Source organism: Sus scrofa, chromosome 17 (assembly GCF_000003025.6).
Source record: "Sus scrofa isolate TJ Tabasco breed Duroc chromosome 17, Sscrofa11.1, whole genome shotgun sequence".
NCBI lineage: Eukaryota > Metazoa > Chordata > Mammalia > Artiodactyla > Suidae > Sus > Sus scrofa.
Window position 1 is genome coordinate 22,509,024 of NC_010459.5, and position 144,179 is coordinate 22,653,202.

The window sequence follows — 144,179 nt, forward strand, 5'->3', positions numbered from 1 at the left end:
CCAGAAAGCAAGAAGATACTTCTCTGAAAAATCCATTTCCTCTATAAATACCTGACTTGATGGAAAAATGTTACTCATGCCGACATTCTGTACCTTTTTCTCCTTCTGATCTTTTGTTATTTAGGTGAGAGGACGTTAGCTGCAGTGATGAGGGGAGGAACAAGGTGGTAGGTTCTTGAGTGATCTGGCTCATTTAGAATTAAAATGTAGACTTTTATAACAGCTACTCTAAGATACTTAAATCAGAATTATTTGTGATACTCTTTTCTTTGCCATGCAGAGGAACAGGATTTTGAACCTCTTTAGAACTACTATGTAGTTTTGTACTTTGGAAGAGTGTTTATTTTTATTGAATCCTTCCTCACCTTTTTATTTAAAAAAACATGAGAATTCTAATAATTTCTTTTTTACCTCCATGCTCTGGGTGAGACCCCCCTCATTTTATACACTACCTTAGGTAAGAGGAGAATGTTTTAAAGAATTACAGAGGCAAAATCACATGTAAAGTATCTGCACAGTGATGAAAAGTGCTGTTTTGATTGCGCTTTGTCATTGTGGGCCTTTGGCACTGATATTATAATCCAAGTCCACTGTCCCATTATCATGATCAAAATGATGTGGATCAGAAAAGAAACTCATGGATTGGAGAATAGACTTGTGGTTGCCAAGGGGAGGGGAGGGAGTGGGATGGACTTGCAATCTGGGGTTAATAGATGCAAACTATTGCATTTGGAATGGATAAGCAATGAGATCCTGCTGTATAGCACTGGGAACTATATCTAGTCACTTGTGATGGAGCATGATGGAGGATAACATGAGAAAAAGAATGTATATATGTATGTGTGACTGGGTCACTTTGCTGTACAGTAGAAAACTGACAGAACACTGTAAACCAACTATCATGGGGAAAAAAAAATCATTTTAAAAAATGATGTGGAAGCAGTCCGGCTTGGGCAGTGTAGAGTGGGTGGAAGAAGGTGATGACGAGGCAGCAGGAAGAAAGCTGGGAAGCGCGCAAGAGTGAGCCTTCACCGGTCAGTGCCGCTGCCGTTTGCTGTCCTTTTCATGTGACAGCACAGCCTCCCTCTCAGCCTTAGGTGACTTATGGGATTTGCTTCTCTCTGTGTCTCTCTCTCCTGCCTGCTTTCCTTCCCTCTGCCATCCAAGCACCAAGCTCCCTGAGTTGGGCTGTGTTTTACTTGGTAGACATTCAGCTTCATTTTGAATCAAATTAAATTATGTGGAAAATGTACCCTTTCAAAGACTAAATTATAGTTAAAAACCAATGTTTTATAGAAGAAAAAGAAATGATTGTTTCTGCTCTCTTTAGTTACGACAATCATTGATATCAGAAATTAGGATGCTCTTGGTAGCTCAATTGTTTTATTTTTTTGTTTTTAATACAAAAGAAAAGAATACTTAGCAGAATTTGAGGAAGTATTTTTTAGTTTAATTTTCAGATTTGAAGGGACAGAATAACCACCAAATCCCCCACATATTAAAGTGTAAACTGATGTCTGAGAAACTGACACATTCCATGGTTGTCTGGGTTTCCTAAATGACACATATTTATATGCACTAATATATTTTTTTTCTTTTTAGGGCTGCACATGTGGCATATGGAAATTCCCAGGCTAGGGGTCAAATTGGAGCTACGGCTGCTGGCCTACGCCACAGCCATGGCAGCACGGGATTCGAGCTGCATCTTTGACCTATACTACAGCTCACTGCAAAGCTGGATCCTCAACCCACTGAGCGAGACCAGGGATAGAACCCACATCCTCGTGGATACCAGTCAGATTTGTTTTTGCTGAGCCATGACGGGAACTCTGCACTAATATTTCTTTTAGAGGATTGCATACAGAATTGTTGGTGGTTATTGCTGAGGAAAGGGACTGAGGAAAGTGTCTGTGCTGGTTCTGGTGTTTTGAACTTCTGTTGGCTTTGTAGGAAGTGGGCATAAACCAGGAAGGAGGCTTGTACTTTCACTTTATCTTTTTGTGAGTTTTTGATGTTTCTTACCAAGCATGCTAACTTTCATTTATTTCAGGCCAACAGTGAATATATGGACGGAGGGGTGGGGCTGGGGAGGAATCTACTTTGAGCTATCTCAAAAAGAAGATCCACTGGTTTAAAAAAATAAAGAGGAATTAACACAACAAATTGAGGACAATTCCTGTTTAACATGAGTGACAGTAGTATAATTATTTCTTTAGTTAATATCTGCTTGCCCTATCAAGCTTTGTTTGAAAATCTCAGGAAATTAAGTTTTCCTAATAGCTGTGTTTTCCAAATGATTAAGGACTCATCTTTTTAAGCAGCAGAACTCAAATGTCTTGTCAAAAATATTTCCAAAAATATGCTATAGTCTTCTTTTTTTTTTTTTTTTTTTGGTCTTTCTAGTGGCACATTTGCGGCATGTGGAGGTTCCCAGGCTAGGGATCGAATCGGAGTTGTAGCCACTGGCCTACGCCACAGCAATGCCAGACCTGAGCCACGTCTGTGACCTACACCACAGGTCATGGCAATGCCAGATCCTAAACCCGCTGAGTGAGGCCAGGGATCGAACCTGTATCCTCATAGATGCTAGTCAGATTCGCTTCCGCCGAGCCACAATGGGAACTCCCAAAATACGTTACATTCTTAATCAGTGTATAGAATATAACTATTTCTTTATAACTCAACAGTTGTTATCACAACTTTTTTTTTCTTTATAACTTGACATTTGTTATCACAACCTGTGCTGCATTGCTTGTTCTACACTGGCCCCAAGAATGATGTGATTTGACCCTTTTCCAACACTTTCTTACTGGCTGTCAATCTTAATGGCTTGACAAAAATGAACTTTCTGAGTAGTTCTTCTTGCCCTTTCTAATGTAAGATTAGAATTTGGATTGGAGGAGTTCCCGTTGTGGCTCAGTGGTTCACAATTCCGACTAGGAACCATGAGGTTGCGGGTTCGATCCTTGGCCTTGCTCAGTGGGTTAAGGATCCTGCATTGCCGTCAGCTGTGGTGTAGGTCACAGGTGTAGTGTAGGTCGAAGGATCCCACGTGGCTGTGGCTGTGGTGTAGGCTGGCGGCTACAGCTCTGATTAGACGCCTAGCCTGGGAACCTCCATATGCCGTAGGTTCTGCCCTAAAAAAAAAAAAAAAAAAAAAAAAAATAATAATAATAATAATTTGGATTGGAAGGTTTCTGGGATGGTGTATGAGGTAGGAAAGGGGAAGGAGGTTCTGTGAGGACTGTTCTTTGAAGTAAAATGCTCAGGCTTCATTGGTTTCCTTAACAAATCCTCACTGAGGCTCATGTGCTGGGTTCCAGTTCTTCTCTGCTCTCTTAGTTGTCAGGCGAATAGGGCTTCAGTGTGTGGACCTGGACATCTCTTGGCTTCTGGGAAGCTTTTCCTGGGTTATTTCCTGGTTCTTAGCTATATTCTAGGTTGTTGATCTAGAGAATTCCAGAGGTGGCAATATACATGAAAACTTCCAGTTTAAAACAAAAAATTTCTGCAGGATTTGTTGAGATGAAAGCTACCCATAGACACTTGGGTAGCTTTGTGATATGAATATAAAAACTAACACTTAGAGAAAGGTGTACCTCCTAAAGTAGCAATGAAGCAAGTTATGCTTTTCAAACCTTTTTAGTACCATTTTTATCCACTAGGTGGAAACAATTACAGTATGGCTTATATTGAAACTAAGGTTTTTATAGCTCAGTAAATATGCCTTAAGGATGAAATAAAAGAATTTAACCATGGATTAGCTTCTGTGTAGAAAAGAAATGAACATTAAAAGATATTTGGGAAAAGAGGGATACTTGCATAATCAGTCAGATTTCAGAATGCGTGCACGTGCTATTCACTCCACCAGGCTTTTTGTGAGTTCCATCTCCTTTAGCAGTTAATATGATGTTTTCTGTCCACAGGTTCTGCCTTTCAGCTAAGTGTTCAGATCCTTGAGCAGTGACTAGGGTCCAGTGAGCCACAGGGAAGGCCCAAACAACGAGGGACCCCTGTGAGCCCAGCAAGTGGTAGGACGCTGGAAAGACAGGCACTGGGCACTGGGGACATTATACTTCGAATTCCGGGCACCAGCCACTTGGTTGGGATTCAAGGTTAGGCTCTTATCCTGGTGGATACACAGCAGGTGGACATGGAGAGCAGGAGGCAACTGGACTGGGAAACAGAGAAGGGCTTGTTCCTACAGAATAATAGAACTCCACTGGGGCCGGCATCAGAGATGACTAGGTGTTATATTGTGAAGCGGTGGGTCTCCAGTTCAGGCAAGATGTCCGGTTGTCATTAGATAGCCTGGTGGAGTGATGGGCATGTGTTCTGAAATCAGACCTGCACATTGACTCCCCTTTCCCCACTAACCAGCTTACCTTGTGTAAATTACCCAGCTGCTATGCGCCATTCTTAGATGCATTAGAATGATGCCCAGCAGAGGCACCAAAATTATTTCTTATGCTTAGAAAACCAACCTCATAAAATGACTTACATGTCTGGTGCAATAGCCCTCAAATTACAGTGTTAGTAGGAGCTCCAAGAGAAGGTGGGAGTTGGAGCAGGGGAGGAGGAAGAGTTTCAGAGGTCAGTATGGTTGGAAAAGCTGGGCCACACGAAGTTATTTGGATCTTACACGTAAGACTTCTCAGAATCTTTCATACGCTCAAGGCAGCCCAATGCAGTAGTTAAAAGTGCAGACTCTGGACCTGGCCATTCTGGCTGTGTGCCTTGGGCAAGTTGCTTGACCCCACTTTCCTCTTCTGGAAAAGAGGGAAGACGATATACCGTATCCTTTGGGGAAGGTAGTCACAAAGATCCAATGAGTTAGTAATACATTTGGTTAGAACACTGCCTGGTACATTATAAGCATGATATGCTAGCTATTATTATTCCAGACAGAATGAATTTTAGAGAAGCTTTCAAGAATAAATTATTGACTGCTCTTGTGATGCTAGCTTACCACTTGTCCTACATAAAATTCCCTCTTGCTCACACAAGAAGATTGATTAATAAACAGATACCCCTTAAAATCACCGTCCTTTTAAAAAAAGAGAATAAGCAACAGGACCTCAGACAGCCATTTTGCCTCTATAGCAAAATCCAAATCTCAAATATAAGAGATTTGTTCTAATATTCTATTAGGTGAAGATTGAACATTTCTTTCAGAAAAACTTTACCTTTTAGAAATTATTTTCTGTTTAATGGACAAATTAGGATAACTCATTTCACACAAGCATATACTACAAAAAAGTTTCCATATCAAAACACAGGAACAAGTACTGGATGAAATTAGGTGGCAGAAAAAAAAGAACAAAAGCTAAGAATTAAACTAATCTCACAGCCTAAAAAATTATTCTTGTCACACATGGAAAGATTGTAAGACATTTTTGTTATAGATCTTAATGTTATACCTGAGAGGCTGGATTGGAATTATAAAACTTTTGAGCTGTAAGACATCAGAGAAATCTTATTTTGCAGTTGAGGAAACTGCATCCCACAGAGAGGCTGATTTGCCTGAGGTCACTAGCTGGTCTTGGAGAGACAGGCCCAGAAGGTATATGTTCCAGAGTCTTGTCCAGCGACCTGTGGCAGGTCTGATGTCATTCATGCAACCCCAGCAGAGCTAAGGCCCGGCCACCAGGAAGTACAGTGGTGAATGCCCCTGGCACGGTTCTTCATCCAAGGATACTGAGTTTTTTGCAAAACTCAGTCACCCTCTTACACTGAATTTGTTTAGAGCACAGTTCAGTGTTGCAGGTTGCAGCAGACCTTGACCTGGGCTCTGCTGCCTGACTCCCACTCCCAGAGACTTGTTTAATTTGGCATCAGGAGTTTTAAAAGCTGTAGACCCCCCTCCAGGGCATCAGCTTTCCCCAAGGAGAGAAAATTATGAATCACAGATCAACTCCATTCTAAACTCCCTTGTGCTGGAGTCAAGAACTTTGAAGGACCAGTGTGGGGTATAAAACCGTCAGTCATTGTGCACTTTGTGACAGGCTCTTGTTGAGAGGAGGGGTTGTCAGACTGGCTTGGGGGTGAGGAGTGCGGATGTGGGCAAGTTGGTCACTCAGTACTTGTGAGCACCTATTCTGTAGGAGGCCCTGGATACTTAGAGAGGACAAGGCCTAGCTGCCCTCACAAGGCTTGCGGCTGGGCTGGCTGGAGACCACAGGGAATAGCTGACAGGGTGTATTTTCTTTCTTCTTCTTTTTTTTTTTTTGCTTTTTAGGGCCGAACCCTCGACATACAGAAGTTCCCAGGCTAGGGCTAGAATCGGAGCTACAGCTGTCGGCCTATACCACAGCTGTAGTAACACAGGATCCAAGCAGCATCTGTGACCTACACAGCTCACAACGATGCCGGATCCCCAACCCACTGAGTGAGGCCAGGGATCAAACCCGCAACCTTGTGGATACTAGTCAGATTCGCTTCCACTTCGCCACAATGGGAACTCTGGGTGTATTTTATTGCAACCCAGAGTTCTCTGATTGAGACATGTATGCGAAGGCGCTGTGCAGAACAGTGCACACTGATCAGCATTCAGTCCCCACTCAGCTGCTCAGGTGTGGGCAGATGCCAAGTCCATTACAGTCCATGCAGTGGTGGTAGCAGCTGCTCTTGGAGGAGCAGCCCAGAGATGGACAGTTGAAGGATGCAAACACTCTAAACCACTTGTGTTTTCAAAGCCTTTGGCTCACACTTCCTTGGAACAATGAGTTGAAATGGGAAATGGATAAGCTGGCGCTGCGCTCACTCCTCTATCTCAGGTAATGCTTCACCCTACACAGCAAGCCGAGTAGTCTCCCTTTCTGCCCTGCCTGCCGCCATTTTCACAAACTTTACTGAAAAGGAGCTCATTTTTCACCCAGTCTTGGGGACCTGACTTTATCTTCCACAATCCCCCTCTTTGGACATTCCTGTCTCTGATGTGCTCACATACCAGACATCCATGAGATGTCACAATGGCTGGCCTTCCTGTTAGGCTCTGACCTGAGGCTTGGATGCCTGCTCCTTCCTTTTATGTTTGCAAACTTCCTTTCAAGTTTGCAAATTAGCTTCCTTTGGACTTGGAACACTCTAGTAAGTCAGGGATTGTGTCCAGGAAATCCTAAACACTCGGACTTCAGACAGGCCTGGATAGTTGATAGCCAAGTAAATGACTGTGGCTAGTATGTGTGTGTACAGTGTTTATAAAGCACCCATGAATTTAGGCTTATTGAAACTCACAAATCCAGTCAGGTAGGAATTAATCCCACTTTATGGAGGAAAAACTGAGATTTGGACAAATTATGCCCAAAGTCATAGAGCTACTAAGGGACAGAGCTGGACCTCAAACCTAGGTTGTTTGGTTCCAAATCCATTTCACTTTACTTTCTGCTTATGATCAATGTTATTAATTAACTCTTTTTCTGACCCTCCTTTGGGTTTTCAAGTAGGCAAGCATAATCTTTTCCTACCAAAAAAAGGGCACTGAACCACACTGATTTGTTACCAACTAAGTTATTCCCATGTTCCAAGCAAAATGCCATACATTTTTGAAGAATATTAAAAGTTATCATTTATGGAGTTCATTTTAGATGTCAGGCCCTGTCATAATTCCTTTGCACGCATTATTCCATTAATCCTCAGACTAGCTCTCTAAGATCTTCTCATTTTGCAGATGAGGAAACTGAGGCTCATTGAGGTCAAATAGCTAAAGAGTTGCAGAGGTGAGATTCAAGCCTGGCCCTTGACAAGAGTCATGGGCTTCCTGCATTCTTCTCTCCCACCCTTGCTCCAGCTTTGGGCCCCAGCCCTCCCCTCTAAGGGGAGATAGGCACCTAGGCCCAGTAGGGGCTGTCCTAGGAGGCTGGTACCATCCCTCTCTCTGAGTGCTCCAATGGGGATTCCCCAGGGTCCATGAGGAAAGGAAGAGATGGACTTGCAAATGGTGTTGCTCACTATACAACCGCAGGGAGCTTTGAGAGGAGGCCCCCGTCAGGAGTCTACGTCGGTCGTCTGGCACAGCATGCCACGAGGAACTTTGCTCATTAGAGCTACAGTGTGATCATCAGCTCATCCCTATAAGACAAAGGCTCTGTTTGTAATTTTTGCCTTTATCAGATTCTGAGGGATCTGTGTTCTTGCCCTCCCTGCACTTCCCCTCCTCTCAACTTCACTATGTTTGTAGGAGCCAAGAAACCCATTAGTCCTCTCTAAAGGGGACAGGTTGTTATAACCACATGAAAATGGGTGGTCTTGATCCCTCACTCAGGACTTGATCACCAAGATGACATATTTGTAAGGAAATCTTAGTTGATTGGTCTCCAGCAACCCCTTCTCCTGCAACTGGTCATCTCAACTAGGCAGGAGGTCTGAAGTGGTTTCTCAGAGGATAGGTTCCAACCTTTGTCCATTTTCCATCACAGGCCTATCAGCAGGGAAATCAGCGGCTGACTCTTGAGTCTGACAGGGACATTTTTTATTGAATGATGATAACTTGAAGTGAACTGGTTCCCATGAGCAGGTCTTATTATGGTCCAAATCCTACCCGTAGCGATTTCTAAGCAAGAAGATCAGCACAGCAACAATTAGGCCAATCACAAATAAATCCCAGTATGGTCCAAGGGTGTTGTCCAGTTTCATCCATTTCCATCTCATTGTAAACTGTTGGCAAGGGACAATCTGTCAAAAATAAATCCGGGCCTCCCACTTCATTCAGAGCCATCATCTCCCTCCATCTCACCACCCAGGAGTTGCTCATTGGATTTGCGACTTACTTGCAAAAAACTTACATTAAAAAACAGGATATCTCGGAGCAAATGCACGGTTTCCAGTTTCATGAGGGCAAAGAACACAGGTATGTGAGCATCTGGACTTGTTTGAGCAGCCATATCATATAACCTCCTGGCCAGGTGAATGTCCTAGAAATAGAACAGCCCACGCTCATTAGGTGCAGATTCTTTAGGAATAATTAAATATCTTCGGTAGGTTGAACGCTCTTCCCTCCTCCCCCAGGATGTTCACACCCTAATCCTTAGAACCTGTTAATATGTTATGTTACAATGGCAAATTTTGCAAATGTAATTAAAGTTCCAAACCTTAAGACAAGGAGATGGTCCTGGATGACCTGGTGGACTCAGTGTAACCACATGGACTCTTGAACACTGAGTTTTCTCATAGAGCACAAGAGAAAGGCAGAGAGATGGGACAGAGGAGAAGTCAGAGATTTCAGGCATGGGAAGGACTCAACTTGCTGGTGCTGGAGGGGCCACATGGACAGGAGAAGGGATGTGAACAGCCAGCAAGCAAATGGGACCTTCAGTCCTATGAGCACAAGCAACTGAATTTCGGCAACAACCTGAATGAGCTTGAAAGCAGATTCTTCCCAGAACTCCCAGAAAGAAACACAGCCTTGATTTCAGCCTGTGAGACCCTACGCAGAGGAACAGGTCAAGCTCACCTAGATTTATCACCCGCAGAAACTGTGAGATAAATGTGTGTTGTTATAAGGCACTGAATTTGTGGTAAATTTTTTTTTTTTTTTTTTTTGCCTAGGGGTCTAATCGGAGCTACAGCTGCCAGCCTATGCCACAGTCATAGCCACATCACATTCAAGCCGTGTCTGAAACCTACACCACAGCTCATGGCAACGCCAGATCCTTAACCCACTGAGCGAGGCCAGGTATTGAACCTGCAACCTCATGGTTTCTAGGTGGATTCGTTTCTGTTGTGCCACGACAGGAGCTCCAATTTGTGGTAATTTGTTAGAGCAGCCACAGAAAACCAATACAGTCTCCAAAACAGCTTCTTGGATATCACTGGACCAGATTTTAGGTATGATTCCAGTTAAAGGGGCAGGAGAACAGACACTAACAGTACAGTTCCCAAAGCAAGTAGCAATACAGATAGGGACAAGCATTTAAAATTCCTACTTTTCTTCATAGTACGTATCATGCCTGAAGTTATGGAATTTGTTTATTCATTGCCTGTTTTCAGATCCTTGAAGACTAGGGCTTGCACTGCCTGTTTACTCTGGAATTTCCAGTGCTTAAGAATTGCTGAGTGTATGTTAAGTCTTTGATGATACTTACAAAATGAGTGAATAGGAGTTCCCGTTGTGGCTCAGTGGGAAATGAATCTGACTAGGAACCATGAGGTTGCAGGTTCGATACCTGGCCTCCACTCAGTGGGTTAAGGATCGGTGTTGCCATGAGCTGTGGTGTAGTCAGCAGATGTGGCTAAGATCCCAAGTTGCTGTGGCTGTAGCTGCAGTGTAGGCTGGCAGCTATAGCTCCGATTAGACCCCTAGCCTGGGAACTTCCATATGCCCTAAAAATAAAAAAATAAAAATAAAATAAATAAAAAATAAAATGAGTAAATAAACTATTTTGGTTTACAGGCTGGAATTTTTTTTTCTTTCTCTGGTTGCACCTGCAGTATATGGAAGGGTCAAATTGGAGCTGCAGCTTTGGCCTATGCCACAGCCATGGCCTCACCAGATCTAAGGTGCATCCATGACCTATGCCTCAACTTTCAGCAGCAATGGCTCCTTAACCCACTGAGGGAGGCCAGGGATCAAATCCACATGTAGACCACATCAGGCCCTTAACCTGCGGAGCCACAACAAGAACTCCCTGAGGCTGGAATTTGATTCTATAAACGACACACTATATTTTTAGGAACTTTTTTCCCAATAGATTATGCCATGGTAGATTTAATTTTCACCTATTTATAGTTTGTATTCATTTGCTTTATATTTGCTTTGTTTTCCCAGAAAGAGTAACAACAAGGCTGAGTTGCTTTTAAAGTCTGAAGTGCCCTGGGCCAGTTCCAGAACTGTACTTTGCTTGGGTGCCTGTGGATTATTTTCAAAAAAAGAGGAAGAAGAGGGATTTTTCACAAATTGTGGTCATATCTGTCTGCCTTTCCTCTCCACTTCCCAGACCTCCATTACACAAGATTCTATAGTTGTGAATCCTTGAGATCCCTGCTAAACCCATTTCCTAGGTGGTGTCTTCTCTGCGCATTTCTTAATTTTTTCCAAAGCTCTGTGGACTGGTAAACTTATTTGTTTGAGAAAGAGAAATAATGCTTGCTTAAAATACTTAAAATCCAGGAGACTGTTCTGAACAACTCTTCCTGGCAACAGAGAAAATGAATGTTGTAAAATCTCTAATTTGTCTCTAATTCCAACAAATTCAGCGGGTGTTCATTTGAAGGCACCTGCAGAGTACAACAGTGGTGTCACCCCCCCGACCCCCCACGTGAAAGGCACGTTGACTTGAATGGGATGTTCAGGGAAAGGTAGCCTTTGGCAATATTTCAGGCACTCCATTCTTATTTGAAGCAAGCAATAGTTATTATTTCTTGAGGCACAAACATCACAATTCAGTCGCTTAGCTTATCATAAAAAATAGCAGAGAAGTACTGTTCAAGGTGGGATGAGCTCTTTCCTGGCTAAGGCGGCCTCACGATACGCAGTGCACATGGGGTGGGATGGGAAAGTCTGTCTTTAAAATTCCCGGAGAAAGAAACTCCTGAACCCTTCTGGATAATTAGGGCAACCTATATAAAAGAAAATTTTATTACTAGACTCTAGAAGAGACTCTTGTTCTTGTTCCTAGTTAAAAAAAAAAAAAAACAAAAAACCACCAAATAGTTGACACAAAAAAATTTCCCTTTGATAAATAGTGCTTCGATGATGGCTAGCGTTCATTAAATAAGTCCATGGCACACCTACTCCATTTACATTTAACTTTTTTGTGGCACATTTGAGCTTACTTTGCTTTAAATTCAATGATTTAGGAGATTATGTAAGCCTATCTACAGACTGTTAAATGTTCCTAACCAAAATGTCAGGTGCGCCAAAGTACTGCCCAGTGTTCACATGTGCAAAAGCTGCTTGTAACGCAAAGATCCAGAATTCTCCAGGAATAAAGTATATGGTTTATGAAAACTGCTCAATTACATGATGCAGGAGTTTTCCAGCCCTGAATCTTTGGGTGTCATCAAAAATTTCTTATACTGGGACAGAAGTGGTTTTTTTAAATAATTCATTCTTGTCTTCTTATTATAAGTATATATAAATTAGAGAAAACTTTGAAACTATAGAGGTGAAAAAATAAGGAAAAAAAAACACCTACAATCTCACTGTACAGCGGTAACTACTATTTCATATACATCCTTCCAGCATTCCAGCATTTATATATATATTCATATGTACATACTTTTAATTTAGGAATTTTTCACTCTGCATGACATTTTATCTACTGTTTTCTTAAGCTAACAATATACCATGTCCTAAGATATTCCTTTGGTCTATAATATTTTTATTTTTAATGGTTGCACAGTATTTAATAATAATGGCTAATAGTTATTAAATATTTATTGTGTGACAGTCGCCACTGTTGTTTATTTAAAACTCATGACAATTCTATAGAGCAGATAATATCTGTTTTAAAGATGAAGAAACTGAGGCACAGAGAAGTTAAGTCACTTACCCAAATTCATATGTCTTGTTAAGTGGCAGAACTGAGATTCCCAGATAGTCTGCTTCTAGCCTGCTCACTCAGCCACTAGGCCATAAAATCCTACGTGTGGTGGAATAGTATACTACCACACAATAGTTTATATACCTGTCCTCTATTTTGGAGTATTCTGGTTGTAGGGTTTTTTCTCTAACAAAGCTATACACACAAGGTTTTGGCACATTTCTGATTATTTCATTAGATAATAGATATTTATTTCAAGAAAGGTTATGAGCATTTCTAAAAGATGTATATTCTGTCCTGTTATACTTCTGAGAAGGCCATTTTAATCTCTAACTTTAACTTGGCCTTTCCAGAAAATAATTCTATTCTGGTATTTAAATCTTCAGCTCTAACACTCCATAGGTGGTCAGACCAGACAAATGAGAAATAAAAAATGCTTTGTGCCATAATTACTTTTACTTTTGACAGATTTATTTATAATTTATTCAGTACATGTGGTTTTGTCTTCCCTGCAGGATCCAAAAAATATGTTATCTAATGGCTCTAACTATATATATATTGAAAAATTCATTTCCAAAGGATAATTTCCTTTTACCTTTTGCGTTTTTTTGAATCTTTCATCTTAATTTAGATAGATTTTTAATCGTTATCTTGAAACATACATGTTCTCTTCCATTTTAAAAAGAGGATCAGAACAAAACAAAAACAAAAACATAACAAAAAACAACGAAAAAAATAAAGAGTATCATATGTTTCTTAAACTCTATGTTAACAAAAACATTTTTGAACAGGACCTCCAGTACCAATTCCTCTGCCTGGATTGTTTCCTCTTTAACAAGTTGATAGTGTTTCACTTGTGTGTGCATATATGCTGTCATTTCAGGCTTTCACTACAGCTATGGGCATGTCTCTTCCACAGTAGACTATGAAATCTTTGAAAGGTGTCTTCTTGTATCCTCAGACCTACACACAGTGCTTCTTGACACAAAACAAGGACTTGATAAATATATGAGTAAATAATGAAGAAAAGCAACCTACCACGGTAGATTAGAAGCATATATCTTTTAAGTCTAGGATTTCATTGAAGAGTTCACAGAGGAGATGCTATTGGAACTATTCTTTGAAAAATGGATTGGTCTTCAATGGGCAAAACTGAAGATCATTCCAGCATATGGGATGATGAGACCTAAGATCATGAGGGTGCAGTTCAAGATCTTGGGAGGAAAGGAAAAGTAGCTTAAAAGATAGTAAAAAAGAATGTATACGTGTATATGTAATTGGATCACCTTGCTGTACAGTAGAAAATTGACAGAACACTATAAACCAGCTATAATGGAAAAAATAAAAATCACTATAAAAAAAAGATATATAGGAAAAAAGTGGCATATCAGGTCATTATTATCAAGGTGGGTTAGGTCAAAGAGGGTTTTGAATGCCAGGGTAAGAAGTTTGGATTTCATTAGGCAATAGAAAACCAGTAAGATTCTTTTATTTTTGTGTTTGCTTACATTTGTGTGCAGGCATGTGTGTGCAAGTTTTGGGGGGAAGTAAGGTGGAGGGGCAACAGTATGTGAGTTGTACTTTATCAAGAATAACCTGATGGGGCTTTGTTAGCTATATTACGTGTTGACTAAAGTAATGCTAACATCTGCAGCAAATACTCCTCCACATTTCAGTGGTTTAATACATTCAGCGATACAGTGTGTATATTCCTGGTTGGCGGTAAATTTTGTTTATTCTGCCATCCCCTAGAGCCTTTGAGAGATTCTCCACCTACTTCTTAGCTGCCTTGGCCCAGAAATGACTCTCTTTCCTATTACTTCCATTTCTTTGGTGAGCACTAGTCAAACGGATGTGAAGGGAGCTGGGAAGTATAGTCTCTGACCAGGAGACTCATTCCAGCAACAAGTCCTTTCTGTGCACTGGGAATTACAAATCTTTGGTGGATAGAGCTTTCGTCACCAGAGTTCAAGGCAGAACACTAGGAATGGGAGACCTGAGAAGCCATTACAACAAGCCATCACAACAAGTAGAAATTCTGGTCTGACCCAGGATGAGAACAGAAGGAATGGGCAGAAGACGATGGCAACAGGTTTTTTTCATGGTGTAATTTCTGAAGTACTTCTGAACTAATTATAAATTGAGAAGGAGTTTCATAACAACCTGTGAGCTGAGCGCTTTTGTTTCTAAATCAGTTCAGGTCATCTCTCAGTTTCTCCTCAAGTATTATTTTGTGTCTCCAAAACAATGGTGTAGTCAGTCCTAGCCCACGGTTTAAGAAAGCTTAAGTCAGACATTGGGGAATGAGATGTTTCTCAGTGAAGCTGTTAGGATCATTCACCTACCTCACCCTAGTCCCTAAATCGGCTCCTAAAAACAGAGGAGAAAAATAACAACCCATACTTGTACACTGATTTTACCAAGAGTCAATATTTGCCTTACTCCCTTCTTCCAGAGGGCTTAGTTCCAGAGTTTACCAAAATCTTTTCTGATTCTCAGAGAAATCCTGGCAATGATGTTGGGCTCATCTTTCCTACTGGTTTGCATGAGTTTCAACTACTAAAGAGGATTGTGGAGAGCCTGGCTGAAGGAATCTGTAATTACTGGATGACTTGGGTGCTGTGAAAGCCTATTCTCCTAATTGCTTTGCTTTCATTAACCATCCCTGGAACAAGCTTTGGGCTTTTAATTATCAGCATATTCACTTTAAAAATTAGAAAAAGGTGCTATTTTCTCATTAATTTGACTATGAGATAGCAAGATGAAAAAACCTGGCCCCTGGGTACTCGGTTATTATTTTACTAATTGCTAAACAAAAGAAATTAATAAAGACAAAGAGCAATGGCCCCTCATTAACTAAATCTAAAATTCTCATGTCCAGGTCTTTCTCTCTCTCTCTTTCTTTCTCTTTTTAATGTAGAGACTTTCTGTAGGGAAAAATATACCTGTGACCAAGAGACTGATCAAAATGAACTACCCAAGATTTAACAAGAACCCTGATGGAAAAGAACAGAAATGTGCCTAGAGAGAAACTTCAAAGTGTTTTCCAAATGTATGAAATAGATGCCTCAGCAATTGCTATTTGACATGGAGAAGAAAGGGTCTAGGAGGGAGCCCAGCAGTGACTCCACAGAGGAAAACGGAAGCCCTGACAGGTGGGCCACCTGTTGGCAGGCATTGTCCAGGTGGTCGGCCCTGTGCTCTCCCCTCCCTGCTCCTGGGGTATCAAGGCTAAATGGCCTCACTGTGGTGAGGACCGGAGCTGTCCAGGGACCCAGTCCTTCTTGAATCAAAGGGGGGCAGAAGAGCAAATTTGATTTAACCCAAGGGGTGCAGTCACTTTTACCCTTTATATAGACAATACTCCTCTCACCAATATGGTTATGTTTTACATGGGAAATGATGAACAAATCTTTAATCCTACTGAAGCCTTACTTAGCAATCACTCAAATTCTCTTCTGATCTAAATAACAGTCCTTCCACACACTGCTTCACTACAAAGCCCTTTCACAAAGGCTTATTCGTTTTAGCCTCAAGGCCTGGGGCAGGACTTGTATCACTGTTCTGTTCCACAGAGGTGGATGATGGTGGAGCGGTCATGACTAAATAACATTCAAAAAACCATCCATTTCAGCTATTCGGTCCAGCCTCCCACCTCCTCCCCACCCCAATTTTATGAACACAGGAAGCTTGCACCCTCCAGGAATGGGAAAAAGAGACTGCTTTTGGATTTGAGATTCTTTTCACTGCTTAGTCTGCAGGGATGATGAAAAGTGATCAAAAGGAAGGCTCGGATCTCTGCTGCTGGGTTTTCAGCTCCTGAATAAGAAGCCCTTGCTGCAGTGTGCACACAAGCAATAGTCAGTTAGGAAATTCCCTACCAATACCAATAATTCTCAGTTACTAGCACAACTGGAAGGAAAAAGAGAGCGTAGGAAATTCAGTAATGCAGGGCCCACTCTCCACCAGAACATGGCGTCAGACAGGTCTGGGTTCAAATTCTGGCTCCACCCCCCAGTGGCTTTGCAAATTCAGCCCTACGACATCACCTCTCCACCCTGGGGTTTCCTGATGCACACAAGGAGGACAATGACAGGGTGCATCTCCTGGAGTGGCTGTGTGATTTAAATGACATGGTATACATAATACACCAACACCTGGCTATAATTATCACTATTGAGATTTAATACACCTTTCTCACCCTGTCAGACCTCAATGCCATCTTTTGCTTTAATTACACTTACTGTCTAAAGGATTTATCCAATATCACCTTGTGGTGTTAGCTCTTTTCTTAATGACTATGCCCTGTCTCCTCAAGTCAAGTGTAGTCTTTGAAGGATGGAGACCTATTTTCTTGGGCCTCTCTAGAGCACTCATCACTGTGTCATGTACACAGTTGGGTGTTCAACAGAAATTTCTGAATTAATGCCACCTTGTTATCGAGCTCTGAAGTCATTCCCACTTTTCCTTACTACTGAGAGCTTGAGAGTCAATGAAAATTTTAATGGAAAAAGGCCTGGAGGTGGAAGGGAGTGGGGGCAGGAAAACAACACTGAATTTATTATGAATCAAATTGGCCAAGACTGGGTTTATTCCACTCATTAGTTATGTCCTTGGGGGTCATGGAGAAAATAAATTCTACCCCATAGAGTTTATATTAGGCTACGTAGCATGTGTTGGCATGTGGGAGGGACTCAGCAAGTGTTCGGTCTTTTCCTTCTTTTCTCTACATTGATGACATCAATGAAATACAAAACATTTATAAGTTTTTCCTTCCTGTATAGCTGCCATTACTAGGTTTGCATTATTACCAGTATAATTACCTTTGCGATACCCAAACCATGTTCATACATATAGGCCAGATTGAACATGGCTTGTGCACTCTGGTATTTGTCAGCTGCGATGCTGTAATGTGTGGCTGCTGTTTGATAGTCTTTCTTAGTCCCGTAGCCATAGTAATGGTAATCTCCGATTTTCACTCTAGCGAATGCATTGCCTAATAGAAATATTAGAACAAGAAAAATATCTCAAATTATTCATGTGTAGTTCCCAGTAATTCAACCTAATGATACTCAATATAAAAAAAGAAGAAAAAAACCACTCATAATCCCAGAATCAAGATGAGATATGATTTAGGGATTTAAAACACAATGCTAACTGTCTTCACTGAGGGGTAACTCCCGTGGTATAGTACAAATATCCTTAATATTTTTATCTTTTTTTAATGGCCACACTCACAGTATATGGAAGTTCCTAGGCCATGGTGAATCCTAGCCGCAGCTGCAAGCTATGCCACAGCTGTGCCTATACTGGATACTTTACTGAACTGTCTGGGGCCAGGGATCAAACTCACATCACTGCAGCAACCCAAGCTGCTGCGGTTGGGCTCTTAACCCACTGCTCCACAGTGGGAACACTCAAATGTCCTTAAAGAATAAAAAAGTAGTAATTTTATCTTTTAAATTCATTTTTTGAAGGTAGGTCAACTCTTGGGAAACTGGATCCCACCCCTCCTTTTCTCAGACTTCACTCGTGAAACTCTACTCTCCTGCGTCACCAGTTTCTCCCCCTTTTCTGGTCCCATCAGTCACCCAAACACACTGTAGTATCATCTATGAACAAAAGCAAACCCTTTATCCCATTTCTTTATCCCATGGCATCTCCCTGTAACTTCTTCCCATTGCTCTCTCTCATGTCACACTCAGCCTTTTCAAAAGTGTCTTCTACAATGACTGCAAAGCTTCACCTCTCACATACTCTTTAACCCATTCCAGTCTGGCTTCTGCCTCCTTCTCCTTGGAATGGCTGCTTTCAAGGTGGTTGATGACTTCCATGCAACCAAATCCCTTGGCCACGTCCCTGTCCTATCTCACTGGACCTCTAAGCTGGACTGGACTCCCTGGAGCTATCTGCACAAGCACTTTCTTCTCTTGACTTCTCTCAGGCCTCTCCTTTTCTTCTATCTTTCCCTCCCTTCCTTCCCCCCTCCCTTCCTTCCTTTCTTTTGTCTTTTTAGGGCCGCACCTGTGGCATATGGAAGTCCCCAGCCTAAGGGTCAAACGGGAGCCACAACCACCAGCCTACGCCACAGCCAGCACTGCCAGATCAGAGCAGAGTCTATGATCAACACCACAGCTCGAGGCAATGCTGGATCCTTAACCCACTGAGCAAGGCCAGGGATCGAACCCTCATCCTCATTTCCATATTCTCACTGCAAATGTTGTTTCCCTCTCAGAGCCTTCTCTGACTACCTTGTTAGACTACACATCAGTAGTTATCCTTCCCATCTGCATGTTTTATTTCCTCACAGCAATATCACTGTTATGTATTTACTAGTTTATTCTCTCTCTCTCATGAGAGAGAACTTTGAGGCTCTTAATCATTGGCATTGTCCCAGAACTGGAATTACACTTGATAAATATTTATGGAATGAATGGATAGGCATTGTAGGGAACTTTAGGAAATGCTTTCCCCAGATGTTGTCTTTTATTATTTATTTATTTATTTATTTATTTTGTCTTTTGTCTTTTTAGGGCCGCACCCACGGCATATGGAGGTTCCCAGGCTAGGGGTTGAATCGGAGCTGTTGCTACTGGCCTATACCAGAGCCACAGCAACGTCAGATCTGAGCCGCATCTGCAAACTACACCACAGCTCATGGCAACACCGAAGCTTTAACCCACTGAGTGAGGCAAGGGATCGAACCACAACCTCATGGTTCCTAGTTGGATTCGTTTCCACTGCGCCACGATGGGAACTCTGCCATATGTTAAGTCTTTTAAAATCTTCATTTCCAACAAATACAAAAATATTCAGGAGTAAAAAAAAATTCATGTGACTTTTTAAGATATGGGTCTTCAGTCTTTTGAAGGCCATTTAGGGATGACCTCTAAGGGTCTCTTTGGGCTCCATGTTTTCATTCACTAGGACAATGTTGGTTGAAAAGATTAGGGACTGCTCATGTTGGCCATCTCCTTCAGCTGTTCAGCACAGTCTAGGCTTACTTGGAAAAGGAGAAGGTACCCCATGTAGTGTGGTCTGATGTGTATCATTAAGGGCTATAGGACTCCTGCCAAGTGTTTCTCCCCATTTGGACTAATGCAAAGCCTAAAATTATTCAAAATTGATTCCTTTGGGTTCTGAAGTTCTTTTTATCTTCTGTAATCCTTTCTTAAAATGTAATAACGCCATGAGACATCTTTAGCTTTCTCCAAGTAGAAAAAATGTCATAACATTCTTAAGCTGCCAAAGACATTAGTAATCAGGGTTTACTTCCCAGGTTCTTCAAAATGTAGAGTTAGTATGGGGGCAAGACCTTATAGAAATGATGCCCAGGATAGGAGTCTGAGTGGTCTAGAGAGGCAAGAGACTCTTGGAGCTCTAAGGAGAAACCCACTCCATCTCTAATTTTGCCCAAAGCTGCCTTCCTTTGACCTCAAGATTCCATCTGCACCATAACCACAGAGGAACAGGACTCTGTGCATTTTTGAGCTTTAAGAGCAGTAAGCAGGACCCCTGAGGTCTCCAAGAATGAAAGGTCATGAACAGGCAGATTCTCCGGAGGATTCATCTCCACCTTAAATAGGGGACTCACAGGGGTTAAATGGCAATCCTGACTGGCTCCCAAGGATCAGTTTCCCAGCCCCAGGGTAGTGGCTGAGTCCTGATGGTTTGATATCCTCCTCACCAAAAGCACTGCCAGTGACTGACTGGAAACTGAACTTTCATCACCAGATTTCTTAACCTTAGGTGAGCCACTCAGCAGCCACATCTTTGGGGACACTCATGCTTGACCTCTTTGGTGACACATGATTATTTTTAGTGGTCTGACATTTTTATATTGGTGAGCTCCATTTAATATTAATATGCTCTTGTTCTGAATGTCTCCTTTCTTTGGTGCAACTTCCACAGCATTTCCTGGCTTGAAAAAAAAATTGTATTTGTTACAATTGAGCTGATTTGCTGTAACTAAGAGCTTGCTGGTGTTGTTTCCTCACTCCAAACAGGACTTTATTGCATTTTAGAAAACATGGACTTCTCTTTTTTTAGGGAATGTCTCACTAAAATCACACGACTGGCTTGCTGCTGCATTGCCAGCTTGGCTGGATCTGAGAAGGCACCACTGTGACTTTTTCTTCTGCCTCATTTAGCATCAGCTGAGAATTTTTTTTTTTTAAGTCCCATTCACTTCTTGTAGAAAAGGGATGATTCGGGCCTTAGCATGAGATAATTTTAAGAAATTTAATTGGAAGTAAAATTGCTCGTACTGCAAGAGAGTTCCTCACATATCCAATGCCAATAGTGACAGCTTTGCAGGATCTCTCTGCTTTTAGTAATATCTCTTAAGGAAAGAATGGAATGAAGCAAATGCCACCTGCCACTTCTTTCCCAACAGCACTGTCTTACATTCCTTATCACATGTGATCCCTACATCAGAACATTGGAACTCCAGGAAAAGGGAGAGGATCTTGCTAATTAATTCCCCCCCTGATGCTACTATGGTTATAATAAAGATCTGGTTTGTGATCATCTTCATTGAGATATTTTAAAAGAAAAATCAAACAAGTCTTAGATCCGTAAGTAATTTTCCCTACAAACTCACTGAAATATAGGTCATATCTTTGATAATTTCAAAAAACACCCAGCAAATGAGAGATGGAGGCCAGACCAAGAAAACTGATTTTTTTGAGTAAAACTGTCATGTTTCAAACAACTGTTCTGGTGCCATGGAGACAGCCATAGAAAAATTCCTATGGTTTGCTAAACTGGGGACCTTGAGAATAATAAAAGAAATTCCTGGAAATGACCTCTAACTGAAAACTGGCCCTAACATCAGTACGGTTTGAGATACCATCTACCAGATATTCTGCACCTTTCTATGTGCCCAAGAATTTAGCTGGAGCAATCAGATGAATAATAATGGACAGGGGCCAGGTAGAGCTCATTTTTATCTAAGTTCTATACCTTGAATAGCAGCTCGATTCCACAGGAGAAGTGCCATTGGGTACATCTTCTCTTTTTCAAGAATTTTAGCCTTTTCTAAAAAAAAAGAGAGAGAGACATCCCATTAGAAAGGCTTAACCCTGTAGTAAAGTCATATATGCATATGTATGATTGGGGAATTGCAGAGAATTTTAACTTATCTTACTAGATTCCAAAATGAATGCTGAATTGCTTTGAGCTACTTCATACCCCATTTCTGCAAGTAGTGCATATTGAACAAGAGAAGAATCTATATCACCATCCTTATAGGCAAAGTATGCTGACAGGAATTTCTCAGCCCAGTGGCCTAGTTCACAGACGCCTTTATAAAGCTGTATATGGGAAGAGAAATCAAGTGGACTAGTTAGTCAATACACTTCATCTCAGGCAAATGATAAATGACATCAATCTTCAGTTCCTGCTGGTTGGTCAGGCAAGGATTTCAGGTCTAAAGCATGGCATTTGAAAATTATTTAGAGTAAGGAGTTAAAACCTTTCATAGGCACAAAGATTACAAGTGTGTACTTTTCTGTCTTAAACTTCCTGGGGCTTATTTTAAATCTGCGAAATGCACTCGTCTGACTTGGAGGCTATTTGACAGGACAAAAATGTATCAAATTCTGTTTTTTTTAAAAAAGGTCTTTCTGGGCACTGCTGCCCTGCAAGGGTAAGTTATAAGGCTGCAGCTGATGTGGAAAAGAGAGAATGAAGGGAAGACAGTGCCTGAGGGTGTAGGTGACATAATGGTGAGGGAGGTGTGCAGAGCTCTGTGGGGACAACTGTCACCTTAGCTGAATAGCCCTTATGTAACCAAAAGAGGTTAACTATACATAATTCATTAGGAAGTTGGCAAAGGAGCAAATCTAAAGATAGATTATTAGCTGGCAGCTTTTGAAATGAGCTTCAAAGGGGCCAGATCGCAACATGGAGGTATTTATATTGGCGCAGCGGATGTGTTTCATAAATCAATGAAGGACATTAAGGTCCTAAAAGCATTCTTTTGAAAAGTGCATCACTGTCCCAGGCTGAAAGAAGTCACTTTCTCAGTTGTCATCCAAATCATCAAAAAAAAAAAAAAAAAAAAAAAAAAACCTAAGGATGTTGCTCTCTAGAAGGAAGTAGGTTACATTTTCCAGGCTAAATCCAGCCTCTCATTTCCCAATCCTGCTAGAAATGCCTAGTTGTCCTGGGGATTTGATAGCAGGCTGAAACAGGGCTCCGTAACTGAATTCAGAGGCAAGCACTGAACTTGATGAAAAGCCAAATGTAAGACAGGAGGGGTCGATTCTCTCCCTCCCTTTCCCAGTCTGAGTTGCATCACTGCTTCTCCTTTCTGGCAAATGTCGGTGCTCACATCATCAGCAGGAAGAAACAAGATAATATCCATAAAATCAAAGGCACCAAAATTGAAGGGCAGTAGCACTACTTCTGTGTGAAAAATGAAAAGCACTTCAGAAACAGCCCATTATTTACCTCCACAGCAGTTCTGCATGATCTTAACACTCCTGTTCCTGTGGCGTACATCTCGGCCAGGTAATAAATGGCGAGGGGCTGCCCACTCTGAGATGCCAAGTAAAAATATTTGAAGGCAAGTTTATAATCCTTCCATACTCCAGAGCCAGCTGAAAATTAAAATTATTTTGAGCCACCCCTTATTTATATTATTTTTTACATTATAATCTATGGATGTAATGGTCATAGTGATGCCTGCTACTTTAAATAGGATGAGAAAAGCCAGTGGAAAGTCCAGCTACTCTAGATCCACTATTTGGGGGGAGAAAAAGCTGACTTAGTAAGACTGTATGGAAATGTATGTTCATGGCCCCTTTTCTCATGAAAACATCTCCTCAATATGGTGTAACTAAAGTTCATGAAAAGGAGACCAAGTGGCAGTCTCTGAGGACCAGAAGCCCCCTGCCCCCCAATGATGTGTCTCACCATCCCCATCATCCTCCCACACCAGGAGACCATAGCTCTTCCCAGCCAGAGCCATGGCATTTGAAGCAGGCAAATCCTAGCTCCAGGAGGCCAGCGCAGACTCAACTCATGCTTGGGGCCAGGAGAGGCTTTTGGAACTAGGGTGGAGGATCAGCTGCTCCCAGCAGTTGGAGTTCTTGTCTTGGCTCTTGATTACTCCTTTTGTGACTTGGGCACCTGTAGGCACTTCATTTGCACAAGGAGGGGCTTTCCCTAGGTGGTTCTTAAATTTCCTTCCAGCTCTAACATTACTTAGCTTTAGATGGAGTGTCATGTTGCTGCTAAGATCCGCTGAGAGCAAACTCACTTGGGTTTGAGTCTCAGCTCTACTAAATATGTGATCTTGTGAGAGATGTTTGCCTTGAGAGGTGGCTCAGTTTGTGCATCTATACACTGTGGGATCCCACTAGATGTGTTGAGGGGACCAAAGGAGTAAATACATATAAAGACTTAAATATTACCCATAACTATTACTCTTATTCTAGAAGTGTGAGGAACTTGAAAGATCCTAGGCCTGGAATTTGGAATAAACTGAAAGAAGAAGGCCATCTTAGGCAACCTCCCAAGACAGTACAGAAGAGGCCAACAGGCCCTCTATCTGGGCTACTGTGGAAAACGTCAGTTGATCTCTTGGCCAGATCTGAGGTTTTTTTTTTTTTTTTTTTTGGTCACACGCATGGCATATGGAAGTCCCCAGGCCAGGGATGAATCTGAGTGGCATCTGTGACCTACCCGGATTGGGATCAAACTGGCAATATCCCAGAGACAAGCCAGATCATTAACCCACTGCACCGCCACAGGAACTCTGCCAGATCTGACTTCATGATGACGTGCTCTGCTGCTGCCCTTGCTCCACCTCTGAAAGGGAGGAACTTAGCAGGGATACTTCGGTATGTTCAGATCTCCTGGTAATGTGCCACTCTCTTTTTCTCTCAGTCACCACAGAGATCATTACAGACCTTCATGGATTTCTGAGACTTCCTACCCCAATCACTTTACCTTTGCTCTCGGAAGGTAATGTTGTACCTCTGAGCTCATGGAGGTAACCCTCATATTATCTTTCTTCACTTGCCTCTCGTCCCAGATTTACAACAGCACCATCTATTCCACCATTTCTCCAGTCTTTGAGGGTGAAAAATCTCTCCATTTTATCAAGGCTGATGAGGGCCCCGCCTACTTGGACCTGATCATATATGTTCAGATTTGCCACGGGTCGATAAGGTCAGAAATGCCACCCATATTTTCCCAGAACCTCTTCATCCATGATCTCATCTTCCCCATGATATATTAACTGCTCCTACTGGTTGGTTCTTTTTTTTTTTTTTTTTTTTCCTGCCAAAAATTATGCTCAGGTCTCTCACCACCTAAAAAAGAACTCCCTCTTGATTCTCAGTCCCCTTCATGCTACTGTTCCATCTCTCTCCTCCATTTAAAGGTATACCACTTCCATGAGTATTTTTGCTCATCCACTTCCTCACCTTCGATTTACACCTCAACCTATTGTATCTGGCTTCCATCCCAACCAGCTCAATGACCTCACAGACATTCTCCTTTTTGATAAGTCCAATGGATACTTGGCCTTTTCCTGCTTTTTTTTTTTTTTTAAATGAGAACTGGGCTTCTCAGTGAATTTCAGAGGGGTGCTCATTCATTTACTCCTTCTTGAAAGTTCTCTACCCTCTCCTCTTTAAGATCACCTCTTCCTCACCCCATTCCCCTGACCATGCCTTTTCAGTCTTCTTGTGACCACTCTTTCTCTGCCTATTTTTTCAATATGGCACCAGGGATCACCAAATTTCTCACCATGGTCCAATCCTCCTTCCTCTCATACTCTCTCTCCTTTTCCTTTGCAAACTCAGCTGCTCTTAACTAATGCCTGTATGTTCATGCCACCGAAATCTTTATCTCCAAGTTTGACCTTTCTTGTGAGTTTCATCCTTGCTGCTGGGCATGTGTACTGGAGGTCCCAAGGCACCTCAAACTTAACCTCTTCAAAGGTGAACTTTCTGATTGCATCCCCTCGCCTTCTCCCCCAACTGGTGTCTTCTTCCTTCTGACTTCTTCAAATTCTTCTTCGAATTGCTGCCTGAATGTTCTATCTAAACCACTCACACCAACCTGTTGATTTGTGTTTAAAAAAGGAGCAGACTTAATTATGCATTTGTCATTCTAAGTAAAGCAGCCATATGTGTAGCACTTACAGTAGTACATAAAGCCTAACTGAAACTGTGCGTTTGGCCATCCTTTCTCTGCAGCTTTCTGAAAGTATTTAAGGGCTTCTGCATAATTCTGCAAGATAATTACACTTTGTTACTCAAATGCACACGCATAACTCCATGGTAACAATTGCTTTCCACTTATTTTAAGAGTACAGTTGGTGCCCTATGTAATTTAGGCTAATTAAAGTAGTATCAGAAACATTATACATTTTATTTCATTATTAGCTTCTATTAGGAAATAATTATCTCATTTTCATTGTAAATCATGTCTTTTCCTACACTGACAGTAGGTTTTGTTAGATATTAGAGGAAGGTCACTCAAAAGACAGAGGTGAAAATAAGAAGATAAATTTCTCTATCAAAAAATCCTCATGGTTGGATGATTTCTAAGGTTACTTAGAATCTATGATTCTAAGATATAATTAGGGTTGTTTTTCTTGTCACAAGCTTGTTCTATGTCTCGGCAGATATTCCACTGGATTATTTTATTCTTTTTTATCAGGTATGATAGCTTGCCAAATCAGGTAACAGAGATTAACTCCTTTAAATTAACCAACAACCATGAATTTCACCTTAACAAATTGCTAAAGACATGTTGAAAAGATAATGAAATTATTTAACTTACCACAGGAACTCCTTTTCCATAAAAATAAAGAAGACCGAGCCCGTGAAGGCCAATTGCATTGCCCTAGAACAGGTTTAAAAATCCAAGTCAAGCCTCAGAGAATTCACAATAAGGAAAATTATTGCAAAATCATTCACAGTATTTGAAATGCACCCAGTGGGAGATGAATTAAAGCAGGTTAATCAGGCAATTGGCAAGTGATTCGGACCCTCTCTAGTTTCTCCTTTCATACTTTCATAACCTCTAACTAGAAATGAAAAGAGGGAAATGAGAGTCAAAGCTTTCCTCTAGTCTTTTATTCAGTATTTATTTAGTGCTTGCTTTGTGTGTGACTCTGAAATAGCCACTGAGAAGAGGTAGAAGGTGAAAGTCAAAAGATGAATAAACTGTGATCTCTGCCTTATAGGCTTCTGACCCACTAGGCAGGACCTTTGAATCATGTTAAATGTTCTAAGTCCTCCAGTAGTAACAGAAGGATGGTGTTGTGGGTGCCTAGAAGAGGGACACTCAACTGCCTGGTAGAGGCTGGGGACTGAGCAGATTGAATTGTCAGAGGTGGTTTCAACACAGACATTCTAGCTGAGTCTTAAAGGATATATAGGAGTTTTTCAGAAGGGAGAAGTCTATCTAGACACTTATTCCCTGCTTTGGTCAAAAAAGATTGACAGAAATGGCCAAATAACATTTTACAGGCTCTGTCAATTTCAATATAGCTGTTATAGATGGTAAAGCACTGTTGGCATATATTTCTACATTCAAATTTTACTGCTTATCAGAGTTCCTGTTGTGGATCAGTGGTAATGAATCTGACTAGGATCCATGAGGATACTAGGCTAACCCTGGCCTTGCTCAGTGGGTTAAAGGATCCAGCACTGCTGTGAGCTGTGGTGTAGGTCACAGATGTGGCTGTGGTTGTGGTAGGCTGGCAGCCACAGCTCCAGTTTGACCCCTAGCCAGAGAATTTCCATATGCTCCAGGTGTGGCCCTAAACAAAGTAAAAAACAAACAATTGCAGCTTATGACATCACCAATTTTTTCTTTTTCACTTAATACTAAATTGATAACTGTTTCTTTTTCTGATTAGTATTCTAAATAGTCTAGGGAAGCAGAGTTCCCCTTGTGGCGCAGCAGAAAGGAATTCGACTGTGAACCATGAGGTTTCAGGTTCAATCCCTGGCCTCACTCAGTAGGTTAAGGATCCAGCATTGCTGGGAGCTGTGGTGTAGGTCACAGACACGGCTTAGATCTGGTGTTGCTTTAGCTCTGGCTGGCAGCTATAGCTCTGGTTAGACCCCTAGCCTGGTAACCTCCATGTGCTATGGGTGCAACCCTAAAAAGACAAAAGACAAAAAAAAAAAATTGTCTAGGGAAGGGAGTGTTTAGCACACTTAGTATTTAACATGTGCAAATATATTGATATTTAGCATATCGATCCTGGATGAAGAGTGAACCTTGAAAATGACTATCTCAACCAGGAAACTCACTTTCCTTTTATCTCCCATCACACATTTCACCCTCTAGTGACTAAGGAGCCATGTGTGGCCACTTGGTTTTCATTCAGCAGTAGGACTGTTCTTACAGGTTTATAGTCTTTTCTCAGGAACTTAGGTTCTGATTGAAGATTCTCCAAATATCTTTTTACCAACTAAATGTATTTATTTGTAATTATTTTTAATAATTTAACAATTGAAACATAATTATTGCAGATGCTGCCAGAGTACTACTCAGTGATACAGGAGCAGCACATAACTAGAGAAAGCTTAGTTCAAAAACAAGTTCAAGACTCCAAAGTTTGAGCCTAAGCATATCAAAGGGCTAGCTATTGTAAGAATTCTTGAGGACTGCCCACCTATATTTAAAACAGGTGGTATATATTTAGTCCCTTCTTCCCTCTCCTCTTCTGATTACATCTACCTGTGGTCTCAAGAGTTTTGGGATAGTTCGCTCTGTGGGTAATGAGGCCTGGTGTGATTGAGGTAGTTAAGTCTAGTGACTCTATGTCCTTTTAACTATCCTCATTTTGATGTTGAGAAAAATGAGAGGGAAGGGAATTGAGAGTAGAAGAGAAAAGGAGGGGAATGGTTAAAACACTGAGGATAAATTATTTTCTCTAAGAGAATCCCTGAGAAACCAGGGGCTCATTGGGTGACTCACCAACTGCTTAAGGCCCAGAGTACCTGTTTAGAGTGTTCAGGTCAGGAGTGGCCAACTCAGATACCCCCAGAACCATGCAGGTAATGTAATAGGTACACGAAGCCAGGTGATGGGGGAGTGGCAGAGACTGAGGCACCTGCCCTGTCTAAAGGCAGCAGCAACTCCACTCTCTGCTGCCACCAGTTGTTGTCACGTGGAGTCACCTCCCCATGTGGTCAGCTCTTCTCATTTTCCACAAAAAGCTGGATGTCCAGATTTTGATATGATTTTTTTTAATTTAATTTTTATTTTATATTGGAGTATGGCTGATTTACAATGCTGTGATAGTTTCAGGTGTACAGCAAAGTGATTCAGTTGTATATACACATACATCCATTTTTTCAGATTCTTTTCCCATATAGGTTATTACAGAATATTAAGTAGAGTTCTCTCTGCTATACAGTAGGTGCTTTTTGATTATCACTATATAGTAATTTATCCCCTCCCCCATGGTTCCCCTTTGTTTGTTTTTGAAGTCTATGAGACTGTTTCTGTTTTGTAAATAAGTTCATTTTTTTAGCTTTTACATGTAAGTGATATCATATGATGAAATTTCCTAATTTTTAGAACACTTTCTGAGCCAAACGAAACATATGTGTAGGCAGTACCCCCATACACAGCTTCTGCTTTAGGGTCCAATGCTCTTCTCAGGTTAACTGATATGAATTTAGGGAGCAGATGGTCATATTTGGCAAATATTTAATGAACCCCTACTGGGCCCTAAGACCACTGCCCTCCTCTAGTTGAAGAGTCATGGCCTTCAGACAATAGGAGAGAAGGCACAAGGTAGAAGCAGTAAAGTTCTAGCAGTATACAGAATGAATGCAGGGTAAACTCAGAAAAGGGAGTTTGAGGGGGGAGGGGTGGCTTTGTGGAGGGAGAGAGGATTGGGCTCTGCTCTGGGGGATGGGTATTCAGGATGGGGGATGCTGGAAAGGGAGGAGGACTGGCCAAAGTGTGAAGAAGGGGATGGTTCTGAGGTGTTCAGAGGAGTGAGAGAGAAAAACAGAAGAATAGATCCAACTTAGGCCCAACATCACACAGGATAACTGTTCATGTTTCTGAATATGACACAAGTCATAAATTCTATAGCTTTGTATCCTGGTACTGATACGACTTAAAAAAATTTAAAAAGCAACAGTTTTTTTTAAAAAGTAGTAAAAGAAGAAAATGGGGGAGTTCCCACTGTGGCTCAGCAAAAATGAAACCCACTAGTATCCATGAGGATGTGGGTTCCGGCTCAGTGGGTTAAGGATCCAGTGTTGATGTGGGGTCAATCATAGATGAGGCCCAGATCTGGCCTTGCTGTGGCTCTGGTGTGGTCCAGCAACTACAGCTCTCATTTGGCCCCTAGTCTGGGAACTTCCATATGCCTCACCTGTGGCCCTTAAAAAAACCCCAAACAACAAGATTGCTAGCGAGCGAGCAAGTGAGCGAGAGAGAGGACTACTGGCATGCAAGAGTGGGAGATAGAAATTCTTTACTTTGGTAGTGACCCCAAGTGAGAAATCTAATACATTGTCCCTGAGATGCTAAAGGCTTACATGGCTATATGTCCACCTGATGCTATTCAGAATAATCCCCTTAAATACAGTTTTAGATTTCCTCTATAAAGGAAGATAAGCTTAGGTTTAGAACATGAGTAGCCCAGTTCACTGCTGGTAATACAGCCCTGAATAGCTTGCGAGCCAGTAATTTACACACTCAGCTCCCTGCATTCTTCCTTTGTGGAGACAAATCAGCATTATTTGCCCATTATAAGAGAGCGTCCTCTGTTACATTACTCCACCTCTTTTTCAGTTTGCTCTCCTTGTCATCCTAATCGAATGGTACTCTGGATGACTGTCTTGCTGAGCAACAATTTCATATAAATTACTAGGGAGAGAAGCCGAATACCAGGCTGCACAGTAATTTACACCACAATAGCAGCAGCTCCGAGGTGCCAGTCATTTATAAATAGGCTCCTAAAGCAGCGTGTGGGCTTTTAAAGACTGAGAACAGTTAAAAATATTCCCCATTTGAACACTTCACTATTGCCAGCATTGCAGTCTGACAGTGTAAGACAACAGAATGCTTCCTACTGTGCAAGGAGAGAAAGTTTATCAAGGCATTAGGTTGGTGGGTATTGCCAGGAGGACATTTTTTATGCACTAAAGGGGTTTAGGGTAGTTTACTAAATTTTATCTGATAAGATAGTGGCCTCACCGAGCTTAGGAACCAAGGCAAAAACTTCAACGGGCCTGGTCACCAGGACATACAGACAACTCATACAACTCAACAGCAAAAAAACCAGCCAATCAAAGGATGGACAGGGGACCTGGATGGGCATTTCTCCAAAAAAGACATACTGACGGCCGGTAGGCACATAGGGGGATGCTCCACATTGCTAATAATTAGAGTGATGCAAATCAAGACACTGGTCAGAATGGTCATCATTAACAAGTCTACAAATAACAAATGCTGGAGAGGGTGTGGAGAGGGGGGAATCCTCCTTCACTGTTGATGGGAATGCAAATTGGTACAACCAATATGGAAAACAGTATGGAGGTTCCTCAGAACCATGTGATCCAGCAGTCCCCACTCCTGGGCATGTATCCAGACAGAGCTTTGGTTCAAAGAGATGCATGCAGTCCTATGTTCATTGCAGCACTGTTTGCAGTGGGGGTAGCCTGATGAATAGATTAAGAAGATGTGGTACATATGTACAATAGAATACTACTCAGTCATAAAAAGAACAAAATAATGGCATTTGCAGCAACATGGTTGCAACTAGAGATTCTTTTTTTTTTTTTTTTTTGTCTTTTGTCTTTTTGTCTTTTGTTGTTGCTGTTGTTGCTATTTCTTGGGCCGCTCTCGTGGCATATGGAGGTTCCCAGGCTAGGGGTTGAATCGGAGCTGTAGCCACAGGCCTACGCCAGAGGCACAGCAACGCAGGATCCGAGCCTCGTCTGCAACCTACACCACAGCTCACGGCAACGCCGGATAGTTAACCCACTGAGCAAGGGCAGGGACTGAACCTGCAACCTCATGGTTCCTAGTCGGATTCGTTAACCACTGCGCCACGACGGGAACTCCTGCAACTAGAGATTCTTATACTAAGTGAAGTAAGTGGGAGGGAGAAGGGTAGATATCATATGGTAGTGCTCGTATGTGGAATATAAAATAAGGTGCAAACAAACCTACCTGCAAAGCAGAAATAGACTCTCAGACACCGATAATGGATTTGTGGTTGCCAAGGGGGAGGGGGGAGGGAGTGGGATGGACTGGGAGTTTGGGGTTGGTAGATGCAAACTATTGCATTTAGAATGGATAAGCAATGAGATCCTACTGTACAGCACAGGGAAAAATATCCAATCTCTTGGGATAGAACATGATGGAAGGTAGAATGAGAAAAAGTATATGAGAGCACCTTTGCATACCAAGTCAGCCTTTCCCAGCATGGGAAACATGTTTTGAATGTATTCTTTAGCCCACTGCAAGCATCAGGTGTACATAGATCATTTGGCAGCTGAGTGGCTCTATAAGACTAGTTCTACCTGAGGCCTACGTGGAAAAAGGCAAGGGTTGCTTTCCTGGGGAAACCACCATTGGTGCTGGTGTTCTTTTACTGAGTGTCATATGCTTTGTACATCGGAACCTAGAAGCCTGTTTTTTGTTGTTTGTGAGATTGCTACAATGTGGGTTATGGCCCAACTTGCTAGGTTGTATTTCCACTATGGTGAAGAGATTGCCTTTCCATACCAAATCAGCCTTTTCCAGCATGGAGAACACATTTAAGTATGTTCTAAGCTAGTTATTAAGCCCACTGCAAGCACCTAGTGCACATACAACACTTGGTAGCTGAACAACTCTCTATACCTTGTTATACCTGAGGCCTTTGTGGGAAAAAAAGCAATGGTTGCTTTCCTGGGGAAACCACCATTGAGGATGATGGCCTTTCACTGAATGGCATACCCTTTGCAAGTAGGAAGCTAGAAGCCTCCTGTTTTGTGTCATTTGTGAGACTACTCTCATGCAGGTATTGGCCTAGCTAGCTGTACACTGCATTTCCACTATAGTGAAGAGAGTGCCTTTTCATACCACATCAGCCTTTTCCAGCATAGAAACATGTTTTGAGTGTGTTCCAAGCTAATTAAGTCCACTGCAAGAATCTAGTGTACACAGAGCACTTGGCAGCTTTGTAGCTCTATAAGCCTTATTATACCTGAGGTCTATGTGGAAAAATGGCAAGGGTTGCTTTCCTGTGGAAACTACCATTGGGGCTGGTGTTCTTTCAATGAACAGCATACAGTAGCTTAAGGATCCAGCATTGTCACTGCTGTGGCTCAGGTCACTGTTGTGGTGAGGGTTCAATCCCTGGCTGGGAACTTCTGCATGGCACAAGCACAGCCAAAAACAAATAAGCAAACAAAACAAAAAAGCAAGATGTGTCTCCTCCTATGCTAACCCCATATTTTATTGTTAATGATATTCTTCTCCAGGACCCTAAACTCCTAAACTCTTTCCAGGCCCATTAACTGGGCCATGGGGCTTTGGAGTTAACTCTTCAGCACCAGTCTACAGGTAATAAAAGGCAAACATTTTTACATGTTTACAGAAATGAGCTGAGTACATACCTTATTAGCTGCCATAGAAAAATATTTGAAGGCAGTAGCATTATTTTGTGGTGCTGCAGCATTCCCCTCTAAGTACATCTACAAAGAACAAAAAAGATATAAAAATTAAGGAATTTGAGGGCGATGGAAATGTTTTAGAACTACATAGAGGTGATAGTTGCACAACATTGTGAATGGAGTAAATGCCACTGAAGCGTACACTTTAAAGTGGTTAACTTGGGGAAGATCCAAGGTGGTCTAATGGTCGCCGCTGTGACACAGATTTAATCCCTGGTCTGGAAACTGAGGTCCCACATCAAGCCACTACAGGCCATGGTCAAATACATAAAATAAAAAATTACGAACTTTGTTATTTGAATTTCATCTCCATTTTAATAAAAGGAAAAACTAAGGAACCAATCCATTATGTATATTCTGGAGTGCTCTGACCCAAGGGCAAAAAAATCATCCTATTTGTGTTTTTCATGTTTCCTTGCATCTAAATTTACTGTATGTAGTAGCACTTCTGGAAGCAGGGCACTTGTCCCCATGGTTACCAATGCAGATTGGCTGCAGGGAGCCAAGGATGGCACCTTTGAAGGAAAGAAGATGCCTTTCCAGAGGAAACCTCCAATGGCTGTTCCCATCAGGGATGGCCCAGGGATGGACTTTGTTCAGCCTTGAGCTTGTTCTCACCCTAGGGATGGAGAAAGGAGGCACCTCTCTGGGTTGAGACCTGCCCGTCTTTGATGTACAACTAGCCCAGATCGCCTGTCACATGCCAGGGGCTCAGGGGCTCTGAGCTATACTTGGCCAGGAGCTCTGGGCCACATGCATTTTCAAGATTGCTCTTGGTGCCCCAGATAAAGACTGCTACTTCCCAAAATATCACCTGAAGAATCCTACCCTCAGTTTGTAGCCAAATGTCCTGCATAGCAGCTTCTGTGAAAGAGGGACGCAGCCCTGTCACCCCACAGTGGGTTCAATTAGCTGGTACTCTTAGGTTTTAAGAAATGAGAAATACTGATCAAGATGAAGCTTGTACCTTTCCTATAAATGCCATGGCATTTGCACTCCCAGCTTTTGCTGCCTTTAAGAAGTAGTATAATGCCTTCTGGAGAGAAAAGGAACATGTATTATTGACAGCCATGAACATAACTTAAAAATAGCTTTCAAACCAAATTTTATTTCATTCAACATGCATTAAAAAATATCTATGAAATGCCCACTTTGTTCAAGGCACTACTCCAAGTGCTATTTCAATCACAAACCTGAAGAGTGGGCTATATCTATCTATCTATCTATATCTATATCTATATCTATATCTATGTATCAAATATATAATTTTAGAATGTGAGGCTTGTTTCTCACATTTGGAAAGACATGATGGGCATGTGGCTTTGAGGAGGAGAGAAATCCCAGAAATAGTCCATTACTTAAGAAAAAAAAAGCACACTTGGATGTTGATAAATACACAGTATGTACTTATTTTATAAGACAGTTTGTATAATTGGCAATGTTGGATATACAGCATCCTAATGTTTATACACAGAGGGAGTAGGACCAGATACACCTGACTGCCTGCGGAGATCAAGTCTTTCTGCAGAGGTGAACTGCAGACCAATATTTTCTAAATTAAACTGAGGAGGGCCAGCAAAGCTTCTGATTCTCTCTGGGTCATAACTTTAAATAAAATGCTCAGTCTAGAACACAGAAGAGCTGACCTGTCTCTTGCTACCTCATCCTTAGGCCTCATCCTCACCTTCCATAGCTCCCCTCAGAGACCCCATGGAGAATAAAGGAAAAAAGCCCTAAGAATGAGAAATGAAGAAAATCTCTGAAGTGTCTCTGAAGACATTACTCTTCCATTCTCTAAAAAGTCTTGACTAGATTGCTGGACAAGGGATAGTCCTTCCCAAAGAGAAGAGAACATTTAAGAAAGAAATGTGGGTACTTCTTTTCTATGTAAGTTTACTCTAGAAATATTGTCAGCTTATTTGAGAACCACACAGTAGTTGCTAAAGTTGGACTGCCTTGTAGACATAAAGGAAATACAAATGCCGCCATCCTGGACCTTATTGCATCATGCATCCATCCATTTATCCACCTCTTCTGTTCTTCATTTATCCTTTCAAGAGTTTGATTGAAACCTGCTATACATATGATGGTATATCAGGTATTGTAGGTGATTCACAGATGAATGAAAAGCATTATCCCTACATTTGCTCCCGAACAATACTGCTGAGCAACAGGAGTGTATGTAAATAACAATAAGATGGTAAGTGAAAGGTGGGATAAAAAGGACCTTGAAAATAATTACAGGGGCTTAGAATAACAGAAATTATACCCAGTTCTGTGATAAGTGTTTTACTAGCTTTTTCTTACGTAATCTTCACAACAGCACTGTAGGGAAGGTATTATTAATACCTGAGCCTATTTACTGGCACTAAGAGTCCTGCAGCCTGAATCCAAGTCCCATGTACTTGGCACTCTGCCTTTACAGTGAGAAGGAGGGCTTAAATGATAAAGGTCACACAAAAGATGGAGAGGATTCACCATGCAGAGGGCATCAGAGGCTGAGGGAATAACATGAGCAAAGAATGGAGATGGGAATGTCCAAATGTGTCCAAGAAGTAGGAGTTACTTCAGCATGGCTGAAATACAACACCCCAAAATTGAGACTTGCAAAAATGTGATGGGCCATATTATAAGCAGTTTTAAATATCAGGCTAAGAGCTTATTATTTTATTTGGTAAAAAATAGAAGCCCCTGGCAATTTATGAGCATGAGGGAGTATTGAAACAAATGCTGTCTAAAATATCTGGAATAATGTAGGTATCAATTGGATAGGAGGAAATTGTAGCAATATTATGATTTACAAATTACATGTTGGTAAATGAATCAAATGTATGATCAAATGTATTATTTGCCAGACACACTTATCAGAGCACATCAATATAAAAAATAATGGTATTGCTTATGAATATCTCTTCTGAACCAAGACCCAAATATACCTGTAGATAACTATAATTCGTGCAAGTCACAGTATCTCCAGGCCTTGGTTTCCCCATTCACATTCTCCTTTTCTGTGCCCTTGGGCACCTGCATCATGGCATGCATCCATCGATTTAATTGTCTGCCTAATTTTCCCTCTCCCCCCATGTTGAATTGTCTATACTTAGCATAATGTCTACTGTATGTTAGGTACCAAGAAAATATTTCTGGAATGAATGAAAAAGTGAATGAATGAAAGGATAAATTTGTCATTCTCTAAAGCAAGGGGACTGGATTTTAATCTTTATGGTCCCTTCCACTTAGTATTCTAATTCTATGAAATCATTTTCAAAGTCCAGTTTTAGAATTTGAGCTCAAATATTTGGCGATAGAGAGTTCCAGAAAAAAATTTACACTCTGGGAAACTAGATCTGAACTATTAAAAGAGAATAATCAAAAAAATAGGATAATTAAAAAAAAAAAGAGAATAATCTATTCCCTAAAAGGGAATAAGAATCTTGGAGTTTTCCCCATCCTTCAATATTGTGACCCCATAGAGACCAAAGGAAATGAGGCTCTAATTCCCACTTCCACTTTCCTGGCTTACTTAGCATTTCAGCTCTCTTTTTTTTCTCTATATGTTAACCTGTCTTTAATGCTATTGTTTCAATTGTACAAACATTTATTAAACACCTTGTGAAAGTACCATGCAAACAAGCTACTTTGATGACTATGGTTGGGCCAAATTGAATTCTTGCTCTCAAAGAGTTAAGATCAAGTATCCATCCATCCATCTATCCCATTCATCCACCCACCCATCCAACCCACCCATCTATCCATCTACTATGGCCTGCATATTTTTGTTCTCCCAAAATTAATATGTTGAAAAACTAATGCCCAGGGTGATGGTTATTAGGAAGTGGGGTCTTTGAAAGGTAACTGGCAGAACCCTCACGAATGAGATTAGTGCCCTCTAAAGAGGCTCCAGAGAGCTAGCTTGCCCCTTCTGCTATGTGAGGATGCAGTGAGAAGCTGGCAGATTGTAAGAGGGCCCTCACCCAACCATGGTCTCCGACTTCCAGTCTTCAAAACTGTGAGAAATAAATTTCCATTGTTTATAAGCCACCCAGTTTGTGGTTTTTGTTATAACAGCTCAAACAGACTAAGACATGATCTATCCATATCCTTCAAATATTTATTGAGCACCTACCATCATATTTTAATGATTCTAATATGTACATGCTCTCCTCATTTTACATTTTAATCAGGATATTTTTACTATCAATAGCATCATATAATTTATATTGGCATTGTTTTTTTCTTTCTCAGTAGAACATAATGTATCTTATAATTGATAGTGTCAGATACAACGAAATACAGTATATCTCAGGCATTATGCTAGGTGAAGTTATATCTGAATGCTCATCTTTTTAAAAAATAAACATGACTTTTTATTGATTCTAAGCAAATTCTTAGTTTAATAAGTTTGTAACATTTCTCCTAGAATGAAAAGCCAAGAAAGTGTATTGTTCTAAAAACATTTGTGAATACTTCTTTTATCCAAAGCTCTGTAAATCACTCTTAAAAGGGTTAATATTAGCTCTTTTTCTCTTAATGGGTCGCAAGGTGGACAAAGTAGTTGCCCTTACATATTTGATATTATTCTAGGTTTGCTAGGTTTAATTTAATTATACCTTATCCACTTTAATAATATGCACCAAAACCCCCAGCATTCCCAATCCAATACATTCTGAGCCTGCATATATTTAGAAATGCAAATGACATTAAAATACATGTGTACAAATTCAAGATAATGTAATCAAGAATTGCATATACAATACTTTTTGGCAATTAAGAATTTGGTGGTGGGGGAGGGGGAGGTGAAAATGTTACCTGTGGTGACAGCCCATAAGCTAAATTAATTCAATCAATGAAAGGGTGTGGGGACAAACTAGTCATTTCTAGGTATTTTGATGTTTAATTTGTTTGACAGTACTGAGCACCAGTTACACTTATAAAGAGCCTTACAGTAATAATTTTTTTTGGTGGAATGAAACATTAGCATACTGGCTCAAGTGGTGCTTGGGCTGGGAGCAACGTCTAATACTCAGCATGCTGCCATTCACTCATTCCTTCATTTATTAATTAAATACTTACTAAGTACCTAATGTGTACTGGGTATTAATCTGAGTACAAGACACATAGCAGTGAGCAAGATAGATAAGAATTTACATTCCATTGTGGGGAGACAGTTAACAAGTCAAGATCAGTGTTATACAAGGAGTGGCAGGGGCTAGAGAAAAATAAACACAGCAAGATAGGGTAAGTGATAAAAGAGTAGAGTTGCTCAGGGAAAAATTATTTTATTTTATTCTTTGGTCATAATTGCAGCACATGGAAGTTCCTGGGCCAGGGATCGAACCTACACCACAGCAGCAATCCAAGCCTCTGCAGTGACAATGTCAGTTCCTTAACCTGCTGTGCCACAAGGGAACTCCTGGGTTTATCCATATATCTTCTCTTTCCCCTCTGCATCTCCCACGGCATTTCAAGTTGGTTTTGGTGCAACTAAGCTGTGATAAATTGCAAAAAAGACCACAGCACTTTGAAAAGGAGAAATTCTTTTTCCTTTTCTTTCAGTGCTGGCTGGCCTCGTGACTTGCTTCAGACAAAAGAATATGGCAGAAGTGATTTCAGCAGTTCTGAACCTCAGCCTCAAGAGACTTCTGCTATTGCACTTGTGGGAACTTTGCCATGTGAAAAGCTTAGGCCAAATGACTGGAGGATGAGAGCATGTGGAGAGACCAAGTCACTCTAGCTGTCACAGATGAGGCCATCAAAAACAGGCCAGTCCTGGCCAAAACTCTAGCTAACTACCAATGTGTGAGCAAGCTCAGCCAAATTGGCTGAGCCTGGCCCAGACCAGAAGAATTACTCAGCTGAGCCCAGCCACAACTACTGACCTGCCAAAATCATGAATTAAATAAATGGTTGTTGTTTTAAGCCACCTAAGTTTGGGAGTGGTTTAAGATGGCAGTCTAAGCCAATTGATACACAAGCCAATCAGTCCTGAGGTTTGATAGTACTGGAGCCCTTCATACAAGTTCAGGTTTATTAGGCTAGGGAAAGCAAGAAGGACCAGCTTGTGCTTCCTCAAGCACTGGAATGGTTCTAGAATTAAACCAGCTTTTTGGAGATGTCTGGATGGGAAAAATGGGCCTGACTCACCATCAGAAGATTAGAAGCAACCTAAGAGATTATATAATTCCTTCTTGCTTTATAAATGAGGAAACTAGATTTTAATTCCCCAACCCCCAGGTCAAAAGTAAGTAAGGTTTAATGAAAAGAGCACAGGCTTTGAATGTGGAAATCCTAAATTCAAATTCTACTTCTTAACAATCTTAGTACCTAGCTGTGAGATTAGAAACAGTTAACTTCATCTCTCCAGCCTCACCTTCTCATCTGTAAAACAGCATGGCACATGTGAGTGAGTGCACAGGAGAACCCAACTGGGCTCTGGGTGATGCCCAACTGCCCAGCTATGCTCCTACAGCACCAGACTCCTCTGTTGCCAGTCTGGTGGGACTGCACTTTTTCTCACCCAGAAGCAGCCATGGCTCTCATCTGGTGGGAACTGACTGGAAGTACTTAGCTTTGTGGGGTTTTATGTACTCTGCAAAGATTAGTGTGTATTTTGTATAGGTGTGGTTAGGGTGCCTTCACATTAAATATTGTCACTATGGGAAAGGCGGAATTCTTCCTAGTTATGCCTCTTATAGTTATTAACAGGAGAAATTCATTGCAGGTTGAAATCTGAAATTGGAATAATTCTGTGAATCCAGAACTTCTCATCTAAGAAGCTAAAACCTTAGTTAATATGAAGATTAAAAAAATCTGAAAACCTTCAACTGAGCTTGGGATACATATGCGTATTTCAATCGCTATTTTATAGCATTTTATACAATTATCTTTGACATTTACCTAATATGTATAGTACTTCATATAAAATACAAACTGTAGTACCAAAGATACAGTCATAAAATAACAATATAAAGTGAATTTGAAAGTAATAACACATCACTCTTTTATGTAACTGCTGAATAGAGTTGTTATTTCTGTTGCTTAGCCATTGGGACTATGCTGAAATAGACTATGTATTCCTTTGAGACAGTGAGTACATGACTCCTATAAAATGACAGGGGTTGCAAAATCTTCTTTAAAAAAGGATCCCTACTTTCCCAGATCTGTAGGGATCTAGGGCCTTGAAGCCACAGTCAGGATTGAGGCAAAATTTCATCTGGGGGCTTTGGCATCCCACTGAGGAGGATCCTTTGGAGGCCAAGGTTATTTGATGTTTTCTCCACCATAAATTTGAATTGTTAATTAGTCTTCTAACCTCACTGGGATAAGGTAAGGAAGCAAAGTTACTGAAAGGAAATTTGCAAATTTATAAAGATGATTAATAATATAACTAATTTGCAAATTTATAAAGACCATTAACAATATACCTAAATATGTTGGAAGCAGTCTGTCCTCTGATCTAGACAAACAGGGGTGAGACTTGGCCTCTTTAGCAGGAAGCCCCCAGCTGGACTTTCCACCACTAGCCTTTGGGGAATGGCTTGTCCTCGTCACCTAATTCCAGTCCAGCAGTGAGTTTGGGTGGGAAGAGTGAGTTCAGTGGGACCGTGGAAACCCCCCACCCCAACTACTGCTTCACAGGCCTCTAGCCCTTTGTACTTGGAGGCAGGTAGGAAACATACTTTCTTTTCTGTCCTTTTTTTTTTTTTCATTTATAATGATTTTTATTTTTTCCATTATAGCTGGTTTACAGTGTTCTGTCAATTTTCTACTGCATAGCAAGGTGGCCCAGTTACACATATATGTTTATATTCTTTTTTCTCACATTATCATGCTTCATCATAAGTGACTAGACATAGCTCCCAGTGTTACACAGCAGGATCTCATTGCTTATCCATCCCAAAGGCACTGGTTTGCATCTATTAACCCAAAATTCCCAATCCATCCCACCCCCTCCTCTCTCCCTCCCCCTTGGCAACCACAAGTCTGTTCTCTAGGAAACATGTTTTCTCTAATGAACTTGGTGCTCCCCCAAAAGATGGGAAGCAGACCTGACCAAGGAGGCAGCAGTGGGCTTTCCCCACAACTCTTCCACCTGCCTGCTCCCTCTTCCACAGACCCACCAGCTCCCTCATCACTACCCTCCCCAACACACAAGACTGAATCTCGAGAGACTGACTTACATAGTAATCTTGATCTAGACCTTTCCTCCCAATTAGATGTAACTGTCCGAGAGATACCTAGAAATGAGGAGTTTACAAAATTATTTTAGCAGTGGTATTAATTTAAATAAAGAAAAGAAAAACTACTTGATTTTACTACAGTACATTGATCCAGTTTGCTGTAGTTGGCATATCTTAAAAAAAGCAGGAAAACATTCCTGACTACATGTTTTATCAGGATGGTTGGTGCTGGGCATACGCTTCCCAGGGGTGGGAAGCTGACCTGCTGAGGTACAGTAACACCTGAGCACACAAACTTAGTGGCCTTAACTCTTGGCTCTCAAAGGTCACACAAATGCTGTCCCATTTCCATTCTCATTGCCAAAGATAGGATACTTCTGGATCCTGGTAAGAGTTCATTCATATTAAAACCAACATTGGATGGTACGTTTTTTCTGTAATTAAAAATCTAGGTTTTGTTGTTTTTAAATTAAGGAGTGAATGTTAAAAAAAAAAACAAACAAAAAACCCAAAAAACAAAACCCTGCTATTACTATGGCAACTTGCTCTCCCATAGGCTATAAGGAACTGCAAATGACAGCAAACACAAAAGGAGTAGAACGAAGAGGAAGGAGTTCTCTTTCCTTCCCCTTCAGGATGAGGCATTGTTAACCCTTCTAGGATTCAAAGAGAATCAAGCCCTTTGTAATTTGCAAGTTCTAAAAATTTGAGCTCGTCTGTATACATCACTTGTATTTGAACATCTCCTCTTTCTGCCAGGAATTTATAGTATTGGTATATGTCCCAATCCAAAATCTCGCTGTTAGAACTCAGATTTTCAGGTCTTTCAGTTAGTCTCACTTTTTCCACTGGAATACCTTCACTTTTTTCCAGTTTGTCAGCGACTGTGAATAGAAACAAGCCGGAATACACAAATCGCAAGAGATAACAGTCAGCTAGAGGAAACATTCTCATGTCTATTCTCTTTAACTGGTACAAAGATCTGGTCCATTAACAGAAAATAAATATCCTTAGCAGACAGAAATTTTCTAATTTTGTTTATTGGGTTCTGAGAAAAGTACAAGACACTGCTTATTCCTAGCAACCCATACAAATTGTTGCATCAATATAATTCAGACCCTACTGAAGATCTTGGCCAAGCAGCCTTGAGAAAGAAAACAGATCTCAGAAAAAGGCAACAGGCCACTGACTTTTTCTGGGTATATTGAAACTACAATATATGAATAAGAACTTCTTCATTACCTCCTATGAGGGATAGTCTGAAAATAAATGTGCTTGAGTAAACCTAATGAACTGTACATGTACATATACAATAATTCCAGTTTCATTAAGCATATAAGAACACCTTGTATATATAGCATCTTAAATTCAAAAGCAGTTTGTTTTTTCTTTTCTCAGATACAAATAATGCAAAAGATGTAAATTTAGATGCTTACTCTGATTATAGAAATTAATCAAATGGACTTTATTCAATTCTTGGAAGATTATTATTTAAAACTCTATTACATTGTCTGGGTCAGTGATGTTGCATGAGGAAGAGTTACATACAACTTTGAAAATGATTCTAGGAATGTATACTAACCACATGCTCTATTTTTTTGTAGACAAAGGATAGGGTCATAGAGTAATGGTTACTTGAATTGTTCTCAAGTGCATTAATAGAGATTGCCAATGTATGAACCTTACATCCATGTCTTCAGAAATTTCAAACAAGTCAGCCCATATTCTAAATGTTAGAGTTAGGGAAACTGCTTCAATTTATTGATGTTATATTGAAGTTCTCAGTTTAAGGAAAGAACATCACAAGAACAAGTAAGACAGAATTGTTTGGAGACATACTAACAAAAATAAAACATGGATACAAATATTTAAAACTTTTTGAAAAGCTACTATAAGAAATCAGAAACTCTGGAGTTCCCTTCCTGGCTCAGCAGTTAATGAACCTGACTAGAATCCATAAGGACCGAGGTTTGATCCCTGACCCTGCTCAGTGGGTTAAGGATCTGGTGTTGCCATGAGCTGTGGTGTAGTTCGCAGATGCGGCTCAGATCCCATGTTGCTGTGGCTATGGCATGGGCTGGTGGCTACAGCTCCAATTCGACCCCTAGCCTGGAACCTCCATATGCCGTGGGTGCGACCCCGCCAAAAAAAGGATTAAAAAAAAAAAAAAAAAAAAGAGAGAGCGAGAAATCAGCAACTCTACATTGTATTAAAAGAATTGCATTAGAGCAGATGTTAAAGCAGTTTTAAAATACTTTCATAAATATGTCAACTAGTATTGATTTGTTTTTTTAACTTTTGGCAAATCTCTACCTTAAAATAAATTATATGGATTACTCACTATAATCTGCCACTTTCTTGTAATGATTTAGGGCAACTTCACAATTCTGTAGAACATTGATTCCTGATAAATATCTGTACCCCTAAAACACAGGCATATAAATTCTTAATATTCTGACAATGCTGTATTTATAACACACTTATTTGGGCCCAAGAAAACTTAATTACAAACCAAAATCATCTGGGACATCATGCTTCCTCCAGCACTTCCAAAAGTGTAATAGATCAGTGCCTAAAGTTAAAAAAAAATTTATTGGCCATCTAAATTATAAACTCAAACCAATCATTGTTTTTTTATTCCTAGCCCACCAATGAACCTTGAACTACTCCAAAATAAACTCCAAATTTCATTCTGCTTCTCTGTAAAGATGGTTGCCATTCACTGGGGGCTTATGAGCTCTAGAGTCCATGAAGAGGGGGTTGTACATGATATTTCATTTAATCGTCGCAAAATCCCTATGGAATAGATATTATCTAAAACCTGACAATTTGGAACATTAAGAAACCAGGGGCATTAGAACTCTAATCTTCTCTAACTACTGAGCTGGTACTTTTAACCATCATCCTAGAGTGAACCATTCACTTAAAGAACAGACTCTCTGTTCAGTGTCCCTTTTTAAAAAATCAGTTTTGTTCCAGGAAAAATAGAATGACCTTACCTTAGCTTGATTGTATTCCATTCCTATTCCATAAGAAGACAAAAATCCTAATGCCTAAAGGCAAAAGAAAAAGGGAAAACTCAATAAATCCATTTATTTCAGTTTTTCTTATCTACATTGGTAAGGGATATTTTATTTTATTTTTTATATTTTTATTATTTTTATTTTTTGTCTTTTTGCCTTCTCTAGGGCTGCTCCTGTGGCATATGGAGGTTCCCAGGCTAGGGGTCGAATCGGAGCTGTAGCCGCTGGCCTATGCCAGAGCCACAGCAATGCAGGATCCGAGCCGCGTCTGCGACCTATACCACAGCTCATGGCAACACCGGATCCTTAACCCACTGAGCAAGGCCAGGGATCGAACCTGCAACCTCATGGTTCCTAGTTGGATTCGTTAACCACTGAGCCATGACGGGAACTCCGGTAAGGGATATTTTAAATGTCTAATAATTTGTTTTTTTGTTTTTTTGTTTTTTTTTGGTCTTTTGTCTTTTTTTTTTGTTGTTGTTGTTATTGTTACTATTTCTTGGGCCGCTCCCGTGGCATATGGAGGTTCCCAGGCTAGGGGTTGAATCGGAGCTGTAGCCACCGGCCTACGCCAGAGCCACAGCAACGCGGGATCCGAGCCGCGTCTGCAACCTACACCACAGCTCTGGCAACGCCGGATCGTTAACCCACTGAGCAAGGGCAGGGACCGAACCCGCAACCTCATGGTTCCTAGTCGGATTCGTTAACCACTGCGCCACGACGGGAACTCCTAAATGTCTAATAATTTGTATTGTCAATTTATTTCTTATACCATAGCAAAGTGCCTTATTACACTTTTGCTAAGGCTGCAAGAATTTGGAAAATGTCACAAAAGTGAGAGTTTTGCATAATACATGTAAAAACAGGCTAATACTTACTGAACTTTAGTATAAATTATAGTAATAAAACATTATAAACCAATGTTCTTTATGTGCTTGCCTTTCTTAGCAATAAAAAATTTTTCTGTTCAGTATTTTTTGAATTTTAATTTGAATATTTTTCTTCATACTTCAGAAATGTGATGGATATAAAAAGTTTGAGCAGGGAAAACTATATCAAATAAAAAGTGAAAGTCTGAAAACAGAACAAGATGGTGGAATAGGAAGCATTAGACCTGGTTTGAAAAGATACATGTACCCCTATGTTCATAGCAACATTATTTAAAATAGCCAAGATATGCAAACAACCTAAATGTCTATCAACAGATGAATGGATAAAGAGATGTGGTGTAAGAAGTTCCTTGGTGGCCTAGTGATTAAGAATTAGGTGTTGTTACTGCTATGACTTGGGTTCCATCCCTGGCCTGGGAACTTCTGCACGCTGAGGGCATGCCCCTGCCCCCCAAAGAGGAAGACATAGTGTGTATATATATATATACACACACACAAAGGAATATTACTCATCCATAAAAAGAATGAAATAGTATCATTTGTAGCAACATGGATGGACCTAGAGAAGGTCACACTAAGCAAAGTCAGAAAGAGAAAGACCAATACCATATGGTGTCTCTTATATGTGGAATTTAAAGTAAGACACAAGTGAACAAATCTATGAAACAGAAACAGACTTATAGACATAAAGAACAGACTTGTGGTTGCCAAGGGGGAGGGGGTATGGGAGAGGGAGGGATTGGGAGTTTGAGATTAGCAGATGCAAACTAGTATATGTAGGATGGATAAACAACAAGGTCCTACTGCATAGCACAGAGAACTATTTCAATATTCTATGATAAAAACCACAATGTAAAAGAATATAAAAAAGAATAAATATAACTGAATCACCGTGCTGTACAGCACAAATTAATACAACATTATAAATCAACTATACTTCAATAAAATCAATTAAAAAAATAAAGGCAGCTACAACTTGGACTTCAGTTATGTAAGACAATGAATTTCACTTTTGCTTAAGCTAGTTAGGTTGTATTTTCTGTACTTTAAACTGGGAGAATTTGGATTTCCGGTCGTGGCTCAGCGGAAATGAATTTGACTAGCATCCATGAGGTTGCAGGTTTGATCCCTGGCCTTGTTCAGTGGGTTAGGGATCTGGCGCTGCCGTGAACTGTGGTGTAGGTTGCAAACTTGGCTCGGATCCCGAGATGCTGTGGCTGTGGTGTAGGTCAGCAGTTACAGCTCTGATTGGACCCTTAGCCTGGGAACCTCCATATGCCATGGGTGTGGCCTGACAAAAGAGAATTCTAACCAATACAAGTGGACATCTCTGTCAATGAGAAGTTCAAGTTAATAGGTACCCAGTAAACCAAAAGTAATCCCTGTATAGTAGTTGCTGCTTAGTACACAGTTGCTTTAAGCTATATAGTAATTTGGTGCTCATAAACCAATTTCTTTCTACAATGCTTCTACCTTTTAGACACTTGAGGACAGCCACCAGGTACCTCAATTGTTTTTCTCTACAAATACCACTTATTCTCACTGACAGTGCAGGAGGGTTCCCTTTTCTTCACACCCTCTCCAGCAGTTGTTATTTGTGGATTTATTAATGATCACCATTCTACCGGTGTGAGGTGGTATCTCATAGTAGTTTTGATTTGCATTTCTCTAATAATTAGTGATGTTGAGCATTTTTTCATCTGCTTGTTGGCCATTTGTATATCTTCTTTGCAGAAATGTCTATTCAGTTCTTTTGCCCACTTTTCAATTGGGTTGTGGCTTTTTTGCTGTTGGGTTGTATAAGTCGTTTGCATATTTTAGAGATTAAGTCCTTGCCAAGGGGGAGGCGGAGGGAGTGGGATGGATTGGGAATTTGGGGTTAATAGCTGCAAACTATTGCCTTTGGAATGGATAAGCAATGAGATCTTGCTGTGAGCACTTGGAGCTATATCTAGTCACTTATGATGGAGCATGATAATGTGAGAAAAAAGAATGAATACATGTACGTGTCACTGGGTCACCTTGCTGTATAGGAGAAAACTGACAGAAAACTTTGCGGCCATAATAGAAAAAGTAAAAATCATTATAAAAAACCCAAATACTATCTATTCTGCCTTTATTGTGTGATATAATTTAGGTTATATTCATCATCTCGTGTGTTTTCTGAATCTGATCTACATTGTGAATTCCATATTTCTGACATAACCTTGTTAAAAAAAGGAGCTACCAAGTTCCCCAAAAGGGAAAGTTACCCCAAAGTAGATGAAACTGTTACTTTTTGCTATTAAATTATATACAAAGGGAATGGCTGACATGAGCCAAACTATGCGACTAAACAAAGGAGAAATTGCCAAATCCCTAGAAATAGATGAAAAGCTAATGAACAAGGAGAAGCTGTTGTGACCAATTTATCACAAAGGATTAAGGTGTTCAATATCAAACATTGAGAGAAACTTCTTGCTGACTTTGAACTGAAATTCTGGCAATGTGTAATGCAATTGACAAAAAAAGAGTTGATATTAGAAATCAACTAGGACAGATATCAACTTAAAACTGATTCAGCTGGACTCTGAGAATTTGGAACATCTTAGCTTAATTTATTTAACATATTTACTTTGTTTGGTGTAACTAAATATTATTTGATAAAATATGTCTAAAATATCACTTTTAATAGATCAAATAAAAATTCTACATAATAGTAAATCATTGTTTTATACTTTAATTGACAGCATTCACATAATACAGTTATAAGCTTACATTTTAAAAGTATATAAGTATATAACATATGGTCAATGGTGTCATAATGATTAAAATGTGAGGTTATCATCTCCACCACATTTTTCATATTTCTGAGCTTGGTAACCCTGATAAAATGGAGCTTGATTAACAATTAACAAATTGTTCTTAGTGAACTTATGCAGCTTGACAAATAGTACTGCTTCATTTTACGGAATTTTCATAAACATTTTGAAAATGTGATGGAGAATCTTATACATTAAACTCATCAGCACTATGTGTGATTTTCAGAATTTGACAGCCTCTAGGCTTTGTAGCTACTTTTTTGGTCTTCTTTAGTCACTTAAAATCACTGACAAATTGGCAGTGACATCATTTATAAGTTCTTTCAGTACGCAGAGATGGAACTGGATTGGGCCAAGATATTTGTACTCACTGCAAAGAGATACAAAAGTGCTATTCTCTACTTTAGGTGCTTCTGAGAAAAGTGCAATCTGCCTTTTTAATTCTGAATATTAATGTATGGGTTCCAGTTACTTTGGCTGTGTAAGAAATTGCCCAGAAACATGGTGGCATAAAATGACCATTTATTATGCTAAGGATCCAGTGGGTCAGTAATTTGGTCAGGGTAGAGTGGGGATGTCTTTTCTCTGATCCATTATATGGGGGCCTTAGTTGGAAGACTCAAATTCTGGGGATGCAGTAATGTGAACACTTGTTCATTCACAGGTCTGGAAGTTTATGCTAGCTGTTGGTTGAGACCTTAGCAGAGCCTTGTGGCCAGAACACTAACATGTGGCCTCTCCTACTGTCTGAACTTCCTCAAGGAATAGTAGCTGGATTTCAAGAATGAGTACACTGAGAGAGAGGGAGCCAGGAAGAGCTATATCCTTCTTAAGCCTTAGTCTTCAAAGTGATATAGCATTACTTTCAGCAAATTTTAAAAAAAAATTTTTATTGTTATTTCCCCAATACAATTTTTTTCTACTGTACAGCATGGCGACCCAGTTACACATACATGTACACATTCTTTTTTCTCCCATTACCATGCTCCATCATAAGTGACTAGACATAGTTCCTAGTGCTACACAGCAGGATCTCATTGCTAATTAATTCCAAAGGCAATAGTTTGCATCTATTAACCCCAAGCTCCCAATCCATTCTACTCCCTCCCCCTCTCCCTAGGCAACCACAAGTCTATTCTCCAAGTCCATGATTTTCTTTTCTGTGGAAGGGTTCATTTGTGCCTTATATTATTTTCCTGATATAAGTGATATCATATGGTATTTGTCTTTCTCTTTCTGACTTACTTCACTCAGTATGAGAGTCTCTAGTTCCATCCATGTTGCTATAAATGGCATGACCCAGCAACCCCACTCTTGGGCATATATCCAGACAGAACTTTCCTTGAAAAACACACATGCACCCGCATGTTCATTGCAGTGCTATTCACAATAGCCAAGACATGGAAACACCCCAAATGTCCATTGACAGATGATTGGATTAGGAAGATGTGGTATATATACACAATGGAATACTATTCAGTCATAAAAAGAACAAAACTTTCAGCAAATTCTATTGTTTGAAGTAGTCACAAGTCCACCTGCATAAAAGGAGAGGGAAAATAGACTCTACTTTGATGATATTGATTAGGGATCTGAAAGAGCATGGAGACTGCAGGTCTAACAACCATTCCATCTATGTATTCTTCTTATTATGGAATGTTTCAAACATGTAAAAGTAAATAGAGTAATACAAAAACACCCCATGATCCATCACTCAATTTTATTATCCATTATCAATTTGGCTAATCTTGCTTGATTTATACTCATACCCATTTTCCCTGGTCAAACGGTTTATTTTGAAGTAAATATTGAACAATATATATATTTCCTCGGTAAATATTTTAGTATGTGCCTCTAAAAGAAATCACCTTTAAAAAAACAAAACTGTAATACCATTATCCACCTAAAATATTAATATTAATTAGTAAATATCATTAGTCAGTATTTATTTCTGCCTGATGGTCTTGTAAATATTCTTTGTTTTTCTTTGAACTTTTTTCTTTTCTCCTTCCCTTCATCCCTCCTTTCTTTCTCTTTCTCTCTCTCTTTCTCAGTTTGTTGAACTGGGATCCAAAGATGGCCAATACGTTGCAAAATGGGTGGCCAGTCTCAAGGTTTTTTAAATCTCTACATCTCTTACCCATTCTTTTCTCCTTGTAATTTTTTGTTGTTGAAACAACCAGTCATTCCTCCTAAATATAACTCTTAGTTTGGATTTTGCTGATCATTAAGATGATATTTACTATAAGCTGGAAGTTAGATGTAGAGGCTTGATCAATTGGTATAATTTGTTTTGCAAGACTATCTTATAGGAAGCACAATTATTTCCATCAGAAGGTACATCACTTCTCATTCTTGTCTTGTGATATTAGCAGCCACTAATGACCATTGCCTAGGTGCATTGATTTATTAGGGGTGGAAAATATACCATTCTAATTCTATTATTCCTTCCTCATTTATTAGCTGGAATAATTTTATTTTTTATTTTTATTTTTTAATTTTAGGGCTGCACCCATGGCATATTGAAGGTTCCAGTCTAGGGGTCAAATTGGAGCAGCAGCTGCTGGCCTGTGCCACAGCCACAGTAATGCTAGATCTGAGTCACGTCTGCAACCCACACCACAGCTCATGGCAACACTGGATCCTTAAGCCACTGAGCAGGGCCAGGGATCAAACCCAAGTCCTCGTGGACACTAGTCGGGTTTGTTACTGCTAATCCACAATGGGAAATCCTGGAATAATTTTATAAAGAAAAACTTCCTTAGAGTTCCCCTGTGGCTTGGCAAGTTAGGAATCCAGTGTTGTTACTGCTGTGGCTCAGGTCACTGCTGTGGTACAGGTTCATTCCATGGAACTTCTACATGCTGCAAGTTCAGCCAAAAAGAAAAAAAAAAAAAAAACTTTCCTTGGTTTCCTGTATTCTGAGGTATAGTTTGTAAAGAATAGTCAAGATAAATGTTTAAGCCTGTTCCTTTACCAGTTTTCAAAATAATGAGAGTTGGTTCTCTAATATCCTCCAAGGTGATTAAAGAGTGTTGTTTCTAAGTATCAGTACGAACTAATGGATTAAGTATATTTGAGTTATTTCATTCCACTGTGCTCAATATTCATTTTGGTGCTCAATTGTTCCATATTTAGTCAGTGGTGCTTATCTGAGTTGGTTCGGTGCTTGGTTATGATTCTAGTATTTTCTGACAGCTTCCTTGCTATCAGGTAGGATAAGATATTTCAACATCATCTTAAATAATTCTTGCCCCACACTTGGAATGTGACATTTTCCAAAGATGCTTGTTTCTTTTAAGTGGAGAGGACTTCTTCTTTTTTTTTATTTTAAGCTTAATTTCTTTTTTTGGGGGGGTAGAGTTAATACCCAAATTTAGCTTTTATATATTTGTTGTCAGAAAGAGATGTATATGTATTAAAAGTTAAAATTCTAATGGTTCTGAGGGTTTAAAATATAAACATCAATGCCCTGCTCCTTTCTAGGATAGCCCCTGTCTTCTTCATAGGTAACCACTTTTATAAGAAAACCACCATTTTCTTCTGATAATCATTGCCATTACAATTCCTGATAAGTTGCACTACATGGTGTTAGTTTATATATTTCACACATTATAGATTTTCTGTGTGACAGATGGTGATTTAGGACATCTACATCATTTATTTTTTCTCCTTGCTCCTATTCTCAGTAGAGTCAAAACATTATTTTTTCTCAGAACTTAATTATAACAGTCTGTTTGATGTTCCTAATATTTTCAAGGTTCTACTCATTTGTAGCTTTATTTATTTATTTATTGCTTTTTTAGGGCTGCACCCACAGCATATGGAGGTTCCCAGGCTAGGAGTCAAATTGGAGCTACAGCTGCCAGCCCACACCACAGCCACAGCAACACAGGATCTGAGCCTCATCTGCAACCTACACCACAGCTCGCAGCAACACTGAGCAAGGCCAGGGATTGAACCTGCAACCTCATGGTTCCTAGTCAGATTTGTTTCCACTGCGCCATGACAGGAACTCCTACTTGTAGCTTTATTATTCCTATCACAATTTTTAGAAGTTCATTCCACAGTTATGAATATTGTTGGTAATATGCCTTTCTTCCCATGCCTCATATTAAAAACAATTTGGTATTAGCCATTCAACTTTAGAGCTGATGGAATATTTGAAGAGCACAGGGTCATAGGCAGCATTCTGAGGTGGACTGCCAGATTGTTTTCATGTGGCACAAATCCTTTAGTCTATACTCTTTATCTACCATTATTAAAGCCCACATTTCTTTTTCATCTAGCTCATGAGAATATCATGCAAGACTCTGTAAAATGTCTCTCTAAAATCAAGATATAACAAAGTCAGATAATTCAATCAAAACAGAAAATGGGAGTTCCCACTGTGGCTCAGTGGTTAATGAACGTGACTAGTATCCAGGAGGACATGGGTCTGATCCCTGGCCTTGCTCAGTGGGTTAAGGATCCAGCATTGTGTGAGATGTGGTGTAGGTTGCAGACTTGGCTCGGATTCTGCGTTGCTGTGGCTGTGGCTGTGGCATAGGACAGCAGCTACAGCTCCGATTCGACCCATCGCCTGGGAACCTCCATATGCCGAGGGTGTGGCCCTAAAAAAACAAAAAAATAAAATAAATAAATAAAAATTAAAAAAAAAAAACAGAAAATGAATAATTTCTTAAACATTTTATTACAATTTCCAGGACAAAACTATGTTGTTTTTAAACCAGGGAACTGACTGCAGAATTCAGTCAGTTGCATAACAGTTCATTCAGTCAGAGCATAACAGCTTGGATTTCCCATGTGGCTCACAACAAAAAAACATAATAGCTCTAACATGTAGTTTATAAGTATAATTTGTGTAATCTACTTAATCCATAAACTGAAAAAAAAAACAACCCTATGATTCTGTCAATTCGTCTTTAGTCTCAAAATTTGCCTTTTTAGGGAAATTGACCATAAAGGCTGTTATTACGAATGAAAAGTATCTGGAATTCTGGTACTCCTCTAACCCATGTAGTTATACTTAAAATGCTAAATTGGCTCCTTGTAAGGATATCTGTATAGTCAGTATTGTTGGCTAAATTATTTTTCTTGAGGCTCTTAGCAATTTTTGTTTTGTTTTGTTTTGTTTTTAGGGCCACACCGTGGCATATGGAGGTTCCCAGGCTAGGGGTCCAATCTGTGCCTATACTACAGTCACGTGGGATCCAAGCTGTGTCTACTACCTACACCACAGCTCACAGCAATACCGGATCCTTAACCCACTGAGCGAGGCCAGGAACCCAAAACGTCATGGTTACTAGTCAGATTTGTCTCTGCTGCGTCACAATGGGAACTCCCTCTTAGCAATTTTTGATTCTGCTCAATTTGGAATTTTGTTTGCTTATGTAGCAACTTCGATAGTAAACAAACATACTGACTTTTACGTAAGAAAATGAAGATACTGTTCTATTCAGTTTGAGCTTGTATTTTAAGATGCTTTCATCAATAGGGTATAATTTTGTTCAGAGCCTACCATACTTTTTGGCCTGATCTTCTTGGAGAAAATTGTGAAGTTGTGAAGTGGGCTACGTGGGAGTTAATTTCTATCCTGTGATTGGGGAGAAGAACTTTCTCTGTATAAAACTCATTTTATAAAGGAGCTTGGGGTTAATGGATGCAAACTATTGCCTTTGGAATGGACTAGTAATGAGATCCTGCTATGTAGCACTGAGAACTATGTCTAGTCACTTACGATGGCGCATGATATTGTGAGAAAATAGAATGTGTACATGTATGTGTAACTGGGTCACAAGGCTGTACAGTATAAAAAATTGTATTGGGGAAATAACTAAAAAATAAATAAAAAGAAAAGAAAGGGAGTTCCCGTCATGGCGCAGTGGTTAACGAATCCGACTAGGAACCATGAGGTTGCGGGTTCGATCCCTGCCCCTGCTCAGTGGGTTAATGATCCAGCATTGCCGTGAGCTGTGGTGTAGGTGGCAGACGCGGCTCCGATCCAGCGTTGCTGCGGCTCTGGTGTAGGCCAGTGGCTACAGCTCCGATTCGACCCCTAGCCTGGGAACATCCATATGCCGCGGGAGCGGCCCAAAGAAATAGCAAAAAGACAAAAAAAAAAAAAAAAAAAAAAAAAAAAAAAAAAAGAAAAGAAGGAACTCGAGCCTAAAAGAAAGGCTAAGATGAAGGAGATAATGAGAGGAAGAAATATACATTTTTAATTTAAAAAGAAAAAAAATTAGGACTAAAACCATGATTTTCCCAGTCTCAAATTATCAGCTCAAAAGCGTACTTCCTCTCTCTTTAATAGGAAAATAACAATTGATGATTTTGAATTAATTCTCTGGAGGGCTCATCTTTTTCTCCCCCCACGCCAACTGCTTAGAGTATGACGAGCAGTAGAGGAACATAAAAGAGGTTATGGGCTGTCATGTAATAAATATGCCAATTATAGTTAGGGCTGTCCTGTTCCTTTACACTTGGGCATTGTCATCCAACAACTTTAGAATAGTTTGTTTTTGGTCTGTGGTCTTTTCTGAGAGAAGGCTGAAGTGAAATGAGATGGATTATAGAATGATTAAATCTTAATCCAGAAGAAAATGCTGTGAGTTGAAAAGAAGCTACACTATAGCGATGACATTAATGACACTTTCAGTGGTTTTAAAAGGTCAAGCTCTACAAATTATATTTGTTTGTAAGACTTTGAACTCAACCACTGTTATAGTTACCGAAGCTGGGATTTTTTTTTTTTTTTTTTTTTTGTCTTTTTGCTATTTCTTTGGGCCGCTCCCGCGGCATATGGAGGTTCCCAGGCTAGGGGTCCAATCGGAGCTGTAGCCACTGGCCTACGCCAGAGCCACAGCAACGCGGGATCCGAGCCGCGTCTGCCACCTACACCACAGCTCATGGCAACGCCGGATCCTTAACCCACTGAGCAAGGGCAGGGACCGAACCCGCAACCTCATGGTTCCTAGTCGGATTCGTTAACCACTGCACCACGATGGGAACTCCGAAGCTGGGATTTTAATGAAAAGAGTTAAGTGCAGAGAATATTTTAGTATATTTCAAAGCAAATTACTCAGGTTTCATGATAACAATTTAAAAATTAAACATCCCGCCTTTTACTTATAAAAAATTATCAAAAGAGAAAAAAGATTAGGCATTTAAATATTGTAATTATTGTATAAGGCTAGAAAGTACTTGTGGATATTACTTTTAGCTCACATTGCACACTAAACAAAAGTATGAATCAACCCTGATGAACAACTCAGATCCTTTTTTGTACCCTTAATATTAAAACATGATTAATATCAAAAAGAAATGTTCTATGCAGGTAATCCTAGAGTTATCAAAGTGACTATTAGGTGTATAATGAGATGTTTTTTTTTTCAGTAGTAGTACAGTGCTAATAATCATTACCATGATTTAATTAATTTTAAGGTGATAGAATGTGAATGATCGATTTCTTGATTCTTAAAGCAAATGAGGTTTAAACTCTACCTTCTTGTTTGGCAAATTAACAGACAAATTTTCTATTGAAACAGTTGAATGGTATCAAAAAAGGAATGAGTCTTTCTAATTCTGAATTTCTGCTTCCTACATGAGACCAGAAATAAAACATACATAACTTATCTACCTCCAGGTGGTATAGTACAATAGCTTATAAGACATCTTCGAAAGTATAACTCATTTTTGTTTGCTGTTTCCTCAATTTCCATCATTTTAATGAGGACTACTCCATTAAGGATTAGTTTTCATGATTTGGAAGGTACAGATTCTTTGAAAATCAGTTCATTGGACTCTGTTCATGATCTTATTTTCTTGTTGCCCTTGTTAGGATTTCCTTCAGTTTATTTGGATTTTTGTGAGATGAACCATTCAAGGTGCATGGAGAGAAATAATCATGCCTTTTTTCCCACCACGCACCTTCCCTTTTATACATAACTTGAAACTGCATTTCTTCTCCCACCCCCTCAATGCCACCTTATAATCTGAGTTCATATCTTTTTTGCTTGTTTTTGTTAAATCAGGTCTCTACTAGTCCCCTGGCCTGCCAGGCTTCTCCCATCTATTACTTTTCAGTATTTCTATTGTTCTTAACCTTTCTCCCCAGAGACAGGTGTCTTCATTCTCTTCATTCTCGCTTTCACACCATCTTTATTTCTATTCCTCTCATTATCATTCTCTGTGTACATTTTTGCTTCTTTAACCACATTTCTGTTGCTACATTGTCCTCACAGTTCCCAGCACTGCAGGATTTCTGTATCAGGCTGGAACAAATGGCCTGAGAACAAAGGTGATCACCTGGCCAGTCCTGTTAAAGAACTGTGACCAGTATGGCATGTGGCCTGGTCCTGGCAACCGGCCATCAAACTAAGGATTATTCGTAGCATAGAATATCTTTAATTGTTCTTTGTACAAGGAGATAAATCAACTGCAACAAGACTTGCTATCGGAAGCAGATTTTCTTAGAGTGATGATGGAATGATAGTTGAAATTTCAGAATAGCATCCAGCATCCATCAGAATGGAATACAGCAGTTGCACTGGACCAGGGTCCTGTAGGCTTCCTGATCATCCAGATGTTAACACTTTGGCTGCAAGATCACGGTGAGTTGAAGGAAGGAGGGGGAGTCTGAGTGAGGTATAAGGGTGTTCAGGTTGTCAAGGAGAGCATAAGAGGAGCCTGGGAAAGAAACTTTTTCCAATCAGTATTGTAGTATCTTAATAAACAATGTGGCTGAATTTTGCATATCAGGCCAATGTCAGCCTTTTAGATGATAAGTTTGTCTTCATCCACATTTTGTCTTGTCCTCCTGAGATAAAACATAATATACTAGACAGACAGGAGGTCTGTGGCCATTCAATAGAATCATACTAACTAGAGTACGTGGAGTGAAATTCTGACTTCAGCTCTAAAATCCGTACGTTTTATGTACCAATTATGTTAATTTGGAATCTCTTTTCTGGGAGTAGTATTTTGACCTCATATCAAATATGTTATTCAAATACAGACAAATCCTTCATGTTACTTATATCCAATATTTCTAGACTGGGTACAAAGGTAGCTTCTTCCTTGAAGCCTTCCTACTTGCCTCATACAAAACTAGTCAGACCTTTTTCTGTGCCTAAAGCACTTCATACATGCTTTAACTACAGTCCACCTAAATTGTACTACAAGTATTTGTTTACATTTCTGCTTGACCCATAAGGACTTTGAACTATTAATCTTTCTCTCCCTATCAACAAGATCATGTGTGGCACATAGTAAGTGTCCAAGAAACAGTTGCTGACTTAATTAATTAATATACCCACTGCAAAATAAAGTACATTTTCACTAGTTTGGAAAGGAATTAGGTGCTATTATTTTTAGTGGCAGACAAGTTGGTAACATTTGGTTGGTCTTGAAATTTTATATTTTTCTTTAGCCAATTAAAGGATATATTCACAGGAAAAGATATCTATGATATATTATTTAGTGAATAAAGAGCAGATTAGGAAACAGCAATTAAAGTATGTCTCAGTTTTGTAAAAATAAGTTTATACATAATTATAGAAAAAGTTATAGAAGAATACTAGTGAGAGTAATAATAATATATATATCTTTTCTTTATAATGAATGATTACAGAGTTCCAAGTATGGAATTAAGTGCCTTCACACATACTTTAATTCTCACAACTCCATTCATTCATTCATTCATTATTAATTTATTTTGCATTTAATTTACTTAGCATTCAACTAATATTTAATAGTTAATATTCAATTTAATAGTTAATTTAATAGTTAATATTCAACTAATATTAACTTAGCATTCGACTAATATTTTTTGTCCCAGGCACAGTGTCAAACCAGGCAGACACAGTATCCAGTGTTTAATCATTATCCTAACTCTACAGATGAAAATTAGAGAGGTTGCCCCACTTATTAGAGTTCCTCAGGTCTAACTTCTGCTTAAAAGAAAGATACCAACTCATAAGGCTCCCAGAGGCTACACTTGCCACCAGTTTTTCAGGTAGATGTAGCACAGGAACCACAGTTTGTTAGCATCAAGCCTTCCAGTCTGTGGGAGTCCTGCAGAAGGTCACAGAGTTCCCCGGCAGCCATAATCTTTGGTCCCTCACATAATGACTCAGAGTCAGGGAGATGGGATCCACACTGGGTGGTGATATGAAAGCCTCATTCACATGTAAAAACTCCACGGGCATAGTGTCCAGGGTGCCTGTAAGAATTGCTGCCACCATCGGATATTTAGAGTTCATGACAGATTCTCTCAGTCCAAAGGCAGTTTACCAAGAAGAGGTCATTTCAATCATAAGCAATACTATCTAAAAGCATAGCTAACATTTCGCTCCTATCACATTACCAGGGAAATAGAAGTAGAGAGTGAACCAAAAGCCAAATTCTCATGCAGAAGAAGGAGAAAGGATTCTGTTAAGTAGCCATCCAATAGGCAAGTGGTAGAGTGGATTTAAACTTAAATTTGTGTGATGCCAAAGCTTAGCTTTTATACTTTACTGGATGGAAACAAAAAATGATCCCTGGGAAGGAAGCTTTTAGACAACTTTTAGTTTTTTCACCACACTTTCAGAATTTGCAGGTTTTTACTATAATCAGCATAAATTCCTTTTGCGATCAGAAAAATATTTTCATTTAAAATATCAGCTGCATGAAAACACACTTTTGCTATAGCATTAGTGAGATTAGGAGAAACAAAATGATATATGCACTTGCACAGTGATGACCATGATGTAAAAAGAGAGATGCACAGAGGAAGAAGTCAAGCAGAAAAACAAAGTAGTCCTAAAAGGAGCTGAGTCAGTATGGTTGGCTTATGAAGGATTTTTAAAAATTTTTTCCTGTTTTCCAGATTTTCTATGAAATGCTTATGCTATTCTTGGAATAAAATGAAATGCACCTACTGAAATAGAAAAGGAAATTACTGCATATATATTACATATATATAGCTTGCTTATAAAATATTTGAAGTGTAAAGACCAGGCAAATATCATCCTAAGGTAATAGATTTAGTTTCATATTTCTTTGCATAGGTGAAATATTTTATATACATATTTTTTTGTCTTTTTAGGGCTGAACCCATGGCATATGGAGGTTTCCAGGTTAGGGGTTGAATTGGAGCTACAGCTGCTGGCCTATGCCACAGCCAAGCCAGATCCCAGGTGTGTCTTTGACCTACCCACAGCTCATGGCAATGCTGGATCCTTAACCCACTGAGTGATGCCAGGGATTGAACCTGTGTCCTCATGGACACTAGTCAGGTTCTTTACCACTGAGCAATGATGGGAAATCCCCCTATATAAAATTTAACTCATATTATTTCAAAACATGCACATGGACGTGGATGATAGGAAGGTGGATTAGAGAGCAGCTCTCTTCTAATCTTTAAAGTCACTCATGAGCTAGAAGAATTTGCCCCTGGCTCCTGCCTTGTTCCTGACCTGACTGAACGTCACCTTCAGTGCATCACAGTAACTATCCTGCTAGACCTCTGCTGCAGCAGCGAAGGCTCAGCTCCTTTCACATGTTATTTGTCTCTAGCTATTTAGGGAGGTAGCTACTTAAGGTTTAATTTTCTTTCAAAACTCACGTTTTGGGCTTTATATGATCCTTCTTTAGCCAAGGACTCATATAATTGGATGGCTGCTGTTATATTCTGCATGCCAAAATTTCCAAATAGCAAAGCATCAGCCATTTTCTCCATAGCTTTCAAGTTTCCCATGTCAGCTGCTTTGGCAAAGAGTATGTAGGCTCTGTTTCAAGAATATGAAGTTAGAAGTTTTATTATCAGAAATGAAAATTTCTGCTCCCTCCTTCACAGTACTTCTAAACAAGTAGGACCTAGCTGTCATTGCTGCTAACAATACAGTTTAGCTAAAGACCATTACCTCTGTAGACCAGTAGATTTTTTTCAGCTTTAGGTCAGTTTAAGACTCTTTCTTTCTTTCTTTCTTTCTTTCTTTCTTTCTTTCTTTCTTTCTTTCTTTCTTTCTTTCTTTCTTTCTTTCTTTCTTTTTCTTTCTTTCTTTCTTTTTCTTTCTTTCTTTCTTTTTCTTTCCTTCCTTCCTTCCTTCCTTCCTTCCTTTCTTTCTCTTTCTCTTTTGTCTTTTTAGGGCTGCACCCACAGCATATGGAGGTTCCCAGGCTAGGGGTCCAATCGGAGCTACAGCTGCTGACCTACACCACAGCTATAGCAACGTGCGATCCAAGCTGTGTCTGTGACCTACACCACAGCTCATGGCAACACCAGATCCTTAACCCACTGAGCAAGGCATTACACCAGGATACAGACTCCAGGGAGCTCTGTCTCATGGCTTGCTGCTACAACCACATAGCCTGCTGGACTAGAAGGGCACCAAAATGGTCCAGGGCAAAGAAACCTGAGGGGCTGCAGGGGCCAGCAGTATATCCAGTTGGTTGTTCCAAGAGGGGCAGCTAAAGTTTGTAAAACCAGTCCCTCTAGATGTCTTTTTTTTTTCTTTTCTTTTTTTTTTAGGGCTATACCTATGGTATACGTAAGTTCCCAGGCTGGGGGTTAAATCAGACCTGCAGCTGCTGGCCTACACCACAGCCATAGCAACACAGGATCCAAGCTGCATCTGTAACCTATGCTGCAACCTGTGGCAATGCTAGATCCTCAACCCACTGAACAGGGCCAGGGATCAAACTCGCATCCTCATGGATACTAGGCCAGGTTCTTAACCTGCTGAGCTGCAATGGGAATTTCTAGATGTCTTTGATTCCGAGGGAGGGGTGGATACCTAGGTTCTCTGTCAGGAAACTCAGAGGTAGTATATGGGATACCAGAGCAGGATGCAGGAGTGGAGAAAGATGTTGGTAAATTAAGTTGGATTAAGATCTGGATTGCAATTCGCAAGAGGGAAAACAAAAGAGAGACTAGGAGCAGGGAGAAATCCCCAAAATAAAGTTCATCAGATGGGTGTTGGTGGAGGAGGTTAAGTGCAGAAACTTGGTGTGGAGCAGCGGCTTATTTCCAAACCTTTGCTGATGGAGAGTAATTCTTAGTGACAGTTAACCCTGGATTCATAGAGGCTCCTTGACTCCTTCAGACAAGTTTGTGTTTCCCTGATATATGCTTGTTTCACATCTGTGCTTGTAACAGCACTGACTTATTCAACAATTTCTCTCACCTTCATACGAAGTGACTGACTGAATGAATTAGACCAAGATGTGGGTGTCAATGAGCCAAAAGGACCAGTAACACCTCTAACTTATGCTACCCTGTCTGGGAAGTGCTGAAATAGGGAGGGGATAGGATAGAGGATGAATGGGAGAGAAAAGATTCCTCTTTGGTCTGTGGGTGTTCATTTTTCTCTCCTGGACCAGTATTTTAGAGATGGCTATATTAGATGTAATTGGTTTAGGTGGAGAGCAGACCATCCTGAAAACTAAAGGAGTTTCACCCATCTTGCCCATATACTCTTGGGGTCTCTTGTTATGAACAGATTTGGTTTCAGTTCTCCATTGTTATTAGGTTGGAAGGGTCGGAAGACTCAGATGTATGCTCTCCTATGTACCTAGGCTGCTGCAAAAATGAGCTGCTCTCTTAGCACTCTTGGGCAAGGACTGGAATAGGATGGGCTGAGAAAGAATAACCTCAGATTGAATGACAGCAAGTAGGCATGAAGGCTTCTGCACTGCTGGCTGGTCCTGCACTGAAGGGCTGGGTTTTTTCCCCCATCCTTTAACACAAAAAGGAAGGCACCCATCAAAGTTAAGAATAACCTTCTAGGAGTACTTTTGCCCCATCAGGCTGAGTATAGAATTTCCCTGGGGATTTCTTGGTGTGGCTTAGCAGAAACAAACCCAGCTAGTATCCATGAGGATGTGGGTTGGATCACTGGCCTCACTTACTGGGTTAGGGATCATTGCTGAGAGCTGTGGTGTAGGTTGCAGATGCAGCTCAGAAGCTGTGGCTATGGTGTAGGCTGGCAATTGCAGCTCCAATTCAACCCCTTAGCCTGGCAACTTCCATATGCCTCAGATGTGGCCCTAAAAGGCAAAAAAAAGAATTTCCTTGGACGTGATGGGGCACACCCAGTGGGTTCTTTATTTGGGGTTCAACTGCTATAGGCAGAGATAGTCTGAAATCTCAGGGACCAGCTCCTAGATTTTGGATTGTCCTTTTTTTCCCCTCAAGCTGGAAATGTAACTTGGCTTAACTAGCTGGATAGACTTACTCTGCTTTTTGCTTTTGGCTTTTAGACTGCTGGAGAATCTTGACGCCCTTCTTAAAAAGCTGGTCTCCTTCATCTGTGAAATTTTTCCTTTCTTGATTTTTTACTGTATATAAACAAACAAGGAAAGATAACATTATTTTTGTGTTTTATATTTTAAAAATAAACATGCTGGCATATTAGCTTGGGTTTTGCCACCCTTATTTTTTAAACCCTGCGTTTCAAAATCACCTCACCTTTGGTCAGAAGGTAATAGCTCCCTACAAAAGTACCCTCTTCCTCTTTTTTATAAAAGGGTCTTGGAGGCTGGAGGAGATAGAGAGATGTTTCTGATGATAGCAAGGAGAGAGATGTTCCCAGTCTGGGAAAGAGGTGCAACGTCCTGCAAGTAGAAGACAGGAAGCAAGGCTTCCAAGGGAAAGGGTTGCCTGGTGTACCCTACAGGCTGTATTTCACACACCAAGCTCTCAGCTTTAGATCCCTTGTTCAAACCATAAAATTTCATGAGAAATGGGCATTTCCACGATGACCAGCAAGTACCTAAGATTGGAGGAGAGGATCTCTGAAAATTTTGCTCTGCGCAAGGCTTTAACTTCCTCCCTGGAACCTTTCTAAGACCTTTCTAGCCTGACTGAGAACTTCTGGAGATGAGCATCAGGAATAAGAGGTTAGAGGAGGTGTGCCGGAACACACCTAAAACCTTGGGGAAGACACATAGAGAAAGTATCAAGTATAACTTGCCTTGTAGGATGGGGGCTCAGAGTAAATTTTATCGTATTTAAGGAAAATAAAGAAAACAGAATTTTACCCTCTACAATAATATTTCTCAAACATTTATATGACACAACAGTTTTTAAAACATGTCACCAGTTTATAGATGAGGAAAGCTGGTTAGAAGGAGAGTCTGCTTTAGAGCCCTCACCTCACCTCAACACACACACACACACACCCTTCCATCACATCACAGTGTCTCTTGAGGCCCATTATGACAGTTAGTGAAACCTCTGATTAGGTGAACCATGCCTGAAGCTATTTTAAAGGACAGGCATTTTGGGATTTGATGCCTTATTAATAAGACCACAAAAAACTTTCAAAGTGGTTGTTTTTCTTCTTCTTGACAAGCTATCAGAGTTGTTCACTTTCTTTTGTAAATTAAAAAAAATTAAACCTAAAAGTCACTTTACAATTATTTTGAATGCTGCAAGTTATCCAATCAATTTAGTAATACGGGACACGTTTAGCATCTAATTTCTGCTTTGAGTTGTATGTTACCTATACTCGAAGAGGAAAAATAATGGGAAAAACCTACTAATTTGTGATTAGAATAGCAATTGCTCCTATTAACATGCTTTCAAAGAGAGAGAATAAATTTTGAAAGGTTGACTGCAATGCATATACATACAAGAAATGATTTACCACTAACAGATTTCTATGCATGTTTTTTTACATTTATTTGTAATTCTTTTTTTTTTTTGCTTTCCAATATATTAAAATATATGTTTTCTTTATTGTACAAGAGCTCAGTTATCAGACAGTCATCTTGACAATACTTTCTTTCTATGGTTGACGTATTTCCAGACTCGGGGAAAGTATAGTCAGGAAATGATTTGAGGATTTGAGGAAACCATTCTGAACTTGAGGTAAAGGACCTTCATGACTCTGGAATCCTCTGAATGACCAACTAGTGGATGCCTTTTTTTTTTTCTTTATAGGAGCTCTAAGCTGGCTGAGAAGTGGTAGGCATGAGCACCAGGAATGAAAAGGCAAGTAGATGTGGTAGAGTTTTTGTTTGTTCCCTTGTTTGCTTGCTTGCCTTTGGCTGTGCCTGCAGAATGTAGAAGTGCTGGGGCCAGGGATCAAATCCTTGCCATGGGGCAACCTGAGCCACATCAGTGACAACACTGGATCCTGAATCTGCTGAGCCACCAGGGAGCTCCCAAGGAAGTATTTAAGTTAGCAGCAAGTGTGGAAAGTGGCCAAGTCAATGAATTTGTATTTCACTGTTTGTCAGAAATATCATTTGTAGAGAGTTCTTGACATTATATTACTTCTGCAGTCTTATTATCATGACTACATATCTAACTTGGGTACTGTTATGGGCTGAATCATGTTCCCCTCAAGTTCATATGCTGAAATCCCAACCCCTAGTACTCCAGAATGTAATCTTATTTGGAGATAAGGTCTTTAAAGACATGATTAAGTTAAATGAGGCCATTAGAGTGGAGTACTAAGCCAATACGATGAGTATCCTTATAAGCAGAAGAAATACCAGGAGCATGCAAGCTCAGAAAAAAGACCACATAAGGACCCAGTGAAAATGTGACCATTCATAAGCCAAGGAAAGAAGCTTTAGAATGAAACCAACCCTGCTAACATCTTGATCATGGACTTCCAGCCTCCAGAACGGTAAGAAAATTATTTTTTGCTGTGGTATTTTGTTGCCTGTGGTATTTTGCTATGGCAGCTCTAGCAAACTAATTCAGATGCCAACTCCAGCTGACATGGAAAACAAGCTTCCCCTTCTCCCTGTGAGAAGGAAGGCATCCAAACTCAGGTTCTGATCAGATCAGTGACTATCTTCTAAAAGAAAGAGGGACTGAAATTTCCCATGAGCTCCCAAGGTCCCCAGGTGCTGGACATCTGACTTTCCCAGGCAGCTGGATGCCCAAGTAGCCCATCTCTGACAAGGCTACTTTCTCATAATTGTACACAAAGTACAGCATAGTAGGTATTTGTCCTTCCATGTGTCCAGCAATCCCTGGACCCAGATCACCTCTCTGTGAGTTGATGGGAGAAAAGGAAATTTATGCCTTCTCCTGTGACATTTCAATTGTAAACTTCTCTAAGCAAGTCTATTTTTTAATTCATGCAGATTTTTCTTGTTCAGAAAGACTAGAAGTAAATCTTTAGAACAAAAATGGCTCACATGCTTGTTTCAGATATTAATGGGAAGTATGAGAGCAGGAGACAACTTGTTCCCTGTCATTCATACATTTACTTTTTCATTTAATTGGCATGAATTCAACACTTAGCATGAGTTAGACACAATGCTAGATACTGTGTTTGCAAAGATGACTGAGACACTGTCTCAGCCTGGCCAGACAGACATGTTTACCCAAAATTACAAGGCCATGTGGTAGGCCCTATGTAAGAAAGGACTGTGGTAGTACAGGAGCCTTCTTTGTAAGCAAGAGAAAACAAGTCTGATTGACATAGGCAAAGGGAACTTATTAGGAGGCTGTTAAACCCTCACAGAATCAGTGGGGTTGGTCAGGAATCACAGTATCTCTGCAAGCAGAGGCAGATGCTATTACTGGAATGAACTGGAATCTGATCCTTTTAGGATATTTCTTTCCCTGTTCCAGACTCCATGATGAATCTGATGAGTCTGGTAGGGAAGACAAGTCTTCTCATTACATTGTTAAATGAATGTATTCTTTGGGGAAGACCCAGTTCCTCAAAAGGAAACTGGTATGGTGAGAAAGGTAAAATAGTGATGGGAAGCTCACAAACAGCAAATGCCCACTTCAGGCCCTTTAACTCTGGCTTAGTGAAATAAAGAAATGCTATAAAGTTTGGTTGTGATGATTGTTGTACAACTATAAATGTAATAAAATTCATTGAGTAATTAAAAAATAAATATTAGACCTTAAAAAAAAAGAAATTTTCACAGATGAAATGGCACTTTAGATACTTCTTGAAAGGAATTTGTCAGGCCAAGAAGATGAAACTGGAATTGCATTTGGAGGAAATAGCCTATGCAAATGAATGGGGGTGGGTGCAGGCTGTCTTTTTTTTTAGAAGTTATTTTTATTTATTTATTTTTATGTTGATTTACAGTGTTCTGTTAATTTCTGCAGTACAGTAAAGTGACCCAGTCATACATGTATATATATTCTTTTTCTCACATTGTCCTCCATCATGTTCCATCACAAATGATTAGGTATATATTTCCCTGTGCTATACAGGAGGATCTCACTGCCTGTCTACTCCAAATGCAAGAGTTTTCATCTACTAACCCCAGACTCCCAATCCATCCAACTCCCCCCCCCACGCAAACAAGAGTCTGTCCTACATGTCAATGATCTTTTCTGTTTTGTTGACAGATCATTTGTGCCATATTTTAGACTCCATAGAAGTGATATCATATGGTGTCTGTCCCAGTCTGTCTTAAATGAAGAATGAGTGCTTGAGTGTCAGGGTTGGTCATGCAGTCAAAGCTGGCTGCAGAAGTCATACTGAGGAGAGTGGGCAGAGGGATGAGGAGGAGAAAGAGGAGGGAACTGAGGTCATTGTGAAGGTGAAGCCCAGGTTGGTAGGAGAAAGAGAACAGAAGGGGCAGGAGGATGGCTCTGATTATTGACAACTGTTTTGGAGGTTGAAATTACATTGGTGAAATAGCTCATGTGCCTGGTAAATGTCGGGAAGCAATAGAGATGAAGATGATTGGAACCGAGGAGCTCTAGCAAGTAAAGCAATGTCTTCAACAGAGGTATTTAACCCCTCAGGGTGCTGGTGGCCTAGAGCCACTGGCTGACTGATATGGGAGTGCAAGAGACCACCCCCATGGCTTATGGGAATGGGGCAATCCTCCAGTGCGACTCACTCTTCAAAGCCCTAAACTTCTCCTGAAAAATCTGTCTTTGCTCAGTTCTTTCCCTTGCCCTATCCTGTCTTCCTTACTTTCTTACATGTTTCATCAGAAAATCCAAAGCATTAAATTTAAGAATATAAATACTATCTAAATTGCCTAGAAAAATGAAAGGAAAAAGAATAACAAATTTATTATTTTGAATCTCAAGTTATAGTTCTGCTGTGAACTACATAAAGGATCACCAGGAGTTAAAAGTCTTACCACTGAGAGTTAAAGGAGATGAATGTCTTTTACTCTGACTAAAAATCAGGTGCTTTCACCATTCAAATGATACAAAGAGATAAAATGGGAAAATCTTTGCCCAGCAAAAAATCTTGCCCACACAGATATTGCATCCACCTAATTTTAATTGTATTTAATATAAACCAACTTCAGTTTCTGATTTTCTGAATAACGCATCAGAGGAGCTCTTCACATTCGCCCTTAATGTGTGCCAGGAAGGTACAATCTCAGATAAGGAGAGAGAATAATGATCCATTTCTAAAAATAACATTCCATCTAAGAAAGAATGACTCAGCGAAGAGTTCAGTCAGATCAAGAGGTGATCAACTCAAATGCACTTGAATAAAGCACAGATATTTACTTATATTTATTCATTATGTCCTCAGATCATTGTGGTCAGACATAAATATGTCCAGTGGTATTTCTTGGAAATGGTAGACAGTAGCAGAAAAATTTTTTTTTGCACTTCAAATATCTACTAAGCAAAACCTGAAATAACAGGGATTCTGATTTAGAACGATATAACATCTAAATTTTTTAACTTATCAGAAAGAAATATGGGTTATAAAATAAGTAGAATCAAAGCCAATGTATATTGTTATAATAGGAACTAGTATTTATAAGGTATTTAAGTCCCAGGCAATTTTCTCACTGACTGTAAAAGGAAGGAGCCATTATCATTCCCCTTTACAGATGAGGTAATGTAGGCACAGAGAGGTTAAGGAACCTACCCTAGGTCATACAGTTGGTACCCAGTAGACAAGAATTAAAATCCAGGCAGTCTGACTCCAGATTCTGTGCTCAGACTGCTTCTTAGAGTTACACAATATGCAGAATCATGACTTAAACACAAAGTTACTGTCAAATGATGAAATACTGTGGAGTTCCATTCTGGTGCAGCGGAAACGAACCTGACTAGGAACCATGAGGTTACAAATTCAATCTCTGGCCTCGCTCAGTGGGTAAAGGATCCTGTGTTGCTGTGGCTGTGGTGCAGGCCAGCAGCTGTAGCTCTGATTGGACCCCTAGCCTTAGAACCTCCATATGCCACCCATGTGGCCCTAAAAAGCAAAAAAAAAAAAAAAAAGATGAAACATTAGAAAAATAGGTCCAACATACATTAAAAAATAAGTTTGGGAGTTCCCTGGTGGCTCAGTGGGTTAAGGATGTGGTATTGTCACTGCAGTGACTTATGTCACTGCTATGGCTTGAGTTTGATCCCTGGCAAGATAACTTACATGCAGCACAAGTGTGGCCAAAAATAAATAAATAAATCTATTGTAATTTGTTATAAGTATTTTAAAGTTGTCTATTTATAGTAATAATTAATTTATCTCACAATATTGAGAAATGTGTTTTGTATAAATCACTTTTCCCATTGATGCGTCATATCCTTTTTATTTTGACTGTTTTCTGATGGAAATAAGTCTAAAAAGGATACAATATATTCCTCCAACTTCCACAGTAGGAGATAATGAGCCTGATTTAACCTGGTCTTGATGATTCAGAGCATCATTATGCACACCTGACAATAATGATGGTTGGACATGACTATGTAAGAAGACAGTGCTTGTGGGAGGCCTTGGATAATGGGAAGAACTTCAGCAAAGAGTGGGAGCAGAAGGAGCAAGAGAAATATGATGACATGCTGTACTCATGGCCCTCTGGGGAGGCAAGAGTGCCTGATGGAAGTGGCTGGGTTAACACTTAGCTGCACTTGCTAATTTGTAGTATCTTAGGTCACAGTTTCCCAAAGGGTACATGGGATAATTATAAATGGCACACACACAAACCTTAAAACTTTGATAGTTAATATATTTAACATATATTCATCTGCCGATTCTATTTGTGGCAAGTGATGCTAATTTCCATTTTTTTTTTTTTTTTTTTTTTTTTTTTTTTTTTTTTGCTTTTCAGTGCTGCACCCGTGGCATTTGGAGATTCCCAGGCCAGGGGTCTAAGTGGAGCTACAGCTGCCAGCCTACATCACAGCCACAGCAACGCCAGATCCAAGCTGTGTCTGTGACCTACAACACAGCTCACGTTAATGCTGGATCCGGCGTTGCCGTGAGCTGTGGTGTAGGTCATAGACGCGGCTCGGATCCTGCATTGCTGTGGCTCTGGTGCAGGCCAGCAGCTACAGCTCCGATTAGACCCCTAGCCTGGGAACCTCCATATGCCACAGGAGCGGCCCAAGAAATGGCAAAAAGACAAAAATAAATAAATAAATAAAATTAATATTAGCTTCCTTTGCTTAGTATTATTTGGGATAACATTTCTGTTTTTTTAAGTCTTTTTGTGTTATCTTTCAAATATATCCTTTGAAAACAGTATATACCTGAGCATGATATTTTTATTTTAATCTAAGAGTCTCTGTCCTCTACTTCAGATTTTCTTTCTGAGTTGCATTCAGGGCAATTTCTTCTTTTATGTCTTTAATTCATTAATTATTTCTTCAACAGTGTCTAATTTTCTGTTTACCTACCCACTTACTTAATTCAAATGAACATACTTTTGTTTTTTCTTAATTCTAATTGGTTCTTTGGCACAGATGCCAGCTCTTTTTACATGACACCTAATTTTTTTTCTTGTAGTTTCTTAACCATTTAAACATATATTTATTTCATAGATTTATTTTCACATGGTTCTACTATTTTAAGATCTGGGGGAGTTCCCGTCGTGGTGCAGTGGTTAACGAATCCAACTAGGAACCATGAGGTTGCGGGTTTGAGCCCTGGCTTTGCTCAGTGGGTTAACGATCCGGCGTTGCCGTGAGCTGTGGTGTAGGTTGCAGACGTGACTCGGATCCCACGTTGCTGTGGCTCTGGCGTAGGCCAGTAGCTACAGCTCCAATTCGACCCCTAGCCTGGGAACCTCCATATGCCGCGGGTGCGGCCCAAAGAAATAGCAAAAAGACAAAAAAAAAAAAAAAAAAAAAAAAAAAGATCTGGGGATGCCATGCCTTCGTTACATTGTATATGTGTTTGTATGTTGGTGGATGTGTGTATGTGCAAACTGATTCTTTCTGAGTGGATTTTGGTGGTTTTGTGTTGCTTCTGTCAGGTTTCCAGATTTATCATCTTATTGCTGGAAGGAACTTTGTACATGTGAACATTTGGCTTGAAAGTGTTCATCAAAAAAAAAAATCAGTTGGTATGAATTCATATTCAAATCTATACAAGGTGCAAGGACATGATATAGGTTTTTCCAGGGAGATGGTTTTTCCTGCGAGAGCCTAAATAGAGAAAAAACTTCCTTGATATTTGTCTATATTGGTGGGTAGGTGGCTTGTTTTTCCTAACCTCCCCTTTTACCACATGCACAGCTCTATGAAACTCAGTTTTATTAATAGCTTTTCATTTCAGTTTCTGTCAAAAATCCTTATGTCTTTTTGATTGTCCCGGCCTGGGATTTAAAACCCAAGGCTCATCCATCACCAGCTCTGATCACAGCTTGCCAAAACAACAACTCACATGCTTATTTTTTAATCATTTCTAGTACCTGGGTATTTCATTTTTCTATGAGCCCAGCTCTGCAATTTTTTAAAATGTGTTTTGGCATACGGTAAGCATAATTTTTAAGTATTTATAGCAAGAGGATCTTCAAATTGAATGAAACCAACATTTTGTCAGATCTTTAGTGATTTTCTTTTAAAATCAATTCATTTATTTAAAAAGAAACTTGTGTTGATTTAAAGAAAAACTCTTTAGTAAGTAATAAGAACAGCATTAAATGGTACATAGATTGGGTTCCCTGATAAGCAGACTTTAAGAGTTTGGGGGTGTTTATTAATAAGTGCCTTTGGGAACCACACCTGGGGAAGAAGTCAGATTGACTGGGCAGAGAAAGAAGTTGTGATGAAAGCCTGTAACAGAGAACAAACTTGACTGAATATTGGATTTATTCCTTTAGCTCTAACCCTTATGTTCTGTTGCCTGTGTTTAGTCATGCTGGCTCTGCAGCTTTTGTAAAAGAATGTTGTCTATAGCCTGAAATACACACAATAGCCCATCCTTAAGGCTCTGACCTTTAAAGATACAACACTTTCCATTCATATAGAGATAAAAAGTGGCAGAACAGAAAAGAACATTTGTCTTATTGGAGGTTTATAGGAACATTGTGAATAGACCTACCCAGGCAAAGGATTCTTCCATCAGGAAGTTTGCAACAACCTCCCCTTTTAGTATAAAACAAGCCTGAATTCTAACATAGGTAAGATGGTTCTTTGGGCCACTAGTCCACCATCTTTTCAGTCTGCTGTCTTTCCAAGTAAAGTAACGATTCTTTGCCAAAACAACTCATCTCTCGATTTACTAGTCTATCATGTGGTGAGCAATGTAAGACTGGACTTGGTAACGATCCCAGTGAAATCCTTTCCTGACCACACAGGGTGCTCTAGAACTAACATGGCTCTTCTAACTCATTCCAAGTTAGGTTTTGATGGTCAGGCAATGCTGCTGAATTATCATGGTAAGTGGGCTGTCCCAGTGAGGAGGCATAACCTTGGGCTGTGCAGCTGTCTGCACTCAGTACCTAAAGGGACTGACTGCTGAAGGCTTCTGTGAATTGCACTTCCAGCAATTGGGCAACAAGTCCCTTATTGAAGGGGATATCTGAATGGCACTTCCCAGTGTCTTTCACCTCTATTCCAAAGTCAATAAAGTATAATACAAATGATAAACTTAGCCTAGCTGGTCACAGACCCCAGAAGTAAGAAAAAAGAATGCCAAGACTGGCTTAAAGCAAAACTCCAAGATACCTCCCTTCAACCAAGAATACAAGAGTGATGTGGTCTGATTACCAAAATTAATGATATTAATTTCAAGAAATGCCAAGAAGGACAAAGAAACTAGTGTTCCAACTGCCTGCAGGAATAAGTGCCAGGGTTCCCACTGCATGGTTAATTATTGATTTGCCTCGCTAACAATTTAATAAAGATAATTACTCTATTAGCCTCAGTTCTGACTCAGAAAAAAGAATTAGTTGTTGAAGTTATAGTGATAAGATACCCTGAGAGAAAATGAGCTTATCACTAAAAAAACTGTAATGAGATGTGAAAGCATTGTGTTCAGCTGTGAAAGACTATTCAAATGTAGTCTAAGAATGTAAGGTTTTTTAATTTTCATGTAGTACCCATATACCTATATTGCAGTACATTTTAGAGAATGCTGAATTTGGAGTTAGAATATCTGAATTTACATCCTAGATCTCTATATAAAGAATTCCATTTAATTCATCAAATATTTATTCATATTAAATATGTGATAGATACAATGCCAGGTACAGATCTGGCCTTTGAAGTAAAGGAAATACAAATGCTATTTACTATATGTGACAAACTCCAAGTAAAGGAAAAAGTGGTAGATGGGTGAAAATTGGTAAACAGTTCCCCTATTTTTAAGGTGTAGAAAAATATATTCATCTTCTTGACCAGCTTGATGTCAATCACCTTAATGTCTCATTATTTTTTTGAACAGATTATTAAACACAGTTTTGAGCCTTGAGTTAAGAGACATGATCACTAAGATTTAGGAAACTTTTTTGAGAATGTTAGGGTTTTTTGTTTGTTTTTTCCTTTTGGCCACGCGCATGTTATATGGATGTTCCCAGGGCCAGGATGGAACCTGTGGTGCCTTCAGTGACAATGCCAGATCCTTAACCTGTTGTACCACAAGAGAATGCTGAGAATGTTAGGATAAATCACATTTTTCTTTTGTGAATGACAAACCTGGGGAGTAGTACTTATATAAAACACCTGTATCCCATCTTTTACAATATCCTGTGCACAAAATGTTGAAATGGGAACTGAATGACAATAGAATTTAAGAAGTTTTTAGCCAGCTCTATAACCTTGAATAATCCATATTCCTGGTTCATTTCATAGCTTGTAAACCTTCCTTCTAAGAAAGGTTACTTCTCCACAGCTTATTCTACTTTCTTAACTCCTGATTCCATAAGTACTCTTCCAGACACAGGCTTCTGTGTGGAGTTTGAGGTAAAGAATAAGGAAGGGGTATTTGCCTGCCTTCTATCTACCAATGCTGATTAAGGCATCTTTCTAAACTAGGGTGGTGCACTCTGTATAAGACATTCTGGTAAATAAAAATTTATTTTTTCAACCTCATCATATGTAGATTTTTTACCTGCTATCAGTGGGTAAATATAATATTAGAGACTTACGATGGATTACTGTGGAAGACTTGACGCTGTCTTGTTAACTTCTGTAATAAGAATTTGGATAAAAGATTGGAAAGCATGCTTGTCAAAAATTTGAATGACAGAAAACTAAGAGAGTTTGATTGGTATAATCAATAGGTTGAAAGAGTCCAAAATGAACACAATGAAACTATTAGACATAAATGTAAAATCCTTCAGTTAGATTAAAAAATTTAGATGAACACATTAAGATTAGGAGATTTCTGGCTGAGATGGTCAATTTCATGTGTCCACATGGCTAGGCTACAGTCCCCAGCTATTAAATCCAACACTAATCTAGGTGTTGCTGTGAGGGTATTTAGCAGGCAACTTTAAGGAAGGCAGATTATCCTAGATGAACTGGGTTGTCCTAATTCCATAAGACACTGATAAAAGAAATCAAAGATGACACAAATAGATGGAAAGATATACCATGCTCATGGATTAGAAGAGTTAATATTATCAAAATGACTATACTACCTAAGGCAATCTACAGATTCAATGTAATCCCTATCAAATTACCAAGGACATTTTTCACACAACTCAAACAAAATATTTCAAAGTTTGTTTGGAAGCACAAAGACACAGAATAGTCAAAGACATCCTGAAAAAGAAACATGGAGCTGGAGGAATCAGGCTCCCGGACCTCAGACTATACTACAAAGCAACAATCATCAAAACCATATGGTACGGGCACAAAGACAGAAACATAGATCAGTGGAACAGGATGGAAAGCCCAGAATTAAACCCACGCACCTACAGCCAACTCGTCTATGACAAAGGAGGCAAGAATATACAATGGAGAAAGGACAGCTTGTTCAATACGTGGTGCTGGGAGAACCGGACAGCCACATGGAAAAGAAGGAAACTAGAACCCTCCCTAACATCACACACAAAAATCAACTCAAAATGGATTAAAGACCTAGATCTAAGACCAGACACTATAAAACTCTTAGAGGAAAACATAGGCCAAACACTCTCTGACATAAACAACAGCAACATCTCTCAGATCCACCTCTTAGAGTATTGACAATAAAAACAAAAATACACAAATGAGACCTAATCAAACTTCAAAGTTTCTGCACAGCAAAGGAAGCCCTAAACAAAACGAAAAGACAACCCACAGAAGGGGAGAAGATATTTGCAGATGAATCAACTGACAAGGGATTCATCTCCAAAATTTATAAACACCTTCTGTAGCTCCATACTAAAAAAACAAACAACCCCATCCAAAAATGGGCAGAAGATCTAAACAGACAGTTCTCCAAAGACGACAAACAGATGGCCAAAAGACACATGAAAAGATGTTCAACATCACTCATTATGAGAGAAATGCAAATTAAAACCACTCTGAGGCCTTACACCAGCCAGAATGGCCATCATCATCAAAAAGCCTACAAACAATAAGTGCTGGAGAGGGTGTGGAGAAAAAGGAACCCTAGTACACCGCTGGTGGGATTGTAAATTGGTGCAACCACTGTGGAAAACAGTATGGAGATGCCTCAGAAAACTAAACATAGAACTACCATTTGATCTAGCAATCCCACTCCTGGGCATCTCTCCAGAGAAAACCATGACTCGCAAAGACACATGTACTCCAATGTTCATTGCAGCACTATTTACAATAGCCAAGACATGGAAACAACCTAAATGTCCATTGACAGAGGGGTGGATCCAGAAGAGGTGGTACATCTACACAATGGAATATTACTCACCCATTAAAATGAATGAAATACCAGCATTTTTAGCAACATGGATGGACCTAGAAATTATAATGCTAAGTGAAGTCAGCCATACAATGAGACACCAACATCAAATGCTTTCACTGACATGTGGATCTGCAAAAAGGACAGACTGAATTTCTTTGCAGAACAGATGCTGACTCACAGACATTGAAAAATTTATGGTCTCCGGAGGAGACAGTTTGGGGGGGTGGGGGGATGTGCTTGGGTTGTGGGATGGAAATCCTGTGAAATTGGGAATGTTATGATCATTATAAAAAATAAATAAAATAAATTAAAAAAAAAAACAGTTGAAAGGTCTTAAGAATGGAAATGAGATTTCCCTGAAGAAGAAAAATATTCCAACTGTCAACAGCTGCTTCAGCTTCTGCTTGAGAGTTCCAGTTTTCCCTTTTTGACAAACTACCTTGTGGGTTCTGGACTCACCCTGCCAGCTCCCATAATCACGTAAGCTGTACTTCAAATACTTTAATACGTATCTCCTAATGGTTCTTTGTTTCTGGTTGAACCCTGGCTTAGTATTTTCAGGTGAGAAATGGTTTCAATCAGTTCTATGTTTGTTGTGCATCATTACTGTGAGTGGGTGCCAGAAACAACATCACAGGATCTTAGAAACAATCCATGAGCTGAAATGCTCAGGGAGGCAGAACAACTGCTTCACTTCAGGGTCCATATCCATGGCAGAATTGTTTTGTCTAGCTCCAGCTGTCTAAGATCACCAAGAGGAAGTGATTTTGGTTTAATGTCAGTTGGAAACTTTATAAGAAAGAGACGTATTAAATAATGTCACAGGCTGCCCTGTATAAAAATGTGAGCTTAGTCACAGGTCTTTAAGTAGGAGCAGGTATCCTCTGCCAGGAATATCTGATGAAAGATACTAGATGAGGTGACCCCTAAAATTTAATTCTAAGATTCTGTAATTTTACTTTTAATAAGTGTGGTTCTATTGCATGCCTCGAAAGTCCTCATCCTTTTAGTTCATGCCATTTAATTTCCCTTACCTGAAAAATTCGGGGTATGTTGGTGTTCCCTGATTTCCTCTCTAGATCCACTCCATTCTGCCCTATGCCCATGTGGGCTTCCTCAATGAACTCCCTTGCCCTCTAGCTTCTGCTTAGGTTTGGCTGAGAGGCTCCAGCTGGAAGAGTGAAGGGTAGGAAGAGAGTGAAGTATTTATTCCCTGGCTCCCCAAGTCTGGGTTGCTGCAGGCTGGCTTTGGACCTTGACCTAAGGTCATAATTCTTCCAGACAGCCCTCTCCACATACCTCTTGCTTTCTTTCTCAGCATCCCCGTAGCTACTACTGCCCTGAGACCTGCAGACCTAGGGATGGTAATGCCACTGCTGTGATTATCCTGGGGAGTACCTTGTGGTTTCTTGACATCTTGTTTGCAGGTTTAGAAAAAGGCCCTTGATTAAACTTTGCTCATGTAACTCAATTTACATGTGTTGTTTCCTGTCAAAACCCTACCTGATACTTTAGGCAACACACATGTCTACATTTTTAGGACTTATCTAGAACCAACTCTTCAAATGAGCAGTGAACCAGTGTCTTGGAGTAAATGTGGGGAAAAAATTCTTAAGATATTAAGATTAAAAAATTTAAAAATCCTTGTTGAGGCAAGACTCATAAAGATCAAGTAGAGACCAAGCGTCCTGCTACTCCAAAACTAATCTCTCCCTCCTCTGGAACCCCTTGGTTCTACATTTCTAAATATTGCTCTTATTAGTAGTGACCACTCTTATATATTTGCTTCTGTCATAAGGAAATATTTTCTAACTTTGTAAATCTTGATAAATTGATGTTATGACTACTATAAGACAAGGCTACTTAAGTGTCTATGAAAAATTTAGATAGACAGTGATGAATGCATGTTCACTCCCTAGAGATGTGGAGGACAGGAAGACATTTCTTCAAAGTCTTAGGTTTGATAATTCAAAATGTGAATTTTGAAATTAATTGTATGCATTATACTGTTATTTCTAAAATAAAAATATTTTCAATTTTTTTTGCCATTATTTATTTCCCTTAAAACTTTCAAGTAAATTTGGTGCTCAGGAAATTGAGCATCTTTACAATTTAGTTCAGTATTTGCTCAAAATCATTTTGAGAAGCATGGGATTAAAATTTCTTGATACTGTCAGTTTACCTTTGTGAAGTGTATATGATATAGTGGCTAAAGAGCTAGAAGACTTTGGCACCATACTATCTAAGTTTATATCCTAGTTTCCCTACTAAATATGTTTTATGATACTAAGCAAATTACTTTTATTTCTCTGTGCTCCAAGTTTCACATCTTATAAAGTAGAAATGATAGAATCCATTTTTAAATTGAGTGAATATTAAAACAATGTGGTAGATGCTCAATTAGAGCTAGCTTATTATTTATTATTATTAGACATAATATAACCATAGGGAGATGGGATCTCATTTGAAGAGTGACATTAGTTACTCTTTTAAACAGCAGATGTCTCTTAAACAAATTCTACCTACCTTATTCACTAAACTAATCCATGGGGTGAATTTTCATGTCTTTTATCCAATTTACTGACTAATCTTCACAGCATGAATGCTTGTGGCTAGTAGGATTCTCTTCAGTACAGGTGTGTACTTCTGTTCCCACCCTTTGCATACTTACCAAAGATCAGGATGCTACTTGTATCAACTATAGAGTTATTATCTTTACAAAATTTAAACAATATGTAAACTGATTAAGATAATGCAAAAATAAAATGGGTTTCTATGTAAAGAAATTGAAATATTATGAAAAAATGTGGTAAAGAAGAGCCACTAAAAGTTATCAAATTTAATTGTAGATAAAAGCGTTTATAAATGACTGGGGGAACAGTCTGCAAATATCTGGAAGGGTTTTGTCCACGGTTATTCCATAAATGTTTTTAATTCTTTGTTTGATTAAAAACCTGAGACAGGAAATCATAGATTATATGGTTTAAGTGTGGTTTAAAGTAGAAATGCCAACCTAAATAAAAGCTAAATAAATATAAATGCTAAATAAAATGGGGGGTCATGTTTCTATGTCAAAAATGGTCAAATATATGTTTCAGTATATAAGATTGAGATTTAAAATCACTTTAGGATATGTATAGGAGTTCTCTTGTGGCACAGTGGGTTAAGGATCTGGCACTGTCACTGCAGTGACTTGGGTCCCTGAAGTGGCATGGGTTTAATCTCTGGCCTGGGAACTTCCATATGCCACAGGTGTGGCCAAAAAAAAAAAAAAAATGGAGAGAGAGAGAAAGGTTCATTTGTGCTGTATATTACATACCAGATATGAGTGATATCATATGGTATTTGTCTTTCTCTTTATGACTTACTTCAATCAGTATGAAGGAGTAGGAGGGATTGGGATCTTGGGGTTAATGATGAAAACTACTGCTTTTGGAATGGATTAACAATGAGACCCTGCTGTGTAGCACTGAGAACTATGTCTAGATACTTAACAATGCGAGAAAAAATTTATGTATACATGTATGTGTAACTGGGTTCCCATGCTGTACAGTGGGGAAAAAAAAGTGTTGGGGGAAATAACAATAAAAAATAAACTGAGGAGGAAGGCAAAACGGTGGAAGAGTAGGGGGACACGCTTGCCCTCTCCCACAAACAACAACAATAACAACAAAACACATCTACATGTTAAACGACTCACACAGAACAGCAACTAAATGTTGGCAGAAGAACTTAAACTTTCAATAATGGCAAGAATCTCGTGACATAACTGGGTAAAACAAGAGAAAAGAGGAGAGTGAGAGAAAGGGAACTGGGACCAGACAGGCGCCCCCGAAAGGGAACTGTGAAGAAGAAAGGGAACCCACACCCTGGAAAGTCACCTAATTGACAGAAAGATCAACTGAGTTGGAGGGATCTCCAGATACCGAAAAAAGCGCAGCAGTAGGTCTGAGATCTGAAAAGCAGGGTGAGAGCCAAACAGATCATCTGAACTACTGGCACAGTCACCAAAAACTGAGACGCTTGGGTGGGGTCTGGGCACTGAGACCACTGCTCTGGAGGTTAGTCCTGGGAGTGGGCTGGGGTTGGCAGTGTGGAGACAGCTGGGGGACTAGGAAGCAGATGGTCAGGTTGGTGGTGTGGAGACAGCCTGAGGGATTAGGAGGCAGTGCGTCACAGGTGGAGGGAGCAATAGCTAAGGTCTGGGGGTGGAAAACCACAACATTGAAAAACTTTTGGTCTCCAGAGGAGACAGTTTGGGGGTGGGGGGATGTGCTTGGGTTGTGGGATGGAAATCCTGTGAAATTGGATTGTGAAGATCATTACACCACCACAGATGTGATAAATTCATTGAAAAATAAAAAACAAAAAGAAAAAAAAAAAAAAGAAAGCAACAACAGAGGGAACCTGGGAGAAGAGCTGGACCCACAGGAGGGACAAGGTGCCAGTGTTGGGGAGGGGAGAGGAGAAGGGGCGGGCTGCCATAGAATACTCCTTGAGCCCCAGTGAGTGCGTTTGCCTGCCAGCTAGCAGAGAACAGTGCTACCCAGTGCATCCCCCTTCCCTTACCCTGCATGCCCCTGCCCTGAGGCCATCTGCCATTCTAGAGGGCTAGCCTCACCACTCTCAGGAAGCCGACCACCTCAGGGACTTTCCTTGCCCTGGCCTGCCTGCCCTCTGGAGGAGCTACATTCCTATGGAGCAGTGCCCCAGCACCGCCAGCCCCCTAGAAGAGCTTTGCAGCCCAAAAACGCCAGAGCAAGCTCTGCCTGGCCACAGGAGATCTACCTACATCGTGGGGCAGTCCTGCCAGTTTCAGCTGCCCTGGGGAAGTGCTCCTTTGTCTCCTATCAGCCCAGCTATTTGCTCCCGCCCTTGGGAGGTGCTGCACTCCCACAGAGCAGCTGCCCAGAACTGCCTGCCCCCCTGGAAGAGCTCCACAGCCCAAAAACACCAGAGCAAGCTCTGTCTGGCCACGGGAAGTCTGCCTCCATTGTGATGTGGACCTGCCAGTTCCGCCTGCTCTCAGGAAGTCCTCCATTGCTTCAGAATGACCCTGCTAGCCCTGCCCACCCTCAGGAAATGCCCTGCTGCCTCAAAGAAGACTGGCCGACACCACCAGCCCTCGGGAAACACTCCCCAGCAGTACCAGGGGAAACCCTGCCTGGCCACGGGGAGTACACCTCCACCAAGAAAAAGAAAATAACAAGCAAGATGAAGAAGTTCAGAAACCATTCCCAGTTAAACCAACAGGAGAACTCACCTAAAGCAGTCAACAATGAAACAGAACTCTGCAGTCTGACAGATGTGGAGTTCAAAAGGGAGAGAGTGAAAATACTGAAGGAAAAGATATAAACAGTAATGCAGACTCCCTCAGAAAGGAACTAGAAAATATAAGGAGGAGCCAAGAAAAACTAGAAAATTCATTTTCAGAGATACAAACTGAGCTAAGGGCAGTAAAAACCAGAATGAATAATGCAGAAAAACGAATTAGTGATGTGGAAGATAGAATAATGGAAGTCACCCAAATACGACAGCAGACAGAAAACCAAATGAAAAAACATGAAAGCAATATAAGAGACCTATGGGATAATGTAAAGTGGGCCAATCTACACATAATAGGAATTCCAGAAGGAGTAGAAAAAGAAAAGGGCATGGAAAATATATTTGAAGAAATTATCTCTGGGAACTTCCCAAATCTAAAGGATACTGAGTTCAAGATACATGAAGCATAGAGAGCCCCAAACAAGTTGAACCTAAATAGACCTACACCAAGACACATTATAATAAAAATGGCAAAAGTTAAAGATAAAGAGAGGATTCTAAAGGCAGCAAGAGAAAAGCGAAGCATTTATTATAAGTGAACCCCCATAAGGCTATCAGCTGATTTCTCTACAGAAACTCTACAGGCCAGGAGGGAATGGCAAGAGATATTTAAAGCACTGAGAGGAAAAAATACACAACCTAGAATACTCTATCCAGCAAGAATATCATTTAAAACAGAAAGGGAAATAAACATTTTTTCAAACAAACAAAAGCTAAAAGAATACAGCAATACAAAACCCATTCTAAAAGAAATATTGAAAGGGCTTCTCTAAATCAAAAGAGAGAGAGAGAGAGAGAGAGAGGAAGAACTAGGGTGGAGGAAATAACAATCAGAGAGCAGTCACTCAAATAAGCCAGCATACAGATCTAATCATGAACATGATTAAAACAAAATGAAATTAAAAAGGAAAAAAGAGACATCAAAATCATAAAATGTGGGCAAGGGAAGTAAGGAAATAAATATATTTTTTTAAATTCCCTTTTTTTAAAGTTTTAGTATGGTAATGAAGTGTTTGAACCTATAGGACTATCAGGCTAAAACACACAATTATAGGAAAGAGTTAACACACTTAAAAAACAGGGCAACCACAAGTCAAAACCAAACATTACATTCACAAAAAAATACTCAAGCATAAAATAAATGGAGACCACACAACCAAAAAAAGACAGGAAGAATGGAGAATCATAGAATCAACTGGAAAATGAGGTTTAAAATGGAAATAAATAATCATCTATCAATTATCACCTTAAATGTCAATGGACTGAATGCTCCAATCAAAAGACACAGAGTGGCTGACTGGATAAAAAAGCAAAAACCTTCAATCTGCTGCCTACAAGAAACTCATCTTAGGACAAAGGACACCTATAGATAGAAAGTGAGGGGGTGGAAAAAATATTTCATGCCAATGGACATGACAGTAAAGCAGGAGTTGCAATACTCATATCAGAAAAAATAGACTTTAAAATGAAAGCCATAAAGAAAGACAATGAAGGACACTGTTTAATGATTAAAGGATCAATTCAAGAAGAGGATATTACCATTGTCAACATACATGCCCCAAACATAGGAGCATCCAAATACATACAACAAATATTAACCAACAGAAAGGGAGAAACTGATGGGAATACAATCATAGTAGGAGACTTTAATACCCCACTCACATCAATGGACAGAGTCTCTGAACAGAAAACCATTAAAGCAACAGAGATCCTCAAGGAAACAATGGAAAAGTTAGACTTAATTGACATCTTCAGGACACTACATCCAAAAAAGTCAGAATACACATTCTTCTCAAGTGCACACGGAACATTTTCAAGAAATGATCACATATTGGGGCACAAAGCTAATCAACAAATTTAGGAGCATAGAAATTATTTCAAGTATCTTCTCTGACCACAATGGTGTGAAACTAGAAATCAACCACAGGAAAAGAAGTGAGGAAAAAAACTACTGCATGGAGACTAAACAACATGCTACAAAAAAAACCAATGGGTCAATGAGGAAATCAAGAAGGAAATTAAAAAACATCTCAAGACAAACGATAAGGCACAACCGCTCAAAATTTATGGGATGCTGCAAAAGCAGTGCTCAGAGGGAAATTCATAGCAATACAGGCCTTCCACAAAAAAGAAGAAAGATCCCAAATTGACAACTTAACCCACCACATAAATTAATTAGAAAAAGAACAAAAAAGACCTAAAGTCAGCAGAAGGAAGGAAATTATACGATCAAAGAGGAAATCAATAAAATAGAGACTCAAAAAACAATAGAGAAAATTAATAAAACCAAGAGCTGGTTCTTTGAAAAGGTAAACAAAATTGACAAACCCCTGGCCAGACTCATTAAGAAGAGGAGAGAAAGAACCCAAATAAATAAAATTAGAAATGAGAAAGGAGAAATCACAACGGATACAGAAGAAATACAAAAAACCATAAGAGAATACTATGAACAACTATATGCCAACAAATTTGACAATCTGAAAGAAATGGACACCTTTCTAGAATCTTACAGCCTGCCAAAACTGAATCAAGAGGAAACAGACCAACTGAACAGACCGATCACTAGAAATGAAATTGAATATGTCATAAAAACACTCCCTACAAATAAAAGCCCAGGACCAAATGGCTTCACAGGTGAATTCTACCAAACATAAAGAAGATCTGGTGCCCACTCTCCTTAAACTTTTTCAAAAGGTTGAAGAAGAAGGAACACTCCCAAAGATATTCGATGACCCACCATCACCCTAATTCCAAAACCAGACAAAGATACCACCAAAAAAGAAAACTATTGGCCAATATCTTTGATGAATATAGATGAAAAAATTCTCAACAAAATTTTATCCATCAAATCCAACAACATGTCAAAAAGATCCTACAGCATGACCAGGTAGGGTTCATCCCAGATTCACAAGGATGGTTCAATATATGCATATCAATCAACATCATACACCCCATTAACAAAAGAAAAGTCAAAAACCATTCGATCATCTCAATAGATGTAGAAAAATCATCTGACAAAGTCCAACATCCATTCATGATAAAAGCTCTCGCCAAAGTGGGTATAGAGGGAACATTCCTGAACATAATCAAAACCATTTATGACAAACCCAGAGTAAATATAATACTCATTGGAGAAGAAATGAAAGCCTTCCCACTCAAATTTGGAACAAGACAGGGATGCCCACTCTCACCACTGTTATTCAACATAGTTTTGGAAGACCTAGCCACAGCAGTTAGACAAACAAAAGAAATAAAAGGCATCCATATAGGAAGAGAAGAGATAAAACTGTCACTGTATGCAGATGACATGATACTAGACATAGAAAACGCTAAGAACTCAACCCCAAAACTACGTGAACTGATTAACAAATTCAGCAAAGTAGCAGGATATAAGATTAACATTCAGAAATCAGTTGCATTTCTGTATACTAACAATGAAAAATTAGAAAAGGAATACAAAAATACAATAATACCTTTTAAAGTTGTACCCCCAAAAATCAAATACCTGGGAATAAACCTGACCAAAGAGGTAAAGGACTTACATGCTGAGAAGTATAAAACATTAATCAAGGAAATTAAAAAAGATGTAAAGATTCAAAGCAATCCCTATCAAAATACCCATGACATTTTTCACAGATACAGAACAGGCAATCCAAAAAATTATATGGAACCACAAAAGACCCAGAATTGCCAAAGCAATCCTGAGAAACAGAAACAAAGCAGGAGGCATAACTTTCCAGTCTTCAAGCAATATTACAAAGCCACAGTCATCAAAACAGTGTGGTACCGGTATCAAAACAGACAGACAGACCAATGGTACACTTGATCTTAGTCAAAAGGTCGAGAAGTGATAGACCAATGGTACAGAAGAGAGAACCCAGAAAGAAACTCTGATACCTATGGTCAATTAATCTTTGACAAAGGAGGAAAGAGCATTAAATGGGAAAAAGAAAGTCTATTCAGCAAGCATTGCTGGGAAACCTGGACAGCTGCATGCAAAGCAATGAAACTAGAACACACCCTCACACCATGCACCAAAATAAACTCAAAATGGCTTAAAGACTTAAATGTAAGACAAGATGCCATCAAAGTCCTGGAAGAGAACATAGGCAAAACATTCTCTGACATCAACCTTACTAATGTTTTCTCAGGTCAGTCTCCCAAAGCAACAGAAATAAGAGCAAAAATAAACCAATGGGACCTAGTCAAACTGAAAAGCTCTTGCACAGCAAAGGAAACCAAGAAGAAAACAAAAAGATAACTTACAGAATGGGAGAAAATAGTTTCAAATGATGCAATGGACAAGGGCTTAATCTCTAGAGCATACAAGCAACTTATACAACTCAACAGCAAAGGTGCCAACCACCCAAGTGAAAAATGGGCAAAAGACCTGAATAGACCATTCTCCAAGGAAGATATACAGATGGCCAACAAGCACATGAAAAAATGCTCAACATCCCTTATTATTAGAGAAATGCAAATCAAAACTACCATGAGATACCACCTCACACCAGTCAGAATGACCATCATTAATAAGTCCACAAATAACAAGTGCTGGAGGGGCTGTGGAGAAAAGGGAACCCTCTGGCACTGTTGGTGGGAATGTAAGCTGGTACAGCCACTATGGAGAACAGTATGGAGGTACTTTAGAAATCTATACATAGAACTATCATATGTTCCAGCAATCCCACTTTTGGACATACATCCGGATAAAACTTTCCCTAAAAAAGACACATGCACCCGCATGTTCATTGCAGCACTATTCACAATAGCCAGGACATGGAAACAACCCAAACGTCCATCGACAATGATTGGATTCGGAAGAGGTGGTATATATACACAATAGAATACTATTCAGCCATAAAAAAGGATGACATCATGCCATTTGCAGCAACATGGATGGAACTAGAGACTCTCATACTAAGAGAAGTCAGAAAGAGAAAGACAAATACCATATGATATCACTTATGACTGGAATCTAATATACAGAACAAATGAACGTTTCCACAGAAAAGAAAATCATAGGCTTGGAGAATAGACTTGTGGCTGCCTGGGGGGAGAGGGAGGGAGTGGGAGGGATCAGGAGCTTGGGGTTAATAGATTCAAACTCTTGCTCTTGCAATGGATTTACAATGAGATCCTGCTGTGTAGCATTGAGAACTATGTCTAGATACTTATATTGCAACACAACAATGGGAGGAAAAAGTATGTACACATGTATGTGTAACTTGGTCCCCATGTTGTACAGTGGAAAAAAAATAAATAAAAAAACAAGAAAAAATAAATTAAAAAAAGAGAGATGTACATATAATTTTTATAATGTCATTAAAAACTGATTTTTTTTTTTTTCTGTCTAGACCCACGGCATATGAAAGTTCCTGGGTCAGGAATTGAATCTGGGCTGCAGCTGCAACCCATACCACAGATGTGGCAACACGGGATCCTTAATCCACTGTGCCACAGCAGGAACTCCAAAAACTATTCTTAATTTTTCTTTGCCAAAGAAGATTCTCTCTCTTAAATAGGATATCAAACGACAGAAATTCATATATATCTGTTAGAAAAGAGAAAGCTTTCATATATCAGACTTAAATGTTAAAAATGAGCCTTAAATTTTATTTATTTATTTTTTTTTTGGTCTTTTTGCTATTTCTTGGGCCTCTCCCACGGCATATGGAGGTTCCCAGGCCAGGGGTCTAATCGGAGCTGTAGCCGCCGGCCTACGCCAGAGCCACAGCAACGCAAGATCTGAGCTGCGTCTGCAACCTACACCACTGCTCACGGCAACACCGGATGGTTAACCCACTGAGCAAGGGCAGGGACCGAACCCGCAACCTCATGGTTCCTAGTCGGATTCGTTAACCACTGCGCCACGACGGGAACTCCCAGCCTTAAATTTTATAATTGAGCAGTTAACTCCTCCACACAGAATCAATGGAGACATTGTTTACAGTTTCTAGACTCTTTTTGCAGCCAGAGAAATCTATCATCTAGCAGAGATGTCATCTTTACTGGCTAAAGAGCTAGAGGATTCTGGCATCATCTTTTCTAGACAGAGTTTTAGGTTGCTAGAGTAGAAGAAAGGCACTATATTAACTTCAATTTTCTTTAAAATATGAAGGTTCCTGTGATCAGATATGACATGTTTTATTCATATAATTGAGATTAAAAAAAATCCATAAGTCCTAATAATCAGTCTTGTTTATTATCATCAGTACAAATTCTAAATCAAGTCAAGGAATGGAGGCTGACAAAATTTAAGGCCTTTGTGTATAAATTTTTTTTTTCTAGTGCAGCATATGGAAGTTCCCAGGCTAGGGACTGAATTGGAACTGCAGCTGCTGCCCTATACAATAGCTCATGGCAATGCCAGATCCTTAATCTACTGAGCAAGGCCAGGGATCAAACCTGCATCCTCATGGATACTAGCAGGGTTTGTTATTGCTGAGCCGCGAAGGGAAATCCCTGTATAAATCTTTATGACTATATCCTAAAACTTTTTGACAAGTATTTTTAAAATTTGATTTTGGATTACCTGAAGTCATTTTTTTATTTACATTGTGAGAGGGAGTTCTACTTACAATAATTTTTATTTCTTTTCCAGAGATCTTTATTTCGAATTCCTCTTATTCTTAATGTATGCTGACTCTTTTCTTCTAAGAGATTTTCTTTCTTCTTGATTACATTAATTGATTTTTTTCGTTCCAATATATTCGATAAAAAATGTTTGACTTGTTTCACTGATACCTACAAAAGAAAAACATTTTTGCTGACTTTTTTCATATGTAGTTTTTTAAACGTGACAGATATAATTCATATACTGTATCACAAATGTATCATAAATTTAATGTGCACAATTCAACAGTTTTTAGAATAGTCACAGATTTGTGCAATCGTTATAACAATTTTAGAACATTTTTGTCACTTCAAGAAGAAACCATGTGTCCTTTAGCTATTATTCTCCCCATTCTCCCATTTCCTCTACTCTCAGCCTCATGCAAGCACTAATTAATGTTTTGTGTCTTTACCCAGTCCCCCATTCTGGATTTTCATATGAATGAAATCATATCATGCATAGATTTTCATGACTGATTTCTTTTACTTAGCATAATGCTTTCCAGTTTGATCCATGTTGTAGCCTATATCAATACTTCATTCCTTTATATGGCCAAATGTTATTCCTTATATGGATATACTACATTTTATTTATTCATGTGTCTGCTGATGGACATTTGGACTGTTTCATATTTTAGCCATTATAAATAATGCTACTATAATATTCATGTAGAAGTTTTTGTATGGATATATAAGGACTTTAAATGTGATTCTTTTTAATGTAGGGATGCCAGATTCAGCAAATAAAAATACAAGATGCCCAGTTAAATTTGAATTTCACATCAGCAATGACTTTTTTTTTGGTCACACCCACAGCATGTGAAAGTTCCTGGGCCAGGGATCAAACCTGCACCACAGCACTGACCTGAACCACAATAGTGACAATGCCAGACCTTTAACCTGCTAAGCCATCAGGGAATTTCAGCAATGAATTTTTTTTTTGTATAAGTGTATGAGAAATATTGTATGTCAGTTAACATACTGACATAACATAAGTAGTGTACAATGTCTCAGAATCCACAGCCGGGTAGTCAGGTCAGTGGCAGCTCTGCTCTGTGCTATCATTCAGGGACCCAGGCAGACAGAAGATGTGCCAGCTTCCACATATGGATCCCAAGGTTCCCCTGAGTACTGATATCTAGCAGAAAAAGGGAAAGAGCACAGAAGATCTTGTGTAGAAAGGGTTTTTTTTTTTGTTTTTTTGTTTTTATGGCTTTGTTTGTTTGGTTTGCCTTATTTAATTTTCTTTAACAGGCGTTTTACATTGGCTGAAGTTGTCACATGGCCCTACCCAACTGCAAGGGGAACTGGGAAACATAATCTATCTGGGTAATATGAAGAAAAGGACATGGATTTTGATGGGCCTCTAGCATTCTTTGGTACAAATGGATTATTATATGTCATTGCTACTAAAAGAAATTTAATTTTTCAGTTCAAAGATAGCCAACAGCGAGGTTGAGGAGGCAGTACAAGCTTGGCACAAACCTCTGACTGTCTGGTGTTTCATCTCCTCCTTTTACAGAGACTGTTCCTTTCTTTCTTTTCTTTTCTTTTTTTTTTTGGCTATGCCCATGGCATGTGGAAGTTCCTGGGCGAGGGACTGAACCTGCACCACAGAAGCAACCAGAGCTGCTACAGTGACTCCAGAATCTTAACCCACTGTGCTACAAGAAAACTCTCAGAAGCTGTTTCCTGATTTGATTCTTCTCTCACACAGTGGTAGTGGGCAGACCAACAGTCAGCTGAAGCAAATATCAGGGAGGCCCGGGAGACCCCAGAGCCTTCCTCTAACTCTTCAAGACATCTGAAGATTACATAATTCAATACCAAATAGTTATTGAGCATGTATCACAGGCCCTGTTCTAAGAGCTGGGGTGATTGCCACAAACAAAAATATGCTCTGTCCTCATGAAACTGATGTTCTGGTGGGGAAGATAAGAAAAGTTTTTTTTAAAAAAATAAGAATAAGAGGATAGAATTGATAAAAGTTGGTGTTATTTGGTACAGGATAATAAGGGACAACTTCTGTGATAACATTTGAGTAGATCTCTAAGTGGGGAAGGAGGGAGCTAGTCATACAACCTTCCTCTAAGTGAAGAAAATTGGGAGTTAACCTGGCTCAGCAGGTTAAGGGTCTGGCATTGTCACTACTGTGGTTTAGGTCAGTGCTGTGGTGCAGGTTTGATCCCTGGCCCAGGAACTTTCCTTTAACCTCAGGAAAGGTGGTAAATGATGTGGCAGAGGGGCAGCTCTGAGTCTGCCGATCATGTTCTGTGTGAAGCAGAGACCCTTGAAGTGTCCTGAGCAGAAGAGTGAGACCGACTGACTTAAATTTCAAAAGGGTCACCTTGACTACTGTGTGGAGAATATTATATGTTGGAGAAAGAGTGAGGGAAAGAGGAGATTATTGAAATAAACTGGGTGAGAAATGATGGTGGCAGCCAAGTAAGAAGACGGTAGGGGGAAGTGGTGATAGTGGTTGGTTTCTGGATGTATTTCAGTGATTTTACTGGCAGGATTTTCTGTTGTATGACTAATCACGTGTATTTTTAGCTTTCAAACAGCAAACCCAATGGAAGTGTGTTTTTGAAAGTACATTTTCAAACTCCAAGTTTAAAGGATGTGCTTTGGAAGTATGGTTTGAAACTTCTAAGGCTCATTAGGGACTGACTGACTATAGCTCTTACTTAGAGTGGCCCAGTGATCTGATAATCTCTTACCTAGCCCTCCTGCCTCATCGCTCCCCTGTATCCAGAAGGTTCATGCTGGATGTGTTTTTCTTAAGCATCCATTTGAACACATCCCTGTCCAATGCACAAGCCCACAGTTCTCAGTGATAACAGGATAAAATCAAACTCCTTTGCCCAGAATCTAAGATCATTCAGAGTCTGACCTAAAAATGTCATGGTAACCTTATTTCTTACTGCTGCTACATCTGCAAGAACATCTGCAACAGCCAAACTCTTCTATTCCCTGTTTCCCCAATAGAACAGGTTCTTTCCTATCTCCTTAAGCCTTTGCTTATACAGTTTTCATTTTTCATTGTTCTTTCTTTCCTATTACCCCAAATATCACTCCTGTTCCCAGGCCCAACTAAAATTCCATTTCACTCTGGCATACAGTGATCTCCCTTTGCTCAGACCTTGCAGTGTCTTCCCTTCTTTGTCAGCAGTAGCTCCTAGTTCCATAGTATCTAAAGCTGAAATCATTCTACATTAATATATTTCATGTTTTATCCACTCAAATAGTTATAGATGTGCTGTAAACTTTTAGTGTAGTTCTCATTTCAAGGAGAATACTTTGAGCAGATCCTAATGAATGTGTGATTTCTTTATTTTGAGGAGATCCCTAGTTTTCTTAAAGCAAAGTAACAGCTTCTTAAAGGGAGGGTAAGGGCACCCTCTCTGAAGAGAAACTAAATGATCTTAGGGATTGGAGGAAAGAAGGTTGAATTTATCGCACTGCACATTTAATCCTAATTTATTTGTGGCTAGCTCATGATCTTTGTGCTTAGCAACATTTCCAAAGAAGGACTCAGTCCTATGGTTCTTTGCCTTAAAGCAAAATAAGCACACAAGCGAACTCAGTCCTTGAATACAGGGTACACTTTTAATTGCTTCTTGTTAAAAAGAGTAAGATAGCCTGCTAAGGCTGATTGCTGTGGCTAAGACTTGCAAAACCATGAGATTATCTTACTAAGTGAGGCAAGTCAGACAGAGAAAGACAAATATCATATGATATCACTTATATGTGGAATCTAATAAAAGTGATACAAAAGAATTTATTTACAAAACAGAAACAAACTCACAAATTTTAAAATCAAACTTATGCTTACCAAAGGGGAAATCATGGCAGGGGGGATAAATTAGGAGGATGAGATTAATATATATGCACTAACTGTGTATAAAATAGATAACTAACAAGGATCTAGTGTATAGCACAGGGCAATCTATTCAGTATTCTGTAATAACCTATATGGGTAAAAAGAATGGAAGTCAACTATACTCTGATAAAAATTTTAAAAAGACCTAACTGTAAAAGACCTGCTACTATGAAATTCCTAGAAGAAAATGTAAGAAAAATTTTTCATGACTTTGGCTTTCATAATGATTTCTTGGATACAGCACCAAAAGCTCAGGAAACAAAAGCAAAAATAGATATACTGGACTATATATCAAAATAAAAAACTTCTGTGCATTCAAGGATACTAGCAACAGAGTGAAAGGGCAATGTATGCAAGGGAGAAAATATTAGCAAATCATATATATTAGAAGTTAATATATGGTTAGTATCTAGAACATATAAAGAGCTCTTACAACTCAAAAACAGAACAAAACAAAACCCAAACAACTGGAGTTCAATCATGGCTCAATGGGTTAAAGGTCTAACATTGTCACCGCTATAGCTCTGGTTAGAGCTGTGGCTTGGATTCAGCCCCTGGCTCAAGAACTTTTGCATGCCAGGGGCATGGCCAAAAACCAAAACAAATAAATGAAAAAAATCCAAACAACTCTATTAAAAAATGGGGAAAGGCCTAGAATAGACATTTATCCAAAAAGATATATAAATGGCCAAAAGCACATGAAAATATGCTCAACATCACTAGCCATTAGGCAAATGGAAATCAAGACAACAATGGAATACAACCTCACATCCATTAGGATAGCTACTATATTAAAAAAAACCCACAGAAAATATCAAGTGTTTACAAAGATGTGGAGAAAGTGGAACTCTTGTGTACTGTTACTGGGACTGTAAAAATTGTGTAGCTGCTATGGAAAACAATATGATGGTTCCCTGAAAAATTAAAATTAGAATTGACATATGATCCAGCAATTCTACTTTTGGGTATATACCCAAAAGAACTGAAAGCAGGATCTCGAAGAACTATTTGTACACCCATGATCATAGCAGCATTATTCACAACAGCCAAAAGTTATAAGCAACCCAAGTGGCCATTGACAAATGAATGGATAGACAAAATGTGGTATAAATATACTATGGGAACTTAGCCTTAAGAAGGAAGAAAATTCTGACACATGCTAACGACATGGATGAAACTTTGGGACATTATACTAAGTGAAATACAGCAGTCACAAAAAGACAAATATTGTACAATTCTACTTATATGAAGCACAAAGAGTAATGAAATTCATAGAAGCCGAAACTTCCTGGTAGTTGTCAGGGACTGAGAGGAGGGGAGGAATGGAGAGTTGTTATTTTATGCGTATAAGGTTTATTTTGAAAGACGAAAACAGTTCTGGGAACTGATTGTATGACAGTGTGAATGAATGTACTTAACACTAATGAACTGTACATTTAAAATAGCTGGGTGTAAATTTTATGTTATGTATATTTTACCACAATCAAAAAAAACCAAAAAAACAAAAAAACAAAAAACCTTTACTTCTGAATCACACTTGTTCCTAAGGGTTTTGGAAAAGAAATTGTGGTCCCATAGTGATGAGCCACCAACTCTAAGCCAAGTAAGAAGGGAAGTAAGAATGTGAGGGAAAAGATGAGCAATAAAAGGGACAAAGAGATTTGAGGTCTTGGTGGGAATGAAGTATTGATGGAGTAACCTGGAAAGCACCAGGTGGTCATCAGAGACTTGAAAGCTTGAAATGTTAATTTGAAAAAGACATAGTCCAGATAATGGAGAGGAGGGTGCAATTCTTGGAGCTAAAAGACCTAGATAACAGAACTGAGAAGCTAGGATTAGTGGATTCTGAAATCTCCAGAAATAATGACAAGGGCAGAGCTGAAAAGAAAGACCATGCGCTTCTTCTCTGTCCCCATCTCTGATTATTCTCCCAATGAGCATGAGCAATGGGAGGAAGAAGGATAAATCACCCCAACTAGGACCAGTGCTTATATTATGGTAGAAAATTCCTGAGGGGGCTGCAGGGAAAGACGTTCTCAGGAGGCAACCAGATTTCAGTTAAAATGAAGGTAAAGGTAGAATTTGGACAAGAATGAAACCAAGATAGGTAACTAGAAGAAAAATAAAAGAGTCCAGGGGATTGAGAATCCACCCATCTCATAAAGTCTTGGACAGTAGGTAGCAGTATATTTAATTAAATCTGTAAACCTTACTGTATCTACCACATGTGCAAAAGTTCATAAAGATACTTTAGAAGTTCACAGTCAAGTTAAAGCAATATCAAATGCAGGTTTCACAGAGTTAAGAATCAGAACTTTTTGGAAATTCCAAATTCCAGAATTTGGTACACAGTAGGCATTGTGTTGAATGTATGAAATTTGTAATACAAAGATCTTTTAAATTTGAACGGGCTTGGTTATTCTAATCTGTAAAGGGAGAATAATAATTAACCATTTAATAACTAATTAACTTTCTTCACAGAAATGTTTGGAGGAATGAATAGTATTTGTGAAGAGGTTTCATAAAGTTTAAAGTATTACATAACTGTAAGATATAAATCAAGGTGTCAAAATGCGTAAAAAAAATCTATCTATTGGACCAAGGTATTGCTCTCAAAAACAATCAGAATGTGTCTGCTTAGGAAGAGAAGACACTGGGAACTCTGGTGAAACTGCATAGTGCTGTGAGCTGGACTGCCTCTTCCTTGTTTTCAGAGGGTTTTTTTTGTTGTTGCTCTTGGTGGTGGTGGTGTTTGTCATAATGGTCCCTCAACTGGACACCTGAATTGCACCCTTTTGGGACCTAAGTTACTCCCTGGTAGTACATTAGATACTGAGAGTTTGCCTCCTCCGTGATCACAAGCATCTTTAATGCCGAAGGAAGTAATACTCAGAATTCCTGAAAATATTAGATCCTTAACACAAAACAAAGTGTCTTTAAACAATTTTTTTTTTTTTTTTTGTCTTTTTGTCTTTTTGTTGTTGTTGTTGCTATCTCTTGGGCCGCTCCTGCGGCATATGGAGGTTCCCAGGCTAGGGGTCTAATCGAAGCTGTAGCCACCGGCCTACGCCAGAGCCACAGCAACGCGGGATCCAAGCCGCGTCTGCAACCTACACCACAGCTCAAGGCAACGCCGGATCGTTAACCCACTGAGCAAGGGCAGGGACCGAACCGGCAACCTCATGGTTCCTAGTTGGATTCGTTAACCACTGCGCCACAACGGGAACTCCTCTTTAAACAATTTTTAAAGTGTGTATGTGTCGTTTTAGAAAGTGTATGTTGGGAGAATGGAGGAGTTGATATTTTTTTGTGGATTTTGAAGTTTTAAAGCCAGAAAGAGAAAACCTAGGGAAAGTGTAGCTATTTTTAACTGAGTGTTCAAAAAATTATAGGGCAAATAATAATTATTATGAAAGTTAACCAGAGTTTACCATGTCTATAATGGGAGTAGGGATGGGGGTTGTTTTCAGCCAGATAATATCCTATTTATTACAAAGGAGTCATGAAACAATATGGCAAGTTTAGTGAGTTAAGGTCATTTTATCTTGGCTGTAGTAAAGCATGGACATAAGGGGACTTTGCATTAGAGGCATTTACAGTTTTTTGTCTTTTCACTACCACAGTCTGTGCTCTGTGAGGTTGGTTCTGAGGAAAGTAAAAAAAAAAGATGAAACTCTAGGGGAATTGGGAGAGATATACAATCTACAAACAGGCCACCCTGGCATGTTTTCCCATCTTTCCATTTTTATTTTTTTTTTTAATTTATTTTTTTTGTCTTTTTGCTATTTCCTGGGCCGCTCCCGCGGCATGTGAAGATTCCCAGGCTAGGGGTCCAATCGGAGCCGTAGCCACCGGCCTACGCCAGAGCCACAGCAACATGGGATCCAAGCCGTGTCTGCGACCCACACCACAGCTCGTGGCAACGCCAGATCGATAACCCACTGAGCAAGGGCAGGGACCGAACCCGCAACCCCATGGTTCCTAGTCGGATTCGTTAACCACTGCGCCACGACGGGAACTCCCATCTTTCCATCTTTGACATGAAGATAGCGCTCTTGTTTTCCAGTATTCTAAGATTCCAGTATAGATTATAGTTTTCTTTTTTGCTTGACTATACATGGGTAGAGCTGGGGTCCTTTCCCATATTTACTATATAGAGCTCATCTATTAGTGCTGGGCACTGGGGAGGACACACACTTAGGGGCCTGAGCAGCCATCCTTGATCCCAAGCAGTAAGGAGCTGCTAGAATCCAGTGGGGGCTTTTATATGTTATAGGGAAGGCAATGCATTTCACAAGATACCAAGGAAAACAAGATGACCTGATGAATCCGATGTCCTTCAATCTCCACCTGCTCAAGGACAAACTGGGCTTTGTGCCAAGATCACTTCTATTTCTGCAGATAATAATCCCACTGCTAATTATGGGATGCAGTAGTTATGGTAATGGTGAAGAGCTAAATTTGGGGGGGGTTAGAAATGTTGCAATGTAGAGAGTTTTTGATTTACATAAACATTTTTTAAAGTTGACTTCTTTAATCTTTAAGATTTATTCATTAATTCAATAAACATTTATTGAGTACCTGCTATGTGCCAGGCACTGTTCTAGTTACCGGATAACAGCAATGAGCAAGACAGACAAAACACCCTGCACTCATGTAGTTTATATTGTAGTGGAGGGAGAGTGACAACAAACACGGCAAAACATGGTTTGTTACATGATGGTAATTCTGAGAGGAAAAATACAGCAAGAAAGGGAGATAGAAGGTATTGTGATAGAGTTAGCAATTTTAGATAAAGTGATTTGCAACTTTACAGAATGTCCAGGGGAGGACCCTCCAAAAAGATGACATTTGAGCAGAGACTTGAAGGAAGTGAAGGAGAGGAGCCAAATTGATATCTGGGTTTAAGGACATTCCAGGCAAAAAGAACAGAAAGGTGGGCACATACTTGGAATTTCTGAGGAATAGCACAGAACCCAGTGTTGATTAGAATGTTGTGTGTAAGGGAGATGATGTCAGAGAAAAGACAGTGGGGCCAGAGACCACAGAGCCTGTTAGGGAAGATTTTACCTGGTGTGAGATGGGAAGCCACTAAAGGAGTAACTTGAAATGACTTAACATTTACAGTATTATGCTGGTTGCTGGGTTGAGAGTAAACTAAAATGTTGAATTCTTTCAAGATGTCAGAGACATCCTAAGGTTAATAAACATCTGTGACTCTATAAGCCAGACTGGTCTCTGTCCTTTTTGTCTTGGTATTTATTTAGGACCTCAGACAGGCCATGGCTTATATGAAAGCTCAGGACTAATGGCATTCTTATCTTCTTACAGTGAAATGAATAAATATTTGAATATGAAAGAACAAAAAATATTGATTGGGAATGAAAAAAAGAACAGAAACAATGTTAAAAATTAGTTGTTTAAGATTCTCAGCATGCTGAATAAATACTACTAATAATGCTGATAGCTTAAATTTTGTACTGGAAAAATATAATGATTTAGCAAAATAGTTACCTGTGTGGTGATATTTCTTTCTTTTTGGTCTTTATTATGTCTTTCTGCTTCAATATCTGCAAAATAAAAACATTTTTATAAACTACAAAAACATTTTATTTTAAAAATTTCACTAAGTACACTTTCTTGTAAAAAGCTTTTTGAATAACTTTTAGAATTCTAAGAATAATAGTTTAAAATAATTTACAATTTAATGTTGCTAATAATGTCATAAAGTAATTCCTTCACTGATAATTTTTAAAGATGTAACTTGACACCAGAGATAATCTAAATACTTTAATCAAGCTGCTTGACATTAAGATAACATGAAGGAGTTCTACAAATAATGGAGCTAAGTACAACAGTGGAAAACTTTCCCAGCTAGAATTTAATTAAAATGTATCTCTATAAATAAATACCATCTAGTAATAGAGAATATTAAAATATAGAAGAGGGAATACACTTTTAAATTTTTATGGACTCATCCATATGGTAGTTGAATGCTATAAGTATCTGAGAAATGTAAAGTAGTATAATTATATCAGACTTTGAAATTTGAGAAAATAATTTTAACAAGCAATTTTTAATGAATCTTTTTATAATGAATAGAGTACATATACCATATAGAACACACTTATAATCATTGATATATTTCATTTTTGCATAGTAATGGAAATTTATTAACATACTTAGAAAAATATGATTTTGAACTTGATGTAATGGGGTGACACGTCATGACATGTCAACTACTTTATTAGTATTGCGGTTTCAATTACTGAAGAATTACTTGATGCACAGCAAAAATGATCCCATATATTTACTAAAGTAAAATATGCATGTATATGATAATATTCACATTTTACAAACTCAAGATGAACATAGGGTGTCAAGATTTTATATTTCAAAAAGTGGCAAACTTGTACTTTAAGAGCAGGTTATGAATTTATAATGTTATCGCTGACATTTTATCTATTAATTTGATACATTTTATTCTTCCTCTCATTGATGAACTTTAGCACTTGGCCTCACAATTCTGTTTACTTCATAAGCCAGACCTTACAGAAACTGACCTCAGGCTGTTTGATATTTAGTCCTCTGTAAAATTAGAGAAACTGTTGGCAAATTCTAATTAAAAATCAGAATAACTGCAAAGTGACAAATGCATTAGTATAAAGCATATGAAAACATTTCAAAGATTATATATATTTCATACTATTATATACACTAAGATTGCTTTTTGGATTCAGCATGTAAAATAAACTATACCAAAAAATGTTTATTACAAGTGATACTTTCTTTTTTTTTTTTTTTTTTTGGTCTTTTGTTTTTTTAGGGCTGCACCCACCACATATGGAGGTTCCCAGGCTAGGGGTCTAATCAGAGCTGTTGCTGCTGGCTTACGTCAGAGTCACAGCAACACCAGATCGGAGCCATGTCTGCAACCTACACCACAGCTCACACACCACAGTTCACAGCAATGCCAGATCCTTAACCCACCGAGCGAGGCCAGGGATCAGAACCTGCAACATCATGGTTCCTAGTCAGATTTGTTTCCACTGTGCCAAGACAGGAACTCCATAAATGATACTTTCTTCATCACAGGTTTGTCATGTGATCATTTTGGGGCCATGGATACTCATTATCAGAGGCAACATAGCATCATGGTCCACCACATGGCCTTTGAGTCAAACAGGGCTGTGGCTGTGTTCAAATCCTAATTTTGTACACATTTCCTTAATGTGTCATGATAATCAGATGAGAAAATTCATATAAAGTATTTAGCACAGTAATAATACTCAGTGCTATATGCATGCCAGCTATACATATAAAATACATAAATATAAAATATGTTATATATAATACTATTTATTATAATATATAACATTATATGTATACAAAATATATAGATATATAATATATTTATATATTACATTTATATATTTTGTATAAAATATAGAATATAGAATATATATGTCAGCTATATACATAAAAATAATTATTATACAAAGTCTTCTTTGAAGGACTTTAGGGAGTTCCCGTCGTGGCGCAGTGGTTAACGAATCCGACTAGGAACCATGAGGTTGCGGGTTTGATCCCTGCCATTGCTCAGTGGGTTAACGATCCGGCGTTGCTGTGAGCTGTGGTGTAGGTTGCAGACGCGGCTCGGATCCCAAGTTGCTGTGGCTCTGGCATAGGCTGGCAGCTACAGCTCTGATTAGACCCCTAGCCTGGGAAACTCCATATGCCGCGGGAGCAGCCCAAGAAATAGCAAAAAGACAAAAAAAATAAATAAATAAATAAAAAATAAAGGATTTTGGATGCCTTCAAGATAGTAGTACATGTAAATATGAATTTTCAAAGAACTAGGGTAAATAAGGTATTGTTAGAGACTTAATATACACTATTAGAATTTATTAATTAATACTTTGCTATAATATGACTTCTTTCTCAAAGCATTTTCTTCAAAACAAATTACTTAGTCTAATTATATTTGTGTATTATAAATCAGACAGTGTGACCAATATTAAGTCACGGGAAATGTCTACTAATTTTTATTTTTAATTTTTAAATTCCATTATCACAGCTAGAAAAAATAAACTGGAAAAAAGCAATGTATATTCCCATATTACATTCCCCAAAGTACAGAGAATAAAATTATAGTATGCACAGAATGTACAGACACAGAAAAAAAGTAAATAAATGAGTAGGAAGCAGGATGGGAAAGATACTCAGCTACAAACTTGGATCATTTCTCTTTTCTTTTGTCTTTTTAGGGCCACACCTGTGGCATATAGAAGTTCCCAGGCTAGGGCTAGAATCGGGGCTGTAGCTACCAGCCTACATCACAGCCAAAGCAATGCCAGATCCTAGCGATCTATGACCTACACAGCAGCTCACTGTGACCTACCCCATTGCTCATGGCAATACTGAATCCTTAATCCACCGAGCGAGGCCAGGGATTGAACTGGTGTCCTCATGGATACTAATCGGGTTCATTACCGCTGAGCCACAATGGAACTCCCACAAACTTGGGTCATTTCTTATGGAGAAGGAAGGACAACTAAGAGGGCAAAGCAAGGGACTGAGAGGGTGTTGTCCAGAGGCTAGGAGAATAAAAGATGAAGGGACTACTGCAAGAGAGTAAAACTGGGTCCTAATCAAGGAACACCACCTGCTCCTGGAGTGCAGAAACCTGCCAACATGCACCTGGTGAGATTTCCAAATTGTCATAGACCAGTAACCATTGTACATTTCTTCCCTTTTTTGAACAGCAGTGTCTAGTGTAGTGTAGTTTTTCTATCTTCCAGAGTACAGGTATCTGAATCTAATAACTGAACCCAAGGAGCATATTGACATCTTGACCAGATGCAGATTTTGAGATCATGGATTCTGAGCCTGACACTGTGACTGAATGAGATTTGGGCAATTTGGGAAGGAGGAGAATCACATGAGGCCTGAGGGTAGACTGTTGGAGATTGTTATAATAACAGCTCCTTGTGAATCACAACCACCCATATTCATCCCCTTTTATAAAGTGACTTTGCCCAATACTCTGCTCAAGATATGGAGATTATTTTCCCTGCTCTTTTTTTTAAAGATTTTTATTTTTTCTGTTATAGCTGATTTACAATGTTCTGTCAATTTCTGCTGTACAGCAAAGTGACCCAGTCATATATATGCATATATATATATACATATACACACACATATATGTATTCTTTTTCTCACATTATCCTCCATCATGTTCCATCACAAGTAACTAGATATAGTTCCCTGTGCTATACAGTAGGATCTCATTGCTTATCCACTCCAAATGCAATAGTTTGCATCTACTAACCCCAAACTCCCAGTTCATCCCACTCCCTCCCCTTCCCCCTTGGCAAACACAAGTCGGTTCTCCAAGTCCATGAGTTTGTTTCTTTTGTGTAGAAAGATTCACTTGTGCTGTATATTAGATTCCAGATATAAGTGATATCATATGGTATTTGTCTTTCTCTTTCTGGCTTACTTAGTATGAGAATCTCTAGTTCCATTCGTGTTGCTGCAAATGGCATTATTTTGTTCTTTTTATGGCTGAGTAGTGTTCCATTGTGTATATATACCACATTTTCTTAATACATTTATCTGTCCATGGACATTTAGGTTGCCTCTATGTCTTGGCTATTGTAAATAGTGCTGCAATGAGCATAGCAGCACATGTATCTTTTTCAATGATGGGTTACTCTTGTGACTTGCTTTGACCAACAGAAATTTGGCAGATGTCACAGTTTAACTTCCAAGGCTAGTCCTTGAGCCTTTCAGCCTCTTCTACCCTCTTGGAAAAATGCCTTGCAATCACCAAGTCCTGAAAAAGCCAAGGGTAGTAGGTTACGTGGAGAGAGAGACTCGGTGGTCCCTACTGACCACCAGCTGTGTGAAGCTGCATGAGTGATCCTAGGTGAGAACAGCAGAAAAATCACCCAGGAAACACAAAGAGAATTGTGACAAATAATAAATCATTATTTTGAACCTGTAAGTTTTGGGTTGTTTGTTATGAAGCAACTGATAACTGAAACAAGTTTGTCTCTTCAGCCTACTAGGACTCCTTGGGTAGAATTCTCAATTCCCAGAAGCCACATTAGACCAATAGGTGATGCCAAAATAAAACATATATATTTATAGCACTGAGAAAAGGATTAGAAAAAATAATACCGGAGTTCCCGTTGTGGTGCAGTGGTTAACGAATCCGACTAGGAACCATGAGGTTGCGGGTTTGGTCCCTGCCCTTGCTCAGTGGGTTAACGATCCGGCATTGCCGTGAGCTGTGGTGTAGGTTGCAGACGCTGCTCGGATCCTGCATTGCTGTGCCTCTGGCATAGGCTGGTGGCTACAGCTCCGATTAGACCCCTAACCTGGGAACCTCCATATGCCGTGGGAGCGGCCCAAGAAATGCCAAAAAAAAAAAATAGTAATACCCCCAAATATTGCCTTGATCACAGTTCTTTTCAGATACATTTTCTCATGAAAGTCTCAAAACACAGTTACTCCTGGCTTTACCATTCATTCTCCCAATGTGGCTCACTTTCTTTCTTTCCAGGACATGGTTTATCTTCCTTTAAATGAGCCTTGGGACACCAGTCAAGGTGGCTGTTCCTTCACTGACTGAGGTTCAGAAAAAAAACTCTTCTGTACTTTATGGAGGATCTGCCTGGGGAGTTGGATCCAAAAAAATATGTTTCTTTGTTCACATACATAACAATGACAAACAAAACTAAAGTATATTATGGATTCTCCTGTCCTAGTGCTCTAAAATGGCACTTTATGGCTCATTTAGATCTTCAGCTGATTCATTTGGTATAAAAATATTAGCCATTGCTTCCTTTCTGAACTTTCTTTCAGACCCTGGTAGTAAGCTCACTTCTGCGACTTTATACTATCCTTCTTCCTTTCAAACCCCTATTCTAGAGTTCCTCTTTGGTTTTATATCCACTAACCACGGTATATTCTCAACACGCAGGTCTCACCTTTTCTCTCTGGCATGATCTAAGAGTTAGGCAGGGTCAGCAATGACTTTGAATTGGAGAGGCAGTGAGTGAACTAGGTCAGGAACTAGGAAGAATAATGTGCTGATTCCACTTAAGAAGTAAAATCCTGGGAATTAAACTGTGATTGGAAAGGAGATAAACACGGTCACAGAAGAATCCAGAGAAGCAATCCAGGATGGCAGAGGTGAGACAATGAGAGACAAACCTGTAAACAAGGACAGTTCCAAAACCTGGGACTAAATCCTGGAGCAGGTCAGGGTGGGAAGTGATGTGAGTAGATGAACCAAAATGAGTAGTCAGCTGTGGACATGTAGGAGTGAGAGGAGGGAGAGTTGGTACCTATAAGGGTCCAGAGAAAATTCTGCCAGAAGGATTGTTGAGGGGGTGAATATTTGGTTTCCCTTGGAACGCATAGCATAAATCACATCCTCTTCATTTCATGCCTGCATTATTACAACAGCCTCCTAATGGATTTAATCATGATTTTTTAAATTTTAATCTAACTTACATATACCCTCAGAATAATTTCCCTGAGTACTGTTTTCAGCAAGGCACACATCTGCTTGGAAACCCATTAAGTTTTATTTTACAAAGACTAACTCTTTATTTTGACTTCCAGTTTCCTCCATAATTAGGTTGAAATCCACATTCACAACTATTTTTCAAATCCAAATAATGTCTGCTTCATTAGTTACTGACTACTATTTTGAAAGTTTTCTTCATTTTAATTTTGGCAATTCCTGCTGAAGAGACTAAACATTATTAAAATTTGCTTAAAAACAAATATGATTTTAGGTCACTTATTACCTTGTTTTGTGAGATATTTAGCTTTGGAAAACATCAAGAATGATATTTAGAAATAACATTTCATATGTCCTTACTTAGCCATGTGACCTTGGATATTTTATTTAACCTCTCAGTTTTCTATAAAAAAGGAATGCATTGGTATATATTTATTAAATATTTTATTAAAATATCACACATTACGTTTTAATTCTGTGTCTTGAAGTGAAGACACAGAATTAAAACGTAATGTGTGATATTTTAATAAATATATGGCTGCAAAATAGCAAATATCAATTCCCTTCATTTTCTCCTTTCCCTATGGCTTATCTTTTAAAATCAAGTGGTACCAGAATCTGTGAGAAAAGCACTTCCCATATTGAAATAAAATGAAAAAAACATGCAGTTTTGCTATAAGAAAGCTTATAATTCTGCTCTTGGATCTAAAATTCAACCAAAATGCTTTTAAAGTTACTTGTGAAAATGTAGAATCAAAGAATCTCAGGCTTGGAACTGTCAAATTAAATTACATATCCATAAAGGCAAATCTTTTTAAAACTTTTACACAACGATGTGGTTTTCCTCTTCATTTTTTTTTTTTTTTTACCGTTGCTATGCTTCATCTCTGCAACAACTTTGAATTAAGTAGTTCTATTCATGAGGTTATGTTATTTTTAAATCTTTATATAATAGTCTGTTTTTCAAAAACAAAGATGACACATGTGTGTAATATTGTCATTTTTTCCTCTTAGCTGAACTAAGAGACTCTTCATCCATATTACTTAACTATTAGAATGTTACAAATTTGGGAATAGGCTGATTGGGCTAAAGGTGCTTTTAGTTCATACGTTTTCATGCATATGTGATTGATGGATTGATTGATTGAACCCAGAGAAGTAACTGACCAATTACTTTAGCAACCTGATATAGATGATATTTTCTCCATGTTATAAGAACTAGTTTCAAAGCAGGTTTAGAACTCTTGAAGCTTTTAGCTCTAATGTCTTTACATTATCAGTGTGTCGTCTCTCTTTGAGGAAAAAGAAATCTGGATTATCAGCAGAGCACGATAACAGAATTCAGAAGTCTTTAATTCTAGTCTTGGTTTTCTGTGTTAATGGATGTACTATTTGATCTTGGGTAAGGCATTTATGCCCACTACCACGTCTTGTCATCTCTAGTGATCTAAATATATAACTTGGGGTAATTAAAAGTATTACTTAAATAATTCATGCAATGGGCACTAAAACTGACAGAAGTTTAAAGACAGATATTTCACCTGGTACTACTAAATAGAAAAATTCCTAAAGCTTCCATATTTTGTTATATTTTGTTTATTTTAATACAAATATAGATAAAGCTATACTAGTATAAAACTATGTATGAGATCTTAGAAACATATAGTAACCTTGATACTATAAGCACTTGAGGTAATGTTCAAAATGTGGTGAATGGGGAGATAAGAAATTAGTTATGTTTATATGTAGGAATTCTTTGTTAATCATTACATTCTTGGGGACTTCTAACATGCTATAAAATAAAATCCAGAATTTCAGGTTTGGAAGAGAGTCATTTCTACAATGGTGTTACAGTCAATCATTTAATGGATAGACATTTACGATGTTTCAATGACTTTGCAATTATAAACAATACTGTAATGGATAACTTTGAACATATCCTATGAAACACGTATAAAGGTTAGCTAGAGTAGACAACAAGAAATAGATTTGCTCATTTGAGAATATGCCCAATGTAAATTTTAACTAGACAATGGCTAATTGGCATTCCCCAAAAAGCTACTCTTAAACTTCTACACATGGTATATTAGAATATTAATTTTTCATCACTCTAATACTTTTCAATTTTTGTCCATTTATTGCATGATACTGGTATTTCATTGTTATCTATCTGCACAATTACTGGCAAGATTAATAATCTTTTCACATTTAGGGATATCTGTATAACCTTTCCAAGGAACTTGTTAGATATTTTGCCTATCTTTCTGTCAGGCTTTTAAAAATACATATCTTTATGAGTTCTTAATGTATTCTGGGTATTATTTGATTGGTGGATATAGTGTAAATATATTTGTCCATCTGTTGTTCACCTTTTAACTGTTTATAGTGTCCTTTGTAGCAGAGGTTTTATATTCTTATGCAGTCGAAATTATCAATCTTGGAGTTCCTGCTGTGGTACAGCAGGTTAAGGATCCAGTGTTGTCTTTGCATCAGCATGGGTTCAATCCCTGCCTGGTGCAGTGGGTTAAGGATCCCGTGTTGCCACAGCTGTGGCATAGGTTGCAGCTGTGGCTCAAATTTGATCCCTGGGGAATGTTCATATGCCATGGTGTGGCCAAAAAAAATTATCAGTCTTTTTTCACTTAAAAACTTTGTGTGTGTGTCTTGTGCAAGAAGGCTTTCTTACCAATCATTTGAATAAACATTCTCCTGTATTTCCTTCACTTTTTAAAAAAATTTTGCTTTTACTGCTTAAATTTTTAAACCAGCTGGAATCAACTTTTGTGACTGGTATGAAATATATGTGACTTTTTCCCTTAAATGAATGGACATTTTGACAGCAGCATTCATTATAGTCAAATCTATCCATTGCCTTGAAAAACCTCCCTTCAGGTACTCAATTCTTTTCTCTTTTTTTAGGGCCACACCTGTGGCATATGGAACTTCTTAGGCTAGGGGTCTAATTGGAGCTGCAGCTGCTGGTGTAAGCCACAGCTACAGCAACGTGGGATCTGAGCCACATCTGCAACCTACACTACAGCTCATAGCAATGCTGGATCCTTAACCCACTGAGTAAGGCCAGGGATTGAATCCACAGCCTCATGGATACTAGTGAGGTTTGTAACTTGCTGAGCCACAACAGGAACTCCCAAGTATTAAATTCCGGTTTGTACATTGGTCCATTTAAAAACTTTCTGTTCTGTTTTCTTGCTCTAGCTCTCTATTCTTCTGCCAGTATTCTAATTACTGCAGATTTATAATTGCATATTTTATAACTGATTGAGCAAGAACCTCTCTGTACTGGTACACATACACAAAACACACTCTATTGTTCCTCTTTTAAAAATTTATCTTGGGAATTCTGGTATAATTTCTTTTCTAGATAAATTTTAGAGTAAGGTTCTCAGATTCATTTTAAAGATGAGTTGCAAAGATAGAAACAAACTTGTGGTTTATCCCACTCCCATCCTCCTCCCTCTCGGCAACCACAAGTCTGGGGTTAACAGAGGCAAACTATTATATACAGAATGAATAAACAACAAGGTCCTACTATATAGCACAGGGAACTATATTTAATGTAATGAATAATGGAAAAGAATATGAAAAAGAATGTATCACTGAATCATACATACAGTAGAAATTAACATATCATTGTAAATCAACTATATACTTCAATGAAAAAAAACCAAAAAAATGTGTTGATATTTCCACTGGGATTGCATTGGATTTACATGTCAATTTAGAAAGGCCTGGCATATTTACAATATTTAGATTCCTTCAGGTGTACAGCCTTAATTTATTTAGATTTTCTTGTTAATGGCCTTCAGAAAAATTTCACTTTTATTACTCATGTATGACTTGGTTCTCTTTTTATTAAATTGATTCCCAGCTATTTTGTAATTTCTGTTGCTTCTATGAAAGGAATTTTAAAAAATAAAGTGATTGTTATATTTTGAAAAGTTAAAATGACTGACCCTAAGTCTTAAATATTTCTTTGCTTACCATTGATTTTTGACATTGCTCTTGAATATGTGTTTTATTTTGCTGGAGCATATCTTCTAGTCAACCTTTCAGCTAAAATTCATGGGTAATAAATTTTTAGAATCCATGCTTGTCTGAAATGTCTTATTTGGCCATTATATTTATCTGATATTTTGTCAGATTATACAATTCTAGATTCAAAATCATTTTGCCTCAGTACTAAGAAAATATTTCTCCAACATCTTTCTGTACACAATGTCGCTAGTGAGTTTAAAGTCAACGTATTTTTTCCCCCTTGTGAATAATCTATTTTTTCTCTTTAGAAGCCTTTAGGATTTTCTGATTATTCATGAATATTAAAATTTTACCATCATTTTCTCAGAATGGGTCTTTTCTGTTTACTTGCTTGGCACTCAGTGAGCTTAATCTAAAAATGTGAGTCTTTTTCAAATGGGGAATTTTTTTCCATTTCTTTATTTCTTCCTCTAAGTGTTTCGACTTTCCTTCTAGAAATCTCATTTATGTGGATTTGTAACTTTCAGAGGGATCCTCCATGTCCTTTAACCTTTATTTTGTGTCATCTCTTTGTCCATTTACATTGTGATCTAAGAGAATTTGTCTCTATTTAAATATCTGTCTTTAAATTTATTTAAGTTTCTCAGTCTTTATTTAAATCTCTGTCTTTATTATGTGTCATCTGTCTTTATATAGAGATCTAAGAGAATTTCTCAGTTTGATCTTTGAGACTCCAGGCTGTTCTTCAGCTCTCAACTTTGCTGTTCAGCCTTGAGGTTTTTTTGTTTTTGCTTTAACCATTGTACATTTCATTTCTAAGACATCTCATCTTTTTTCTTTCATTAAGGCCTGCTCTTGTTTCATGGATATAATGACCTCTCTAAATACATCTTATGATAATCATTTTATGTTAAAGTCTTTCACCATTTGTCCTACTTGTTCTGTTTCTTCAAGTGTGCATGTGTGTGTATGCTTTTCTCTCATGGTGTTAGTTTTCCTCAAATGTTTGGTGATTTTTTTTTTTTTTGCTCCACCCACAGCATGTAGAAGTTCCTGGGCCAGAGATTGAACCCGTGCCACAACAGTGACCCAAGCTGCTGCAGGGACAATGCTGGATTCTTAACCAGCTGTGCCACAAGAGAACTCTTGCTTGTTAATTCTTGATTATAGTCATGTTGGACTTGGATTTTCCCTCCTAATCTGTCTGTAAATGCTGTAACAATTACCTCAGCTTGCAGTAGTAACTTTGTGTTACTGGGTATTGTAGGATATGTTATCAGGATGTGACAGGAACTCGTCTTCTAGGATAAGGGCTCCCTGAGTATCACTAGCCATTTGCAGCTGTATCTACATCTCTAGCCCAAATGCCCCCATGTTCTGGTGCTTTGTCTCCTTGTGTACCTGGTTATTTTTTACTGTGTAATAAAAACATTATCTTTGAGTGGATTCTTTGAGGCCTCAATGAAGTTGTCTCAATGAAGCAAAGAGGAGAACATGAATTTGCTTTTGCCAGGTGTCTGGGGTACTCCAAGTATAGGACCATCTCAGATCTAGTCCTAGTCTCAGGATGCCTGGGATTCCCCAGCTTGTAAATCTCCAAGAGGACCGGCCTGGGACAACTTCTCAGTATGTATTTTTCTTTCTCTCTCTTCTTTCTTTCTTTCTTTCTCTCTCTCTCTCCTTCCTTCCTTCCTTCCTTCCTCCTCCTTCCCTTCCTTCCTTTCTTTATTTTATGGCTGCACCTGTGGCATATGGAAGTTCCTGGGTTAGGGGTCGAATTGCAGCTGCAGCAAAGGCCTATACCACAGTCACAGCAAGACAGGATCTGAGCCACATCTGTGACCTACACCACTGCTTATAGCAATGCCAGACCTTTAATCAACTGAGCGAGATCAGGGATTGAATACACATTCTCACAGACACTAGTTGGGTTCTTAATCCATGGAGCCACAATGGGAACTCCTAGAAATGTATTTTTCCTTTTCCTTTTCTCCTGCTCTGCTAAGGGTCAAATCTGTGAAGACTTAGGAAGGGGTGATTTACTTCTGATCTGCCCTTATCCTAAGAGTAAAGCACCTCATGGTCTCTTATATTAGATCCTCTCCTTGAACAGGTTTTGAGGACTAGATTCTGTCCTCCTTGCCTTATAAGGCCGCTAAAACCAAAGTCCAGGTTGGTAAAAGCTGAGGGTAAAAGCTGCTTTGATGTTCAGGTACAGAGCTGGGACCAGGGTGAGCCAAGTCCCAGCCCTGCTCAGGTGCTCTGTGCTTACTTCTTTGGAATCCAGCAGTTCCCTGCATTTTTTTGGGGGGGGGGTGTCTGGTAGTCCTTTACTATCTTCTCAACTCCTTGATGATTTTGAGAAGTTTGTATGTTTTTGTGTCATTTGTTTTCTGTGGGATGGCTGGTCCAAATAATCTAGTCACCTAGCCTGGAAATCAAAGTGCTGCCCTTTCTTTTGTATCTGGTGGTAATGCCATGCCATGGTGAGGGGAGTAGAGGTCAAACTGCTAGTTGTTGTTTTCAACCAACAATTTTTTTTTTTTTTTTTTTTGCCCTGGGACTCCTTCCCTTTTCTCTGAACCCACTTGTACATTTTTCCTAGCTATATTCTCTTTTGCTCTTTTGTACATTTTTAGGCGAAAGTTTCTTTCAATCCATTCCTCCTATTTTTCTTTTAATTATTCTGAATTCCTTTTTCATCAAAGGCACTCCTACTTGTTTTTCAGAGCTGATGAATTTCTTTTTTTAAACTCCTCTATGTGGGTACACATTACTTTTTCCAATCTTGGAATATTCTCTTCAATCCCAGCACTGTAACCTTGGATCCAAGTCTCCAAGTCTATGGCACAGACTTAAAAGAAGTTTCAAAAGAAACAAATTTTTCTTGCCTACCATATTTCATCGGTGATAAACTGTATAAATAAAATTAGATGGATTAGATGGCTACAGTAAATAAACTTCAGATAGTAGTAAAATTACAAAATCTACAAAAATACTGATAAAGTGCTACTGGCAAAGTTTATGTCATTGTCATAACTGCCAAAACAACTGGTTGAAAAGTAAATAATTCAAATAAATCACCTAGCTGTTTGTTCTATACAGACACAAACACATGTCTACTACATTTTAAAATATTTGGATGATTGATTGAATATTTATTTTTCATATGGCCGTTTGGTAGTAGGTAGAAATAACCTGAGGCAAGTAAATATGATAATGAGAGAAAACTCTGAACAATATACTTTGAAGAATAGAGACAGGTGATATGGAGTTAAAAAACAAAAAGCAAAACTTGATTCCCATTAGAGGATTCAGGTTTTACTAAGGTCTATACATTAGAGTTTTGAAAATGTATCAATTTTGAATATTAAAAATATTTACATGACGTACTCCACAGGTTTTGGGAATGTATTTTACAAATTTTAAAGTGTTACATGAATGTTAGTTATTATTATTCTACTTTACAAGTGCTGAGCATCCACTGTGTGCCAAGTTCTGCAATGAGCTATAGGAGACAGAAAAGGTAAGTAAAACACAATCTCTGCATTCAGGTAATTGACAATCTAGTAAAATGGTTAAAAACTAACTCAACTGTGAGACTAGGACACATAAGAAAATAAAGGCACAATGTGCAATGAGGAAGGGTTTGGGAAGGGTTTTTGTTTTTGTTTTGAGGAGTAGAACTTGAAATGGACCTTAAAAGATTAGCAAGATGTTATGCTGTGGATTTATGGTGGTGATGGGGAAGACAATGGAATGACAGTCCATTCCTACAGGTAGTCCATCTGCAGAACAGACTGAGAATGACATGGAAGTGAGAGAATTAGTAGACTGAGTGGCTCATAGTTTGAATTGGTTGAAATAAAATATTTTTATAGCAGAGACAAAATAGCAAGGAAAAGTTGCAATCTAACTGCATAGAATTTTGACTGCTGGACAAGATGTTGGAACTTTATTCTGAATAAAATAGGTGCTTGGACAAGGAAAAAAATCATGGTCAAATCTGGGGTTTAGAAATATTATTTCCAACAGTACTGTATTGTGAATAAGAGAGAGCAGAGTTAGAAGTGCAGTGATATAGATAAAATATACAGCAATAAAACTATAAATTGAGACAGTGAAAATGCATAGATGGGAGAGGCACTATGGATTTGACAGGATTTAGTAAAGGAATAAAGGAATGAATAACCATAAAACACGTGGAGATTATGGCTCCTGATCTGGCTTTGCAGAATGACTTTTGGCAATCAGTTTCACCATGCTGGTCCCCAGTCCTATCATTTGTAAAAACTTTGAATTAGATGATACTTAGTACACTGTTAACTGTATAATCATACAATGTTGAGGTTTTGTACTTGGGGACCAAGGGAATAGAGAGGGATATTCATGCCATTAATAAGAGAAGAAGCATAAGAGAAGAACTAACTTTGAGAAGAAATATTGAATTTAAGACATTTGCAGACCATATATTGTCCATGACCATCTGTGGCTGATATGCAGGTCTAGAGAGCTGGAGGAAAGTCTTGGGTATAAATACATATGTATATGCAGCTGTGGGGCTTGGGACAGAGCACCAGAAGTGTAGAATATGAAGAGCAAGAGAGCCAAGCACTGAACTTTGGGTGCAGCATTTAAAGGGAGGGTTGAGGAAGACAAACCAGTGAAAGAGCCTAAAAAGATTCTACAGGGGTGGAGGAGAAAAAAAAAATACTGTGAATAGGGTCCAATGCTGTAGAAAGATTAAGTACTAAGAATAGTGAGAGGCTGCTTGATCATTGATCACTAGAATGTTAGCGAGAAAGCAATCTCAACAAATGGGGAGTAGATCTTAGGATCAGTTAGAAGCAGGTAGAGGATCACTGGCAGAGAGAATTCTTGGCGTAGGTATGTGATAAGAGAGACATAAGAGCCTTGGTATGGCAAAAAAGGAGTGGAATTGGGAAGAGTGATTAGGACAAGGCAGAAGAGGCTAGTTCCTCAAAGCAGACTGAATAACCAGAAACAAAGCTGATGCCAAGCATTGATTGGTTCAGGTGGGGAATCTGTCCTCACACCTCTCCCCAGGTTGAGGGTCGCCTTCTCCCCACTCACTGCTGTCCTATTAAATGCTTCCAAAGAATAGCAGTAATTGGTTAATTATTATCTTCAGATGACTCTAGGAGATAACTACAAGAAAAAGCCTTCCACATTTCAGGACAATTCACAACAGCGAAATGAGCTTCCTTACTGATCCCTGAGATAACACAATCAAACTTCTCTCTAGTAGTCAGTGGTCCCACCATGGCATGACACATCTGCTCCTTCCTGCTTCTCTGCAAGGAAAGATGCTCCAGATGTTTGCAATTTATTCTTGCCCTGTTTAGAGGTGCAATGTAAAGAAGTGAAAGGAAGCAATGGTAATTTAACACTCCTAGAATTTACAAGTTATTCAAAATAGAACTGGTAAGAGAAAGAAGATTTCTGAAGCAGTTAAGACATTGCCTGCTTGTACTGCTTAATCCCCACATTCTCTGCAACATGTCTAGGCCTTGGCCTTTAAGTGGCTCCTCTCTGGACCTTCCAGGAATGTAAATATGCTGGCTGGGCAACTGCTTTCTGACCTCTTACTAGTGTGAGATAATGAGCTACCTGCCTTTTTCAGAGAGTTGCTGGGTGGGTAAGTACCAGAGGAGAGAGCTGTTATGAACTTTCAATTTTAGTTTGCTTTTTATTTATTTTTTCTTTTCTTTTTAGGGCCACACCTGCAGCATATGGAAGTTCCCAGGCTAGGGGCCAGATGGTATTGCAGCGGCTGGCCTATGCCACAGCCACAGCAATACTGCATCCCAGCCTCATCTTTGACCTACACTGTAGCTCACGGTCACGCTGGATTGTTAACCCACTGAGCAAGTCCAGGGCTTGAACTCTGGATACTAGTTGGGGTGGTTACCGTCAAGCCATAACAGGAATTCCAGTTTGCATTTTTTTTTTTTTTTTTTTTTTTTTTTTTGTTGTTGTTGTTGCTATTTCTTGGGCCGCTCCCGCGGCACATGGAGGTTCCCAGGCTAGCGGTTGAATCGGAGCTGTAGCCACCGGCCTACGCCAGAGCCACAGCAACGCGGGATCCGAGCTGCGTCTGCAACCTACACCACAGCTCACGGCAACGCCAGATCGTTAACCCACTGAGCAAGGGCAGGGACCGAACCCGCAACCTCATGGTTCCTAGTCGGATTCGTTAACCACTGCGCCACGACGGGAACTCCTCCAGTTTGCATTTTAATTCAATTTAATTTTACTTTATTTTATTTTTTCTAATTGTAGAAGTTGTATGATAGTGAGAAATTACTACTAGAAAGAGAGACTCAATAGAGAAACCTGGGACAATCTAAATCCAAAACTTCCGGCAATATCTTTTCTCTGCCTTAGTTACATAACTTACCCAACCTTAGATCAGCAGCTGGATGGGTAGGAGGGATATAAAAAAGAAAAAATCCCACACTATTAGTTTTATTTCCATTTTCTAAGTCACACTTTGGGGGTAGACTGCTCATTCTTCACATAAGGATGAACTACTTAATTCTGAGGATTTACTAAAAGAGAAAAATGTCAGTGACTATTTTAGAAATTTCCCTAGATAAACGCAGAATCAGGGAAAAATCACACCATCCTTCTTTCAATATTTTTACATGGGTGAAATCAAAGTACATTGAGCATTAGGTGAAAAATGCATAAAAAGGCAAAACACAGTCTTGCAAGGTGTATGTGAGTAAAAATGGGCAGACCTCTTTTGCCTTGAGAACTAGGGGTAGAAGGAGAGGAAGAGAAAAAAATAAGAGTGGGGTTAGGAGCTGATTTTATGTATGAATCTTAGGTCTTTTAGCACCAGTTTATAAAGCAACTGTCTTCTCCCCCAGTAACTATTTCCCTGAGTATCTATTCACCTGAATCTCAAGAAATGATCTGCTGAAAACTCCTCTGACCCTGCAAAGTGTCCTAATCCAAGAATTTTGTACTCATCATCACTGTCTCTTTCTCTCCTCCTGTTCACTCCTACCAATTGAAATCAAGTTTTGTCTTGCTTTGCTGATAAACTCTCCTGAAAAGGTAAAGATTCTCTGGCTATTAAAGCCAATGGTCACTTGGTTCTTCCTTCACTTCCCTACGCTCTCTGGCATTTGGCACTCTTGGCCATTCTCATCTTCATGGCACACTCCCACTATGGACTCATATGTCATTGTCTTTAGTCTTGTTTCCAGCTGCTCCTCAGTCCCCACTGCTATGGCTATAGTTTAAGTCCTCATCATTTCTTGTTTGGGCCATTTGATAGTGTGCTGTGGGTTACTCTGTTGAGAGAGTTACCAGTTAGAATCCATCATCTCTCTACTGCCAAAGTCATTTTTTAAAAACATAATTCTGTTCATGTTCTTCAATGAATAAACCCTCAAATGACTCCCCATTGCCCATAGGATCAGGCTCAAACCTCAGAGACTACCACAAAGGGTTTGCCTCATCAATTGCTATGTTCCATCTCCTATCCCACACTATGGCAAACTGCCATACTTATTTATAGACCACACCCTTTTATTTTTCTGTGTCCCCCTTTACCTGGTCTGATATGTTCTTGTTCTCTTTTGCTTGCTTAGTGAACATTCACCAATCTTTCAAGATTCAGTTTATGCCATTTCCTTGATGAAGCCTGACACACTGGTAGAATTCACCAGTCCCCCATTTGTGCCCTACAGTACTTTATAAATGCTACTATTTTTCAAAATACCTACAACACTTCATGATTCATTCACTTGTTTACTTGTTTTTTTCTTCTAGACTCAAAGTTGCTTAAGGAAAAGGATTGTGTCTTAAATATTCTTCCATAATCCTGGCACATAACTTTTATTAAATATTTCTTTCTTTGTCCCTGCAAATCAATAGCTTTTAGGATATTCACAGATTTGTGCAACCATCACCATAATTTTAGAACATTTTCATTATCTCCAAAGTAACCTTGTCATAATATCCCCAATTCCCCTACACCTCTAGCCCTAGGTAAACTATTTTCTCTCTCTGTGGATTTACCTATTCTGGACATTGCATACATATGAAATCACACAGGTTGTGGTCTTTCATGTCCAGTTTCTCTTGCTTAGCATAAATTTTCAGTGATCATCCATATTGTACTTCATTCCTTTTTTTGCCGAATAATATTCCATAGTATAGACATACCAAATTTGATTTATTCATTCATCAATTAATGAACATTAGTTTTTTTCCCATTTTTTTGGCTACTATGAATAATGCTGCCATTTGTGCACAAGTTTTTGCATGGAAATAAGTTTTTAGTTCTCTTGGGTATATACTCCTATGGTAATTCTGTGTTTAATCTTTTGAGGAACTGCAAGACTGTTTTCCAAACCATTGTACCACTTTAAAAAACTGAGGTAAAATTCTTTTTTTTTTTTTTTTTTTTGTCTTTTTGTCTTTTGTTGTTGTTGCTATTTCTTGGGCCGCTCCCGCGGCATATGGAGGTTCCCAGGCTAGCGGTTGAATCGGAGCTGTAGCCACCGGCCTACGCCAGAGCCACAGCAACGCGGGATCCGAGCCGCGTCTGCAACCTACACCACAGCTCACGGCAACGCCGGATCGTTAACCCACTGAGCAAGGGCAGGGATCGAACCCGCAACCTCATGGTTCCTAGTCGGATTCGTTAACCACTGCGCCACGATGGGAACTCCAAAAATTCTTAACATATAAGTAAATATTTTAAAGTGTACAATTAAGTGACATTTAGTGCTTTTACAACCACCTTCTCTTTTCAGTTTCAAAAGTTTTTCATTAGCCTATAAGTACATTCCGTATTTATTAAATAACTCTCCATTATCCCTTCCCCCATCCACTGGCAACCACTAACCTGCTTTCTGTCTCTATGGATTTGCCTACTCTGGATATTTCATATAATAAAAATTACATAATATGTGGCCTTTCATATATAGCTTCTTTACCTTTATAACTTTTTAACTTTCATAAACTTCTTTAGTGTTTTTAAGGTTCATCTAACTTGTAGTATGTTTCAGTACTTCATTCCTTCTCATGGTTGAATGAAATTCCATAGTATGTATACACCACAATTTATCTACTCATTCATTATTTAGGTTTTCCTCCTTTAACTATAATAAATAATGCTTTTACAAACATTTGTATACAAATTTTCAGTGTGGACACATGCTTCATTTCTCTTAGGTAAATGCCTATCAGCAGAATTGATGTGTCATATGGTAATTCTAAATTTAACTTTTTGAGGAATTGCCAAACTGTTTTCCAAGTGGCTCTACCGCTTTATATCCCCACCAGCAATGTATGAGGGTTCCTATTTCTCCTTGTCAAATCTTGATATTTTCCTTTTTTTAAAAAATTATAATCATCTTAATAGGTGTGATATAATATTTCACTGTGGTTTTGATTTATATTTTCTTCATGACCAATGATGGTGAATATCTTTTTATGCATTTGATGGTCATTTGTATATCTTCTTTGGAGGATATCTATCCAATTCCTTTGTCCATTTGAAAAATTGGGTTGTCATTTTGTTGATGAGATATGTAAGATACATATTCTGAATATAAACCTTTATTGAATGTATGACTTGTAAACATTTTCTCCCATTCTATGGATTGTCTTTTCAGTTTCTTGATGATGTTCTTTGAAGCATAAAAATGTTTAATTTTGATGATGTCTAGTTTGTTTTCTTCTTTCTCTGCTTGTGTTTTAGTGGTAAATTTAAGGAACTGTTGCCTAATCTAGGGTCACACACATTTATGTTTATGTTTTCTTCTAAGACTTTTAAAGCTTTAGCTATTATATTTAGGTCTTTGACTCATTTGAATTATTTTCTATATATAGTGTGAGATAGGTGTCTAACTGCTGTGAAGTGTGTGGCACTCTGTTTGTCCCTCACCATATGTTGAAGAAATTATTCTCCCCTTTCCCCATTAAGTCAATGTCTTGGCTTCCTTGCCAAAAATCAATTGGTAAATAAATGTGAGGATTTATTTCTGAACTTTTAAGAATGTTTTATTGATCTATATGTCTATCCTCATGCCAGTACCACACTGTCTTGATTACTACAGTTTTGCAGTTGTTTTGAAATTTAGAAATGAGAGTCCTCCAATTTGATCCTTTTTTCCCCAAAACATTCATTTCCATATTAATTCTCAGACTGTTTTGTTACTTTCTACAATGAAGTAAGCTGAGATTTTGATAGGGAGTAGGTCAAAATGAAGAGTATTGCCCTCTTAAGTTTTCCAATCCATGAACATGGAAAGTATTTTCATTTATTGAAATTTTACTTAAATTTTTAAAAATAGTTTTTGTAGTTTTTAGAGCATGAGCTTTGCATTTCTTTTGTCTTTTGTTAAATTTAGTTCTTTTTTTTTTTTTTTTGGTCTTTTTAGGGCTGCACCTGTGGCATATGGAGGTTCCCAGGATAGGGGTCTAATCAGAGCTGCAGCTCCTGACTTATGCCACAGCCATAGCAACTCCAGATCTGAGCTGCATCTGCAACCTACACCACAGCTCATGGCAATGCCAGGTCCTTAACCCACTGAGTGAGGGCAGGGATAGAACCTGCAACCTCATGGTTCCTAGTCAGATTTGTTTCTGCTGCACCATGACAGGAACTCCTAAATTTAGTTCTAAATATTTTATCCTTTTTGATGCCACAGTAAATGGAAATGTTAATTTCATTTTTGGCTTGATCACTGTGATGGTATAGAAATAGATTAAGTTTTGTCTATTAACCTTTTATCCTGCAACCCTGGTAAACTCACTTATCAGTTCTAACAGTTTTTTAATGGATACCTTAGGATTTTTGTACATGAAATCATGTCTTTAGTAAATAAAGATAGATAGGTTTATTTCTTCCTTCCCAATCTTGATTTCTCTTACTTTTTTTTCTTATCTATTTGTCTTGGCTAGAACCACCAATACAATATTGAATAGGAATGGTAAGAGGGGACATTCTTGTCTTGTTCCTGATCTTAGGGGAACCATAGGGGGAAAGCATTCAGTTTTCACCATTAAATACATTAGGTGCAAGTTTTTTGAGGATGACCTTTATTAGGTTAAGTTTCTTATATTCCTAGTTTGTTGAATGTTTTTATTCAAAAGGGCAGCTGAATTTTGTCAGGTGCTTTTCCTGTATCAATTGAGATGATAATGTGGTCCTTGCCATTTATTCTATTCCTGTGGTGCGTTACATTAATTAACTTTCAGGTGTTGTAACAACCTTGCATTCCTGGGTTAAATGCAAATAAATATTTCTTAAATTCATGATGAGTAAGTTATTTGAGGATTTGGGTAAAAATTAACTCAATAAATAGCCAGAGAAACCACACTGGAAAATAATTCCCATTTTAAGATAGTAACTAGTTAGGAATCATGGAAACTTTGAAAGTAGAATTGTTATTGTGGAAAGATTATAACAGACTATACTTTTCCTTTAAAGTTCTAGAACTAGATTTTCATGATATCCTAGATTTAGCAAAACTTAACCTATCTCAACTATCTTTACTATAGCTACTCTATAAAAAAATTATAATGCTTTTTTCATAGATTTGCTCAGTCTTTCCCCCCTTCACACACACACACACACACACACACACACCCCTTCCTAGGTACACACAGCCTCCCCAGGTACACACACCCTTCCCAGGTACTGTCCTAAATGGGCGTATCATTATTATCTATCCATACTGAATATTTTAAAGTACTTTCCAAAGATGGTGTTAAGTAGGAATATAGTGAAGTTACTTATGATTTTATAATCAGCTTCTACCCTTAGTGCTAAGGATCCTAATAAGGAACCATAATGACAGAAAAACTTACTTGTAACTGTGACCCCAAGAATTACCAATATCTCTATTAGCAGGGACCAGGGCTTCATATTCTCCTAAGCAGCTCTTTCTCACTGTAACACAGGCAGAACTAGGTGGCTGGCCCACAAGCTTCCTCTTTTCAGGTATGTGGGGGTCAGGACTTGGTTGCTAAGCAACAATTTCCTTAGTCTTGGGCCAATGAGCTGCCAGGAATTTCCTTTCAACCCAGAATGAAGGCAGCTGATGGAGAGAGCAGGCTGTGGGGAAGTAATCATATCCAGCCTGTAATTTCTCTGGTAGGAGATGAGTGGTAGGCTTCAAATAGGTAGGTGTTGCTCTTTGAACTTTGTTCAGAGTTTCTGGAAGTTCTTACTTCCAGAGGTGCAAACTGCAATTATGGGAAAACTCAAGTGCATGAACGAACCTGATATCATCCTTTAATCTAACATCTCAAGGCTAATGTGGACAAGAAACATAGTGACCAAGTCAGTCTGATTTGGTCCCCATCTTGGTGAAAATGTTTACCTTCTGTTCAAGTAAGTAACTGCTGAAGTTTGACCAGGACCAAGACAAACAAACCTCAATCATCAATTACATTGTTAAAATGGTGTTTTCATTAAAATTTCATTAAAAAATGTTTAAAAATGACCTCTTCACTGTCTTAAAATATATGGGCATCTCACAAATGAATACTCTCAAGGCTAGGACCAGAAATCAAAATGAATACTTAGGTAAAAGTATGGAAATATCAACAATATCAAAGAATGGATCTAGTTGAGAAATTATATCTAAAATATATCCAATATTTTACAATGTGTTCAGGTAATTACTTCTGAAACAAATGAATTTATTACCTTGTTTTTTCAGGTTTATTTCCTTTATTCCCATCTCTATTGTGAAAAATTATCACAAATTTAGTGGTAATTTAATAGAAATTTTATTCTCTTGCAGTTCTGGAGGTCAGAAGTCCAAAAGAATTCTTTTTTTTTTTGTCTTTTTAGGGCCGCACCCGTGGCACATGGAAGTTCCAAGGCTAGGGGTCAGATCAGAGCTGTAGCTGCTGGCCTACACCACAGCTCATGACAACACCAGATCCTTAACCCACTGAGCCAAGCCGGGGATAGAACCCTCAACCTCATGGTTCCTAGTCAGGTTTAGTTAACCACTGAGCCACGACAGGAACTCCCAAAAGGATTCTTCAAAGACTAAAAGTAAAGGCACATCTAGTTCTTTTTGGAGGCTCCAGGGGAGAATCTATTCCTTGCCTAGGATTATCCAGCTTTTAATGGCTGCCCATGTTTCTCAATTTGTGGCTGTGTCATTCCAATCTCTGCACAATCATCACTTTGCTTTCTCTTTTGGGGTTTAATTTCCCTCTGCTCTTAGGCCACTTGTGATTACATTGAGAGTTCACCAAAATACAGGATAATCATCCCATATTAAGATCCTCAATCATATCTCCAAGTTCCTTTTGCCAAATAAAGTGACATTCATAGGTTCCAGAGAGTAGGTCCTGGAAGTCTTTGCAACTGTTATTCAGCCTACCACAGTCCATAATTTCTTTTCCTTTCACCAAAGAACTTCAAAATAGACTGTCCTAACTTATGTACTTTTAAAAACTGTCTAAATAAAACTCATTTAAACTCTTTAACTATCATCCATTAAACACTCCCCAATGTTTTTTACAGTCCCTAGTTGGATCCAGAATTATCAACATTTTTTCAGGAAATGATTTGCTTCCTCTTTTCACGGAAACTGAGGTCATTCAACCCACTGTCCTTTGACTTCCTTTAGGTTAAAAAAACATTCTTGAATCTCTATCTACTCACTTTTTTTTTTTTTTTTTTTTTTGCCCTTTAGGGCTACACTTGCAGCATATGGAAGTTCCCAGGCTAGGGGTTGAATTGGAGCTGTAGCTGCCAACCTAAACCACAGCCACAGCAACATGGGATCCAAACCATGTCTGTGACCTACACCACAGCTCACGGCAACACTGGATCCTTAACCACTGAGAGAGGCCGGGGATCAAACCCACATCCTCATTTATGCTACTTGGGTTCATTTCCGCTGCACCACAATGGGAACTCCCAGTCATCCTTTTTTTAAAACATGGCCACACCTGCAGCATATGGAAGTTCGTGGATCAGGGGCTGATACCAAAGCCGCAGCCACAGCAACACTGAACCTGAGCTGCATCTGTGCAGCTTGTGGCAATGCCAGATCCTTAACCCACTGGGGCCAGGGATTGAACCCGCATTCTCACAGTCACTATGTCAGGTTCTTAACCTGCTGACCCCCACTGGGAACTTCTGGTCATTCTTTTTCTTACTCATCTCAAAAGATGAAATGTACTTCCTTTATTCTAAGTCTAAGACTTTTCTCTCTTTTGATTTTATCCACATTTACTTTCTCTGGTACTTCAGTCTATTCCATAACCACTGCTTCTGGCTTGTTGTCTCTCATTTATTCTTCAACTAATTATTTTTATTTTCACTAATTTATATAGATTATAAATCCACTGATCTTTTCTCAGTTTTCATCCTACTTGATCTCTGTGAGACATCTGACATTTCTGACCATCAATACCTTCTTGAAGTTACATTATTGGTTTCTCTGAAAATTGACTGTAATTAATTTTTTACACATTGAACACAACTTCTCATTCTTCTCCTACCATACTCTCCCTCATTCATTCATGTATTGAAAATATATCATATACTAAAGATTCACAGTAATGCTCTTTGAGGTATTCATTAATTTTGTTAGTTCCAAGCTTTTCCCATTAAATTAGTGCCTCCTATTTCAGTCTTATATGCTCTACCTTAGTTTTGCCAACATCTCTGTATGGATGCTCATTTAACTTTCATCCATTCTTTTATTCATTCAATAAATTTGTATTATGCTTCAGGCATTGTGCCATTGTTTGTAGATGATGAGCAACAAGATATATTTCCTGTTCTCAGAGAGTTTATAAGTACAGAGTGAAAGATAAATATTTATACAATAAACACAAAATAAAAGGATAATTAAAAACTGTTAAAAGAGTTTTATAGGAAAATGAATGAGCACTGAGGGCATATAAGGGGAAACTGTGCATAGAGGTGGGGTGGGGTCAGGGTCAGGGAAGGCTTGCCAGGGAGTGAATTTTGCCAGCTGAACTCTGAAGAATGAGAATGGGTTAAACAAACAAACATGTCCTAAGTATAGCGATAAACATGTGAAAAGGCCAGAATAAGATGTGTTCAAGTAACTGAAAAGCTCTAAGGGCTGCTATGGTTGGAATCAGAGAAGGGTGGTTGGGGTATAAGAAAAGCAGAATTTTGGTAGGTGATGGTCACTTCTAAATGATTCAGTTTTTATAATAAGACTATACTATAATAAGCAGCTCAGGCTGCTATAACAAAATACCATACACTGGGTGGCTTAAACAATAGAAATTATTTTTCTCACAGTTCTGGAAGCTGGAAGTCCATGATCAGGGCACCAGCATAGTCTGCTTCTTGTGAAGGCACGCTTCCTGGCTTGCAGATGGCCGCATTCTCACTGTATCTTTACATGATAGAGGATAGTGGAGTTAGGATGGTAGAGGTAGGGGGAGGGGAGATACGGAGACAGAAACAGACAGAGAGAGTGAGTGTGTGTGAAGCTTTCTCTTTTATAAGGTCACAGTCTTATTGGATTAGATTCCCACCCTTATGACCTCATTTAACCATAACTTCGTCCTAAAGACCCCATATCCTGATATAATCACATTGTGGGATAGGGTTTCAACATATGTATTTTGAGGGAGTTCAAGTCAGTCCACATAAAGACCACCAAGAAGTCACTGAATGGTTTACAACAGTGAAATGACCTAATCACATCTGACATGATAACTCTAGATGCAGGGCAGAGAATAGACAGAAGGGGGCAAAAATGGACATGGGGGACAGTTAAGTGCTACTGGAAAGGTAAAAAATTCAAGATTATACAGGAGATAAAATTGAGAAGGTACAGCAATTCATTAGGAATGAGAGTGAAGTTTTAAGAGGTACCAGAGATGGTGTTTAGGTTTCTAGACTGTTCAAGTGAATGTGTGATGAAGCCATTCAAAGAGATGGGGAACACTGAAAGAGGTCTAAGTGTGGGGAAAAGATCATGAGTACCATGTGGTATGTAGTATATTTCAAGTATCTTTTAGATACTAAATATTAATATTTGATACTAATATTTGATACTTTAGAATGATAATGGTATTTTGTAAGAATAATTAAAATTAAATGCTTGGGAGTTCCTGTTGTGGCGCAGTGGTTAACGAATCTGACTAGGAACCATGAGGTTGCAGGTTCGATCCCTGGCCTCGCTCAGTGGGTTAAGGATCTGGCATTGCCGTGAGCTGTGGTGTAGGTCACAGATACGGCTCAGATCCCACGTTGCTGTGTCTCTGGCGTAGGCCGGTGGCTACAGCTCTGATCTGACCCCTAGCCTGGGAACTTCCATATGCCGTGGGTGCGGCCCTTAAAAAAGGCAAAAAAAAAAAAATTATAAAATTAAATTAAATGCTTAAAGTGATTGCATTTGGAGTGGATAAGCAATGATATCCTGCTGTATAGCAAAGGAACTATATCTAATCACTTGCATAGCACAAGGAAAATGATGGAGTATAGTTTGAAAAAAAGAATGTATATATGTATAACTGGGTCACTTTACTGTACAGCAGAAATTGACAGAACATTGTAAATCAACTATAATAAAAAATAAAAAAATGCTGAAACAAATACCTTCTAAATATCTAGGCCTTAACACAATACATAAAAGTTTCTTATTTACATTAAGAGCCTGATGTGGTACTCCTTGGATCCCAAAGATGCTCCTCCAAGCAGTGACTCAGGGATCCAGTTTCCTTCCTTCTTGAGATGCTGGTTCTGGGATCACTGCGAAAAAGAGAGAACATGAATGAGTACATGGGAGTTTTGATGGTTAGGCATGGAAGTGGCCTTTTGCATCATAACCTACCCAGGATGCAGTCACATGTGCTAATTCCAAGGGAGGTTGGAAAATAGAGTCTGGCTATGGACCAAGAAAGAAGAAACTATGCTAGTGAGCATCTCTGCCATATTTACTATGTGCTAGTCACTTTATGTGTTTTAACTCATTTAATCCTCAAATCAATCTGACAAAGTAGATATTTATCGTCATCTCCACATAATAGATTTCAAAAAATGTCAAAGTTCAGAGATCTTGAGTAACTTGCCAAGGGCCACATAATTAATAAGAGTAAACCTAGAATTTGGAGTTCTTGTCGTGGTGCAGCGTAAATGAATCTGACTAGGAACCATGAGGTTGTGGTTTCAATCCCTGGCCTTGGTCAGTGGGTTAAGGATCTGGTGCAGTGCCATGAGCTGTGGTGTAGGTCACAGACGTGGCTCAGATCCTGTGCTGCTGTGGCTGGGGTGTAGGCTGGCAGCTGTAGCTCTGATTAGACCCCTAGCCTAGGAATCTCCATATGTTGCAGCTGTGGCCGTAAAAAGCCAAAAAAAAAAAAAAAAAAAAAAAAAAAAAAAAGGAGTAAACCTAGAATTTGAATCCAGAAAAACTAGCTTCAGATGCCTTTTAACCAGCGCATAACACTGCCTCTTAAAGTTGAGATCCAGTATATGGTAGCATGTATAGGTTTAAAGCTCAAGAAGAAATTTTCCTTTAACTCAGGATTTTCCAATCTCAGCAGTAACGACATTTTGGGCCAGATATTTCTTTGTTGTGGGGGACTGTTCTGTGCATTATTGGACACTCAGCAGAATTCTTGGTTTACACTCACACAGTGCCAGTAGCATTCTTCCCCCAGATTTGACAACCAAAAATTTATCCAGACATTGCCAATGTCCCCAAGGGAGGCAGAACTGCACCGATTGAGAACCACTGTTATAACTGAAGCCATGAATATGGATGAAATTATTCAAAGAAAAAGTATAAAGCGAAAATAGACAAGAGATTAGTAGTGAATCTTAATGAACTCCAAAATGTAATGGCTGAAAAGGAAGATGGGCCACAAAGGAGACTGTAAAGGAATTACCAGACAGGAGGAAACTCAAAAGAGTGAGGAAATTAATGGAAAAGAATGGTTTAAGGAGGAATAGAGATTAACAGTGTTAAATGTGCTGAGAGATCTTGTAAGAGAGATTGAAAAATGTCCATTAAATAGCACATGAAGGCAACTGATTAACTTAGTAACAGCCATTTCAGTTGATTTAGAGGATAAAAGATTAAAGCAAACTGAAGAGCAAAAGTGGGATATAAGACAAATGACACATTTTGGTAAGTGAGAGGTTTTGGAGAGGAGGAGGAATTTTTTTTTTTTTTTAACATGGGAGAAACCTAAAAGGTTTAAAAGTTGATGAATGGTCCCAGTTCTTTCAGTCAACATAGGATAAAGATAATCAATAGTATAATGTTCCTAAGAAAGCACAGGTGGAAGGACTGGCTCTGGGTTGGGGCAGAAACTTCTGTTTTAACAAAGCAAAGGTGCCTAGTACGATGCACTTTCCTGCAGACACGATACACTTTGCATTTCTAAACAAGAACTCAATACCTTTCCTGCAAAATCTGAAACTGCTCCTGTACTGCCCAATCTTATTGATAAATTGCTATTTTCAACTATTCCATGGAACCCTTATATTCTTTTTCTTTCTCATCCTCTTTCCAAAATCTATTGCATTAACAATTTTTATTGATTCTACCTGGGTACTATGCTTTGAATCAGAGCCCTCCTTTTATTTCCATTGCCAATAAATGTGTGCATATTTTTATTACTAGCTCAAATATCACTTCCTTCTTGAAACATTATTTCATAGCATTAAAAGAAAAAAAGCAGAGATAATGTTAAAATAAAAAATTGTACCTTACTATGTTATTAATCATCCTCATGAGAGAGACCTGTTACTCAAAACATTTCATTCTTTACAATTTTTAATGGGGCCTCCTCTTTTTTTTTTTAATTGTTAAAAAATGTGTTCCAAATAACTACTTGTTCTTACATACCTAGCTTAAGTACAGCTTATAAGACAACACTCCAATTGTTAAACAAATGTGGATTCACAAAGAAATCAGCCTAGTGGATGGTCTGATATTTAGAAAAACCATAAATTTGGGGAGGGGGTTACCAAACTTCCTCTAAATTCTAGAACACCTAAATACTAGTATTACCCAGCATCAGGTGAGCCCTTTAGACCATCACCTTGACCTGAAGCAATTTGTGGGGGAATAAAACGGTAATATGACCTGGCTCTTATTAACACCCATTTGAATTTGCTTTGATGAAAGTCTTTTGTTTCCAATATAACTTTTGGTTGCTCACTACTTCCCAGTTCTTAAAACTCTTGAGTACTCCAGTTTACTTTTGTTCTTTCCACTTTTCATCGGACTCCACTGAACTGTGTAAGGTTGAGAAGCTGATTACATATGGTCTGAAACCATTACCTAATCCTTTCACTTCTTTCGGTTACATTTGCCCACCAACAGAAAAGTTTCAGATTATCTGGTAAAAGCCATCCAGATGGAGCAGTTAGAGTGAACGTGCACAATTCGTGTCAACTCACATCTCTTACTTCCACAGGTTAAGGCCCTGAGGATGCTCCGCAGTCACCTGGCGCACCTGGCCCTAGAGGCCACGCCCTCGGGTCCTCCTAGCGCAGCAAAGCGGGAGGGGATCTCCTAGTGCCTCCTGCCTCTCCAAGGAAGCCGCCTCACGCGCCACCCCAGCCGCTAGGCTACCTCCAGCCCCCTTGCTCCCTGGCTCCGCCCCCTCAAGCTCCCCAACGTCCTCGGCGTCGGGCCCGAGCCTGCGCCTGCGCCTGCGCCCTGGGTCCGAAGTCGGGGCGCGCGGTGGCTGGAACGCGGAGAGCGGCGGATGGTGCAGCCAATGGGAGGCGGCGCTGGCTAGCGGCTGGGAGGCGGGGCCTGCGCGGGTGTTAGGTTAGCGCGAGGCGTGACCTAGTTGACAGGCTCTGAGGGCTGCTGTGGCGGCGGCCGCGGGGCTGAGGCGGGTGGGAGCCGGAGCAGTACGCCGGCTGAGGGAGGAGGGCGGCGACTAGAGAGCGGCGAAAGGCGCGGGTGCGGAGCCTCTTTCACTTTTCCCTCCCGAGTGCCCCCCCCACCCCTCCCACTCCACACACACCCTGTTTGCCCGTGAGCCTGGGGAACTTGCAGCTTAAAGCCAGCCACCCCCACAGCAACATGTACCCCAGCAACAAGAAGAAAAAGGTGTGGAGAGAGGAGAAAGGTAACCGTCCTGTCGAGTCCTGGGGTCGGGGGCAGGGGTGGAAGGGGTGGGGTGGGGGCGGGGGACAGGGCTGTGTGTGCAGAGGCGCCCTCCGCCCGGCTCTCGCCTCGCGCCTTCCCGGCCGGTGCCGCTTCCCCCGCGGGTCCGTGTGTACACACGCGCGCACGTGCGCGCACCCCGGCGTGCACGCGCCGCCCCCGGGCACCTGCCGCTCGCACACTTGTGGGCTCACGCCCCTCTCTGCTGCTGCGCCGGGTCACCTTCTCCCCCAGCGCGGCGGTCCCCACCCCGCCCCGGACTCCAGCTGGGACTTTCGGAGTCCCGGCCGGGTGTCCCAGGGACACGTGCCCGCCAGCTGGCACCCCGGCCGCAGCTGCTGCTGCTCCGCGCCCGCTGAGCTTCGGCGGTTTACTCCGCGCCTCTGCGTCCTGCTCCTCTTCTGGCAGGGCGTCCCCACCCTCGCGTCTTTAGCCCTTTTGCCGGGCCCTTCCTTCTGCGCCTCAGTGTGACTTTCAGAACCTGGAGCTGGGGGGACAGGTGGAGAACCTAACACGAGCGTGTCTTTTCCGAGAGGCTAAGTGCCTTCAGAGAAGTCTGAATGGGCTCTTCTCTGCAGTGATTCCCTCTAAATTCCGATCCCATTCACAGTCTGAAGTTGCTCAGAGTAAGACTGTGAGACCGATGCCACTCTTCTGTGAATGAAGCCACCTCTGAGTTTTGTGCTGATCAAAGCTTAGCCAGATCAGGCAGATTGATAGTGACATTGAGGTCGGGGAGATACACAAAGTGTGCGACCCAGCGCTGTTTTCTCCCTCTCTCTTTTTCTCTCTGGTGTCAGAGTTAGGTAATAATCCAAGGTAAAACTTGAGTCTTTGCAGTTTTCTCCCTCCCACCCCACTCCTTTCTTTTTATTCTGTAGCAGCTAATTTTACAGAAATGTAGTAAAAAGGACTTGAATTGCTACTGCCAAGATGTACTAAACCGTGTATCAAAAGCGAGGCTGAGTGAGGGAAATGCACATCTCTCCTTAAGTATCATGTTCTTTATAGAGGAAGGAGGAAGGGGTGACTAGTTCTCTTGCTAAACTCAGCTTCAGCTGCTCATCGCCCAAAAGCCAATAATTCTAGAGGCAGATGTCAATAGAAAGGAAAGTTGTTTTAATGAGAAAAGCCAGAGATCTCGGGAGAAAGTGGGCTCATGTCCTGAGACCAACTCTGAAGATTATGCTCAGCCATGACAGTTTTTAAAGGGGAAAAGGGAGAAGACTCAGTGAAATCATCGAGACAGGACATTGGATTCTGCATGAATCTCTATTGTGAGCAGACTGGCTGACTCTTTCTTCAGCATTTTCTTGCCTGAGCAATCTGCCTGCTGGATTTGCTAAAGGGGCTGTTGGGGGTGGAGAGCTAGTCATTTTCTAACTGCTTAATTTTCATTCTTTTTATCTAGGAGAAGGATCAACAGGTTAGGCAGGGCATGGTGTGTATTCAGGAGAGCATAAGTCAAGAGTTAGGTTAAATTGCCTGAAGATCTCATTGCTTCAATTCTTTTACGGTTAGACGGGAATGAATAGAAATGGACAAACAGGAAAGGGGCAAAAGCAAAGTTCCTTACTGTCAAACTTCATTCAATTTCTGTGGGATTAAAACAGAGCTAATAACTAACTTTTTCATGCTGATTTAGGGCACTGCATTCTCACAGTGAAAGATGTCAACATTGGTCTCTAGCATCACCTCCTACAAGCAATTTTAGTTGCATGCTTATAATATGGGCAGAGCAAGCTGCAATAATTTCGATACCCACAAAGATATAGATCATTATGAGCAATAATGTTAATCCCATTCTCTTGAGGCCAGTTCTTAGAATTGTGCTAGCTGTAGATTCAGTACTGCCCAAGATGGGGCTGTCTGGTCATCATGCAGCTAGTGTTTTTCCCCTCTGATGGCAGTTATAGTATCTGTAAAACAACTCAGGAGTGTGCACTATACACTGATTCTGTGACTCTATTGTCCTAATCATTAATTGCTCAGTTTTGTACATGGTGGGGGGGCCCTCCAGGGTTCTGCTCCACTCCAGGTTGAAAGTTGATTTCTCTAATAGCTCTTTACAACCTATAGATTTTTATTGCAACTCCCAGTCTTTATAAATAAGGCCAAACATGGATAGAGAAAGAATAAATGTGGGAAAAGAATCCTCTGCGTAGGGCCTTCAAACAATGCCTGAGAAAGGGGATGAGAGGGAATTTTTTTTTTTTTTTCACGTTAACTCCTGGGAAGATTTAACATAGTATAACTGAACAACACAGTTAAAATGGTCTTTAAATATTGACAGACTAGGTTGTATTCCATTTAGTTATGCTTTAACAACTGGGCATATGTAGAACTACTTTTGGTGTCACAAAACAAACCCTGTTGGAGTTCCCGTTGTGGTGCAGTGGTTAACAAATCCGACTAGGAACCACGAGGTTGCGGGTTCGATCCCTGGCCTCGCTCAGTGGGTTAAGGATCTGGCGTTGCAGTGAGCTGTGGTGTAGGTGCAGACTCAGCTCTGATCCTGAGTTGCTGTGGCTCTGGCGTAGGCTGGGAGGCTACAGCTCCAATTAGACCCCTAGCCTAGGAACCTCCATGTGCTGCAGGTGTGGCCCTAGAAAAGAAAAGAAAAAAAGCAAACCACTGTTGTGTTATCAGTCTGTATATAGCCTGATATATAAAGTAGTGTAAAGTAATTTTGCTTTGTTTTCATAGAAGTTGAGTTTCAACAAGGATTTACTTTGTAAGCATTGAAAAATCTTTTATGCCCATTTTTATTGGTGGTCTTGAAATATAAACTTTGTATTATTGATAATAATGAAGGCAAAATAGTGGAAGATATGGAAATTGTTTTAAATTTATGAATAATTGATGAAATTTTAGCGATTATTTATGATCTTTTTTTGTTATAATGTTTCTGAACTAACAATATTATAATGGTTTCTCCATTTAACATCTATGCTTTTGGACTGTGATAAGCATTTTAGAATCTTTAATGTCTTAAATTTTTTTCTTCTAATGATAGGGGAAAATATTCCTATATTAATTTTTTTCTAAACAGATAAGCAAATGCACCATTAAAGAAACATTTAACAAAGTATATTTTTGTCTTGTCCATGAAGTTTCATGTTAAAAGAAAATTGTGACTTGAGGACCTTTTAGTGTGTCAGTGTCTTTTTAGGGTGTGTACTTTTGGAATATTTAATTTTTAAAATATAATAAATCAGTATACTTCCATAAAAAATACATTTATGTTATGCCATCAAGAAGGAGCTAAGGTTTTCCAAAACAGTGGTTAATATTAAGAAACTGATGTGTTCACTGGTGGCCCAGAGGGTTAAGGATGCAGCATTGTCACTACTGTAGCTTGCGTTCAATCCCTGGCCCAGGAACTTAAAAAAAAGAAACTGATGGACTAAAAAAAGAAAAAAAAGCTTAAAAAAAAAAAGAAACTGATGGACTGTATGAATTTTTTTTGAATTGCACTGGAGAGGGTGGTATTGTATTTTTGTAGCTGTTATTTAAATCTAAAGGAAGGCTTACCCACTTCATTGAAATATCAAGGCATTCTATAAACATTTTAACTCAGTGTACCATCTAATAAGTATGTCTGCCTATTTATATGCTTGTTTCACAAAGGATTTACTACAAACGTTAAACATTCTTTAAGGAAAAATTTTGTGTAAAGCCAAAGAAACTATATATGACTGTGACCCTCATTATGTTTCACTGTTTAAATAAATAAGCAATTTTCAAGTCCACATAGGTTAAATAAATGCTATTGATCTAATATTTTGAGCCTTAATTCAAAGCCACTCAATGTGTATTACCATTTCAAGTACTGAAAGTTAAATTATTTATTTATCTTAATTGTCTTATTATTCATCTTGTTTTTTTCTAAGTGTCCACACTTAAACTTTTTTTTTTTTTTTTTTTTGTCATTTTTGCCATTTCTAGGGCCACTTCTGTGGCATATGGAGATTCCCAGGCTAGGGGTCGAATCGGAGCTGTAGCCACCATCTACGCCAGAGCTACAGCAACGCGGGATCCCAGCCGCGTTTCCAACCTACACCACAGCTCATGGCAACGCCAGATCCTTAACCCACTGAGCAAGGCCAGGGATCGAACCTGCAACCTCATGGTTCCTAGTTGGATTCGTTAACTACTGAGCCAAGATGGGAACTCCCACACTTAAACTTTTAGGTAAATGGAATGACAGAGGCCATGTCATGTTCCCATATGTACTTCTGATACTTAATTAAAACTACAGGTTGATCTTTCAACTTGATATTGATATTGCAATTGATTTCAGTTGATACTGCAGTATTTCCATATTCGTGATCTGAGCTTTTTTAGTAGTGCTTTGGTAAACACTAGTCATAACTTTTCCACCTCTGTGTTGTTTCAAATTTAGCATTCTCTTCAAACTTTCTATTCCATCAGGACCTTATCCCTTACACTAGACAGATGACATTCCCTTTTAATTCATGGAGAAAATACATATCATGTAACATAAACAGTCCTAATGTCTTTCTCCACAGTCTCTTTTGTTTCTTTACATGTCCATTGTCCTTTCAGTTTTCTTTGTGTCTTAGACGAAGCACTTCTTCATTTCTAAGATTAATCCCTCTGATTGTGCTCTTTATTGCCTCTGTATTCTTTGAGATCTTGTATTATCATTTATTCCCTTTTGGGTATGTTTAGTTATCTCAGTATCTCTGGGTTCCTCTCCTCAGCCTGTAATAACCATTAAGTCTTTTCTGCCCTAAAGTAGCCTTCCTTCCACAGGGCTTCATCTTAGAGTTGCTGTTCTTCTTTTCCTCAGTCTCTCAAAATCTCCAGGATATATTATACTCTAAGCAAACTACTGTTCCTGAAGTCGTTCAGTAATAACAATGATTATGGTACTACTATTAAAAAGTTAAAATTTGAGTCCTGTTTTTGTGCCCAGCTTACATGCACTCTATCATTTAATTCTTAAAATAGCCCTGTGAGGTAGTATACTGTAAAGTCCTGAGCTTTGAACACCATTTGCCTGGGTTTTAATCCTAGTTATACTGCTTACTAGCTGTGGAACCCTAATTAAGTTATTCAACCCTTTTGTCTTAGTTGCCTCATATGTAAGTTGGTAATACCTGCCAACTTACTTCAAAAAGAAACTGAACCATAAAGAGATTAAGTTAACACAACATCACATAGATTTGCTTGCTTTGGTATTAGAATCCAGACTGCTCTGTTAACCATATTGCTCTCTTCTCACCTTTTTTTTTTTTTTTTTTTTTTAACGGGCTGCAGGTGCAGCATATGGAAGTTCCCAAGCTAGGGGTTGAATCGGAGCTGTGGGCTGCAGCTGCTGGCCTACACCACAGCTCAAGGTGATGCTGGATCCTTTAACCCACTTAGTGAGGCTGGGGATTGAACCCACATCCTCATGGATACTAGTTGTGTTAGTTACTCTTGAGCTACAACAGGAACTCCCTCAGTATTTTTCTTGACTCAGTTGATAAAAACCAGTGGATTATTAATTTTTATTCTTTCTGATCTTCCTGTCACAATTAACAAGATTTCCCCTCTTCTCATTGACACTCTTTTTTCTGCTGGTTTCCACATCACTGGGAACTTGATTCCCCTCGTACCTCCAGTGACATCTTAAGTTTTATTTTTTCCTCCTTTTTGTGTCCACTACCTAAATGTTGTTTGTTTGAGGTTTGGTCCTCTATCTTACCCTCCCCTATGAACTGCCTAGAGGACTGGAAGTATAGGCTGTGATTTCCCAAATCTCTAAGCTAGATCTCTCTCCTGCCTGAGTTCCAGAGTCTTGATTTCAACTTGAATGCCCTTGGCATCTTAAATTCAATACAGTGTTGACCCTTGAATGTTGTAATATTGTGAGTGAATATATCACATGTGATTAAAAATACATTTTTTTTTCTTTTTGGTTTCCTAATGTGGCTGAAGAAAAACCAGTTCTAAGAGCAGGGAGAAACATTGGTTCTCCATTTTTTTTGTGTTCACTTGTGTGTACATTAATACTTTCTGCAGTTTTTTTGTGAAAGACTTTTTTTTTTTTTTTTTTTTTTTTTTTTGTGTGTGTGTGTGTGTCTTTTTTCAGGGTTGCACCTGAGGCATATGGAAGTTCCCAGGCTAGGGGTTGAATCAGAGCTGTAGCCATTGGGCTACGCCACAACCACAGCAACTCCAGATCTGAGCCACGTCTTCAACCTACACCACAGCTCACAGCAATGCCGGATCCTTAACCCACTGATCGCGGCCAAGGATCACACCTGTATCCTCATGGATACTAGTCAGATTCATTTCCACCGAGCCACGATGGGAACTCCAGAGACTTTTAAAGTGGTTATTTTATGAGGGTTAAATTACCTAAAATTAGATACTATCCTTAAATCCATTCGCCTAAGCTACAGTGCCTTGTAAGATGCTAGAAGAATTTGGAGTTCCCGTCGTGGCGCAGTGGTTAACGAATCCGACTAGGAACCATGAGGTTGTGGGTTCGGTCCCTGCCCTTGCTCAGTGGGTTAACGATCCGGCGTTGCCGTGAGCTGTGGTGTAGGTTGCAGACGTGGCTCAGATCCCACGTTGCTGTGGCTCTGGCGTAGCCTGGCGGCTACAGCTCCAACTCAACCCCTAGCCTGGGAACCTCCATGTGCCGCGGGAGCGGCCCAAAGAAATAGCAAAAAGACAAAAAAAAAAAAAAAAGCTGGAAGAATTAGAGAGTGAGAGTATGACTACTACTTGCTCTACATGGTGGAGACCTTTATTTGGTAAAATATATGATGCATGACAGCTGACATACACAATGAGTGAGGATGCCAGTGTCAGTTTATGTATTGAATATTGGTAAATCTTTGTTATTTCCTTAGATTCAAAATAAATAGAATTTCTTACATTTTTTCCCCCAGTATCCCTAGTGGATCATTTACGTACCATCTAGGATATGCCTAATCAACTTTAAGTGTTTGTGGTATACTTTATAGCCTAAGATTAAACTGTTGGGCATGGTATACAGGTTCCTATATATTTTCATATTAACTTCTGCTTCTAGCTACTTTTCAATCTGTTACTTTTCTTCCTTGTTACATATCTTGTAGCTTCATTAAACTATCCATACCTCCTCATCTTTGTTACATTGCTGTATTAGTCTGAAGTATCCTTATTTGTTACCTCTTTATGGCAAAATTCTGCCTATCCTTCAGGAATCAGCATACACATCACCTCTTTTGGGCAGCTTTTGCTGAGAAGGTAGTACAGTATAGTGGCTAATGGTATATATATAGGCTGTAGTTTTTGACTACTGGAGATATCTAACTGGACTTTAATGGGAAGCTCTCTTGCTTTGGATAAACTACTGAACTTTGCTGTGCTTCATTTCGTGTCTGCAAAATAGGGGTAATAATACTATCTATTTTGCTGAGTTTTGGGAAGATTATTTTAATAAAGTTATATATTTGAAGTGCCTGACACACAGTAAGTTCTTTATAAACAACATCAACTATTGTTAATTCTAAATGCTTAAAAATATTTTAATCTTATAATTAAGATTTTATTTATTGTTGCTATCACCTCCACAAAGGCATTATTAAATTGAAAGGGCAGTCTTATTGTTGATGACATTGTAGAATTGAGCAAGTATCTTTTTCTTCTTTGGCTACACCCGAGAAGAGGGGAGGTTTCCAAGCCAGGGACTGAACCTCCACTGCAGTAGTGACACAAGCTGCTGCATTGACAACACTGGATCCTTAACCTACTGTGCCATAAGGGAACTCCAAAGAAGTATCTTGTTGGCTGCTTTTCTTTTACTCTTAGCATTTGTACATATTTGCCTTAGGATTTTTATTTTATTAATGTAGCTATCATTTTATCTTATCTGTTTTCTCTTTTGTCTGTGACCTCCTCAAAGTTAAAGGTCACTTTTGTACCTGCTGTGTATCACCTAGGCACATAGTGGACTGTCAGTAGGTGTTGATTGAGAAAATTTACTTCTTTCTTGGACTGTCACAAGAATGTCTTTCTCATTAGGCTTTGATTTTTTTCCCCCTACTAATACGTATTTGACACCTTTTTGCATTCAAATACAGTGTCATTAGATTTGCATTTTGGTATTCTTCAAATCCATACCAATTCTTTGGTTAGCTTAGCATGGTTAGTATTTAAATTATAAAATAATTCCTGAATTCAAAAGTTAAATACAAATGGAGATTCTGCTTTTATTTTGCAAGAACGTTTACTGAAGATGACTGTAGAGGAGAGACGCAAAGAATACACAAGGGACTATGTTCCCCTGAACAGCATCCCATCATGGAAAGAAGAGATGAAGGGCAAGAGCCAAAATGATGGTAAGTTTCTCAGAACATTTTCTAGGTAGATTCTGTTCCCATTTATTTATGATTTCTGCAGGACGACTGCTGATGAAATTAAATAACTGGCATTTAATAAAGAGATGTCCTTTTTTCCTATATGAAATAATTGTCATTCATTTGTTTTTAGTAATCTATTATTATTTAAACTTTGAATTTATATTAACATAATTCAAAACATTCAAAATATTGATTAGGTTCAGTTGTTTTGAATTTCTTCAAATTATTTTAAGGATTGGATTCAGTCTGAAGACAATGAATTAGGAAGAATAGAGAAAAACCAAGTAACATTTCACACAATTTTAGAGAAGAGTATGTATTTTGTATGGTATGATATTATGTCTACCTATAAAGGATTTGTATGACAAAATTTACTCACTTTCAAAATTTTATAGTTTGAGAGTCTATTTGAGGGGAAATATGTGTTAGAATATAGATAAAATTTTAAGTATTAAAAAGGTATATGAAAATCTAAAAAACAACATAGATTTAATGGATATTTAATATACTAATCTCTGAATTAACACTCATTGGTGTTAATAGTCTGAATGTGAAATTTAGTAGAAGCAGGGTGGTTTTTTTGATAGAAATTGAGAGAGAATTGTAATTTTATGAAAGAGATTTAGAATGTCCTAATTTCACAGGTTGTAGTCTTAGATTGATGAGACTATGCCATATACTGTGGACGCAGAACAAGAAGACCAGCATGGAATTCCTATGCACAAAATCTAGGAGAAATAGCAGCCAAATTAAAAGTAGCCGTTGGTGTCAGAAGAAACACATTTATCTGACAACTGGTTTGGTTTAGGCTTTAGAGAGAATTCTGTTTTTTTTTTTTTTCTTTAGGAGGGCAAAGCTCATGGATTCTTTTAGAGCTTACTCTGCCTGGAAACGTGTGACCTTGGGCAAATGGGGTAGTGACTCTATCCCAGGTTCTATTGGGGTCACTGAACAAGCGGATTGGGATGTGCACATCTGATTTGCTTGCCCAGTGCCTTCAGTAAATGCAAGTTGTTTTAATAATGGTCTATGTAAGACGTCATTGAAAGAGAAGGTACTGCTGTGTAAAGAAAAGACTACAGATCAAAAGAACAGAAATCTGGGCCTTGTATGAACTAGGACCATGTGCCTCTTGATGTTGAGGTCTCAGTTATGTATTCTTTCGTTTATGAGAAACTGGTATTGAATACTTCAGCTCCACTTTTTTTGTGGCTAGTGAGTTTTCTCTCTTATTTGTGTTTCATTCACCTCCTGAATTTCTTTCTTGGTTGCTCTTGGTCAGTTTTTTAAGGATGTACATGGTGTTTTTTTTTTTGTTTTTTTTTTTTTACAAATTTTGTGTTTTAGGATAGATTTCTGTTGCTGCCAGAATAATTGATAAAGCAGTAATGATAACCCAAGCTGTGTTGCTCAGTTTTGGGTCCGCTCACCTTTGCGTAGAGGCTTGGCATTACATTGCTTGCTTCTATTTGAATATTCAGCATGTGGGAGTATAGGGTTGAACCGGATTGTTAAGAGAACTCAGAGTTGGATGTTTTCAGAGATACCACAGAGGAATATATTTCCCACAGTCAGAAAAGATATATTGAATAAAACCTCACGCTCTTATTCCCTAAACAAGATCCCCTGTATTTAATCCTATCTCCCAGTGTGAGCTTTATTAGTGGTTTACAACTGCTCTATGTATTTCGGTTTTTTCCTTTATGCCTTTTTGAACATTAAATTTCTTCATTGGGAACTAGATGGTATGATCAAAATTGTGTTTCTGTTAAACGGTGTTTTATTTCCATGTAATGTTACTTCTCTCTGTTGTGACCTAGAAATTGGTGACTTGTCTCTTCTTTTTTTCATGAAATGGAATGGCTCATTCTACAAGTAATAGCTGTTAATTTCTTTACATAATATGTATCTATCATAGTGAATTCTTCCAGTATTACATATTTGGTGCTCAGTTATGCTAAAACATTAGTTAAGAAAGTTTCAGTATTTTAATAGTTTGAAAGATCCTTTAAAAAAATGCCTTTTTTTTTTTTTGTTTTTAGGGACACACTAGCAGCATGTAGAGGTTTCCAGGCTAGGAGTCAAACCAGAGCTACAGCTGCTAGCCTACGCCACAGCCTCAGCAATGCAGGATCCCAGCCACGTCTGTGACCTACACCACAGCTCACACACCACAGTTCACAGCAATGCCAGATCCTTAAACCACTGAGCAAGGCCAGGGATTGAACCTGCAACTTCATGGTTCCTAGTCAGATTCGTTTCCATTGTGCCACGACAGGAACTCCTAAAAATACAAATTTTTAAAAAATAATAAAGGACAACTATAAGTACAGTTATATTTTTATATTTTATTTTGAAATGTTTAAGCCACTTCTTATGAAAGTATATATATTTAAATAGGTATTGATAATTATAATAATTTAATATTTTATGTGTGAAATTTCAAACTAAGTTTTAAAAGAAGTCTGTTTATAATTCTGTGTTATATAGTTTCTGATTTATAGGAAAGAAGTAGTATTTATTGGGCTAGCGCAATATACCAATTTTAAATTTAGTAGTTTATCATTATTATTTACAGTTTTATAGAAGATCATTTTGGTCTTGATTTCCATGATTACATGGAAAGTTCTCAAGCTATTGTTTAAACATTTTTCTTTCTTTCTTTGTTCAGGTTTCTTTTACTTTAGTTAAATTATTCTTGTTATTATATTATAACAGTAACTTAAATAAAAAAGAGGGAAATGGCCAAATGGGTTTGTCATAATTTTGATTTTAAGCTGTTTTAACAAAAGGAAACCAAAAATTGCCAAACAGTATAAAATGAGGGATTTCCCATTGTAGCTCAGTGGTAATGAACCTGACTAGGATCCATGAAGATCCTGAGTGAGTTCGATCCCTGGCCTCACTCAGTGGGTTAAGGATGTGGCATTGTCATGGGCTGTGGTGTAGGTTGTAGACGTAGCTCGGATCTGGTGTTGATGTGGCTATTATGTAGGCCTGCAACTGTAGCTGCAGTTCAACTCTTAGACTGGGAACTTCCATATGCCATGGGTGTGGCCCTAAAAAGACACCCCCCGCCCCCCGCCCTTAAAAAAAAAGTTAAATGCAGAAAAGAGGAAGAAAGTAGATAATCTTTTTACTTCGACTTACTACTTTGGCAATATTGGAAAGTTAGGGATAAGCAGAGGAAAGAATGGGAGATGATTACCAAAAAACACCCCATTTCCTTATTGTTCTTGTTCATATTTGTCAACTAGTAGTAGTAAATCTCTGGAATTTTATGCTTCTGATTACTTCTTCCTCTGTGTTAGCAAATATAATTCTATTTCATTTGTCAGTTGCTCTGTTGTAGGGTGTGTCTCTAGCACCAGAATAATGCCTCATGCATAAATGGGCTCAATCAATATTTACATAATGCCTGAGAGGTTAACTATCTACCAAGGACAATTCTTTTTTATTTTTTTTCAAACTTTAAAATGAACATTTAAAAACATACATAAAAATAGAGTAGTGTAATGAACCTTTATGTGTTCACTACCCAGTTTCAAAGGTTAAGTATCATTTCAAGTATACTAGTGCCCCCTGCACTTTTCTCCCAGACTGTTTTGAACCAATTCCTATATACCATATCAAACTTTAGCTGTAAATATATGTACGTGTGCCTATGCATATATCTCTAAACTGTAGGGACACGTTGTTGTTTTAATGTAACCACAATATTATCACCAAACCTGAAAATTAGAATTCTTTAATATAATTTAATGTCCAATTAGTATTCACATTTTTTTCATTGTTTGATAAAGAGTTTTGCTTTTTTTGTATGTTGGTTTGCTTGAGTCAAGATCTAAACAGGATTTACATATTGAATTTAATTGATATATTTCCTAAATCTCCTTTATTCTATAGTTTCTTCTCTTTCTGTCCCTTTCCTCCCTTGTAATTTATTTGTTGAAGAAAGTAGGTTACTTGTCTTTTAGAATTTTTCACATTTTTTATTTTGCTGAGGCATCTTTGTGATGTCATTTAACATGCTCCTCTGTGTTTTTTATGAAAGATAGTTAAATTTAGAGGCTTAATCAGGCTTGAGTTTAGTATTTTTTTTTGAAAGAATACTTTATAGATCATTGTATCTTTTTTCAAAATCTTTTTCAGCTTCATCTGTGGCATATGGAAGTTCCTGGGACAGGGATCGAATCCAAGCCACAGCTGCAACTCATGCTGAAGCTGTGGCAATGCTGGATCCTTAATCTACTGGGCTGGGCTGGGGATGGAACTGAAACCACCACAGAGATAATGCTCTTTTCTTGCCTTCTGTGCCACAGTGAGAACTCCTGTTGCATCTTCTTTTACATCATGTCTGATTATCTTTCTCTCTGGTGGAAAGACTGATCACTAGGTTCAGGTATTGTCTGCCTAATCTATTCTTTGTAAAGTTCCCTGTCAACTTTTTACCTGGTTAATTTAGCAGCCATTGATGATTTGTTGCTTAGATCTATTATTTTATTAGGGGTCACAAAATAGTGTTATTCTGACTTTATCATTCCATCTTCACTTACTATTTGGATGTCTATAAATAACTTTTTCTTCTCAAGTTTTTGTTTTCGTGCAATACAGTTTATACGGAAAAGGCATAAAATAAATGCTGGATTTCTTTTTATTTACCAGTTTTCAGATTGAATTGCTTTCCTGAAGTTCTCCAAAGGTAACCAGAGAGTTCTTTCTTCTTAAGTTTAGCTCTCATTTTGAACCTCTCTTTCTCTTCCCCATCCTTCTATCCTCTCCCACTCCTCACATATGTTAAATGGAAATATCTCATTTTAAAGTATAGTGCCTGTACAAATACATGCAATTACTAAAATGTAGTCCTAGGATATAATAGACAAAGATAGATATAGATATAAAAATGGGTAGATGATAGGATGGCATTGCTTCTTTGTGGGGACAGAAATTCAGTTCTCAGGTTTAATTGGAATGTGTTCTGTTCCCTTTTCCTACTTTTTGTGCTAAACTTCTGCTAGGATACCACTCAGAGAAACATGACTTTCCCATGCTGATGCTAATTTTCTCTTACTAGTTGGTATCGGGGAAAATAGCTGCAGTTCTAAGTTTAGATTGACTTTGAGTCATTACTATTAATGTTTATATAAAACAGTAAAAGATGGAAAACATAACAAATGATGAAGATGAGTTAAGTGGAAACTATTCAACTGTTTTATTCAGGTGTGACAAAAATACTAAAAAAAGGATCATTTAGAAAGTTTGTATTTTATGTCTTCTATGGAATAATCAAATCTTATTTACAGGTCGTTTGAAAAAACTAAAAAATGTCTGAACTGTGAAGTCTTTGTCTAAATCTGAATCTCCATTTTTTGAAGTATATAAAAATATTCTGAGCTCTATGGGTTGACTAGAGGCATTTTTTGTAATCTTCATTTTATTTATTTATTTATTTGTCTTTTAAGGGCTGAACCCGTGGCGTATGCAGGTTCCCAGGCTAGGGGTTGAATTGGAGCTGTAGCTGCTGGCCTACACCATAGCTATGTCAGATCTCAGCTGCATCTATCTGTAACCTACACCACAGCTCACAGCAATGCCAGATCCTTAACCCACTGAGCAAGGCCAGGGATCCAGCCTGCATCCTCATGGATGCCAGTCAGTTTCATTTCCACTGAGCCACAACAGGAACTTCAGTTTCTTTTGTACTAAAAATATCAGCATGGTTAACTTAGAAGTTCAGCTTTTTTTGTGTTTGTTTTTCATTAGAAATAATTATATTCTTAAATGCTTTTACAAAAAAAAAAAGCAAAATGGCAAAAAAGAGTGGCAGTGGTGGTCAAAGAAAGAAAAGTTAAGTCCAAACTCCTGAGTCTCCATCACTTTGAGATCTTATTTGAGTGTGTGTGTCATTTTTTTTTTTTTTTTTTTAAACTACTGCACCTGTGGCATATGGAAGTTCCTGGGTGAGGGGTCGAATTGGACCTGCAGCTAAGGCCAACATCACAGCCACAGCAACACTGGATCCAAGCCACATCTGTGGTCTCTGTGGCTCAGCTTGTGGCAATGCCAGATCTTTAACCCACTGAACAAGGCCAGGGATTGAACCCGAATCCTCAGGGAGACAGTGTTGGGTCGTGGTGAGCCATGATGGGAATTCTCTAATGTGGATTTTGAATTTTGTTATGTTTACGTATATCCCAAGTTGCTTATTGATATTTAGAAATCATCAAAGAAAGAACTTTAATCACATTTCAATCCCAATGTGTAGTCCAGTATTTTATCCTTAGAAAATTTGCAATAGCTGTTTTTTTTATTATGCTTATTAACAATCAGAAATGAGGAAATAAGCATATAATTATATTGTTGAATATTATATGGAGAGGAGTAGGGACTGTATGGTTAAAGGAATAAATAATTTTAATAACTATGATGAGGTGGGCTCTGCCCCAAATTTTTAAACTATGTTAACTGCATTATTTTATTAAATATTTGATGTCATTAGTTGGAAGACAGGCCATAATTAAAAATGACTGAACAGTTAGGAAAATAGTATTTAAAGCAGGATGGAATTCAGTACGGATACAAAAATTGGAAAGGGATATTTTCTATTTTTGTCTTCTGATGTTGATTTTTTTTAATATTTTCAGTTTGAGCACTATATATATATATTATATATATATATATATATATATTTGTCTTTGCCTTTTCTTGGGCCGCTCCCAGGGCATATGGAGGTTCCCAGGCTAGGGGTCAAATGGGAACCATAGCCACTGACCTCTGCCAGAGCCACAGCAATGCAGGATCTTAGCCACGTCTGAGACCTACACCACAGCTCATGGCAACGCCGGATCCTTAACCCACTGAGCAAGGGAAGGATCAAACCCACAACCTCATGGTTCCCAGTCGGATTCGTTAACTACTGCACCATGACGGAACTCCTTAGCACTACATTTTAAAAGTGCTGTAATCTGTATTAGCAGAAGAACACTCAGAGCAAAACACCTCAACTTTTGAGATACAAATCATTTATTTCGAGTGGGTAGTGATGATCTTAAAATGAATTGAATTTAAAAAAAACCCAGAAATCTGTTTTTGCATCAAGTAACTATGACTACTCTTGTTCATTCATTAAACAATTATTCGTGAAGTTTTCTTTACCTGTAAAGATGTTTCACGAATAGAACTTACATTAGAAATAGACATTTTTTACTTTAAAAGTGAAAAGTAGACAAAGCTAAAGACCAGAAACTTAAAATGACCTGGCCTCTTCTATGATCTGGCCTATCTCCCTTTCCGCCTCTTATTATATCACTCCCTTTCTTGGTCTCTGCATTGAGAGCTACACTATCTCTTTCTGAAAGTTACTGTGATCCTTATCACTAGTAGGTCTTTATCTTTTTTTTTTTCTCTCCGTGTCTCTCACCTTCTTAATTTTTCACAGCTTCCAGTTCTCAGCTTGAAATCCATCTATTTTCTTTGAATTCTTCCCTGAACCCTTACCCTTGACCAGGTTCCTATATTAAATACTTTCACACAGCTAAGATCTTTTTCATACAGCATTTATATCAGTTTGTTTTTATGTACTCAATGATGGGATTATCTAATCAGGTTCCATCTCCTTATAAGACTGTTGACTGAAAAGAAGGACCATGTAGTCTTTTTTTTTTTTTTTTTATTACTCAAATGAATTTATCACATCTGTAGTTGTATAATGATCATAACAATCCAATTTCACAGGAAATTTCCAATTTCCATCCCATAACCCAAGCACATCCCCCCACCCCCACTAACTATCTCTTCTGGAGACCTTAAGTTTTTCGATGTCTGTGAGTCAGCATCTGTTCTGCAAAGAAATTCAGTCTGTCCTTTTTGCAGATTCCACATGTCGGTGAAAGCATTTGATGTTGGTGTCTCATTGTATGACATCACTTAGCATGATAGTTTCTAGGTCCATCCATGTTGTTAAAAATGCTGGTATTTCGTTCATTTTAATGGGTGAGTAATATTCCATTGTGTATATGTACCACCTCTTCTGGATCCACTCCTCTGTCAATGGACATTTAGGTTGTTTCCATGTCTTGGCTATTGTAAATGGTGCTGCAGTGAACATTGGAGTACATGTGTCTTTGCGAGTCATGGTTTTCTCTGGAGAGATGCCCAGGAGTGGGATTGCTAGATCAAATGGTAGTTCTATGTTTAGTTTTCTGAGGCATCTCCATACTGTTTTCCACAGTGGTTGCACCAATTTACAATCCCACCAGCAGTGTACTAAGGTTCCTTTTTCTCCACACCCTCTCCAGCACTTATTGTTTGTAGGCTTTTTGATGATGATGGCCATTCTGGCTGGTGTAAGGCCTCAGAGTGGTTTTAATTTGCATTTCTCTCATAATGAGTGATGTTGAACATCTTTTCATGTGTCTTTTGGCCATCTGTTTGTCGTCTTTGGAGAACTGTCTGTTTAGATCTTCTGCCCATTTTTGGATGGGGTTGTTTGTTTTTTTAGTATGGAGCTACAGAAGGTGTTTATAAATTTTGGAGATGAATCCCTTGTCAGTTGATTCATCTGCAAATATCTTCTCCCCTTCTGTGGGTTGTCTTTTCGTTTTGTTTAGGGTTTCCTTTGCTGTGCAGAAACTTTGAAGTTTGATTAGGTCTCATTTGTGTATTTTTGTTTTTATTGTCAATACTCTAAGAGGTGGATCTGAGAAGATGTTGCTGTGGTCTATGTCGGAGAGTGTTTGGCCTATGTTTTCCTCTAAGAGTTTTATAGTGTCTGGTCTTAGATCTAGGTCTTTAATCCATTTTGAGTTGATTTTTGTGTGTGATGTTAGGGAGGGTTCTAGTTTCCTTCTTTTCCATGTGGCTGTCCGGTTCTCCCAGCACCACGTATTGAACAAGCTGTCCTTTCTCCATTGTATATTCTTGCCTCCTTTGTCATAGACGAGTTGGCTGTAGGTGCGTGGGTTTAATTCTGGGCTTTCCATCCTGTTCCACTGATCTATGTTTCTGTCTTTGTGCCCGTACCATATGGTTTTGATGATTGTTGCTTTGTAGTATAGTCTGAGGTCCGGGAGCCTGATTCCTCCAGCTCCATGTTTCTTTTTCAGGATGTCTTTGACTATTCTGTGTCTTTTGTGCTTCCAAACAAACTTTGAAATATTTTGTTTGAGTTGTGTGAAAAATGTCCTTGGTAATTTGATAGGGATTACATTGAATCTGTAGATTGCCTTAGGTAGTATAGTCATTTTGATAATATTAACTCTTCTAATCCAT

At 39.0% G+C, this 144,179-nt stretch overlaps 2 protein-coding genes across 6 annotated transcripts in view; one reads left to right on the forward strand and one right to left on the reverse strand.

Annotated features, from left to right (window-relative positions):
- SEL1L2 (SEL1L2 ERAD E3 ligase adaptor subunit) lies at nucleotides 6,413-106,421 on the reverse strand. The gene is made up of 18 exons (XM_021078250.1): nucleotides 106,406-106,421; nucleotides 96,379-96,428; nucleotides 86,948-87,113; nucleotides 62,265-62,367; nucleotides 59,654-59,816; nucleotides 44,331-44,384; nucleotides 43,844-43,903; nucleotides 43,673-43,754; nucleotides 42,061-42,215; nucleotides 41,332-41,388; nucleotides 34,119-34,187; nucleotides 33,095-33,172; nucleotides 26,286-26,348; nucleotides 25,643-25,730; nucleotides 22,938-23,086; nucleotides 21,447-21,521; nucleotides 8,784-8,912; nucleotides 6,413-8,655 (listed from the first exon to the last, which is right to left on the reverse strand). The coding sequence occupies exons 1-18, from the start codon at nucleotides 106,419-106,421 to the stop codon at nucleotides 8,536-8,538; spliced, it is 1,677 nt and encodes a 558-aa protein (XP_020933909.1). The 3' UTR covers nucleotides 6,413-8,535.
- MACROD2 (MACRO domain containing 2) overlaps nucleotides 126,082-144,179 on the forward strand; it is a 2,051,742-nt gene continuing 2,033,644 nt past the window's right edge. For all 5 annotated transcript variants that reach the window (XM_021077529.1, XM_021077532.1, XM_021077531.1 and 2 more), the window contains exons 1-2: nucleotides 126,082-126,505; nucleotides 134,772-134,888. In XM_021077529.1, coding sequence (XP_020933188.1) covers nucleotides 126,460-126,505; nucleotides 134,772-134,888 — 163 coding nt within the window. In that variant the 5' untranslated portion in view covers nucleotides 126,082-126,459. The remainder of the gene's footprint in view (nucleotides 126,506-134,771; nucleotides 134,889-144,179) is intronic.

Coding starts and splice junctions, on each gene's coding strand:
- SEL1L2 (XM_021078250.1), bottom strand. Junction 42,216..43,672: donor CAAGAAAGTGGCAGATTATA/GTGAGTAATCCA, acceptor TTCTATTCACAG/TCGCTGACAAACTGGAAAAA. Junction 8,913..21,446: donor GAATCGAGCTGCTATTCAAG/GTATAGAACTTA, acceptor TTCTATTTCTAG/GACATTCACCTGGCCAGGAG.